The sequence below is a fragment of the Phascolarctos cinereus genome, unplaced genomic scaffold, assembly GCF_003287225.1.
Source record: "Phascolarctos cinereus isolate Bilbo 61053 unplaced genomic scaffold, phaCin_HiC Scaffold_5;HRSCAF=322, whole genome shotgun sequence".
Classification (NCBI taxonomy): domain Eukaryota; kingdom Metazoa; phylum Chordata; class Mammalia; order Diprotodontia; family Phascolarctidae; genus Phascolarctos; species Phascolarctos cinereus.
The window spans coordinates 228,182,571-228,326,749 of record NW_027555958.1 but is presented as its reverse complement, the minus strand read 5'-3'; the positions used below and the strand labels follow the sequence as shown (position 1 = coordinate 228,326,749).

Here is a 144,179-nt window from a genome sequence, read left to right as displayed (position 1 = left end):
TGGTACCTTGCACGTATTTTTAAGGATTTTTCAGTGTATCAATCAGTTTTGCTGATTTTTTTTCTCTCTCTTTTTTTTTTTAAATGTTATTTGTTATATGCCTGGCTCTCTGGAAGGTGGAGGGAGAGGGATACTGGGGAAAATTTTGGGGATGTAAGAAACAAAAGGGAAGCTAGGTGGCACAGTGGAAGGAATGTCAGGCCTGGAGTCAGGAAGACCTGAGTTCAAATGCAACCTGAGACCCTGGGCAAGTTGCTTAACTTTGTTTGCCTCAGTCTCCTCATCTATAAAATGAGCTGGAGAAAGAAATGGCAAACCACTCCAGTATCTCTGCCAAGTAAACCCCAAAAGGGGTCACAGACTTGGCTACAACTGCAAATAACTAAACAACAACAAAAGACCAACAACATTTTCTTTAAGAAAGAGAAAAGCTTTGCAACAAGCCAGCTGACATTTTAAAGAAGCATGCACAGAAGATAAAAGCAAGCACAGGTAACAGGCAATGAACAAGATGTATCATGGAATACTCTTAAGAGTAATGTCTGAGTAAATTAAAAGAACATGAAACATATTACTTACCAAACTTACAAAGGAGAAGAATTTGTGAATAAACAAGAGATAGAGAATATTGTGAGATGTCAAATGGATCATTTTCATTACATTAAATTTTAAAAAGTTTTGTGCAAATAAAACCAATGTTGCCAAGATTAGAAGGAAAGCAGAAAATTGGGGGGGTGTTATAGACAGTTTTTCAGATAAAAGTCTCATATCTCAAATATTTAGAGACCTTTGTTAAATTTATAAGAATATGAGTCATCCCCTAATTGACAACTGGTCAAAAGATATGAACAGATAGTTTTTGCATTAAGAAATCAAAGCTATATATAATTGTGTGAAAATATACTCTAAATGATTATTGATTAGAGAAATGCAAATTAAAACAACTTTGAGATATCATCTCAATCATTACCAATCAGACTGGCTAAAACGATAAAAGGGGGAAATGACAAACACTGGAGGGGATGTAGAAAAATTGGGACACTAATACAGTTGGTGGAACTGTGAACCGATCCAACTATTTTGAAGAACAATCTGGAATTATGCCCAAAGAATTATTAACTGTGTATACCCTTTGACCCAGCAATACCACTATGAGGTTTCTCAAGGTGATCAGGAAAAAAGGAAAAAGAACCTACATGTCTTACAATATTTATAGCAGCTCTCTTTGTGGTGGCAAAGAACTGGAAATTGTGGGGATGCCTGTCAATTGGAGACTGGCTAAACAAATTGTGGTATATGATTGTGATGGAATAGTACTTTGCTGTAAGAAATGATGAACAGGTGAATTTTAGGAAAAAATATGGAAAAACTTGAATGAAATAATGAAGAGTGAAATGAGCAGAACTAAGAGAATGTTGTATATGTTATCTATATTTTTCGAAGAATACCTGTAAACCACTAAGCCATCCTGGGTATTATAAATACTTAAATCAACTACAAAGGGCCTATAAAGGAAGATGCTGTCCACCTCCAGCGAAAGAACTGATAAATAGAAGTAGGCATAATATGCTTTTGTGTGTGTGTGTGTATCTGCTAAATGGTGGCCTTCTCTAGCATGGGTGGGGAGGGAGAGAGACAGTTTGTAACTTAAAATGTAAAAAAAGAAATAAACCTTTGGTGGAAAAAAGTGATGTCAGGCGTGTTAAAACTTAGAATTAACTGAGACTAGTAAGGAAAGCAAAGGATAACAAAAGGGTGGGGGTTTTTGTTTGTTTTGTTTGTTTTTTAGTCCACTTTGGGTAATAGAGGCAGCATGGAAGCATTGTGTTGGATTTGGGCACGTTCCTTAACCCCTCTGTATTTTAGGCAACCCCCTAAGATGCAGAGATGATGATGACCTGCATTGGTAGAGGGAGTTTTCGGATGAGACAATAAAACCTGATGCCAGAGAGAAGGCAAAGTTGCTGACCTGTTCTGCATCTGTTTTCTCTGCTATGGGGAAGAGTGGTTTTTGGACTGAAAAGGACAGAACAAAAATAGCTACTAGGAAGTTGATTTGCTACTCTAGATAAGTAAGGTGACAGTAGGAGAGCACTGAGCTGCCCTGGATAAATCCAAGGCACCTGGCCCAGATAAATTGCATCCCAGGGCACGGAAAAAATGGACTGATGATGTCAATACTGAGCCCCTATCAATGGTATCTGAAAAGTTATGGAGAACAGAAGCACGGCCAACTTGCAATCATTGTCCTGTTTTTGTTTAAAAAGGTAAGACAATGGAGTCTATAAATCAGGGAGCCTGACTTATCCTGGGTAAAGTGGGAAAAGGGCAGTCAGGTGTCACAGTGGATTGAGTGCCAGGCCAGGAGTCAGGAAGATTCATTGTCCTGAGTTTAAATCTGGCCTCAGACACTTAATTAGCAGTGTGACCCTGGGCAAGTCCCTTAACCCTATTTGCCTCAGTTTCCTCATTTGTAAAATGAGCTGGAGAAGGACATGGCAAACCACTCTTTTATCTTTGCCAAGAAAACCCCAAACTAGGTCATGGAGAATCGGAGAGGACTGAAACAATGGAACAACAACAGGCAGTTATTTCCTTGTCAGTGTAGAAGCTTTCATCCTCTATTCCTCTCCACCATGGTAAATCCATCATGTTTTGGCTTGAAGAGACTACCTGATGGTATTCCTGATTTGGTTCCAGATGAGATGCATCATTTGTCCTCTTTAGTGGTTAAAGATTCTAAGGTACCTTTTCCATCTCAGAGTAAAAGTGTGGAATATCATTTAGGTATGGATCATTTGCATTCAAGTTTTCATCACCTTTCTCCTGGATAGTTATAATAACCTCTTAATTGGTCTCCCTGCCTCCTGCATCTCCCCTCATCAATCCAGCTGCTAGGTTGACATTCTTAAAGCAAAGATCTGACCATGTCATGTTCCCCCCTCCCCCCCCCAAAAAAAGCTCCAATGGCTTCCTATTGCCCCTAGGCCAAAATGCAGACTCCTTTATTTGGTATTTAATATATATTTTCAGATATATTTCCTGTTACTGCCTTTGCAAACCTTATGTTCCAGTCACAATGTCTTACTTGCCATTTCCCCACATGTGACATCCCATTTCCTGTGCAGAGGGTCTCCTCTAAGTCTGGAATTCTTTGGCTCTTCAGCTCCTACTCTTGGAATCCCTAGCTCTGGTCAAGGCTTATTTAGCTGCAGGGCCAGCCTCTAAATTAGTGATATTAAGCTCAAATAGAAATGGGAACCCTAAGCCATACAGAACAATCTCTGCGCCAGCATATTGACTTAGAAAACCACATGTTAACATTATCTATGTTCTATTGTATTTTTAGGGCAGCTAGGTGGTGCAGTGGATAGGTTGCTGGGCCTAGAGTCTGGAAGATGGGGGTTCAGATCTGGCCTCAGATGCTTACTGGTTGTGTGACCCTGGGCAAGCCATTTTACTCTGTTTGCCTCAGCTTCCTCATCTGTAAAATGAGCTGGAGAAGGAAATGACAAATCATCCCAGTATCTTTGCCAAGAAAACCCCAAATGGGGTCATGAAGTGAGACTCTACTGAAGGATAACCAACTAACTTTTATTTATTTTGTTACATATTTCCCCGTTACATTTTAATCTGGCTTGGGCTGAGCTCAGGAGTGTAGAAAGAGGTAGCCACTGTTTGACAACTCTGCTCTGCACGATGCCGTTCCTGATTCCCCCACCCCACACAACTGCTAGCACTGATACCCACCCGAAAATTCCCTTGTGCTGGTTGGTTGTTCAGTTGCGTCTGACTCGTTGTGACTTCATTTGAGGTTTTCTTGGCAAAGATCCTAGAGTGGCTTGCTTCTTCCTTCCCCAGCTCGTTTTGCAGATGGAGAAACTGAGGGAAACAGGGTTAAATGACTTGCCCAAGATGACACAGCTAGTGTCTGAGGCCACATCTGAACTCAGGAAGATGAGTTTGTATACTTTGTATATGTTTTGTAGCTATTTCATGTTTACTTCTCTGTAAAGGTACACAATGTCTCCTCTTCCTTGCCCCAAGGATATCAGAGCAATGACTACTTTCTTTTCTTGAGAGCAAAGACTGTTTTCGTTTTTGTCTTTGTATTCACAGCAAAATGACCTAACATATAGTAGGTGCTTAATAAGCGTTGAATTGAATTTATAGTATTGTCCTATAATCCCCTCAGTTGGGGAAGGGTGGTTCTGAGTTGGAGCTTAGGTCAGTTTGCTATGTTCTAACTTGCTGGAGTCAGGGAAGTATTTGTTCTACTCTATGTCCAGATAGTTTCCATATAGGGATGTCCCATGGTCCTTTGCTATAACCTCATTCCCAAATGATACCATTATGCCTTTGGAAAAGGACTTTGTCTTTTTTTAATTCTCCTACTGGCACCACAGCAGGACTTGTGTAGGCCAGGGCTTCATTTTCTGTGGAGACAGATGAACCAAGGACAAAGTCGCCCTTCCTGTGGTAGGGTTAGACAATAGGAGGTATTCCTCAGATTCATTAATATCTAGAACAGGAGTTCTGAAACTGGGCTCCACAAATTTGGCTTTAAAATATACCTATCTTTAATAAATATTTCAATCTAACCAGTTTCCTTTGTAATCCTATATATTTTATGTTGTGTATTTAAAAATATTATTTTAATGTAGAGTGAGATTATTCTTTAGATGTGGTTAATGCTGGAGTTTATTTTGCTTGGCTATGAATATTTGTTAAATATTTTGATTTTCTTTCTTTTTTTCCATTGGGAGAGAGAGGGAGAGAAATGAGATTTTTGTTCATTGAAAAAAAATTTTTAAACCCCATAAAAACATAATTATTTTTATATTTGAACATTTATATTTTATATTTAACGTAACTATTTTTATACTAAGAATTCGTACTCTAGAAGTTCCTCCCTAAAGGTACAGATGTCATATTTTTGTTTGAGTGTTTATAAGGGAGTGGGGCCGGAGGTGGAGGCTCTTTCCCCTGAGCTATTCAGATGAGCTAATTTGGCTCTCAGTGAAATGTATTATTTGGCCTCTTTGATGTCCACCAAAAGTACTAAAGTGTTTTTGTCTTCTCTGACTGAGTATGAGGTTTTTAGACTAGTGGTGTTTCTCTAGTGCCGCACACCCCACCCCCTACCAGAAGTTCCACCCCACCTCGTCCTCTGGTTTTTACCTACTATGAGATGGCATATACAGTGTGGTCCCAAAATCCTCAGCTTTTTTCACCTTACCCAAGTGGAATGCAATTGTTTGGCAGGAAAATTCATCCTTTCTTCTACTCATAGTGTCATTTACCTGGTAGACTTTTTCGAGATCTTTCCATTGCTCCTACCATTGATATATATATATATATATATATATATATATATATATATATATATCTATATATCTGTATATATCTATATATCTATATATCTATATATATATCTATATATATATATCTATATATCTATATATATATATATATCACCCTGAATGTGCCCAATGTTGTCTGATCTCAGAAGCTAAGCAAGGTTGGGCTGGATTAATACTTGGATAGGGGAATTTTAAAATAATGATGCCCTTCTTCTGGTCCCTTGTGCTATGACAAGAAGGTTTTAGTTTTCTGCTGCTTTTCTCTTCTGGTGTTATGTTCTTTTATCTCTTCACTACACCAGTTTTGGCATCTGTCTCCTACCCTACACACACACACACACACACACACACACACGTATGTGTGTGTATCTTAAATTTGAGCCTCCTAATTCTCAGTGACTCAAATTTCATTTAAAAGGTAGTAACTTATCAATTTTCCCCTATGAAATTGATTGTCCTCTTAAAATCACATTTTATTCTCCAACTATTCATATATGTAGTACATATTAACTTATGCTAACTTCCACATGCATTGACAAGTTAGTTGCTGGCTACATTTCCCCTTACAATTCTAAGGTAGCCCTGAGGAATTGGGGGTGCCTTTCTAATGCTATAGCTTGTGAGCCCTGACTTCTCATGATTATCAGTTTGTATCACCAAGTATTTACTGTAGTGGCGTACAAAACATCTCTCCCAGTAGTACACACAGAGTCCAGGGGAAAGTAGGCTTAAGATTAGAGTGTATATGCAGCAAAAGGATAACTCACAGTTGCTGCACTCTTCAAGATGCTACCTTTAAGTATGGTGTAGCTTTTCGGTTGAGCTCTTATAGAGCTTTCCCTGTCTCCTCCAACATGTCCTTGGCTTCTGATACAGACACTACTATTAATTGTCCAAGGATGCTGCTAGGACACCAATGGGGACATGAGAAAGTCCAAATCCTCTGGGTCCTTTGAAATTCAGAAAGTACTTCTGCAACCAAGGTAGGGGGAAAGAGCTCAAAGCTAAGGTGGAGGTTCTCTAACTCCCATTTCCCTCTCTCTCAGGTAGTTCCTTCTCAAAAGTCTGACTGGAGTCCTCTCTCCTTGATCAATGATTGCTTGAATCTGCTGGGTTCTGAGCTAGCTCCTGGTTTTATACACCCTGCCCATTGCCCCCTGCCAGGATATGATCAAGTCCCTTACCCAACTGGAATGGACTTCTGGCAAAGTCACTCCAGCTTATCCAGTGGCTTTCAAAGACTTTTTGCACTTAGTCTAAAGTTTGTGATTACTTAAGCATGTTCTCATCTTGCTAAGATATCAGGGCATAGTATTTTGGCACTTGCTTTAAGTAGAGTGGGGTGATTGTCTAGGCCAGAAATTCTTAACATGGATAGATTTAAGGGGGTCTATGAATATGGATGGGAAGATTAGATCTTTATTTCAATATAATTGGTTTCCTTTGTAATCCTAATATATTTTATTTTGTGAATTTAAAACATTATTCTGAGAAAAGGCCCATAGGCTTCACCAGACTGCCAAAGGGGTCCATGACACAAAAAGGTTAAGTACCTCTGGTCTAGGCTAACCCTTACCCTTAAATATGATTTCTCATTTTTCTTTTAGTTTTGCCCTCTTAAATAATAAAAGTTAAATACAAGTGAGATAAGAGACTATAATGCCCTGCAGATCTCAAGTCCTCAACAATCCAATATTTCATTTTATGTCTTTGAAACTGTTTCTTAGTACTCATATTTTTCCAGTTTTTAATAAAAAATTTTTTTCCTTTCCCTTTAAACCATTGTATTCTTAACACAAGATGAGGAATCATCCTACATCTTTTACAAGGTGAGTTCATCCTTTGTATTATGCTATAGTTCATTTTCTGTTCAAAACTCAAATCCTATCTGAAAGCTGTTTTTTTCATGTATATATTTTAGCAGTTTTTATTAAACTGAAGTTTGTTTTTTTTTAACTATTCCTTTCAGGCACCAAAATATTAATCTATAACAGCAGTAATGTCTTATATCCTTTAACAATTCATTTAAATATTTTTCTTTGCACAAAAAGTACTTTTTCCTCCCTATTCAGCTAAATTGCTCCATATAAAAGGACTTTAAAGGGACAGTACCTTATGATAAAAGCTTGGAAATGATGTGGTGGAGGAACAAGAATTTTTGGTCTGCAGCTGTTTCCCAGCTGGAGTGGTTTTTTCAACTGATGACGGTGCCTTCTCTTCTAGAAGTGCGGTGGGGAGGAAGAAATAAATTTTTAAGGAAAGCTCTTGACCCAAAGAAAGGCATCTGCCAGAGTTCGTTGGCCATGAGAAGAGGAACAGAGTGCTAATTGTCTTCCACCCTTTTGTAACCCTAGTTCCCAACTCCATTGCTATGGGACTCTTTCCTCAATGGTGGAAATTAGTCTCCTGCTCCTGTGTGAGATGCGGCAGAGTTGGCTGAAAGTAGAGGATAGAGGAGAACCAGGCTTCTCAAGTCTTTTCAGGCTTTTTGGGCTCTGCAAGCCTGATCCTTCTTTCCCCATTAATAAACAATGATCAGTGGAAAAGAATTGGAAATTGAAAGGATGCCCATCAATTGGGAAATGGCTGAACAAGTTGTGGTATATGAATGTAATGGAATACTATTGTGCTATAAGAAATGATGAACAGGCTGACTTCAGAAGAACCTAGAAAGACTTATATGGTCTGATGCTGAGTGAAGTGAGCAGAACCAAGAGGACTTTGTACACAATAACAGCCACGTTGTGCAATGACTAATATTAATAAACGTAACCCTTCCCAGCAATACAAGGATCTAAGACATCTCCAAAGGCCTCGTGATGGAAAATGCTATCCACATCCAAAGAAAGAACTATGGAATTTGAATGCAGGTCGAAGCATACTATTTGCTGGTTTTTTTTCTTCTGTTGAGTTTTGTTTCCTCTTTCTGATGGTTCCTCCTATTGGTTCTAATTCTTCCTTACAACATCACTAATGTGAAAATATGTTTAATAGGAATGTATATATATATAGCCTATATCAGATTGCGTGCCGTCTTGGGGAGTGTGGTAGGGAGGGAGGGGGGAGAAAAATTTTAAACTCAAAACCATGTGGAAGTGATTGTTGATAAATCAAAATAAATAAATTTAAAAAAACCCCAATGATTATTAATTTAACCTCATCCTGAAGAACCCCAGCCCTTAGACTAGTAATATCCAAGGGAGAGAAACATCTCTACTCTCTTCTTCCCCTATCTTTCTCCAAGGGATACTTCTAGGATGGCAGACCATACAGAAAGATAGTCCCACCATAAGGAGAGGTAGCTAGGATATCAAACAAGAAGGGGTTCATGTCAGAAGGTTTCATTAGGGGAGCTTACTTACCAGGCCAGTCCTGGGTAGCATCAGGACACTGGTAGATCTCTGCACTGTACCCAGGTCTAGCCAGATGTTATACAGGGACAGAATAAAGAAGGCTTAGTGCCAAAAGATGGTCCATAGTGGCATGCAACTTTTCTCATGGAATGTAGCTGTTTTGCTGTTTATAATAATCATGATACCTGAAACCTGAGGTCACATCCCCACACTCTTTCTCCACCATACAACACTTTATTTCCCGATAGAATAGGAAGTAGGAAGCAAGTTGGGGCCAGAAGGTTGGCCACTCAGCTTTCCTCAGAGAGATGGGGTACTGGGCTAGAATTATTTCTATCTGTTCCCTCCAATATTGTTAGTCTAGCGGATGTGATTTTCATGTTCAAACTAACTTCTGATTGCTGTTTCATTCATTGGGGGGAGATAGGACCCTATGCTTTATATCCAGCATTTAACTACCTTCCCACTAAATATCAGTTCCACAATGAACATGCTTAGGAAATAGAAAGAAACCCATTTATCCAAGTTGATAGCAAAACAGAAATCAGAGAAAGTATACATTGGAAAATATATACCAGACAATACAGAGTGAAGGAGCTCTCCCACTGGGAGCAAGATAACTCAGTTCAGCTGAGAGAAAATCCTAGATCTCACCCAAAGGGAAATTCCCCAAAGTCTTTAGGGTAGCAAGGTAGGGATAGAAACGTGATGGAGACTGCCAGCTCCTCTCATGTTGGCCTCTTCCCAGAGTCTTTTCCTTCAGCAACCTGAAGTGGGGTTGGCCTCATCTAGCTTCTCTCTCAAAGCTTTAAGCCAGAAGCATTTGAGACTCAAAGAAATTAAAGAAACTGAAGAGTCCAAGAGGTATGAACCTTTCCTCTTTCTTGTTCTTGCCAATTCCACCTTGCCTCTCCAATAGGTGAAGGGCATTGATATCCACCAATGAGGAGAAAATCCCATACCAACTGACTTTGGGACTCAGTGGAGGAGAATGGGGAGCAGAAGTTGGCAGAAGTGTTCTGGGAGTATCAGGACCCTACTTGGGCAAGGAAACAGACCATGATTTTAAGCAGAGTTGTGTGCTGCTGGTGGGGGTCTCAGTCTAGTGCATACAGAGGAAAAACTTTTCCCTCTTCTGCTTTCCCGTAGTTCTTTGTAAAAGAAACTAATCTTATTGCCTATTAGAATATGACTAAACCCTGAGTGTTTGGAAATTTCTTTTGTTTGAGTTCACATTGATTTTTTTGTTACTAAAAATGATGGCCAACTGTTAAAATGTCTGTGCTAACCAGTCTCCTTTGCTGTCTCTTAATCCATGTCATGTCCACTATTTATTTATTTTTATTTCATTTTTTTAGGCAATTGGGGTTAAGTGACTTGCCCAGGGTCACTCAGCTAGTAAGTGTCAAGTGTTTCTTCTGAGGCCGGATTTTCAGGGCCGGTGCTCTAATGTCCAATATTTAGAGGTGTCTTCCAGGTTCTGTCCCGGGCCCTCATCTTTTTTCCCTTTATACTTTCTACTTGATCACCTCATCAGTTCCCATAAGTACAATGACATTTTTGTGGATGATTTCCATGTCTATATATCTAGCCTTAGTGCCTCTCACAAGCTACAGCTTTGTATCACCAACTGTCTTTTGGACATCTTGAACTGATGTCCCATGGGCATCTCAAACTCAACATGTCCAGAACAGAACTCATGATCTTTCCTCTCAAACACTTCCTTCTAAGGAATTTCCTTATTCCTATCAAGGGCACCACAATCCTTCCAGTTACCCAATCTTACAATCTTTGTATCCGGTGAAAAGAAAAACAATAAATGTATACCATAGAACAGGTGGCTCCAATCACAGTTATAAAACTGATTGCGAATCCTCCTTCTCTTTCCTGTCCTTGAAGAAAGATTAGCTTCCTACTTAATAACATTTCCAGCCAGTTGCTTGGCAAGTGGTCCCCCAGAAAACCCCTATTTGTCCCCTTTTGCTTCCTTCTTCCTCTACTAAAGAGAGAAGGGGGAGAGAGACAGAGACAGATATTATATACATATATATATATATATGTGTGTGTGTGTGTAAATATATATACATATACATATACACACACACACAGAGACAGAGAAGAGGGAGAAAGAGACAAAAAAGTTAGAGATACACAGAGAGAGATGGACAGAGACAGAGAGGGACAGACAGAAGGGGAGGAGAGGGAGATAGAGGGAGAGACAGAGGAAGAAAGAGACAGAGACAAAAAGACACAGAGAGAGAGAGACAAAAACCGAGGGGGATGGAGAGATAGAGGGAAAGAGGGAGATGGAGGAGAGAAAGAGAGAGAAAGAGACAGAGATAGAGAGGGACAAAGACAGAAGGGGACAGAGAGAGACGGAGAGGGAAATAGAGTTTTGATTTATTCAAACAACTTCTCGAAGCCGGGAGCATATATATTCACTAGGGTTTCTCTGGGCATCACAATGAGACAGAATAGTGTAGGTAGCCAACTGGCTGTGTAAGTCAGGTACCTGGAGTTACCCAGGGACTGGTGTGAAAAGAAACCATTTATCAAAGGGGAGAAGGGCTGCAGGAGAGCCTGAAGAGAAAGTCTTTCCCCAAGGAAGGAGTAGCTGGTCCCACACAAAGGTGGCAGAATAAAAGTGACCGACAGTTCTGCCTCCCTCCTCACCAGCCCAGTAGCATGAAGCACAGTCACATTTTGTATGTGCTCTATCGCCTCAGAAGTCTGTAAATTCATTGAGAGTAGAGACTATTATTTTTCTTCTCTGCATTCCTCGTACCTTGCCCAGAGTAGACTGTTAATGAGTATTTGCTGAATACTTGGATTGAGTACTGATGCAAGGGAGCCCTGTATGTGGTCATAGTTGCCACCTTGTGGCTTCGATATTAAACTGCACCTGCTTTGTTGAGAACAATGTGGGGTGGGGGGAGGCAAGAAACAGGTTCACAGGATTTAGAGTTGGGGGCAGGGAGCAATTTTGGAGCCTTATCTACTTTGAATGTTGGAGCATATTTGTCACAGGGATCCCCACCTTCACTGTAATTTAAGGTCTCCTGGAATTACATTGGTAAAGCCCAGAAGTTGGAGGAGGGGAGAGGAAAGCTGGTGTTGGACTTGAGGTAAGAGGGAGAAGTTTTATAGAATCTCCATCTGGAATGGACTTTAGAGATAACTGGTGGTTGGTGATCCAAGATAGAGGAATCACAGAATTACAGAACTGGAAAGTGGGAAAGGACCTTGGTAGGTGTGTGGGTGGGTCAGTGGATAGAGGGCTGCATACAGACTCTGAAACCCAAGTTTAAATCTGGCCTCTGATACTTACTGGCTGTATTAGCCTAGGCGAGTAATTTTACCTCTGCATGCCTCAGTTTCCTCATCTGAAAGTGGGGCTAATAATAGCACTTACCTCCTGGGGTTGTTGTGAGAATAAGATGTAAAGTACTTTGCAAGTCTTAAAAGTCTAGCTCTTATTATTATCTAGTCCAACTCATGCAGGAAAAGAATTTCAGGATAACATATCTGACAAATGGTCATCTAGGTTTTGAAGACCAAAGACTTGAAGACCAATAAAGTGGAGGCAGCTAGGTGGCTCAGTGAATAGAGCACTGGGCCTGAAGTCAGGAAGACCTGAGTTCAAATTCAGCCTCATACTCTTTCTAACTATGTGACCCCAGGCAAGTCACTTAACTTTTATTTGCCTTAATTCACTGGAGAAGGAAATGATAAACCTCTCCAGTTGTTGTTTGTCCTTCATCTTCCCAGAGAACCAATGAATTCACAAGGAATGTCTTGATTTGCATGTCAACTGGATTTAAATGAGGCCGAGTTACACAAAGTCTTCAGCCTCACTTTCTCTTCCTGAGTCGTTAAAGTCCAGAGGCAGGGCAAAAGTCAGGATGACTGGCAATGGCCTAGGATGCAGTGAATGGCCTTCACATCTCTGATGCCTGATCATGCTCTAAGCCCTCCGCAGAGTCTGCTTCCGCCTTCTTCATAGCTGTTGGGACAAATTGTTCTCATCCACCCATTCTGCCAGAGAAAGTCTTCAGATGCTTGGGGTGGATATCCCCCTAACTCACTGAAAGGTTGTATCTTTGCCAAGAAAACCCTATGAAGAGTTGGACACAATGGAATGGCTAAACAACAACAAGGGGGAGCCTGCTACATTGGTTGAAGGAACAGGGGATCAACTGGGCTTAAAAAAGAAGACAAGGGGAGCATGATAGCTGTCTTCAAGTATCCAAAGACCTGACATGTGAAGGAAAGATTAGATGTGTGCTGTTTGGCCCCAAAGGACAGAACCAGGAGTAGTGGGTAGAAGTTGCAAAGGGAAATGTGTAGGCTTGATGTCGATTCTTAACAATTAGAATTGTCTGAGTGGAAGGGACTGCCTCTGGAGGGAGTGGGTTGGGGGTCTTCAAGTAGAGCTTGGATGACCTTCTGGGGGTTGTAGAAAGGATTTATGGCCAGGTGTGGGTCGGTCTTGATAATTTCTCAGGACCCTTCTGGTTTTTTGATTCTGTGGTATATGCTCACATCTTCCTGCCAAAGACCATCATGCCAAAGTCCAGTGAACAGCATCAAAGAACTGAGGTTACATAAAGCCAAATCCTGGTTTTGACATATGGTCACTTCCCTGGTCTTTTACTTGGTGGCTCTAGAGCAGGGAGGAGAGGAGCATGAAAGAATACAGAGAACACCAAGACCGAAGAGGTACTTTTCGGTTGATTATTATGGGAAAGGATCGGTCCAGTCACTTGACTTAGCTTTTCCTTTAGCTTTCTGTTTTCTTGGCAAAGATAAAACCTTTCAGTGAGTTAGGGGGATATCTACCCCCAAGCATCTGAAGACTTTCCCTGGCAGAATGGGTGGATGAGAACAATTTGTCCCAACAGCCATGAACAAACTGTAATTGGGGTTATCTTTTCATCTACTGTTCCTCCCAATGTCCAGTGGCAGACTCATGGAAAGAAAGGATCCTTCCCCTCTTCTTTCTGCTCACCTCCCACCTGAGTGGGAAAGGTATTGCTCAAATAATCATAGAATTTAGAGCTAACTGAAGCCCAACTAGTAAACTTGAGTCAGCCCACAAAGGAAGCATCAGGGCTAGGGCCCTGAACTCCATTGCTCTAATAGTCTTTCCACTGACCTATCTTGCCTCTTCTAGGCATTAAATATACCATTGTGGGGATCATGGAAGCCTGTCATTGGAGAGAGAAAAAAACCACAAAAAAACAGAGAATTCCATTTCTTTGGTAATTGATACTCTCTCTGTGATCCTCGGGAGTGATTAAAAATAGCTGGAGGTGACTCTGTGAATTAAGCTAGCAGTGGACTTGGAAGTGTGACTTTATTATTTTATCATTTTCATCCTGTTTTTACCACTGACTTGTCAAGAGACACTGCTCAGGATATTTTTCTCTGGGTGTAAGTGACCTGATACATAAAATAGGTTACTGTTTTGCCTTCACTAACAAGGGATATTAAAGAACAGTAAGTAGGAGGGGTTTTATAGTATTTTGCAAATAGAAGAACTAAAATGGAATATTACATATGTACACATATACACATACATACATGTATGTATACATATAATATTATAGCCTGGGTATTACTTCATGGCTTTGGAAAAACAAAAAGCCCTATATAAATACGCTGTGTATGTTTGTTTCCCCAGCACCTTGTACGTTGCCTGGCACATAGCAGGAACTTTATACTTGTTGTTTGATTGACTGATTGATTGTAGGGATTCCTGGGAGACGTGGGCACTGCTGACCTTTGTAAAAGGGACTGGGAAGTTATGTGTGTATAAGTAAGTTCCTTTTACCCAGCTCATATCCTGTGCTGTGGTTATGCTCAAAACTTCCTCTTTGGCTGGAGGGTAGGTGTGTGTGTGTGTGTGTGTGTGTGTGTGTGTGTGTGTGTGTTCTAGTATTAGTTAAGTCTGTGATTATGCTGGCTCAAGACAGTATCTCTGATATGTTTTTGTTTAGTCATTTTCATGCTCTTCATGACCCCATTTGGGGTTTTCTTGGCAAAGATACTGGAGTGGTTTGCCGTTTTCTTCTCCAGCTCATTTTACAGATGAAGAAACTGAGGCAAATAGGGTACCCAGGGTCACACAGCTAGTAAGTGTCTAAGGCCAAATTTGAACTCAGGTCTTCTTGACTCCAGGCCTGGTGCTCTAGTCACTGTGCCACCTAGCTTCCTTTGGCATGGACGGTACCATGGTACAATTGGGAAGTAGTGAGCTGGATTTAGAGTCAAAAGCCTTGGGTTCAATTCTTATCTCTGCTATTTACTATCTGTGTGACTTTGAGCAAGTTAGTTAACCTCTCTGGGCTTCAGTTTCTTTATCTGCAAAATGAGTGGGTTGGATTAAATGATCGATAAAATCCCTTCCAGTTCTATATCTGTGATCCTATGATTGATTGTTGTGGGGGCCTGGAGCAACACAGGATGATATTAGAGGGTCATTTGAGTGACCGCCAGACTCCAGGCATCACCTGGTAATCTGTCAGGAAGTGAAAGCTAGTTCTACAGGGGTTAGAATAGTGAGTCCCTTCTCTCATGCTGAATTTATTTTTAGGCCCTTGATATTGGGAGGAGCTAGGTGTCTCAGCGGATAGAGCAGTGGGCCTGGAGTTAGGAAGATTTGAGTTCAAATCTGCCCTTAAACATTTCCTAGCTGTGTGAACCTGGGCAAGTCACTTAACCTCTGATTGCCTTGGTTTCCTCACCTGTAAAATGAGCTGGAGAAGAAAATGGCAAATCACTCCAGTATTTTTGCCTAAATGGCTTTATGAACAGTCAGACATGACTCAAACAACTAAACAACAGCCCTCCTCCACAAACAGTCTTTGGGGCCAATGCTGTTCCCTTGGCCAAAATCAGGTTGAGGATAGGGACTTTCTTAGGAGCGTTTGCCAATGCGGAGAAGCATAGCTTTCAGGCCTCTAACAGCCAGCATGGCTAGGCTCAGTCCCTTGGGAATTTTAATGTTGTATCTTTTATTTCCAATTCCATTCAGTAAATGTACTCTAATGTAACATGTGAGTGTAATCACAGAATCACAGGCTTGGAACTGGCAGGCACCCCAGAGGCCAGCTAGCCCAACCCATAATTGAACAAGAATCTGCTCTATATTATGCCCTTCAAGGGTCATTCAGCCTCTGCTTGAAAGCCTCTACTAGGAGGGTGACGGGTATGATGTTAAGTGTTTAACTTTCTGAAAAACAAAAAAACAAAAAAAAATGCAGGGCACCCCTTTAAATTTAATCTGCATTATTAACATTTTGGGTAGCTGAGTGGTGAAGTGAGTAAAGTTCCTGGAGTCAGAAGACTCATCTTCCTGAGTTCAGATTGGGCCTCAGACACTTAATAGCTGTGTGACCCTGGGCAAGACACTTCACCCTGTTTGCCTCAGTTTCCTCATCTGTAAAATGAGCTAGAGAAGGAAATGGCAAGCGACTCCAGTGTCTTTGCCAAGAAAACCCCAAATGGGGTCACGAAGAGTCGGACATGACTGAAAAAAAGGACTGAACACACTGAATTAACATTTCTCCCCATCACTTTCTTGAGCCTAGAGACAACCAACAAAACAGTAAATCAAGCCCTAATTTGCGGCGGTTGCCAATTTCTGAGGTGTAAATGGTCACATTGAAAATTTGACAATCTACTCTCTGGAGCTGATTTGAGCTGGCTCTGGCATATCCCTGGAGGAAATCTACCATTCCCTAAGAAAGCCCATTCCACCTTGGCATAGCTCTAATTATTGGGAGGTTTTCCTTTACAGCATGACTAAATTTGCCTGTCAAAAAATTTTAAAATTAAAATTTAAAATGTTAAAAATATTTTAAAAAATATTTTGAATGTTGCTTGGTTCATGGGACTATTGAGAAATCCAAGCATGAAGGATAGCTATAATTCCTCCCCCTGTGGAATTTCTGATCTGAAGGGGAGATATGGACCACTGATGAGATGTAGAGTTCACAGGAACATAGGAGTGTACCTCAAGAGTTGGAGGGGCCCTCAGACATCATCTGGTGAAACTTCATTTTACAGATGGGGAAACTAAGGCCTAGAGAGTTTAAGTGACTTACCCAAGGTCACAAAGGTAGTATGATGTAAATCTAGAAAGGCAGAGTGGCATGAGATTATCGAGGGCCTTGAATGCCGAGCTGAGGAGCTTGAACTATTCTGTAAGCAATAGGGAGCTATTAAAAGTGTTTGAGGTCGTAGATGAGTGAAGCTGGGAAGTCTCTTTAAGGAGCCCCCTCAGAAATCATAGGATCATAGAATTTAGAGTTGGAAGGAACCTTAAAATCATCTATTCATAAGATCGTAGGATGAGACCTTTAATACCATCTAGTCCAATCAGATTACAATACAGATCAGGAAATTGAGGTTCTGAGGAGAAGTGACCCATCCAACATCATATACTGTACTAGTAAACTCTAGAACCAGGATTCAAATCCAGGTCCTCTACTGTTTGGTTTTTTTTTGTTTGTTTTTGTTGTTCTTTTTTCCCACTGCACCAGGACTGCCAACCTTAATAGGTGAGGAAACTCATACCCAGATTCAAGTTTCTACTCAATAAAAACTCACATTTTTATTTCCTTCTTCTCCCTCTCTTCCCAGTCTCTAGGGCCCAGGGTGGTTGGAAATGGTTTTTGTTTTAGTCCGGATCCATTATAAACCTCTCCTTGATCTTTGCTTCCTCTCCCTGCTCTCTTTGCATCCTCTTTCTAGGCTCTGGACTCTAGGGAGTGCTGGGCTCGGCTCTTCCCATCAGTAAATCCTTGTCTGAAGAGTGGAAAGTTAGACGAATCATTTGAGGCTCAGTTGTGCCACCAAAGGGCTGAAAGAAGAAGAGACCAAGTCAACAGGCATTTATTAAATGCTTGCTATGTGCCAGGCACTGTGCTAAGCACCGAGGATACAAAGAAAGGTTAAAAGAAACACACACACACACACACACACACACACAAAACCAAAACCAAGGAGCTCACAGTGTAATGAGAGAGACAGCATGTTACCAAATATGTACAAAGAAGATATATACATGATAAACTAGAGATAATCAGAGAGGGAAGGTACTAGCATTAAGGCGAACTGAGAAAGACTTCTTAAATAGATTCCTCTGTTATTTCAGTGCGCAGGGCATGGAGAACTATTTATTATTTTCATCCATATGCACCTTACCCTATTAATAACAAAAATATCTAATCATTTAGAAAGGAAGGTTTTATTTTATTGGACTACTTTCATGAGATCATTCACCATAGAGCCTCCACTACCATTTGTATTTCCATAGGTGTGGAACAACATATGATTGTTGTGGAGAAAAAGACGCCATCACACAAAATTTCAACCCCAAAATCACAAACCCTTTGGATCAAGTGAAGTTGGGAAGGAGACAAGAATCTTAATGGCATTGGGGCTGTACCATTTTGATTAGGTTATAAAAGAAATTATTATAATTTTTACATTTTAAATTAAAGGAGATGAATTGATTTTTAAATCACTTCAAGGAGGCTAGGAACTATGGAGAACTGAGGTCAGTTTCTGCCTGCATAGATAGAGAGTTTAAGGTGCATGGGCTGGAAATCACAGATGGGGGAGGAGCAGGGAGGTCCTGCTGCACCTGTGTGAAAATCACTAAAGTGGAGGTGGGGTGGGGAAATGTGTCTACCTAGTAACTAAAGCAGCTTGAGCAAGGAGCACCACCTAGTGGCTTACCTAGAGACTGCACTCTGAGTAAATAGTCTTTACCTTTCTACTTGCATCCTACAGGTAAGGGAGGGCCATCTCCAGTCATCCTGATCTATATCTTGCCAATGGACCCAGACGGCTCCAGAGGAGACAGTGAGGTTGGTGATTTTGCACAGCCCTCTCTCACTCAAATCCAATTCATTTGGAAGTCATGACATCACCTCCCTGATGTCATGGTTCTCTTTGAGAACAAAGGACAAATAACAGCCCTGTGAATAGCAGGAGCTGCCCCACTGGGGATCCAACTGGAACGAACTGTTGGGCAATACAGCTCTTTTCTTTTTCTTTTCTTTTCTTTTCTTTTCTTTTCTTTTCTTTTCTTTTCTTTTCTTTTCTTTTCTTTTCTTTTCTTTTCTTTTCTTTTCTTTTCTCCTTCCTTTTCTTCCTTCCTTCCTTTCCTCCTTCCTTATCTTCCTTCCTTCCTTTTCTTCCTTCCTTCCTTCCTTCCTTCCTTCCTTCCTTCCTTCCTTCCTTCCTTCCTTCCTTCCTTCCTTCCTTCCTTCCTTCCTTCCTTCTTTTATGTCTTTTTTCTGGACTAGGTTAAAGAGGCCATTCTTTGCCTCATTTTTTACCTAGCCTTAATCACTGAATAGGCATTACCTCAGTCATTCATACTGAGACCTCTAAAAGCCTTAGCTTTAAAAGGCCAAGGTCTCCCACTGCATCTAGGGCCATCTCCAGTCATGCTGATGTGTATCTGGCCCCTGGACCCAGATGGCTCCAGAGAAGAAAGTGAAGTTGGTGACCTTGCACAGCCCTTCCTCACTAAAATCTAATTCACTTGCATGTTATGGCATCACCTCCCTGATGTCACAGAGTGAAGGACAAACAATAACAACAACAAATAAGGCAAGTCCTTCTGTAGAGAGAATTACTTCACCTCATTTATTTATATGTTCATCTCAGTTGTAGAGATAGAAACATTTTATGTCTATCTAAGAAGTGGAAGAAGTTAAAAGTGGAGATAAAAATAGATGGATTTGATCATATGAAAATTACATTTTCTGTAACAAAAGTAAAGGGTAGAGAAGGGGAAAAAAGTATGGCCTCTGGAGTCCCAGGACATAGGTTCAAATCCTGCTTCTGGTGATTTATCTATGTGACTTTAAGCAAGTCACTTCACCACCTTAGACCTGTTTCCTCATCTGTAAAAAATGAGGAGTTGGGTTAGATGGCCTCTGAGATTCTTTCTAATTCTAGATCTATGAACTGCTTCAATGTATCCAACATAAAAAGGAAAAAAAATCATCTTGGGAAAAAATATCTGAGGTAAATGTATCTGAAGAAAAATCAACAATGCAGCATCTATAATATACAAAGGATTGATGTAAATTTTCAAATGTGGCGACTCCTCAGTCCCCTTCTCCTCTCATTCTGGGCATTCCAGGTAAGTGCAGGGAAGATTGAATTGGGCTTGCCTCTGGGAATGCATGATGGGGGCCCTTCTCCCTACTTCAGAGTTTGCATAATATTCCCCACCTGATTTCAGTACATGTGGAGTGATGGAGAGGCTAGTGCTATGCAGTGATGAAGAGTCTTCTTGTTGGCTGAGAATCTGGAAGAACTAATAGCATAGGGGAAATTGACCTGAAACTGAGTGTGCCTGTGGTTTCAAGAGAGAAAGATTGTTGCGGAGATGCTGGGGGTGGAGGGGAGAGGCAGGCTTCCCTTGAGCACAGGCCATCTCTTTCTGCTGTTTCTTCTTTCCTTACCTTAGGTAAATGTACATTCTGAGAAAAGAGAGCCAAGGTGATCACTTAGTGAGCCTAGAAAATCCCTTAAAGCCAGCCTGGGTCCCACAGACAAATGGGACCCTGGAGCTGGTAGCAGCATCAGCCAAGTACAGTGAAGGCCCAGGAGTGGATTGATTCACATGCCCTGGAAGAAGCCAGTCCAGCTGAGCAAAGGAGCCACTCACTCATCCCTGCCATCACACCCTGAAGCTAACTTGGTAGGCAGTCCTCAAAGGGAGAAAAGGATTCTCCAGGTTGGGAGTCACAAGGTACTTTTTGGTCCCATATGTACCCATAGGACCCATGTATAACTAACTACTATTATGTTTTAAGTTTGAGACCATTCTTCCCAGGGACTCTGTGTGTGTGTGTGTGTGTGTGTGTGTGTAAGAGGAGAGAGTATCTACCTCTCCCCCCAAAGAACTCCCCTTTGGGGAGGTTTGTTTTGTAACAACTAATGTAACTATACTGTCTCAGTAAATACCTCCTGTAAAAGCAAATTGATGTCAACAGGTTGGTTGATAAGGGAGCACATCAGATAGTGGCTCCTGAGTGACTCCTGAAGGGAAAAGTAGTCAGCTGCCCTTTGGGACCTCCCTGCTTGTGTGAGCTGAGAGGAGTTATTATGCAAACTTAAATATTAATTCTCCAGTGATTAAAGGATATGAACAAACAATTGCTGAAGGCAATTGTTACTAATCACTTGAGAAATTGCCCTAACTTTCTAGTAATTAGAGAAATAAATTTAAAACAATTTTGAGGTGCCATCCTTAAGGGGGAAAGGGTACTTTGGGGCAGTGGCTAGTGAGAGAGCTTCCCCTGCATGCCCTCCCCCCACCTTGGGAATGAGTGAATGGCACAGGATGACCAGCATGGATGGTCTGTGATAACTTTATCTTTCACTCTCAAACTCATCCCTTTTCTGAACTTCCCTATTTCAGTTTTGGGTATCATTTTTCCTCTAGTCTCACAGGTTTACAACCTTGGTATTATCTTTGTCTCATCCCATATATCTATCTAGTTGGTCACCAAAACTTGTTTCTGCCTCTTGCAAATATCTCCTCCTTTTTACTCTCATGACCACCACCTCAGTTCAGGCCTCATCACCTCTCCTGAACTATTACGATGACTTCCTAATTGGTTTCCCTGCCTCAAAGTTTCTCCTCTTTTCAAGCCGTCTTCCACAAAGCTACCAAAGTGATTCAGGTCTGACCATGTCACTCTCTTACTCAATAAACTCCTTTATTGAGTTTACCTTATGATATTATTTAATTTTTATCTAATCCTATTTAATTTCTGGTTTTTTGCATAAGTTTTGTAATATCCATAATTATCAGCATTTGTACATATTTTATAAAAAAAAGTAAACCTAAACATTGGGATATGTGCTCATTTTTTTTGTTTGATAGAGATGTGTAATAGGAGCAGTAACCTAACCCTGCCTCCATGCAAGTTAAGATGGTTTTTCCTTTTTTTAAAAAAAAATTATTTATTTTTAGTTTTCACAAGATTCCACAAGATTTTGAGTTCCATATTTTCACCCCATCTCACCTTTCCCCCCACCCCAAGATGGCATGCATTCTGAATATCCCTATCCCTGAATTCCCCTAGTCTGCCCTCTCTTCTATCTTTTCCCCCTTTCTCTTATTCCCTTCCCCTTCTATTTTCCTGTAGGGCAGAATAGATTTCTGTACCCCATCTCCTGCATTCTGGTTTTTCCTCAAAAGGAATTGAAACCGTCCTTTAGACTTGATTGGTTCAGGAGACTAATGGCCCAGGTTGTGGACATCATTTCCTTGATGACTAAGTGAAAAATAGTCACAAGGAGTTCCAGCAGTGATGTTTGGCAAGCAGTGATGGGCAGCTCTGGCGAGGGAAGTTTGCTCAGCTGGATCAGCCAGGGGTGTTCTCAATGTACATCTTTGTTGAATAGCCTACTCTTGATGTGGCTAAGTGAATCTCCTTTTATTAACTGTTAAGTGACCAATGAGTGTCTCATTTTGTTTCAGAATTGAGCTGCCTAGGGGTAGCTAGGGGATACAAGGGCTAGAGAGTCCTGGACTTGGAGTCTGAAAGGCTTGAGTTCAAATCCTGCCTAGACACTTAATATCTGTGTGACTCTGGGCAAGTCACTTAACCTCTCTCAGTATAGGGATAATAATAGTACTTACCTCACAGGGTTGTTGTAAGGATCAAATGAAACAACACATGTAAATCACTTTGTAAAACTTAAAGTACTAGATGATGGTAATAATAATAATAATAAATAATGATGGTGATTATTATTGACTATCTCAGGATGGCTTGAGTTGGGTCCATCACAGAACAGGATGCATGATCAAAAAGGTTTTTAGAACACTGTTCTATAGATCAGATGTTTTATTAAAAAGAAAAGTAGATCTATGTGATAAAAAAAATTTTAAACTATTTGTAATAGTAAAAATGGAGACAACCTAGAGATTAGGGAATGGTTGAATAAACTGTGGTTTATCAGTGAATACAGGATTGCTAAGTAGAATTGAATAAAGTATATCAGGGTCTTATGAACAAAAAAGGACTAGTGATGAGACAAGACCATGGGGAAAACTGGTAGACAATGGTGTTCTCCATTGCATCATCTCCATGTTGGGGAAAATCAAAGAAGGTCTCCCATACACAAAATGGATCTCCCCACTTTGTAGATCGTTGGACAAACTTATGGGAGGATCTAGAGAGGAGTCACACAGAACAGACAATCATGGATGTGATGAGATTTGCATCCTTAGAAGGAAGATCCCCATTAGGGAAATCATGGCTCCATCTGAGTATCTGAGAATATCAATGTAATGGAGTATGATTGCACCATAAAAATGATGAGAGAGAAAAAGGAAAGACTTAAAGCAAGGAAAAAGTGAAGAAAGCTACAGAATTCAGAAGAGCAGCATCTGTATCAGGGGTGGGGAACCCATGGCCTTCTAGATCCTCGGGTTTGGCGTTTTGACTGAGTCCAAGTTTTACAGGACAAATCCTTTTATTAAAGGGTTTTGTTCTGTGAAATTTGGATTCAGTCAAAGGGCCACAGGTTCCCAGCCCCTTATCTGTACTAATTAGGAACAAATTAAAAACAAGAGGAACAAAACTGAATGAAGGGGAAAAGGATAGAACACGCAGTTACTATTATCTTTGGTTTTTTTTAATTTTAGGCAATTGGGGTTAAGTGACTTGCCCAGGGTCACACAGCTAGTAAGTGTGAAGTGTTTGGTCTGAGGCTGGATTTGAACTCAGGTCCTCCTGACTTCAGGGCTGGTGCTCTATCCACTGTGCCACCTAGCTGCCCCACTATTATCTTTATACTTTAAAAAATAATGTAAATAGTTGATTTTAGGATCTTAGTACTTGTTTTGCTAATTTGCATTTGTTGAGATGGCTATTAAATTTATGATGACAATTATTTTGGAAAGGTCAGACGTCAGAAGGATGACTATGTCAATGGCATGCAGGATGGCTTGTAGAATGTAGATACTGGAGACAAGGAAACTAGCGAGGAGGCTCTTCCAGAGTTGTTTTGAGGATGAAATGAAATAATATTTGTAAAGCACTTACCCAGGCACCTGGCATATAGTAGGTGTTTAATACATGCTTGTTCCCTCATCTCCTCTATTCCAAGGATCTGAATTCCTCTAGCTTGGAATTCATGGTGTTTTTCACTTGATCCCACCATGTCTATTCAACTTCATCTCTTCCTACTTTCTTATATCTACATTCAGCTCCAGTCCTTACTCTGAGTGTTTTCCGTGTGTATAATTAAGTGCTTTAATCTGTTGGTGTGATTCCTTTTTTTGTTTTGTTTTGTTTTGTTTTAAACTAAGACTTTCTATTGAGAGTCTGAGTAGAGAAACTTGGGTGTCCTCAGAAAGGCAGATTTCTATGGCATACAAGGAAAAAAATTAATAATAGTAGTAGTAGCTAGGTGGCTCAGTGAATAGATAGAGCACTGGGCCTAGAATCAGGAAGATCTGAGTTCAAATCCAGCTCTGACATGTACTAGCTGTATGACCCTGGACAAGTCATTTAACTTCAGTCTGCCTCAGTTTCCTTAACTGTAAAGCATGGATAATAACAGTACCTATCTCCCAGGGTTGTTATGAGGATTAAATGAGTTAATATTTGTAAAACACTTAGCACAGTGCCGGCTACATAGCAGGTGCTATGTAAATGCTTATTCCCTTCCCCTAATAATCAAAAGGGGTAGCTAGGTGGCACAGTGGATAGAGTGCTGGGCCTGGAGTCAGGAAGACTCATCTTCCTGAGTTCAAATCTAGCCTGAGACACTTACTAGCTGTGTGATCCTGGGCAAGTCACTTCACCCTGTTTGCCTCAGTTTCCTCATCTGTAAAATGAGCTGGAGAAGGAAATGGCAAACCACTTTAGCATCTTTACCAAGAAAACCCCAAATTGGGGTCACAAAGAATCAGACACAACTGAAACTACTGAACAACAACAATTGATACTTTGATGTAAGTATGCAAATGCTTTGTATATTGCAAAATAATCCACAAGTCCAAAGTATTAACAGAGGCCTAACAGAGTCATGAACTATTAGATCTAGAAGGGTCCATGTCTGTAAAGTGGGAATAATAATTGGAGTACCATCTTCACCATGGTGATACATGGGAAGCATTCTGTAAAATTAAGGTAAATGGGCGTCTAGGTGGCACAGGAGATAGATTGCTGGGCCTGGAGTCAGGAAAAACTGAGTTCAAATCTGACCTCAGACACTTCCTAGCTGTGTGACCCTGGGCAAGTCACTTCACCCTGTTTGCCTTGGTTTCCTCATTTGTAAAATGAGTGAAGAAGGAAATGGCAAACCACTCCAGTATCTTTGCCAAGAAAAGTCCAAATGGGACCATGAAAAGTCAGACATGACTGAACAACAATAATCAGAGTTGCCCAAAAGTGATCCTCAAGTAACTGGAGGTCTTTAAGTCTAAGTTCTCGTGGAAGGGTATGGATATAATTCTGAGGTCCCTTCCAACTCTGAAATTGATTCTATGCTTTTAGTCTGATCTCAACAAAGTTATAAAGAGGCAGATTTTGGCTTGATGGGAGAGGAAGTGTCCTTACAAATGGGACTATTCAAAAGTGGATCATGGGAGCAGCTAGGTGGTGCAGTGGATAGAGCTCTGGATTTGGAGTCAGGAGGACCTCAGACACTTGACACTTACGAGCTGTGTGACCCTGGGCAAGTCACTTAACCCTGACTGCCTCACTTCCCCCCCCCAAAAAAAAAGCAGATCATAGATTTGGAGCAGGAAGGAAGCTTAGAGGCCATTGAATCCAACTGCTCATTTCATAGATGAGGAAACTGAGGCCTGAGGGCAGTGAAATACTTGTTCACACACAGGTAACATAGTGAAATGAGGCCTTACTGACTACAATCCAGTGGCCTTTCTACTGAAACATGCTGCCTCTAAAGATAGCGAGCTCCCCATCAGTGGAAGTCTTCAAGCAGAGCCTGGATAACCATTTGTGTAGATGGAGTTCCATATCGAGGTGCTTTTCCTCACTCCATTTCTTCCAATGACTCATAGTAGAGTGAAGCTGACCCTGGAGCTCTCTAATGGAGGGCTGCCTAGTAGGCCTCTGTGAAGTCATAGTGGGATCACTATCATGGACTGCTGTGGGCAGGGGGAGTCATTTCTAAGCTGGCTTAATAGCCAACTTGTACTTTATGGGCACTTCAGAGCAACGAGGAGAGCCTGGAAGTTCTATTGTCCTTTATTATTAATAATACTCAGGTACTTTATAGTCCCTATGTATTCACTCAGGAGAATGTAGTAAGCTCTTTGAGGGCAGAGACTGTGTGTGTGTGTGTGTGTGTGTGTGTGTGTGTGTGTGTGTGTGTGTGTGTGTACCCCAGGTGCCTAATGGTATCTGGCATACAATAAGTGCTTAATAGATTTCTTTTAAAAATTGACTTGATGCTGCAGAATAAACAGGGACTGCTTCATTTTTGTCTGTGCATCCCCAGCATGTAGCTCATAGTACTCTGTACACAGTAGGTGCTCATTAAATGTTTGCTGAATTTAATTGAGCAATAATAAATGGTAACATTATGGGGAAAAAAATCTCCAGTAGAGCGTTAGGGTTACAAAGTGCCGGCTGTCCTCGCAATGACCGACAGATAGTGTGAATCAGGCCGTAGTACAAATAGTTTTCTCATTCTTATTTTGCGGATGAAAAATCCAATTCTTTCTGAGTAGATCCTATCGCCCCAGACTACAAACTTTTTTTTCTTCTTCTTTTTCTTTCTCTTTCTCTTAAGCGGCGTCCTCAAACTGTATCACACTCTAGTGGGAACAGAAATCTGGAAGAATGTGAAGGGGACATTCGGAGGAAGGCTGGGGAAAAAAACAAACAAAAGGGTCAATTCCAACTCGGACAAAGGGAGCTTCTACTACAAGTGGAAAGGAGAAAATACTTTGGGAAGGAGCCTGGTCTCCTTGCCAAGCTCCACGCTCACCCCTCAATATTGACAATGCAGTTAGTACTTCCCGTAACCTAGAGACCAGAGAATGCTGCCTCGCTCCGTGAAGGAGGGGAAACGTGGAAGTCTCTTGCTTTCCCAGGGTCTTCACCTTACTCCAAACCTCAAACTGGGCTGGCTGAATATTTTACCAGCTGCGGCTCCAAGTCCCTTGATTCCACGGACCCCATGAAGTGATGGAGCCCAATGGGTCAGTCATTGTGGAGGGGGCGAAGGAGAATGGTAGGAAAACTATGAAGGGGAATGTGGGGGGTCTTGGTTGGGGATGAGGGGTGTTAGGGAAGAGGTCAGCAATAGGTAAATGTGGACTCCAGCACTTGGTACATTGCCTGGAACCTAGTAGGCGCTTAATAAATATTTATTGATTGATTCGGTCATTGATGGTAGATCCACAACTGCTTATTAAGGGAAATAAGGAATGTATGGGGGTGCATCTCTAACCTCTTGAGAAGGAAGGCATAAGGACAGCTATACCTCTCCTAGTACTCCTATCAGATGGAACTCTGACCTAAGCAGGTGGGGAATGGGCTCCAATGGAGAGACTTCTCTCCTTGCTAATCCATTCTTGACAGGGCTGCCAAATGGATATTTGGCTGCAGGCCTAATCATATCCCTGGGGCAGCTAGAACGCTGGGCCTGGAGTCAAAAAGTCCTGGGTTCAAATCCAGCTTCAAACACTAACTAGTTGTGTGACCTTGGAGGCAGGTAGGTGGCTTAGTGGTTAGAGTGCTGGGCCTACAGTCAGGAAGACCTGAATTCAAATCCAGCCTCAGACACTTACTAGCTGTGTAACCCTGGGCAAATCACTTACCCTCTATTTACCTTAACCCACTGGATAAGGAAATGGCAAACCACTCCAATATCTTTTGCTTAAGAAATCCCCATGGATAGGACTGGCGAATGACACCTGGTCATGAAGAGTCAGATATGACTGAACAACCACATAATCATGTCACTTTCCTGCTCAAGAAGCTTTGGTGGCTCCATACTACCTCTGGCATAAAACAAAAACTCCTTTGTTTGACATTAAAATCCTTCACAATCTGCAGGTAGCCTTTCTTTCCAGGATGATTGCACATTACACTCCCTCTTATACTCTGATCCAGAAAAACTGTGCTATTTGCGATTCTCAGTAGCTCACATTCTATCTCTTTCCTTCCTGTCTTTGCCTAGGCTCTTCCCCATTCCTGTAATGCTCTCCGTTGTCACCTTCTGCTTGGGAAACCACCAGCTCCATTTAAGGCTCAGCTCAAAGACTTCCTTCTTCAGGAGGCCTTTCCTGTTTCCTCCAGTGTTTCCATCTGCCTTCATCACTGTGTATTTACTTACCTTGTATTGATTTATCTGTGAACATTTATCAATGGAATGGAATGCAAGGTGGAATGGAATGAGGACACAGACTCACTTCTGGAATGTCGGTATTCTTAGAAGAACAGTGACTGACATTTAGTAGGTACTTAATAAATGCTAGTTGATTAGTTGATCGATGTGAATCTCCCCAGGGTAGCATTTATGTTCTATTATTGATTAATGGAAAGGGAAAATTGAGTTATTGGCCTCAGCTCTGCAAGATCTAGGGCGAAAAGGTTAGGATCTAGTCACTTTGGTGTATCTTTATTCATTCTGGCAGCAGCCCAAGAGAGATGGGGAGGAGGTAGGTATGATATGTCATTCTTCTTAGTTGGGAAAATTGAAGCAAGAGCATCAATAGTCCTTCTGCACATTAGATGTTAAGTTCCTTGAGAACAGAGCTATATGTTATCTTTGGTACATTCTCTGTACCCAGAAAGTGCTTAATAATTTTTTAAAAAAATTTTAAAATAATTTAAAAATAATTTTTTAAAAAGAAATTGAACTAAATGTGATGGTGAATATGCATGATCCTTTCCACTTGGGGAAGGCTGAAGCTGGTGGATCTCTCGAGCTCAAGAATTCTGAGTTGCAGCAAGGCTAAGACATTTAAGTACCTTGCTAAGTTTGGCACCAGTATGGTAATCCCCCAAGAGGATCAGGCCCGTAAGCCCATGATAACAGTGGGGGATGCACTTCTAGCATGGGTGAGATAGGAAGACCTAGTCTCCAAAAAGAAAAAGTTGAATTGGATACCTAAATATGTCTATAGCCAAGGCTCAGGCTTCAGCCTTCTTTCTTTTTGCTCAAGCCCTCAGAAATTATATTTACTGTCATAGCTTAACCTCTTTATGTGGAGGGGAGTGAATCCCAAATCTATATGTCACGTCCTGATCTGTTTCTTGTTTACATCTCCAGCTACATCCTGCACCTCTCCATCTTTTGACTAAACTGCATTCTCTCTAAAACCAAGCTCCCTGCTTACACACCCCTGTTATTGTTGTTCACTCCTTTCCAACTCTTCAAGACCGATGGACTGCACTGTCTGTGGGGTTTTCTTGACAAAGATACTGGAGCAGTTTGCTATTTTCTTCACACATTCTGCTCCTCCCCAATTAATTGCCACTCTTGACTTTCCTAATTCTTTCAATGATAGCATCCATTTCTAAGTCTCTAAGTATTAAAACCTTGAATTATTCTTGATTCCTTATTTTTCTCACCTCTCCCCCAGCCCCGTCACTTCCAAGGTTTCATCTTTTCTAGCATCTCTTCGGAGGCATTACAGCATAGTGGATAGGGCACTGGACTTGAGTTTCTGCCTCAGAAAATAGCTATGTGACCCTTGACAATTCACTTAGTCTGTGTCTCATTTTCCTTATCTGTCAAATAAATGGGGTGGACTTGATGGTTCCTTTCATTTTTAAATTCTGCGATCTTGATTCTATTCTTTCATTTCCATGCCCATTGTCATTATTCTAAGAAGACCCCATTGCCTGTCAATTGTACTACTGCAGAAGCTTTCTAACTGATCTACCAGCTTTCAGCCCTTCCATCTTTCCTCCCCACCATCAGTCCATTTTACAAAGGCTACCATGTGAATCTTGGATTTAGTATTGAAGTTTGGGAGAGAGGTCTAGAGTTGGTATAGAGTAGTAGTCACTTAGAACTGAAAAGACAGTGGAAGTCAAATTTTGACAGAGGAAGAAACTGAGGCATAGAGATGCTATGTGACTTCACATGGGTAGCAAGTAGTAAGGACCTGATTCAAAGTCATCTTTCTACTACATAGCCACTAGAAACATTTTTGGGGGGTCTAGAACTGTGATTTCATTGGTATATGGGGTACCCAGTAAGGAAACTCCATCTGTGGATGTATATGGTGCCGTGTCTACAATTTACAGCCTTAGAGAGTTGCTCAGGGCACTGAGAGGTGAAGTGAGTTGTTCTGACACAGCTGTGTCAGAGGAAGGGGACTTTTTGATTCTCAGTACACAATGCTGCCTCTCATGAACAGCCTTTTCTTACATACATTTAAACCATCTCTATAGAGTAGGAACCACGAGAATGGATGAGCCCACTAGAGGACAGAACATAGACAGAAGAGGACCTGGAAGGAGCCTAAAGAAAGATCAAAGTTAGTGGGTAAGAGGAAGAAGAGAAGCTAGTAAAAGAGTCAGAAAAGAAGGCAGAGAGATAGGAGAAGGAGCAGTGTCACAGAAGTTAAGAAAGTATTTGTTACAAGAGAGAGCTCTATGGGGGGGAGGGGAAAGGATAGAAGCACACTTTTTTTTTTAAGAAAGAAAAAGTCAAGGAGAAAATTTAAAAGAAGACAGATAAGTATCAAAGTGGAGGGTTCAAGACTGAGAAAAGGCCTTTGGATTTGCCCATGAGGAAGTCTATAATCTTGGAGGGAGCCTCTTCAGTATAGATATGGGTGGGGTGGGGGGTGAGGAATGGAAGAGTCATGAAGAAATAGAAGTGAGGACTGTGGTGATAATAGTAACAATAGCTAACATTTATATAGTGCTCTAAGGTTTGCTGAGTCATATAGATATATAATGATTTTTAATATATTGGTATGATGTATAATATACGAAGATAAAATATATATAAAAATAAATAAGCAAATGTATGCATGGGCAGGTAGGTGGTGCAGTGGATAAAGCAGCTGGCCTGGAGTCAGGAAGACCTGAGTTCAAATCCAACTTCAGACACTTACTGGCTGTGTGACTCTGGGCAAATCACTTCACTCTGCTTGCCTCAGTTTCCTCCTCTATAAAATGAGTTGGAGAAGGAAATGGCAAAATACTCTAGTTAATCTTTGTCAAGAAAACCCCAAATGGGAGTCACAGAGAGTGAAACATGATTGAAACAACTGAACAACAATAAATGTGTATATACATAAACATATATATACATATGTATATATGTATATATTTGAATCTTGCAACTATTTTATGAGGTCAGTGCTATCATTATCCCCATCTTATGGATGAGGAAGCTGAGACAGATGCTAAGTGACTTGCTCAAAGTCACATACCTACTAAGTCAGGATTTGAACTCAGGTCTTCCCGACTCTGAAATCTCAGCACTCCATCTATCATGCTATCCAGAGGTGGTGAAGGCTGCTCTTTTGAGAAGTGGTTCAATGAAAAGAAAAAAAAAGAAAAGGCAAGATAGATTTTGTAATTAGATCTTGGCCCTTCACATGTTAGTCGAGCTTCAAATACCAAACAGAATGCTATTTTTGAAAATGTAATTAAAGGATTAGAACTATGTTGTGGCAGGTGCTAACAGCGATGGCAGTCCGGGGCCTGAGGAACATGGCCCTAGTGCAATAGATGTCAATCCACTTCCTCTTCCTTTGTCTGCTGCTGAATGTGATGCTTGTGCCCACTGTCTTCAGTATCACCTCAAAAGAGATGCTTCTACTGGGTAAGAGTCTGATAGAGATCTATGAACCAGTTAAGCCTAATAGAGCGAATAGCCTACCAACTCATATTCATACAAGGGTGGGCTGGTAAATGTTTAACAACCAGCTCTTAGAAAATAAAATGAACCCACTACACACTTTTAAGTTTAATATGATTATTAACATTTCTCCCATCACTTTCTTAAGTCTGATAAAGATCTATAACCCATTTTAGCTTAATAGAGTGAATAGCCTACACAACTCATATTCATACATGGGTGAGCTGGTAAATGTTTAACAACTGGCTCTTGGGGGGGGAAATGTACTATTGCATACTTTTAAGTTTAATGTGCATTATTAACATTTTCCCCAAGGCTTTTTTGAGTCTAATAAAGATCTAGTAACCATTTTAACCTAACAGAGCTAATAGCTTAAACAGCTCATATTTATACAAGGGTAGGCTGGTAAATGTTTAACAACTGGCTCTTGGAAAAAAATGTACCCACTACACACTTTTAAGTTTAATATGCATTATTAACATTTCCCCTTTGTTTTCTTAAGTCTGATAAAGATTTATTAACCATTTTAACCTGATAGACCTAATAGCTTTAACAGCTCATATTTATACATGGGTGGGCTGGTAAATGTTTAACAACTAGCTCTTGGGAAAAAATGTATCCGCTACACACTTTTCAGTTTAATATGCATTATTAACATTTTCCCCATCACTTTCTTAAGACAATCAATGACAACAAAAAAATCAAACCTTGATTTGCAGTGTTTGCCAATTTCTGTGATATAAATCCTCACACTGAAAATTACAGTTGGTTCAGCTGAAATTGGCTGCAGCACACCCCTACCTTTACATAGTCATAACCTGTTTCTATAGCACTTTGAGATTTACAGAGCACCTTTACAGAGCTCACATCCCTGTGAGCTAGGTAGCATAAGCATTGTTGTTGTTCAGTTGTTTTAGTCATGTCTGACTCTGTGTGACCCCATTTGGGATTATTTTTGGCAAAGAGTGATTTGCCATTTCCTTCTCCAGCTCACTTTACAGATGAGGAAACTGAGGCGAACAGGGTGAAGTGACTTGCCCAGGGTCACATAGCTAGGAAGTGTCTGAGGCCGCATTTGAACTCAGGTCTTCTTTACTCCAGGCCTGGCACTCTATCCACCGCAACACCTAGCACAGACCTGCACAACTTGGCAGTAGGGAGGGGCCAAAATTAAAAGAGGCTAAACTTCTTCAGGCCACAGATAGGTTTTTAGCAGTTCACTTTCTAAGTAAAGGTATGATTAATGATTAAACTATTTTGCAAATAAACCATATTTTAAAAAGGGAAACTTCAACTGATGTCAATTAATTACACCTTTAATTTAAGATTTTTATTTATCATGAAATCATGTTACAAAAAAAATTACTTTGCTGCACTCACTTTGTTCCTGTTCAACGCCAGTTACAACCAAAAACACAGCGAAAAGATATGACTCTCGATCCTTTCAGACTAGAGACAGATTGATGATGATTGGTTGCCATGGGTCATGTACAAACTGGAGAGGGTGCGCAGTGGTAACCCACCCACCAAGTTACATGTTGGGCACCATAGTGACTAGTGGAGGGTGGGTTAAGTGGGGCATGGGCAAAACACTCATTACAGCTTTAGTATCTTTTACATCCTCTACATTTTTCATGGCCTGCCCGAAATCCTTTGGCAGGCTGCAAGTGGCCCACAGGCTGGATGTTGCGCAGGCCTAACCTAGCATAAGCATTATGTTTCCTATTTTAGAGGTGAGGAAATGGAAGGTATTTTAATATTTAATATATTTATCAAATATATTTAAACTATCTACATGTAGTTGAAGCCATGAGAGTAGAGGAGCCCTTGAGAAGACAGAACATAGAGAGAAGAGGACCAGGAAAGGAGCTTGAAGAAAAGCCAAAATTAGTGGGAAAGAGGAAGAAGAGAAGCTAGTAAGAGAGTCAGAAAAGAAGGCAGAGGTAGGAGGAGAAGGAGCAGTGTCACAGGTTGGACCAACTTTCCATACTCACTCCAGCTCTCAAAAGCTAGAATCGGGGTATGCCTACTGATGCTACTCTTCTATCCGTGGAGCTGGAGTGGTAGCAATAGGTGGAGTAATAAGGGTAAGGGTGATCTGGGTGCAGGGTGAGTGAACTGAGAGGCAATTGGTGAATTTTCATCATGAGCATTTTACACCTCAGAAATTAACAAATTTACAAATCAATGCCTGATTGATTTTTTGTTGATTGTCTAGAGTCTAGACTATTTCTGTAGCACTTTGAGATTTTTAATTTGAATCTAAACTTCTCAGAACAAATCCCCTCAATAAAAGGATTTGTTCTGTAAAACTTGGAGTCAGTTAAAAGGCGGCACCCAAGGACCTAGCAGTCCACATGTGGCCTCAAGGCCACAGGTTCCCAGCCCCTGGTAGACCTAAGACAGTGATGGAGACATTGTTAATAATGCAGAATAAATTTTATCAGTGTGTTGTGGTATGGTTTTGGAGAGCCGGTTGTTAAACGTTTACTAGCACATCCCTGACTAGGATCAAGATGTGGGAATGGGAGGAAAGTGAAACGAGGGAGGAAATAATGGCTTTGGAGAATACTGAAGGTGGAATGTATTACTGATGGCCAGGGGTCTGACAAACATTACTCTCAAGTACTCCCCAAGCTCTGGATCACCTGGGTTTTCCCTGAGCATTCTGTTTCCTCCGGAAACTACATGGCTCAGAATGCATCCTCTCAGATATCAAATCTGTCCAAGGCTGAGGTCTGGGGCAGCTAGGTGGTGCAGTGGATAGAGCACCGGCCCTGAAGTCAGGAGGACCTGAGTTCAAATCCAGCCTCAGATATTTGACACTTAACTAGCTGTGTGACCCTGATCAAGTCACTTGACCCCATTGCCTAGCCAAAAAAAGGAAAAAAAGAAAAAAGAAAATGCTGAGGTCCCTCCCATGGGGATTGGCTCTGAGACCCAAAGCACAAACTCTCTTTGGTCACTCTCTTTGGTCTTGAAGGCTCACGGGAACATACTGACCTCTGCCAGCTCTAGCACTGTCTCTGACCATCCAAGAACCATTGAGGAATTTGAACCTGAAGTACTGAAAAACAGGGATTCACTCTCCTATTCCATCTCCGCACTAATTCATGCTCTCCTTTGAACTTAACCTTTCTCACTTTCTCTCTTTGCCTCAAGACTAATTGGTTAGTACTTTTTGAGAAAGACCCTGACACTATCCTAGAATGCCAGCCACATGCACAAGGACAAAGCTTCAAGAGTCTATACTTGGTGGGTGTTCTTTGCCCTTCTTAATCCCCAGCTTCCATAAGGACACTCTACAGGACTTGAAATTTCTTCACAAATACTCAGGGCTTAGATCATCTTCCCACATTCTAACTCTCAAAAACTACAATAAGATTAAGTATCCTGATGCTACTCATGTCCATGGAGATGGGGGCGGGGTGGGGTCATCCTGAGGCTAATCTTATATCTGTGGAGATGGGATGGGTCCAGAGGTAGGGTAGAATCATCCATGCCAGCACAGCCCTGAACTCTCTTCCAGTGCGCCCATAGCTTGCCTGCCTTTCAGCTCTCGTGGGATCTACATCATCTGTCATTTAGTGATGCCTAATGCTGAGCATAATGCCTCACACGTTGAATGTGGAGTCAGCTAGGTGATACAGTGGATAGAATACTGGACTTGTAGTCAAGAAAACCTGAATCTAAAGCCTAGCAAAGGCAACTAACTCTGGGTGGAGAGAATGTGAATTTTGAAACCTGATGTGAAGCCTGATGTCTCATTCCTCAGTGTCTTTTAAGTGCTTTTCAAAATAAAACCTTATTTTGGCAGAAAAAAAAAGAAAAAAGAAAACCTGAGTTCACATCCTGCTGCAGAATCTTACTGGCTGTATGATCCTGGGCAAGCCATTTAACCTCAGTTTTCTCATCTATAAAATAATACCCACCTACCTTGCTAGGTTGTTTTGAGGATCAAATCAGTTACCATAGTAAAGTACTTTGCAAACCTTAAAGTGCTATATAAATGCTAGCTCTTATTAATAAATTATTATTCAAATTGAATTGAAATGATTAAATTATTATTGAAGAGAATGGAGTTGACATGTTAGCTCTTCCAATGGCCATGTGACCTTGGGCAAGTCAAGTCATCTTACTGATCTTTCTCAAGTATAAAATGAGGCAGTTGGACCAAGTGATTTCTAAGGTTTCCTCTAGCTTGAACATTCATTTATTCAAACATTAGCTAATTCAACAGATTTTTATTAATGGTTAGTAATACTCCCTAAATTGTGCTAAAGCATCCTAAATTGGGTAGGGATGGAGGCACAACACAAAGCTAAGTAGAATTTAATCTAGTGGAAGGCAATGATAAGCCATGTAGACAGATAATTATTATACATAGAATATGATAATTTCATGAGGAGAGAGCAAAATATTAGGAAATGAGATGAAGATGAGACCATTTCCAGCTGGAAGAATCAGAGAAAGCCAAACCAATAGTTACTGTGACAGTTTCCGCCTGGATGGTTTTGATATTGCCAAATAAAGTGCTTCCTATTAAAGGGAAATATTTATTTGAAAAGTTCTTTCCAGAGAGTTATTTGGGGAAGAGTTAGAGCTAACTGTCTTTAACTACTAAACCAAGCTAGCTCACATATGGAAACTGAGTTAAATAGCTAAAATAGTGACATCTGCAAATAAGTACTCTTTTTCATTAGAGAAATACTCACGGACACTTCCATAGGGAGATTCTTTTGGGAGAGCCAATAGGAAACCCAACCTGAAATTAATTTTGTGATTGATAATGTAAAAAACAATAAACAGTGATTCAAATAAAATCATTTGATGAGGGAAAAGGAAATTACAATGGTGCTTCTAGATATAATATATTTTTGTGCTTTTTAAATTGGGCAGCTAGATGTTGCAAGCAGATAGAACACTGGGCCTGGAGTCATGAAGACTGGAGATCAAGCCTGCCTTCAGACATTAGCTGTGTGACCCTGGGCTTAATTTTAACACTTAATATCTGTTTGCCTTAGTTTCCTCAACTGTGAAATAGAGATGATAATAGCACCTACCTCCCAGGGTCATTGGGAGGATCAAATGAGATGGTATTTATAAAGGACTGGACATAGTTCTTAGCACATAGTTATTATTCTTATTCTTATTATTAGTGTCCTGGGCACAGCCGTGACTGCCTCACCCAAGTTATGGCTCTCCTCTTTTGGAAAGGCTAGAATTGAATAAAGGAGGCTTGTTCTTTGGTAAAAGAATCACGATGTTTAAAAGTTAGGCAAGTTAGAAGTTTATGCATTCCTTCTAATTTTCTTAAAATGGGAAGATAATATTGACCAAGGTTTTAGCCAAACAGTGTAATAATCTGTGTTAGTTCTGGATTTAGTCACACCTGCTCAGCTGCCTTATTTCCTGTCTGCCAAAGTACATGCTGTGATAATAAAAGGATGATGGGATTTATAGGTAGGAGGACATTTAGCGATCAATTAGTTCAACACATTCATTTCACACATGAGGAAACTGAGAGAGAGAGAGAGAGAGAGAGAGAGAGAGAGAGAGAGAGAGAGAGAGAGAGAGAGAGAGAGAGGGAGAGAGAGAGAGAGAGAGGCAGACAGAGACAGAGAAAGAGACAGATAAAGAGAGGAGGGAGGTAGGGGGAGACAGAGACAGAGAGAGAGAGACAGAGACAGATAGGGAGGAAGAGAGAGGGAGGATGGAGGGAAGGGGATAGAGAGAGACAGAGAGACAGACAGAGAGACAGAGAAACAGAGAGAGACAGAGAGAGAGACAGATAGGGAGGAAGAGAGAGAGGATGGAGGGAGGAGGAGAGAGAGAGACAGAGAGAGAGTCAGAGAGAGACAGAACAGACAATCAGACAGAGAGACAGAGAAAGAGAGAGTCTCTAGAGAAAAATCAATTTGATAACCAAGTAGAGGATGGACTGGAGTGGGGAGAGATGAGACAGGTAGACCAAGTAATCTCATATTGCAGTAGTCCAGGTGAGAGGTGATAAGAGACTGCCCCAGGGCAGTGGTAGCATCCTAGGAGAGAGAAGGAGGCTAGAGAAGGTTGAAATAACTGACAGTACATATAGACACTCATTAGATACTTGATGAAATGAATGAAAATAGCCCATTTTTTAAAAGCTAATTTTGCTAATTTTGTATGCATTGCCTAATGTAATCCTCAGAATAGACCCTGTGAGTTAGATGGTGCTAGCATTTTTCAAAAACTCCATTTTGGGGAAACTGAAGATGAGAGAGGTTAAACAACTGATCCAAAGATAACCTAGCAAGGGTTCTGGACAATATTGCATATTATGTAATTGTATAATATTCATGCATAATTGTATTTAATTATATAACATTTATACACAAACAGAACTTGATTGAATGATACAGGTTTATGTAATATGTAAATTTATATTGTTGTATAAAAGCATATAATATTTATATTATATTATAATGTATGTGGTACAAATTTAAATATTTATATTCATTATATTGTAATTTCATATAATTTATATGACATATTTATTACATTATATAAATTTGCATAGTATTTATATTTATTATATTATATAAATTGATATAATGTATATTTATTACTTTCATGTAAATTTATATGTGATTTGTATTTATTATATTATTAGAATAATATTATATTATATACATTTATATAGTTATATTTACAAAGTGCTTTCCCAAGAGTTGTTGTGTTGGGGAAAGAGAAGCACCTTATAAACCTTGAAGTGCTATAGAAATGTGAGTAATTATTATTGTATAACTGTGAGTTACTAAGTGGTAGAGTTTGGCCTTACTCCAGTCATAGGGATGGGCACTTAAGTATGGAATGAATTAATTAGCTCCAGTTTATTTCCCATTAGAGCTCACTGCCTCCGGATCAGTCCCAGCACAAAATCAGATCAGAACCCTTTCTGCTCCTGTTGTAATCATCCTCCTGGGGATGACGAGCTGCAGCCCTGCCCATCACCTTCCAAGCAAGCCATTGATGATGCTCTGGTAACAAAAGTGAGAGAGAATGAATATCCAGAGGAAATCATTCTGCTTGGTGAGTGAAGTCAAAGACTGGGCCTGTGCCCTGAAGGTGCCTGGCAGGAGTAGGCTCTGGGAGAGGCTGTGGTCAGGAGAGTTGTTGTGTGGGATATGTGGCCTGACTGACATTCTCCCCTTCCACCCCCTCTCCAAAAAAACAAAATAAAACCCCAACCCCAAATAAAAACCCCAAACAAGACAAAACAAAAATGTCGATGAGTAGCTATTGGAGCAGCAGTTGGCTGTTAACCTTTTTTGTGTGTGTCATGGACCCCTGTGCTAAAGCCAGAAGAATGCTTTTAAAATTATAAAATAAAATACATAGGATTACAAAGAAAACTAATTATGATGAAATAAATAATTTATACATTATATAAGCATGATATTTAAATATGAATGTATATATTATATGCAATATAATATACAAAACATTGATTTGTATAATATCCATGCACAAATAAAATTCTACATCAGCATATAATATACAAATTTATATCAATATATTATGCAAATCTATATACTTATATAAACATTCATGTATTTATATGTCAATATGCCAAATATACTTACATATAAATATGGAAATCTAATATAACAATACATTTATGTATTTATATATAAAACATAGAACAAACATTTTAATAATATTATACGAATATAAATGTTATAAATGTTGTTATTCATCCTTTTTTCTCAAGGACCAATGATGTCACAAGAACGATGTCTTGACTTCTGAATGAATTGGATTTAAGTGAGGTAGAATTGTTAGCCTCATTCTTTCCTCCAGAGTCTGTAGATGGCTCTGGATGCTGTACATGACCTTGGCCTTTCTAAATTAAGGTCTTTTCCAGGCCTCAGTTTGTCTGACTTAATACCCTTTCAATGACTAAGGGCTAGGCAGGAATTAAGACTGAAGATGCCCTAATAGCAATTATTTTCAATTCTGGCCAGAAACTTTGAGGGTCTTCCCCTCCCGGATTGATATTATAAATATAACATATAAATACTTACAATATAACTACAGTAAAAATGTTATATTTCCATATCCTAGTTCATGGACCTCCTGAAACCTATCCACGGACTGCTTGGGGGAGGGGGTGTGTCTGTGGCCCCAGGTAAAGAACTCTTGGTATAGGATGAATTCCCAGCTTCCTTTTCCACTCCAGAGCAACCCTTCATGACATGTAGCTGGTTTGAAGTAAGAAGGAAAAATAAAAAGGCTTTTTTTTTGGCTTTCCATTTTTCTTCTCTCTCTTTCTCCCTCCCTCTCTCTCTCTCTCTCCCTTCCTTCCTTTCTCTTGACCTCTTTCTTTCTCTCTTTCTTTTAAAAGATGTTTTGTCTTTACATCACAGTTATTTACAGTAGCAAAAACAAAAACAAATCCCACCCCCTTCCCGTGCCTCAAAGCTTATAAGGATTTGGCTGAAGGACAAAAAAAGTAATCACCTTTCTTGCTAGAGCTGTATAAGCTACTGAGAACATTTAAGAATGCCCATTGAAGTAAAGTTCTTAAATTTTTTCTTTTATTATTGAATGATATCATAAGCACTACTTATAGCTGGATTTTCTTATGTCTTTCCAAAGATCAAAAGGATGCAGAATGGAGTTTTTATCCAAGACATGGGCATCTTCATACCTATCATAAGGGGAAAAAGTGTTATTTCAATGGAGTCTTTCGTGCTTACCAGAGATGTTCAACAGAGATAACATTGGACAAATGCTTTGGGAGAAAAAAATATGGTAATACCTCCCCCCACACCCATTCTTCTCAGTTCTTCAGCACCTTCCTCCAATGAAGACTTCCTTGTAAGTTTGAAGGAAGATCCTGGAAGACAACATTAAGCTTTGGCAAGTTCAACCAAATTGGAAAGGCTTTCAGTATAGGCGTGTTGATAATAATAACAGCTTTCAGGTTTTCAAGGCATTTTTACATATTCTATCTCATTTGATCCTCACAACATTCCTGTGAGATAGGTGCTCTTTATCTTTATCTTCATTTGACAGACAAGGAAGCCACAGCTGAAAGAGGTTTATGGAATTGTCTAGGGCCATATAATTAGTAAGTGTCTGAGGCAGGATTAGAACTAGGGTCTTCCTGAATGCTAGTCCAAGGCTAGGGCTCTTTCCACTATGCTTCACTTGCTTTCTCAGGTGGACTGAGTGATGTTGGGCTGTGTGTCTGTCATACCATGGCAAGCATAGCTAAGTCTGGGTAGGTCCATCACCAGGTTGACCAGGGGGTGAGGGGGTGAGGGGTGCATTCTGGGGCATAATAACTCTTGAAGACTGTCTACTGAGTAATAGGAGGGTTGCAATCTGTGTCAGTGGGATGAGTATCAATGTGGATGAAATCTTAAATCCTTGATGTACTGAACTTTCTATGTGCTAAAAGTTAACTATGTTACTTCCCAGCCCTATGCTGTTTCATATACGAAGGCATTGCAGATCAATGCAATTCAATTATTTCTCAATGGAATTTTAGTTTTTAATGAAGAAAAAATATATTTTTCCTCCTTCCCACCTCCCCTCATTAAAAAAGTATAAATATCAAACCACTTTAATTTAATAAAACTTCTAGTATGTACAAAGGACTATGCTAGATGCCAAGAGAGACATAAACATAAGACGGAACTCCTGACCTCAAGGAATTTATAGTCTAGTAGAGAAGGTAAGCTATGTATACAAATCAGTATAATATAAAATATAATATAAATATATATATTTATAATATATATTTATATAATATATGTAAATTTATATAATATAAAATAGAATGTCATAAATGCTTAAAAGAAGTACAAATAAAATGTGATGAAGGCCTGGGCCTTGAAAGATGGGGAGAATTTTAAAGGGCAGAGATGGTATGGTATGAGCAAAGGCATGACAAATGGTGATTAGCCCAGGTCAGGTTTTCTGGAACTGCATGAAGGTTAGTAATCCATTACTCAAAAAGCATTTATTAAGCACCTCCTTTTTGCCAGATGCTATGCTAAGTGCTTGAGATACAAACAAAGGCAAAGGATGGTTCCTACTCTCAAGGAGCTCATAGTCTAATGGGGGGAAGATAATACGAAAACAACTATGTACACAGAAGATAATGCTGGAAAAGTAGGGTGGGGCCAATTTGTGGAGGGCCTTGACTGCCAACATGGAGTTTGGTAGGCAATAGGGAGCTTGTAGGGAGGAACATGGTGAGAGCTGTTGTGCGTAGAGATTAATCTAGCAGCCAAGTTTGAAATGGATAGGACCAGGAAGGGAAACTAGTGGCAGGATGACCAGTTAGGAGGTTACTTCAGTTGTCTAGGGAAAGGACAATGACCTGAATTACAGTGGGGACACTAGGAATTGGACAGGGAAGGAGAGGCAACATGGACTAGTGGAGCTGACCTCAGAGTTCTGACCGACTCTTACAGCTCTGTTACTTTGGTTAACCTCTTAGTGAACCAGGAAATTTTCTGATACCATAAATTACACTGAAGATAACAATCTGCTTTACAGGAAATTCCTTACCTGTACTGATAAAAGTAGAGGAGGGTAGGAGGGGCCATGGATACAACAGTAGACTTGGGTTAAAAAAAAAAAAGACCTGAGTTCAAATCTAACCTCATATATTTCCTAGCTATGTGACCCTGGTAAGTCACTTAATCTATGTTTGCCTCAGTTTCCTCAACTGTAAAATATAGCTGATAATAGCACTTACCTCCCAAGATTATTATGAGGATAAAATGAGATAAAATTTGTTAAATACTTTGCAGACCATAAAAGCACTAAGATGTTAGCTACAAGATTACATCTATTAAAAAAAGAAGCAGGGGCAGCTAGGTGGCATAGTGGATAGAGCACCAGCCCTGGAATCAGGAGAACCTGAGTTCAAATGTGGCCTCAGACACTTAGCACTTACTAGCTGTGTGACCTTGGGCAAGTCACTTAACCCCATTGCCTAGCTAAAAAAGAGTAGAACAAACAAAAAAAGGCAATAAAAGAGAGGATATATGCAAGAGATTTACAGAGGTAGAACTGGTAAGACTTGGTGAATTGATCGCATTAGGGTGGGGATGACCCTGAGATTTTGAGACTGGGTGAACTCGATAATAGCTGTATTATAACAGGAGTATGGAAGATGGGAGCAAGAGTAGATCGTTGGGGAGAAGATAAATTCTGTTATAGACATGTTGGCGGTCTACTGGAACATTACCCTTTTACATGAAGGAAGGAGAAAATCAGGCTCAATATGGATGACTTTCAGCTTAGAAATCACAGCACATATGTAGAGACATATTTTTACTTACCTCTGAGTTTTATAATATGGTAATATGGCATTGAAATCATCACATATGTGTGCTTTTTTGTTGGGTATTAATAGAAAACCTTACTGAAGTCCAAAGAAAAGTATTTCTACTTCGCTTATGTTCTACTAGCTACAAGGCATTAAAATTGCTTTTTCCTTTCCACAGTCCTAAGCCTGAATTAACTGTTGTTCAGTTGAGTCCAACTCTTTATGGCCCTATTTGGGGTTATGTTGGTAAAGATAATGGAGTGGTTTGTCATTTCTTTCTATAGCTTACTTTTGCATATGAGGAAACTGAGGCAATCAGGCTTAAATGACTTGCCCATGGTCATACAGATAATAAGTGTATTGAGGTTGGATTTGAACTTAGGAAGAAGAATCTTCCTAGTGGTCTATCCGCTAGGTCACAGGTACTGCCCATATTATTACACTTTTCAATTCTTTTGTGAATGAACTGTTGAACTTTTTTGACCATTTATCTTGGGGAGTATAATGCTTTTTCTGCCTGGTAGCAACAAAGGGTTAAGTATGGAGTGGAGCTGTCCTTAGTATTCTTTATTCCTCTTAAAAGAGATTTTAGTTGTTTTTTAGAATTTACTTTACATGTATAAGAGTCTATCCCTGTGGTAAACAGAAGCTCACAATTGATCAATAGACAGAAGCCACAGAATATGCAGGGGAGGTTAGCTTTTTCTAGAGGCACTCTCTAATACAATCAAAGGCTAGCTTAAAAGGGAACTTGAAATATTGGAAGAAAAAGTTGTAAAGAAATTTAGTTGGTGGATTTGGGGCACTAATTAAGGAAAGATAGCTCATCGGGGAGGCTGTAGGTGGGCTTAACCAACTTGGAGCCCTGTAGGCATAGCTTTGCATTGATTCCATCTGTGCTTTGGTTTCCTGGTATCAAACTGGACCGCCCTGTCATCATGACATTAGCATTTTCATTATATTAGATTGTTTTATTTTTTTACTGCTTATCTTAGAAGTGATAACACCATCTTAGGGAAAAGGTTCTTAACTTTTTTTTTTATGGATGCTTTTAACCTAGGGTAGAACACACAGACCTTTTCTCAGAATAATGTTTTTAAATACAAAAAATAAAATAACATAGAATAACAAAGGAAACCAATTGCATTGAAATTCAGTTATCAAAATATTGGAAAGACAAATTCATTGACTCCACGTTAAAAGCCTATGCCTAAAGGAGACAGGGTTCGAAACGAATTATTAATTGCTATATAATATATAATAATTTTATATTATGTGTATAATGTATAATCAATTGTTAACATACGTAGGGGGTGTGTGTGTGTGTGTGTGTGTGTGTGTTGCCCATGTTGATTATGTGTGTTCATATAGGTCTGTCTAGGTATGGCTCCTAGGGAGGCATGAATAGAGCATCCTACCCCTACCCTCCTCCAAGGGAGATTTTGATTCCAGGTGAGAGAAACAAGAAATTGTGCCAGAGGCTGGCCATTGGGCTTTCCTCACTGAAAGGGGACCAGGCTAGAATTATAACTCTCTGCCCTCCCTAAGTATTGTTAGGCTAGGGGAAATAACTTTTAGGTTCAAGCTGCGCTCCTGATGGCTATCCCTTAACATGGAAGGAGTGTCTCAAGCAATATAGCCAAGGTTTGACTCCTCTTGTCACCAAATGACTCACACAAAGACCACAAGTAGTGAATAGCAAATAAACTCACAATATATAAGCTGATAGCAAACAGATATCAGAGAAGGTACAGATGAGAATGTAACAGATAACACAAAGAGCGAATGAGCTTTCTACTCAGAGAGAGGTATCTCAGCTCAACTGAGAGAATCCTAGATCTTACTCAAGGAGAAATTCCCCAGGGTCTCTAGTGTAGTAAGCTAGGGACGTGATAGAGGTGCCAGGTCTTCTAAATGTTGACTTGTTCCGAGTCTTTTTCTTCCCTTAGGGGCCTCTCCTCGAAGAGAACCACATATCTCCTCTGTTGAAGCTAGGAGGGTGGGGAAACATAATGGGAAGTAAAGATAATGTAAAAACAAAATGGTGATAAATTTTTTTTGAAAGACAAATTTAATAACCACACTTAGTCTTATAGAAGACATGAGAAAACACCTCCCCTCCTCCTCAGCAGAGGTGCAGAGCATATGCTGCATATCATGCTAGACTCAGTTGATGTATTGGTTAGCTTTGCCAAACTTTTTCTTTTTTTTTTTCTGCTTTTGTATCAATTGGTATAAGGGATAAGTTTCTGGGAAGAGGAGGGAAGGATATGTAGGTGATGTAGAATACGAAAAAATATTTTTTTAAAGAAACACCTCAGTCTTTGGGTCACATAGTTGAGCTCTTGGGGCTTGCTTCTTCATCTGCAAAATGAAGGGGTTGAAGTAGATAATCTCAAAGGTTCCTTCCAGTTCCACCATTAGGGAAGCAATGTGTACAGTGGAGAAGGCACTTGATGTCGGAGTCAGAGGACATTAGTTTAAATCCTAATTGTGCCACTTATTCCCTGTATGACTTTGGCCAAGACATTTAGCCCCTCTGGGCCCCAGTCTCTTCATCTGTAAAATAAAGGGGGGTTGGATTAATTGGTGTCTGAGGTTCCTTCCAGCTCCATGCAGGGTGTGCCGGTAAATGTTTAACAATTAGCTTTTCAGGGTGGGGGGAGTACCTATGACATACTTTATGTTTAGTTGCATTATTAGTGTTTTCTCCTATCACTTTCTTAAGCCTAGGCAATTCACAAAATAATACAGCAAGCCTTGATTTCTATCATTAGTTGATTTCTGAAGTTGATTTCACACTGAAAATTTAACAATCAGCTTCCTCAGGCAGGTTTGAGCTAGCTCCAACATGTCTGATCTTATGATACAGTCTGTAACTTTTCTGACCATTCATCTAGCAGTATTCACACTCATTCATTCATTTGACAAATATTTATTATTTAATAATTTGACATTTGGCAAATATTTATTAGTTAATATTTATTCTGAGTATAATATCTCTTGGAAGTTTGTGACATGTTACTTTGTGTCATATATCATTCTAAACATATGTTCCATTTCTCATTACAGTGCATTGCTTAATAAGTGTTACTTGAATACATGAATAAATTAATTTCTCCACTAAGATTGTAAGCCCTTTGAGGGAAAAACCTATGACATGTCTTTTTGTCTTCCCCCTATCCTTGGAAGCACGCACACCTAAGCATATTTTGCACTATTTTTTGTTGATGAATCCTCATTAAAAAATTTACCTGCTTAAAAAGACATTTGAAGAGAAGAAAGGGAGAAGCAATGACCTTCATATATTTTTATTGTTTCTGGCAGAAAAATATCAGTTTTTGCATTTTCAGTTTGCATTCAATTTCTCTGAGCTGACCAGTGGCCTATCTCTAACCTTTATGTAATTTTATTTGGGGCACATTACTAATAGACCTTGATCTCAGGAATGGACTCCCAGAACTGATGCCAGGGGACAAGACATATTTCCGTCCTGAGCAATGTCCAGACTTTTATAAACATGGAGCCACTGTACCACCCGTGAATTTTTCAAGGTGAGTCTTAGTACTTTAGCGCTTGGTTTATTTGGTTACTTTTTTTTATTCTTGTCAACAAGCCTTTTTTGTGTCAGCTATGTGCTAGATACGTGTGGGGGTGATGGTGATAGTAGCTGGCTTTATATAGACAAAAAAATGAATAGCTCCGCCCTCTAGAAGTTTAGTCTGTTAGTGCAAAACAACATGTAAATAGAAAATTAAATACAAAATATGTACAAAGTGTAAATTCCAGGGGAGGACACTAGCAACTGGGGGTGGTGGTGGCTATCAACGTAGGCTTCATGTAGGAAAGGGCACCGGAGCTGGGCTTTGAAGGAAGCTAAAAGGAGGAGGGAGTGCATTCCAGGCTTGGAGGAAAAGACTATGCAAAATCACTGAGGTAGGAGACTGGATTTTGTGTGTTGGTAATGATCAATAGGCATCTTTGGTGGCAACACTGAGTGTGTGAAATAGAGCCAGAATAGAGGCCTTTTTAAAAGCCAATCATTGGAGTTTGTATTTGATCCTAGAAGCAAGAGGAATCTAGGGGCCCTTTATGAATAGGGGAATGATTTGTATTGGTATCAATACAAAACTGCTAAGAGAGGGAGTAATCTCATCAAAACTTCAGTCAGTAAGCATTTATTAAGACCTTACTATGTGCCAGACTTAGTGCTGGGAATACAAAGATAGGTAAAGGACAGTCCCTACTCTCAAAGATCTCTCATGGTCTAATGAGGGGAGATAACATGCAAACAGCTATGTACAAACAAGGTATAGACAGGATACATGGGAGCTGATCAAAAAAGGCGGGGCACTAGCTTTAAGAGAAACCGGGAAACACTTATAGAAGGTGAGACTTTAGCTGGGACTTGAAGGAAGCCAGGGGAGCAAGGTGATGCAGTGCACAGTGCATTGAGCCTGGAGTCAAGAGGACTTGAGTTCAAATGTGCCCTCAGGTATTTACTGTGTGACCCTGGGCAAGTCACTTAACCCTGTTTGCCTCAGTTTCCTCATTTATAAAATGAGCTGGGGAAGGAAATGACAAACCAATCCAGTATCATTGCCAAGGAAACCCCAAGCAAGGACACATATGCTGGAGCCCCACGCCTGGTGGGGAACTCAAATCCATTGTAGTAAAGAGATCCAGCTAATCGCAGGTGAAAAAATTATAAAGTAATTATAAATTAATTATGCATAGTGTGAGGAGATCTCAATACTTATATTAATGGTTGCACAGTGAGTTGTAGCCCTGACAACGTGGAGTAACAGCAACAGTGTGACAAGTTTGATTCATAGCAGGGCTTCATGACCAGAAACAATTCTGGGATTTTGCTGTGGCAGAGATAATCCAGAGGGCTAGCGAAAAGGATTGCTGTTATGCCAGACCCAGGGCTCAGCTTGCTTGCTGGCTCTTAGCTCTGGAAAACAGGGTGTCTCTTAATATCTTGATGGGAGTTTGAATGTCTTGTCCAAGGAATAGCAAGCAGGCCAGTGTTACTGGATCCGAGACTACCTGGAGGCAGGGTGTAAGAAGACTAGAAAGATAGGTAGGGCCCAGGGCAGGAAGGTCTTTGAATGACAAACAGATTTTATATTTCACCCTGAGGGGTACAGGGAGCCACTGGAGTTTATTATTAGTTCATTGAAGTCAGACCTTCATTTTATTATGCTCAATTTGACAGCTGAGTGGAGAATGGGCTGGAGGGGCCAGAGATTTGAGGCAAGGAGACCAAAAGAGATTAAAAAAAAATTCCATCAAAAAGATTTTGACTTTGACTTTATTTTGTTCCCATGGTCAACCTCTGTCTCTTCTCTCCTCCCCGTCCCCCCAAGTCCCTTAAATTTGTAGACAGACTCAGACTATTGGACTTTGATTTCTGTTACAAATAACATGAGCTCTAGCTTGAGCCCAAATCCATTGGAGTAAAGAGATCCAACTAATCACAGGTGACAAAAAATTGAGAATTAATTATAAAAATTTGAAGAACATGGAAAAGTGTGGCACTGTGTGTCTTTAAAATTTTTTTTTCATTGATAGCTTTCGGCTTTATATTACCTATGTTTCTGAATATACTCCTCCCTGCCACCCCCACCCCCATTCCCAGTCATTTCTTATAACAAAGAATTCCAAAGGGGAAATAAACTAGTTTGGCAAAACTAACCAACACATATAAAACCAGATATTTAGTATAATGTTCCATATGTGGTCATTGTTCTTTCCATTAGGCTTTGTTTAAATTTTGTTTTTATTTATATATGATTTCAAGATGTTTATGTAAGGGGTGTGTGTGTGTGTGTGTGTGTGTGTGTGTGTGTGTGTGTGTGTGTGTGTGTTTGCCCAGGTAGGTTATGTGTATATCTGTACGGGTTTGACTAAATGCAGTTTGCAGGGAAGTGTAAAGAGATATCTCTGGAATTTCTGTCACCCTTCTCCAAGGGAAATTTTGATTCCTGCCTGAAGGGGAGCAGGAGAATGGAGCATTGAGGCTGACCAGTTCTGCTCTCCTCAAAGTCGGGATATCAGACTAGAATTATACCTTTTTGCTCCCTTAAATATTGTTAGTCTAGGGGGAATTGATTTAGATTTAAGTTAATTTTCTGGTTGCTATTCCTTAATAGGGAGAGGACTGTACAAAGGCTTGACTGTCTTTATACCAAATGGTAGTTACAGGAAGACCATCACAAATAGTGAATAGTGAACAAACCTATTTATTGAAGTAAACTGCAAACAGAAATAAGAGAAGTTATAGAGATTACAATATACCAATGTAGAGTGAATGAGGAGTAAGATATGTGTGGGGGGGGAGGGAGGGAGACAGAGAATACTTTACTTCATCCAAGGGGAAATTCCCAGCAATTTCCAGTCTAGTAAGCTAGAAATCAGGGACATAATGAGATCCAGGCTCCTCTACATATCTCCTTCTTCCCAAAGTCTCCCTCCTTGAAGACAGCCTAGAACCACCCTGTGCGCTAGAGGCAAGAAGAAATCTCTTTTCTCTTAAGCCCCTCAAGAAACACTGAGCACCAAATAATCAGTCTCTCCATCAAGATTGTCTTATGTAAATGTACCAGGCTGGAACCCTGGGTTATATTTATAAAAATGCAACAAAGTAACACCTATAACAGAATAAAAGGAATTTCTATTTCAGTGAAAACAAATGTTGATCTGGGTGCAGTGCCAATCTTTGCTAATTTTATGGTTGCCTTTCATTGTTTTCAGAGTTCCATATGTAAAGAAAGTAGATACATTTATTCCTCTGGAACCTCTGCCAAAAGAATATCAGTGAGTATTGTTACATTATTTTATATTATTTATGTAGGTAGATGAGGATGCATGCCCAGAATCTGCCCAATGAATTTTTATTTTTTCAGTCTTTGTTGAGAAGGCAGAGGGGTATAATGAGAGGAGAGTTAAATTTTAAGTTAGATGATGTTTTTAAAAAAATTCTAGTTCTTCCATTCTGTGCGACCTTAAGTAAGTCATTTCACTTCTCAAAGATTCAATTTTCTCATTTGTAAAATAAGGGGGATGGACCAAATGATCTGTAAGGTCTCTTTCAGATCATAATTTATTATTATTATTATTTTTTTTTTACTTTTTTTTTTGGTGAGGCATCAGGGTTAAGTGACTTGCCCAAAGTCACACAGCTAGTGAGTGTTATGTGTCTGAGGTCAGATTTGAACTCAGGTCCTCCTGACTCCAGGGCCAGTGCTCTTTACACTGTGCCACCTGGCTGCCCCCAGCTCATAATTAATGCTCCTGTGATTCATCAACCTTTGGTTGGGTAAGACATAATATTATTAATGAGGCTATATCATTATTTCCACATTCACCTGCTAAATCTTCAGTTAAACTTTGGGAATGATCCTTTTCCAAATGACTGAATCTTAGTGATGAGAAGTAGTTTGGTAGATTAAAAATTAATTTTAAAGATGATAAGACTACATTATAACACTTTATCAATTAGGATCATAGATTTAAAGCTGGGAAGGATTGTAAAGGTCATCTAGTCCAAGCATAATTGAGGAAACCAAGGCCCAGAAAGGTTGCAGTTTTCTCGAGGTCCCACAAGGTGACAGCTGTGACAGCAGGTAGGTGGCCCAGTGGACAGAATGCTAGCCTTGGAGTCAGGACTGAGTACAAATCTGGCCACAGAAACTTACTAGCTGTGTGACCCTGGACAACTCACTTCACCCCATTTGCCTCAGTTTCCTCAACTGTAAAATGAGATGGAGAAGGAATAATAAACCACATCAGTAGTTTTGCCAAGAAAAGAGTCAGACATGACTGAAAAACAATGACAAGGTGGCAGGAATCCAACTCCAAACATAATATTCTTTCCACTGCACTACACTGCCTTGAGAGAAAGCACAGTCAAAGATGCTTCAGAGGTTTTGATTCTAGGTCACTAGAGTGTCTTCAATTAAAATATAAAATTCAGGAGAAGTAGTATTTTTAAAGACAGGTGACACAATGGATAAATTGCTGAACCTAGAGTCAGGAAGACCTGAGTTCAACTCCTGCCTTCTTAGACAATTATTAGCTGTGTGACTTTAGACGAGTCTCTTAACCACTGCCTGCCTCAGTTTCTTCGTCTGTAAAGTGGGGATCATAATAGCACTTATCTCCCAGGGTAGTTGTGAGCATCAAATGAGATACTATTTGTAAAGTGCTTTGCAAGCTTTAATAAAGTGCTATATAAATAATAGCTGTTACTATTATTATTGCATGGATTACATTATTACACAGCATCATAGTTCTAGAGATGGAAAGGACCTTAAGGGTTATTTAATCTAACCACTCCCCCATTAGACAGATGAGGAAACTAAGGCCCAGAGACATTTAATGACTTGCTGAAGGTCACACAGATGGCAGAGTTGGGATGTGATCCTCTGACTCTAAGGTCAGTGTTCTTTAGAACTGAGATTAGAACTCAGATCCTATGAGAGGATAGGGGATGGTGGGCAAGATGCTGCTAAGTTCAGTTTTGGACATGTGGAGTAGGAATTCTTGTGTAATGTACGTGTGGGGATTTACAGAAGTTGGAAATTCTGGCTTGGTGCTTTCAGAGAGAGGTTGGATACTGAGGATGAAGACTCAATTCAATTTATCAAACATTTATCAATTGTATGTTATATGTGAGGCATATGCTGAAGGTACAGAGGTAAAAAAAGGAAATAGTCCCTGCCCTCAAAGAGCTGACTTTTTTTTTTCCCCTCAGTAGTTGGGGTTAAGTGACTTGCCCAGGGTCACACAGCTAGTAAGTGCCTGAGGTCACATTTGAACTCAAGTCCTTCTGACTCCAGGGGTGGTGCTCTATCCACCACACCACCTAGCTGCTTTTTTTTTTTTTACATTCTTTTATGGTGATTCTATGAAAAATACAATTTAGATGATTGTACAGTTAAGTGAATTCAGAACTGCTTCAATCAAAGGAGTGTTGACTTAATGAGATATTCCTAAATGTAGATTTCTGGCATAAAAAATTGGAAAAAACAAGAAGAGGAGATTTTTTTTTGGGGGGGAAAGGAGGTAGAAATGGAGGGAGGGAAAAATGGGTCAATTTTTAAGACACAGGTCTCTTTTTTTAAGGTTGAGGTGCTAGCATGACACCCAAGAAGAAGTGACTGGCAGGAAGTCTGGAAATATGGTGATGTGGGGGCTTACAGATTTGAGATTCATCTATTCAATATTCATTAAGCAAGCATGGTATGCAAGGCCATGTACTAGTCACTGGGCACGTAAAGCTGTGGGGGAAAAAACCCCCAGTCCTTGCCCTCTGAGTACTTACATTTTACTGGGGGTGGTGGTGGTGGTGGTGCAGAATGTGAAGTGTACACAGAAGTATAATAAATGGCTGGGTCTGATAAGGAGCAGAGTTGAGATCTAGAAGCTGACTCCATGAAACTGTTTGTATGGGATGGTGAGGGTAGCTATTCAAACAGGATCCAAGCAGTAGCAGCCAGCCCTGCTCCAATAGTGTGAATTCAAATACATGTGACCACTTTAGGGGGTTGATCATTTGTACTAATCAGCAACCGGCCTGTAGTCCGAAGTATTATTAGCCCTATTTCATAGGTGTGGAAACTGAGGTTCTAAGAGGTGAAAATGACTTGCTCAGAGTCACAATCACCAGTAAGTAGCAAAGCTGGGACTCAGACGCAAGTCTTCTGATTTCCGGGGTTCTTTCCCTGTCATCATGATGCCTCCCTGTAGTTGTACAGGTAAATTGTGCTGTCATACATGTGACCTGTTCTTCCCGCAGCTTGCCTTTTTCTGAGAGGGAGAAGAAAAAGCAACAAATGAATGAAATAATGGAAGTCAAAGAACTGGATGATTGGAAGCCAGCAGTTCCCCTGCTGGTTTGGCTGTTCCCTCCTGTGGCACCGGCCAAACCTTTAAAAGTGGTAACAATTTGAGAAGCATTGGACCCCGTAAGGATAAAGCGTGTTGGGAGGTTATGTAAATAAAATGGCAGACTATGCTCTTGTTCCTTGTTTGTTATAGCCAGGTTGTCTTTTTTTTTTTTAATAAGATGAATTTTATTTTTAAAAAATTATTATTTTTGATAATCTTTGGTTTCTACTCCACAGTCATTTATCATTCATTCTCTCCTTTTCCTCCCTCTCCCCATCCCTTTCCACTCCACCACAACTGATCATCTGCCCCATTCCAAAGTCCCCTACCTCTTTGCCAAGAGGAGGGAAGTATTTTTAATAACCAGTTTTGGAGACTGGTTATTACAAGGAATCAGAGCTCAGCCACATTTTGGTGTTGTTTTTATTTATATTATTGTAGACATTATTATATATTTTTCTTTGTTCTGTCAATTTCATTTTCTCTTGCCTGGTTTGCCAAGAGGAGAATCGATGGTGGACAAAGGGAGGGCGCTAGAGGTATCAGGGATGTGTGGTATCTTCTAGAGGAGCACAGTATTTGAGACAGAGCCAGTCCACATCTACCTCTCTCTCTCTCTCTCTCTCTCTCTCTCTCTCTCTCTCTCTCTCTCTCTCTCTGTCTCTGTCTCTCTGTCTCTCTCTCTCTCTCTCTCTCTCTCTGTCTGTCTCTCTGTCTCTGTCTCTCTCTCTCTCTCTCTCTCTCTCTCTCATCCATTTTTCTGTGCTAGGATTTTAATAGTCAGGCAGCACTACTTTTTTGGACTTGAGTGAGAAACCAGAAGTAGGTGGTGAACTAGGCAGTGAGCCGAGTTGATGAGTTAGCCAATTTGGAAGTCAAAAGCTGAAGTACAATAAAAATTATCTAAGGGTCAATTGATCAGGGGTACTGCTATCAGTCAAATCAACCAAATCAATTACACAGAGATAGTTCAGTTCTATAGTTGTAGTCTGCTCAGAGTTCAGAGTAGTCTATGCTGCTTCAGAGTAGGGACTGTTTCATTTTTCATATTTGTATCCTTCAGGCCTAGCACAGTACTTGGCACATATTAGATGCTTAATTAATGCTTGTTGATTGATTGATTGGTTGCTGAATTTGTTCTAACTGGACACATAGATTCTCCTGTTGCAGTGATGTTAAAGGTTAAAACATACAAGCCTCAGACTGAAAAATTCTTATAACAAAGTAAAGTGACCTCCACACCATGTAGAGGCAATATTTCTTGTAAAGATGGGGCAACTACATCTCCCCTAGCTCTGGTTGTAGTCACACCCTGCTATCTCTGTTGTAAATTGCATTGGTCACTCCCTTTTGTGTTGGCAGATAAAAGTTTGTAGTTGGTTCAGTAGGTAAATGAAAGTGAATGTCTTTTGCCTTTCTTTGTATCTCCAGGGCTTAGCACAGTGCCCCAAACATAATAGGCATTTAACAAATGTTTACTGACTAAATGACTTGAATTTTGTTTTACTTGCTTTTATAAATCAGATTAAATGTTCCTTCTAACTCTGTATGGGAGGCTTGAGTAATTAGGAAAAGGACATTGTCCAGAAAAGTAGAGGGCTGGTCAGTTGTTGAGGGCAGAGGCAAGACAGTGATTGACTTACATATCTTTCAATGTCATAAGGATCTAGGAAACATAATGTAGGTAGCAGAGCCAGTGGGTGAATGGAAATCCACAGGGCAATCCTGCTGATATCTTTAAAGGACCAGGTCAGTCTATATGTTCCTAGTGTGCCACCTAGTGGTCCCAGAAAGCGTTTTTCTCTTAAAGTTGTAGTTCTTATGAATCTATTTAGTTTAAAGTTTCCTTTTCACTGAACATTTTCATCTTCACCATCCTCATTCCCATCACCACCTCCTCCTCCTCCTCTTCCTCCTTCCTCTCTTCTTCAACATTTTTCATGCAGGGGCTGACCTAGACCCTGAAGATCCACACCAACAAATATCCTCTCCGTCTCTATTTTCTCATTATTCACCATCATCTTAATTTAGACCCTTATCACCTCTTATCTGGACTACTGCCATGGCCTCTTAATTAGTTTCACTGTCTCTACTCTCTCTCCACCTCAATCCATCCACCACATAGCTGATGTGATTTTCCTTAAGTAAAGATCTGGCCATGTCACTCCCCTTGTCAAGATATTCAAGTGGCTCCCCAGGTCACATGTAAACTGGCTACTTTGGCTTTTCAAGCACTTCACAGCCTGGTCCTACCTATCTTTCCAGTCTCATTTTACATTACTTTCCAGATTCTACAATCCAGCCAAAATGGTCTTCCCTTTGTTACTTTGTTACTCCCGTTTTTAAGACTTTGTACTGGCTGCCTTCTATACCTGGCCTTCTTTACTTTCAGCTCATAGGATTTTTCATTTCCTTCAAAACTCAGCTTAGGTACCACCCTCTACACGAAGCCTTACCTGATCTCCCCTAGAAGGAACCATAGTGCCCTTCCATTTTGTACTTACTGACTCTACTTAGATATGTACACATTCTCTCACCTACTAGAATGCAAACTCCTTCTGAACAAAGGCTTTAATTTTTTTGTTTTTATGTCCCTGGCACGTAGCATAATGCCTGGCACATATTAGGTATTTAATAAATACTTGTTGATTGTTTGGCTCCTGAATTTGTTCTACCTGGACACATAGGTCCTCGTATAGAAGTGATTATACAGGTTAAAGATATAGACTGTCTTGCTATGCTGAACAATTTGCCATGAAAAGAAAAAGAGGGACAAAGCTATGGTAAGGGGATAATGCTCCCCTACCTTGATGACAGTTCCAGGCAAAAGTCATATAGGCAGCCAATTGTATTGACAGAATGTCACAGCCAGGCTTAGAATTTTAGTCAGGTGGGAAAATTTTTCATTCAAGAGGAAATGTCACACTGAGGAAATCAAGTCAGGAGAGTCCTACCTCTGGAGCAGCTAAGTGGTGCAGTAGATAGAGCACTGGGCCTGAAATCAGAAATATTCATCTTCCTGAGTTCAAATTTGGCCTCAGATACTTCTTAGCTGTGTGACCCTGGACAAGTCACTTAACCCGGTTTGCCTCAGTTTCCTCATCTGAAAAATGAGCTGGAGAAGGAAATGGCAAACCCCTCCAGTATCTTTGCCAAGAAAACCCCAAATGGGATCTGAAGTGTCAGACACAACTGAACAACAAACCTCTGCCTATGCCAAAGGTCATTCACTTTTCCCTGAGACAAAGCTCCACCTTAGCTCAGATATGTCAACCCTATAGGGCTGCTGGCATTATGGATCTTTGGCTTAATGGCATTCCCCAACAATTATACCTAGAATAATACTGGAATAATATTAATTATAGTCCCATAAGACTTGATTTTAAACATCAAGTGTAGGGCTGGATGCAGTTATTATTACTCATATTGCTGAGAATAAGTATTGTAGACTGACCTTTTTGTTTTGGAGGCAATTGGGGTTAAGTGACTTGCCCAGGGTCACACAGTTAAGGAAGTTGTCTGAAGCCTGATTTGAACTTGGGTGCTACTTACACCAAGACCTGTGCTCTATCCTCTGCGCCACCTAGCTGCCCGTAGATTGACCTCTTCATTAAGTCCCTAAGACTGGAGCCTTCTAAGATTGGTTGGCTCAAGATGTAACTTCAAAATATAGCATTTCAGGTATAACTATAAATTTCATAATCATAAATCACCCATAAACTACTACTATAATATAAACTTAGTAAAGAAGTATTAGGCATCCCATTCTCTCAGTAATCACATTCTGGAGTTTTCCAAGATAAGGGGCCTGGTAACAGCAGTCATCCTAGGCAAGAGCAGTAAATTATGGGATGGGTTAAAATGCTGGGTTAAAATCCCTGAGGTCACCCTTCCCCTCTGTTCTTATAATGAAAAGCTTGTTAATGCCAGTATAGCTGAAAGGCACTTTTAAAATTCACTTAGTGGACATATCCATAATTCTAGAAGATGAAAGAATTTGCTACCAAATTAAGATGTAGCTTTAATGCAGGTAAACACATTTAGGTGGAACTTAAGTCCTTTATGTAAGCTGATTTGTAAACTTTCCCATTCTAGGTAGGTGTGAAACTAGCCCTTCCACCGAATCTGAAGCTTTCAGGTTTAAGCATTATAGAACTTATACCATATCACCAGCAGAGCTGAAACAAATTTATAACAGTGTCAAACAAATCATCAGATAAAACAAGGAAGAAAAGTTTTGAAACCATTATTATAATCCTACTGAAATAAAACACTTAACAAAAATGGTAGTTTTTAGGCAACTCTAACAACTGAGTTTATAACCTAACAACCTAACAGTATGCAAATTACAAGAGAAGTAATTTTTCTATGTTGGTATTACCAAATTTCACAACATAAGCATGCACTTAATTTTATGTTAGTAGTACTAGGAAATGCATATACAGCTCTACCAGTTTCGATTCACAACTGTTATTATTAAGTTAGCTCAAAGTATGCTGGGCCAAATATTATAAGTCTTTGCTGTTAATATTTTTCACTCTAAGATTCTGAGTGGAGGGCTGATTTTTGGTCCAGGCAAAAAGCCCTAAGGAGTTTGATCTCATTCTGGCAGGCATGGCCCACTGAAGTCCTAGATGGTTCTCACAGAACACAAAGAGGGTTAATACAATGATTTTACAATAATACAATAATAATGAAAAAAGTCTGGAAGATTGCAAGAATTACAACATGACAAAGTGAGCACATATTATTGGAAAAATGGCACAGATAGACTTGCTTGACACAGGGTTGCCACAAACCTCCAGTTTGTAAAAAATGCAGTATCTTTGAAACACAATAAAATGAGGGATGCCTATATAAGGCAGAGGATGGAGCTAGGGGGTGACAGACACCAATATATACCTGTGTCCTCCTTACTGCTTCTAAGGATCACGTAATTAGTTGTATATTACCATAGAGCTATCTACTTGACTACTTTATACTTATACTCTTTGTATCAGTTCATACAACTTTTCTCATACTTTTCTGAATTCTTCATATTTATATCTTCTTACAGTTCAATAGCATTCCATTGCATTCATGTTCCATGACCAGTTCAGTTTTTCTTTAGTCAATGGGCATCCATTTTCTAGTTACTGATTTTTTTTGCTACCACAAAAAGAGCTGCCATGAATATTTTGGTATATATGGGACCTTTCTTTCTGTCTTTGACCTCCTTGGGGGTAAATACCTAACCACAGTGGGACTGTTGGGACAAAAGTAGAAACAGTTTCATGACTTTGTTGTTATTGTTGTTATATTAGTGTGACAGTGTTCCTACATTATCTCCAGCATTGACTATTTCCATCTTATGTACTTTTTGTCACTTTGAGGGGGTGTAAAGGAAGATTCAGAGTTATTTAACTTGTATTTCTCATTATTACTCACTTGGATCATTTTTTCATGATTGAGAGTTTGCATTTCTTCCTTTGTTTTTATCCTTTGTCCACTCATCTCTTGGGTAATAGCTCTTGGTAGTATATTTTGGTCCATTCCCTACATATCTTGGGTTTAACAATTTTTTTTTTTGCCTTTTCAATGAGCATTCAGGGTTAAGTAACTTCCCAAGGTCACACAGCTAGTATGTGTCAAAGGCTGGAGCTCTGTCCACTGTGCCACCTAGCTGCCCCTTAACAATTTTATTGTAAATATTTGATGCAGATTTTTTTCCTCTTGATAATTTTTCATCTTATTCCAGCTGTATTAATTTTGTTTCTGCAAAAGATTTTTAATTTTAGATAAATTTAAATGACCTGGTTTATGGTCACTTCTATCCCTTGTTTGGTTAAGACAAAGGTATTTCCTTCCATTCTCCTCTAATGTTTAATAATGGCACTTGGGATGTATCATATCTGGGCCAGGTACTATTCCCAGCTTTTTATTTTGAAGTGCCACTTAGCTTCTTCATGTGGCATTTGGAGGACTGAAGACATAGGGTTGGAATTCAGCAGTGCCTTTGTCAATGATGATGAAAATAGATTTGTAGAGAAATGCTGACAAATTTGTCCTCTTTTTTGGCTGTTTTCCTCCAGCCAGTTGTATTTATGGATACCCTTGATATGATGTAGCTCAGTTCCATTTCATGCTAAGCTTTCTGTATGGTTTTCTTAGCAGATGTCTTCCATGTCACCTTGAAAGGTCCTCATGCTATGCCAAGGTTAAGAGAACTGTGTTCTTGCAAGCCAGCCCCAATCCAATGCAGAGTTTTATCTTTTACAGAAAGCCATTTCCTAACTCCTCTTCGTTTTTTGTCTTTTTTCTTTTAATCATTTTCTACTTTCCCTGTATATAGTTTGCTTGTACCTATTTGCTTCCTTGTTGTCTTCATTAGATTTTGAGCTCCTTGAGGGGCAGAAACTGCCTTTTGCCTCTTTTTTTTTTGTATTTTATAAATACTAATTATTCTATAATAACATTTATTAAAATAAATAACATACAATAATAAATAATTGTCCTATACAGTCACAAGAATACATATTTGTATTCTATAAACAAGAAATGTTTATTGATTGACTGAGATTCCACTCATGGACCAGGCAAAACATCAAAAATAAAATAACAAAGCAGTTAACTGAAACATATGAACGAAATGTAACAGGAAGAAAACTTGCAACAAAATTCTTAATCTCTCGTAAAGCAACAGAAAATAGTTCTGCCCCACCTCACACTCCCTATGATCAATGCCAACTTGGACAAGACAATGAATCCTTTGGGGGGGGTGTGGGGGATAGGGGGAGGGAGAGGGATGTGGGGGAATCAGGAGTTGGACTAGATGGCCTTTCAGACTACGGTCCTATGAGCCATACCTGGCTGTCTACACTTGCTTTATTATATTTACTTATTAGCTGCGTTCCCCCAAGAGAATATATAAGGTCCTTGAGGGCAGGGATAGTGTCTTCATTTTTCTTTTCGTTTCTTTTCTTTTTGTCTTTGAATTTCTAGCCTTGCCAAGCCATTCACACAACCAGTAGCCTAATAAATATTTATTGACTTGAATGGAATCGAAGTGTCGAAGTTCTGGACCAAAGCTTTAACCTAGGAATACTCGTCCACGCGTCGGGCAAGAAAACAGCCTGCCGTAGAACTAATGTTCCCTTGTGTGACGCACCTCCTGCAGTCAGGTGGCGCTATGGGCCCCACTCCTTTCTATCCCCGCCCCCGCCCCCCACCATCGACGCAACCGCAGATGGACCAGGAACGAAGATGCTTCTCTCAGCTTTTCATGCGCCTGCGTGCCAACAAGCGCCGGCGGGCGCTTAGACCGGGAATCTGTCTACCTTGTTTGGGTTACTCCCCGCGACCCGGTAATCTCGCGTGACTAACCTCCTCTCTGCGCCTGCGCAGAGCATTCTGAAGCCGAAGGTCGTGCTGGGAAGAAGGGTCGGCTTTGGGTTCGGGGGCCGGTACGCCATTTCACTGTTTGCCCGGTCGCTTCGGCTAATTGCCGAATCGCTCACCTTTCCGCCAAGATGCCTCGGATTATGATCAAGGGGGGAGTATGGAGGAATACGGAGGTGAGTGTCTTCCTGTCACTCTCCCTGGCCCCCCCGCGGTGGTGTGTGCGCATGCGCCGCCCTGATGTTAGAGCGGCGATGGGGGCGGGGAGTAGGTGGTTAGAATCCTGGAGTATGTAAAGTTGGAAAGGACCTCAGGGGGTCACACAGTCCAGCCCCTTCTGAAAGGGCCCCCATGTGCTTTTCCTCTGCCTCCACCTGCCTTTTATAATTTGGCGCCACCCCAGCTTTCCAGGATTGTCTCTTTACTTCCACGCACTCTGTGGTCCAGGCGAGACTGGACAACTGGACTGCGCTCCATCCAGAACATCTTGCATCCATCCTCCCACCCCAGTGCCTTTGCTCCTACTGCCCCTTGCGCCTGGAATGCTCTTCCTACACACCCTATAATGTTGAATTTCTCTTTATCCTCCAAAGCCCAATTTAGACGACACCTTCTGTTTACAGAATTACAGCATCTCAAGAGTTGGAAGGAGATCTCAGTGCCACTTTGGCTCGACGCATGACCTGAAAAAAAGAATTCCCACAGCAACCTGGCCATAGATTTTAGAGCTGGAAGGGATTCCGGAGGTCTTGGAATCCAGCTCTTTGTCATCTTACAGATGAGGAAACCGTGGCTTAGACTTGAAAAGTGCTCATCCAGCCTTTGTTGAGATAGAACCCGATGCCTCCCCGGCGCTAATTTCTAGGGAGTTTTTCCTTGTATCAAATCGAAATTTGTCTTCTGCCAACTCAATAATAATAACAATAATGATGATGATAGCTAGCATTTATGTACCTTTATAGGGTTTGCGAAGTGCTTTACCTATCTCACTTGATCTTCACTACCATCCTGGGAGGAAGATACTGTTATTATACCCGTTTAACAGATGAGGAAACTTAAGGCAGAAAGAGTGATTTGCCCAGGGTCTCACTGGTATTAAATGCCTGAGGCAGGTTTTAAATTTAGGTCTTCCTGACTCTTTTAAGGGCAGCATTCTATATGTTGTACTACCTAGCTGTTTCTTGCCATTCCACTGATTGTACTTGATTCTGTTTTCTGAACAAATCTAATCCTCCTTCCAAATGATGGCCTTTCTTTTGGTGCTTTAGTAATTTTTATTTTTTATTATACTGAACTTTACAAACACCAGTAAATATGAACATTTCAGTACTCAACAAATAGAAAAAAAGATTATGTATAAAAATGCAAATATTGCTTATAGCTTGTTTTTAAAAGAATACAAATTCAGTTTGTTAGTTTCAAAGCTGCCCTGCTCTTTTATGTCTAGTCTCTAAGCCTTCTGGAGAAGGTTCTCTGTACATTTTTAGTTCTTTGATGACTTCCCTCCTTCCTTCCTTCATTCCTTTCTTCCTTTTTTTCTTTCCTTTGTCCCACTTTTCCTTCCTTTTTTCCTTCCTTTATTGCTGCCACCCTCCCTTGTAGTAGATAAACATAGTCAAGCAAGACAGATCTACATGTTGGCCATGACAGAAAATGTCTCACTTTGTGCACCACTTGTTCGTTACTTCTCTGAAAATGGCAGCCTTTCAGTTTCAAATAGATTAAGAACCAGGGTTCAAATTTGAAGCTTACTATCTTTATGACATTGGGCCCAGTCACTTAATATTTCAGGGTTTCAGTTTTCTCATCTCTAAAACAGTCAGATTGTATTATACTGCCGTTGATGTCTCCTCATGCTACAGTAATGTTCTTGTGGAGTATTTGTAGACATCTTTCATGCCCTGATGAACTTTCTCTTCTTCAGGCTGACTATTCCCACTCCTTCAGTCTCTCTTTTCTGTGCCCCACTTGGTAATAGGAGTGAAATTTCAAACACATTTTCAGCTGGGGCAGATTAGGGAATACTATGGAGGAAAGTGTGCCTGAGCTGAGCCCTGAAGGAAAGTAAGGATTCTGAAAGGTTGGGTGTAGGAGGGAGTGCATTCCAGGTATGGAGGATGGCCTGAGCAAATACACATGGAGGTGAGTATTATTCTGAGTAGTCCAGATTTCTGGACAATAGAGTGTATGAAGGGAGAGTAATGTGACATAATATTGGAAAAGTATTGTTCATTCATACCCCAGTATTGAAGCCAGGTTGTGGGAGATTGTTCAAGATTAAGGAATTTGGATTTATAAGCAGTTGGCTAGGTTTTTTGAGCAGGGAGTGATATGGTTAGATCTTTGCCTTGGGAAGATCACGTTGGTAGTTTTTTGCAGAATTGTACAGAGGAGAAATTATAGAAGGGAGTCTAGGTTGAAGGCTGTTATCATAGTTCACACAAGACATGCTGTGTACTTGGCGTGTTAGGGTAGAAATGGTTACATCTTTATTGAGAGCTGAGGTTCAGAACATCCGGTTCATTTAGGAGAGTTGGGATTCTGGAGTGAGAGCCAGGGGATAGGGTGGGTGGGATAGCATAGGAAAGCTGCCTATTCAACAATTCTTGTGTGTAACTCTGTGTAAAACTTTGCTAGATGTTGGGGAGGACAGAAGAGGTTGAAATAAAAAAGCATCCCTGTCAGGGAGGTTATAGTCACTAGGGGATGAAATGGTGGAGGAGAGTTTAATACACTTTTGAGCAATTTCTGGGATGTGTTGAATTCTTTTAAATCAAACTTTTTTGTTTGTCATTAGCGCAGAATGATACTGCAGAAGAAAAGCAGGGTGGTGTAATGGATAAGAGAGCTGGCCTCAGAGTCAGGAAAACTTGTGTGCAAGTTGCCTCTGACACGTATTTATGTGATCCTGTGCAAGCCATTTAACTTTTCAGTGCTCTAGGTAACTTCTGAGACAGTAAGTTGTATAAACTGCAAAGCAAGTGCTGATTTACATTAGCCATCTCCTAAGTGTGTGAGAGAGATCCTGCACTAAGTCCTTTGTCTCTCTGTTAGGAGTTGGGCAGCACCTGTCATCATCAGTCTTCTGGAATCATAATTGGTTATTATGCTGATCAGAGTTCCTAATTCTTTCAGAGATGTTTGTCTTTACTATATTGTTGTCGTTGTATAAATTGTTTTGGTTCTGTTCATTTCACTCTGCATTAGTTCATCTCAGTCTTCCCAGATTTCTATGAAATGATTCCCTTTCATCATTTCTTACAGCACTATAGTATTCCATTGCATTCATATGCCAAAGCTTGTTCATCCATACCCCAATTTATGGGCACACCCTCAGATTCCTATTCTTTGCCACCTAAAAAGAGCTAGAAATATTTTGTACATCCTTAAAGTTTGTTTGCTTAGGACTAATTCTCCCCCCCATCTACCTTTCCTCTAATTTCCTCTCTCCTTTTCTCCCCTTTCTCTCCTGTTTCCCTGTCAAATAAAATATATTTTTGTACCCAAGGGGTGTGTGTGTGTGTGTGTGTATGTGTGTTTTCTCTCTTTTGACAAAATCAAGTGAGAGCAAGGTTCAAGTATCAGCTGCTCCCCCAAGAAGGAGGAGGCTTCTCCTTGTTAATATAAATGTCTGCTTGTCCATCCTTATTAAGTGAGAGAACTGGCTCCCCCACCCCAAATTCTTCTTTCCTTTTTTCCCTATTTTTTTTTTAGGCGATTGGGGTTAAGTGACTTGCCCAAGGCCACACAGCTAGTAAGTGTCAAGTGTTTGGTCTGAGGTCGGATTTGAACTCAGGTCCTCCTGACTTCAGGGCCGGTATTCTACAGACTGCGCCACCTAGCTGCCCCTTTCCTATTCTTTTCTTAAGATCATCAAGACATAACAGAACCACTCCCATATCTTGTCTAATTGGGCTCCCTCTATGACTCCTGACAATGATTGGGCTCAGAGGGGACACATATTATCTCCAAATATTAGTTTGTAAGCAGTGTATCCTTATTTAATCCCTTATGGTTATTCATTTGTGTTTATCCTTTTATGTTTCTCTTGACTCCTGTGTTTGAACTGAAAAATTTCTATACAACTCTGGTCTTTTCATCAAAGAAGATAAGTTATAAGAGGACAGGAAGGGTAGGAAGGATCCAAGTTACCAAAAGCTTTAAATACCAAACAAATGAGTTAATCTTTGATCTTGGAGGTAATAGAGAGCCACTGGAACTTATTGAGCAGGGGTGTGACAAGATCATAATTTACTTTAGAAAAATTACCTCAGCTGCTTAGTAGGTTATGAATTGGAGTGAGGAGAGAGTAGCAGCTGGAAGACCAATTAGAAGGCTATGCAATAGTCCAGGTGAGATGCAATGAGGGCCTGACTTAAGTTTGTATTTGTGTGAATGGAAAGAATGGGTTTTCTACAAGAGATGTGAAGGTAGAAGCAAGGAGACTTGGTGATGGATTCGCTCTGTGGGCTGAGAGTGAGGAGTCCAGGCTGATACTGAAATTGCCAGCTGGGGTGACTGGTGGATCCCTTGATAGTAGTAGGGTGGCTGGGAAGAGGGGAGGGACTTGGGGAGTAAAGATAGTGAGTTCTTTTTAGGATGTGTTGAGTTTGAGATAGTTAGGGGACTTCCACTTTATCCAAAAGTGTAGATCTGGGGGCCGCAGTGGATAGAGCACTGGCCCTGAAGTCAGGAGGACCTGAGTTCAAATGCGGCCTCAGAAGAAACACTTGACACTTACTAGCTATGTGACCCTGGGCAAGTCACTTAACCCCAATTGCCTAAAAAAAATAAAAAGAAAATTCACAAAAGTGTAGGTCTGACATGTCATTTCCCTGCTTTGGTACACATAAGTGGCTATTTTCTCTAGAATCAGATATGATTAAATCTTTACCTTCCTTCTGAAATGTCTATTTTTGTGTAAATTTTATAAGGCATGTGAGTGTTAGCATAGTAGTATACATACATAACTTAAAAATAAATTTACATATTAGGGGTGCTTATTTAAACATTTTTGACAATTAATGTACTGTCAACACTGTTTGGAGATATACCAGTACCCTGGATCTACCCATGGAGTTCCACGTTCAGGACTGCTATAGAGATATTAAGCCAGTGTAATAATAGTAATAGGTAAACTTTATGTAATGCTTTAAAGTTTGCAAAGTGGTTTACATATATATTTGCTCATCTGTGAGGTGGGTACTATATTAGTTATCCCTGTTTTGCTGATGAAGAAAATGAAGTGTAGAGAGGTCAAGTTTCTTGTCGACATTAACATAGTGAGTGAATGTCAGTGGTAGAATTCAAACCTAAGCCTTCTGGACTGCATGTCCAGCTTTCTGTCCACAGTGGTATAGTGGAAAAGGACTAGATGGAAGAGTCAGATGAGTTAGTACCAGATCTGCCAGATGTCAGCCAGGTGACTTTGGGAATTACCTTACTTCTGTTGTCTTCATTTTCCTCATTGGTGGAATGAAACCATTGAATCACATGATTGTTTTTTTTTTAATTTATTTTTTATTTTTAGGCAGTTGGGGTTAAGTGACTTGCCCAGGGTCACACAGCTACACATGATTGTTTTAAGGTCTCTTCCAACTCCACAATTCCCCATCCTCCTTTTTTGGGGGAGGGGGAATGGCTGTTCCCTAACCTTGCTTGGAAGACTACAGAAACTTTATCAGAACTAAGTTAAATTGATTCTTGCTAGTGAAAAATAATTATTGTTGTTAAATCCTTTTCTTGTTCATTTCCTTAGGATGAAATTCTCAAAGCAGCGGTAATGAAATATGGCAAGAACCAGTGGTCTCGTATTGCTTCACTGTTGCATAGGAAATCAGCAAAGCAGTGCAAGGCCAGATGGTATGTGGAAGTCATTGAGGGGATCTTGGAAAAACTTAATGTGTACTTAATGGTAATGGAGGAAACATAGCTGTTCTTTGAATTTAATTAAGGAAAGAGTAGGAATTAAGAGTGTAGTGTAAGGATCTGAGAGTCAGAAAAACTAGGTCCTAGTCCTGTTTCTCTCGCGAACTTGTTTGACTTTGGTCAAGTTGCTTTACACATTTGGCCCTCAGTTTCCCAGCAAATTGGAATAATCATACTTGCCCTATGGCACAGAACCATGAGGGTGGAAGGAATGCATCAGGACTTTGGAAACTCTAAAGCATAAATAGAAGTTTAACAAGTTGCTTAGGAATATATTTTGAACTAAAAGTTTATGTTTGACATTGGGAAAATACCCTCTTCATTCCCACTATTTCAGTGAAAAATAGTGTGTTTAGTGGAAAGAACAGTGGATTTCGAGTCAAGTAAGACCTGAATTTGAAATACAAGCTCTGTGACCATGGTCAAATCCCTTAACCTTTGTGAAGTTCATTTTTCTCATCCATAAAATAGGGATGATAATATTTGTTGTGCCTATAGTTGATGAATATTGAATTACATGTATGTATAGAGAGCGTTTTGCATGCCTTGAAATAAATGATCAGAAGTAAATACAATTATTATCATTGTCATCATTACTAAAGTTAGAGAGGTAGTATGGTGTAGTGGATAAAGTGTTGGACTTGGTTCTTGAAAATAGGTGTGGTTTCATTCATTGTATTTTTATCCCCAGCACCTAGTACAGTGCCTGATGTGTAGTAGATGCTTAATAATAATTATTATAAATTAGTAATGTGTAATGCTTTAAGGTTTCAGAGTGTTTCACATGTATTATCTCGTGATCCTCACAACAACCCTGTGGACTAGGTTATATTATCCTCGTTTTACAGATGAGGAAACTAAGGATAAGAGAGATTAAATGGTTTGCCATGAGTCATATAACTAGTAAGAAATTGAGATAGGATTCTGTCTGAGGTCTTAATAAACATTTGATTGATTGACACAAATCTTGTTTCTGATACTTGTAAGCTATTTGATTATGGGTAATTCACCCATTCTTTCTAGGCTTCAGGCAGCTTTCTGAGAGTATATTGATAGAGTTATTGATAGAGTATTTTGAGGGAAGTTGCCTTCCAGGCCCTTAATGTATTTGCTGTATTATCATGGTTATACTTCCAGACCACAAAAATTGATTTAACCTAGTTTTTAACAGAAGTACCTCTTATTTGCATTAGGAAATAGTAAAAGATAAAAAAAACACAAACTGTGGAGTTACCTTTATTTAATGTCATATAATATGTTTAAGTACATAAAAATGAATTTTAAACTGGAATAGACCATAATATTATCCTAAACACATCTGGGAGTGTTTATGAATGGGGAAACCAGACCCTAAATAGAGATGGATTTTATGGGCAGAGTGGCTTCAACAGTGATAGTGGGAAGGAGAGAGGAAAACTTAATAGGGGTACGAGGCAGATAGGGAGTGATCAGAGGCACTAACATGACATTTAAAAAGAGGAGGAAAAAAAATTGAAAGGAAGGAACAAGATAATCTGCAGCGTGCTTTTAGGACAAGAAATTTATAAAGGGTTCATGAAGGATACAAAAGAATCAATTCATGTTACCACTTATGGGATAAAACGCTGTTTCTTTCTTACAGGTATGAATGGCTGGATCCAAGCATTAAAAAAACAGAATGGTCTAGGGAGGAGGAAGAAAAGCTTTTGCACCTGGCCAAATTGATGCCAACCCAGTGGAGAACCATTGCCCCAATTATCGGGCGGACAGCTGCACAGTGCTTGGAGCACTATGAATTTCTCCTGTGAGTGAGTCTTTGGGAAAAAAAAAACACAAAAAACAGTCACATTGTACACAATTAATGTAGAAGAAAACTTTGGATTACTTCTTTTGATTTTAAACGATTGTAGATCTGAATAAAAGTAAAAGCTAATTTAAAAGAAAATTCTTTAATGGTTAAAATCAATATCAGTAGTCTTATGTTGTTTAGGTTTAAGCCTGCCATCTGCTAACATGAATTGATCAGGAGTGTGAATTTTCTCAAATTTCAATTAAATTGAAGAAAGATTAAACAGGAAAAAATAGCATATAAAATAAAGTGTGTTTTCCATTAGTCCTTAGACTAATAGACACAGTTCTTTGAAATTCTTTATTATTTGCTTTATTAGTTGAACTCCAGCTTGATTTCTGTAGTAGTATACACAATCTGTTCAAATCTCTTCTCTTAACATGGAAGTATTTTTTAAGCACATCAACAAAAATCAATTTCTCCTCAAAATTTCTTGGGGATAGTAGGATTCTATACATTAAATAAATTTTTTTTTGATGTCTACATTCTACTCTAATTCTTATTTTAAGAATCTTTTAACTTTGAATGAACACATCTATCTGTGGAATGGGGCTAAGTGGCCTTTTAAATGATTTGAAGCGTCTGATATTGTGTGTCCTTGATCCTCTTGAAAGAGGGTTACCATGGCTACAAAAGGATTTTGCTTTAGAAGCTAATGGCACAGAGAAAGAAAACTATAGACTAGTCTCACCAATGAGTATTGATGCAAAAATTTTAAATAAAATCCTTATAAGGAAGCTAAAGAAATATGTCCAGAAAGTAATTCATTGTGAACAGTTTGGATTCATACTGAGGATGCAGGAATGATTCAGTATTAGGAAAACAATGAGCATAATTCATTATCTAAACAACAAAGGTAACAGAAGCTATGTGGTTATTTTAGTAGATGCAGAAAAAGCCTTTGATGAAATATGGCATTCATCTTAAAAACCCTAAAAGACATGGGTGTGAAAAAGCGTTTTTTAAATATGAAAAAAAATGTATATTTTTAGGATTTCTAAGGTAGTAGATGAGGGGAGTGCTATGGATATGGGTTATCTAGACTTTAGCAAAGATTTGATAAAACATCTCATGCTATTCTTATAGGGAAGGTGGAGAGATATGGATTAGATTTCATATAATTAGGTCTAGGATTCAGAACTAGTTGAATGGCTGGACTTAAAGAATAATTGTTAATGATTCATTATCAGCATGGCAGGAGGAGTGAAGTATTCTTGGGATGTGTTTTTGACTCTGTCCTGTTCAGTCATTATCACTGATTTGGAAAAAAGGATAGATATATAGTCGTCAAATTTGTAGATGACAGAAAGTCATCTCACACACAGGATGATGAAATCAGATTTCAATGAATCTAGTAAAATAAAATGTATTAGGAACAAATGTAAAGTCTTCCATTTGGGTACACAAAAGTTAGCTTTGCAAGTTCAAGGTGGTAAAGGCATGGCTAAACAGCAATTCTGAAAAAGATCTGGACATCTTAAGGGACTGAAAGCTCAATGTGAGTCAGCAGAGTAATGTGGCAGCCAGAAAAGATTGTGTGATCTTGGCTTCATTGAGAAAGACAAAACTTCCAAGAAAGAGAAGTGATAATTCCACTGTACTGTGCTTTGTTAGACCTCATCTGGAGTATTGTAACCAGTGGTGGATGCCTAGAGAAGATGAGACTCAGGGGGATGTGATTGTTAAAGGTCCATTACGTGGAAGAGGGTTAGATTTGTTCTGTTTGGCCACAGAGGGCAGAACTTGGAGCAGAAGGTGGAAGTTGCAAAGAAGACATTTTTAAGCTTGATGTGAAGTAAAACTTCCTAACAATTAGAGCTGTCCATAAATAGAATGGTCTGCCTTAAGAGGTGGTGGTTTCCCTACTTTGGAAGTCTTCAGGATAGGTGAGATGACCAGTCGTCATTTATATTATAGGTTGGACCAGGTGGCTGTTGATATCCTTCCCAACTTTCACATTCTCTGATTCTGTGATTTCACTTTTCTCAAAACTAGAAGGTTTCCAGATACCAACAGGAGTAAAGCAAGTATGCTCAACTTTCTCCACTATTATTCAGCGTAATTCTAAAAGTGCTAGTTATACAATAAGATAAGAGAATTAAGTCAAAGACATAAAGGCGTTGGCAAAGAAGAGTCAAGCTATCTCTTTGTAGATGACATCATGGTTATGTAGAAAATCTCAGAGAATCAGTGAAGAAACTATCAGGATAAAAAAGTTCACAAACTCAATAGCATTTCTATACAGTATTAAGAAAAACCAAGAAATAAAAATTATATCTAAAAGCTAATAATAGCTAGTAGCTAACCTAGTGCTTTAAGGTTTACAGAATGCTTTACATAGAAATTTGTTCAAAATTACTACAAACAGCAATATGGAGTAGTGGATAGTGAGCTGTCTTTGGAGTGCAGGAAAACCTGGGTTCAGGTCCTGTCTCATACAGTCCATCCATGCTTGCCCATTCTTGTCCGTGTCCTTCCAAAAGTTCACCATGAGGGATCTACCTAACATGCTAGAGACCTTCCTCATTTTGTCCTGACATTGCACAAGGTGCCAGTGGGGCCCTCTGGCTGTCCACCTCTAATCCCTTGTTCTTGCTGTGTGACCAACTCATCTTCATTTCCTGTTATACTGTGTCTTTTTTCTCCAGAGTTCGTTATTGGTTATAGGCAGTAGCCTGTTGACATACACCCTGTGCCTTTCCATTGCCCTCTGTGATTTTTTTAGTTCTCATTTTTAATACTTCAAGTGCAGTTGTAATCTGTCCTGCTATTATATAGCAACACCAGTTGAATATTAATGTTGAAAAGATTGGCCTTTGCTTTCATAAAACTCCTTGGTCAGTAAAAGAGCTTTGCAACTTCTTGAAAGCAATTCAGCCTGCTCTCCTTTTCCTGTTTAACTCTGGGCCTAACTAGTTCATGTGTATTGTCTGTCCAAGATATACATACCATTGGACCACTTCTCTGGCGTGCCCGTCCTGATGTTTGTTGAAATCTTGTTGAAATCCTAGCAATTGGATTTCTTTCCTGTGTGGATGGACAGGCCAGATTTCATTAAGGGATTAACAGTTCTCTTCTGGGGGGCTCTGTAGGATCTGGGGCTTAATCTAATCTGCTCCATGTCATCTGCAAATAGGAGCATGTGCAGGACCTCACCATCCACAAGTAATCCCTTTTGGACAAGGACTTTGTGCTGAATCTCCATCTTCACTGTGATGAACGCCTTTGGAGAACATGTCTCCCTTTTTTTAATGCCTTACCTGATGTTTATGATTGAGGGTTATCGTACAGGGTGATTTCCCTTATATCTTCTAATGAATTGTGAATGTTTTTGACATATAGATGGGAGACACGTAAAAGAGTCTGTAAGGTGGCATTTTGTCTTACTGAATCAAAAAGCATTTTCATAATTGACAAACAACAAACAGTGAAATCATATTCCCTACATCTTTCAGTTAGTTTTGAAATGGTAAATGTGTGGTCCACTGTTTTAAGATTGCTCACAAAAGCCTGCTTATTCCCTCATCAAGGATGTCCTTGATTCATATATAGATGATTTTCCTAAAGATTTTACATAGATGAAGGGAGTTGGTATATAGGTCTGTAATTATTGTATTTTCTCAGTTGCTCTTTTTTTGGTATAAGGTCTGAGATTTTTTCTATGCATTTTACATATTCGTCTTACTCAGATCCCTTGTATATCAGTCCCTCAATGCATTCTCAACTGTATTGCCTGTAGCACAGATGGACATTTCTCTTACTCTCTCTCTCTGTTACAGCTACTATCCTTGATGGAGAGAGAATACTTTGTTAAAATGGCTTTTGTAATTTTCCATTTTTCTAATATTTCTTGTTCTCCTTCCACTTTAATCCTTGAATGACTTTGGGATGACTTGGCTTCTTTAGATGTCTTGCCAAGCTTTCTTTGAACTGGTTTTACTCTTTACTACTTCATGAGATTATTCTGTTTATAATTGTCCCATCATTCATTTTTGTAAGCTTTTCCCTATTTATTTTCTTACCTACTGTTGTTTTTGGCAGCTATCTTTCTGTTTGGCAAATAAGTCAGAGATTTCCTGTCTAAGGTAATTTCTAGGCTTTTTTTTTGGTCTTTTTGTTGTGACAATTAATTTACATTGGGTTGAACTTGTTTCAGATAATTAGATTTGGTTTCTATATAATTTCTGTCACCCTTTTTCTGTTTTTCATGTTAAATAACTTGTTTAAAGAAGTTCCGGAGTTAAGTTATTTTCAGTCATGATATTTTTTCTTATACTAATTTTGATCTTAACTGGCAGCAGATTCATATCTACAGCACATTTTTTCTGTTAAAAATTTAATTTATTTTGTTCTTTGTGGTATTATTTGATACTCACCAAATCCAGTGCCTACTGATTCGTTTTTTGAAGAGTGTATTCACAGGATAGAGGTGTGAGACTTTTCTCTAAATTTTGTCTTCGGCTTCTCTTATTTCTCTTCTTGAACCATGCTTTCCTATATATTTATCCCATCCTTTCCTTTTCCCACACTTATATTTAGATTACCAAGTGTCAGAGTATATGTTGATTTGATTCAGAGGGTCTTTAAAGTTCTTTGTAGAGTTTGTCTACCAGTAAATCTCAGCAACCAGCATTAGTGCATAAGCTGCAGTTATTTTTGTGGTGGTCTTTCTGCAAATGCTTATAAGCTTTGCAGTAATTGATGACCAAATACGCCAGGAAACAATGTTTCTTGTTACTTGTAGGTATTATAAAAAGTTACTCTGCCAGCTTCTTTCTTTGCCATCTATTTAGCTGCAAATTCCTTTTTTATAGCAGGAATCCCAAGATTGATATGATTCAGCTCCTCTAGGAATATGTCATTTGGTTTGATCACTGAACAAAGATCTCACATTTGCATATAGTCAGAGTTTAATGATGGTCTGAAAATTGTGTTACTCTTAGCATCTTCTCTGCTTGGTTTCCTGACCCTCTGCCACCGTCCCAGCAAGAGTGGAAGGGGCATGCCCAGGATCGAGGGCCATTTGTATAAATACACCTGCAAGACACTTTTGACAGAAACAAAAGGAAACTGCCACTAGTTCAAAATGAACATAGGACCACAATATAAAAGGACACAGCATGAAAATGTTAAAGAGGAGACTGAGATCAGGGATCATTCACAACTATGGGTAAGGGGAGATGTTCATAAACCAGAAAATTTTGACCTCATGAAATTTTAAAAGCCTTTACATACATAAAATCAATGAAGGCAGCATTAGAAGAGAAACAGCAGAGTACAGAAAATACTTGTATCCTTAGACGAAAATCTGATAACCAAAATAATACAGGGACTTGACATTTCTGGAGTAAATGTGGCAGAGTGGTGGTAAAGGGGACAGAAGATGCTAAGTGTCACAGTTTTTAAACTAAACATTAACTGTGAAGTAAAATGTTTTGTATAACAATTTTTTTTCTGTCAGCTTTTATTTAGTAAAAGCAGTAAGAAACTAGTGAAGGGAGATGATTTTTTTTTTCTCTTGGGACTTTTAATTTTGGCTGTTTCATAGGTAGAAACTTTTAAAGCTGGAGGAAATGTACATTTCTTAGAATTAATAGTATAAGTAACCTGATGCCCTCTTTCCAGGGATAAAGCTGCCCAAAGAGACAATGAAGAAGAGACAGCAGATGATCCACGAAAACTTAAACCTGGAGAAATTGATCCAAATCCAGAAACGAAACCAGCCAGACCTGATCCAATTGATATGGATGAGGGCGAGTGTTTTCCCATGAGGAAACCATTTTAACTTTAAATTGTTCAGACACTTCTTTATCTTACCTCTTTGGGATTTCTTCTTAACTTCTGGAAACCTTTTGGCAATTGCTCTTTCTCTTTCTTCCTTAATACTTTCTCTCTCTTCAGTGGTTTCCATTTTTTTTTGTTTCCTTTCACAAATTAACTGCTCTTTTAACCAATGCTCCTTTATCTAGTTTTCTTCCAAGTGAACAGTGCAAAGTACCTATATAGTTATTGTGGGGAAGAGGTTAAGGTGGGGAGCCAGGACGTTGGTATCTTGCTCCTAATTCTACTATGAGTGACTTAAGTTACCTTGGGGAAGTTGAATGTCTCTGAGCCCCAGTTTGCAAATGCATTTGACAAGAATAGCTCACTAACCCCTGGGTTATTGTGAAGATCAGATGAGATAATATTTGTAAAGCCTTTAACACAGTGTTTGGCACATAGTAGGTCCTCTATAAATTCTAGCTATTATTATTACCCTTACCTCACCAGGGTTATTGTGAGGCTCAATGATATGATAGATGTGAGAATACTTTGAAAAAGTTTAAAATGCTATATAGCAGTCAATTCTACACAAACATATAAATGCTCAAATTGGTATAATAGTGACTCATGTTAGTAGTGCTATTTTACTGTGAGGGCAAACCTATAAAGGGGAATAATGTTAAAGGGAAATATACTTGAGGGAAAAAAAATAATTGGAATATGAACAATTTCCCCCTATAGAAGGTGCTTGATTTCCTTAGTGATACTGAATTGATGATGAAACTTAAAAGATTAGTTTTTTTGGATCTTTGCATGAGTAATGGGTGTTTAATTTCAGTCTTTAAAAAAAAGTTTATTTAAAAAAGGGCTAATCACATAGGAAAGTTCACTAAATTTCACGTCAAGAGGAAAGAATCATTTATACTACATAGATTTATATTATCTTCCTTTTTTTGAGGAAGAAGCTTTAGGTTTTTTTTCTCCCCACAGATGAACTTGAAATGCTCTCAGAAGCTAGAGCCCGTCTGGCAAACACACAGGGAAAGAAGGCCAAGAGGAAAGCAAGAGAGAAACAACTCGAAGAAGCAAGGTCAGGCTTTCTTCACTTTCATGAGAGTCATTTGTTAACCAAAGCAGCACAAACCCAATGAGAGTATTGTACTTCTTTTCACTATTTTGTGAATATTAAAGAATTATTCATCTTTTCTGATTGTTAGTTGCTAGTCTCATTGTCTTAATACTTTGAAGGCATCCTAGTTTTTTTCCTATTAAATAAACAACATAGTTACAGAAATGATGGATTTTTGAAGTCATGGCAGAAACAATGCTGTTCTGTTGCTTGGAATTTACTTTTTACTAGCTATTAATATGATATCCTAACATTGTTTCATAAACAAAGGGATAATTTATAACTCATAGTTTTATACTGGAAGATCACTGATACCCTATGTTTTGACATGACTGCTAATTAATTGATTAGTATGAGGCACTATTGACATACCGGGAACTTTTCTGACTAAACAGAGAATCCTCTATAATGAAATTTAAAATTTTCCCTTGAACTTTATGGAAATGATTCTGGAAAGAAAATTTGCTCTTAATTTTTTTTGTTAGAGACCAGGTAAGTATTTGAGATTATATCCCAGTAAGTCTTCTCTTTTTCTCCTATTTTCATTGCTTTTCTCTCCTTAGTGGGTTTCTTTTGCTTAGTTGTCTAGTCACTTAAGACAGAGTATTTAGTTGTTGTACCGGTTTTGCCTTTTCTGGGCTGAGGTGGTTGAATAATCTTCCTGACTTATATAACTGTCCTTAATGGTCCCAAGTTTAAGAGTGCCTAAAGCTTCCTGTTTATTTATTAGAGCTGTTATGGTTGGTTTTCTAGTTTTAATTGCTACTTTCCATATAGTTTCAGTACATACTGTATCAGGGCCTAGAGTGCAGTCTCTTTCAAGTCTCATAATTCAGTTTTACCAGGGCACTTTATCTGTCTAGACCTGAAAAGGCTGCCTGATTTTTTTTTTTTGTCATACTGTTGGGATAGTGGCAGGATCAGGAAGGCATATTATCTGCTCCATCCCACCTACATCTCTTTCCTCACTTCTATATGTGGGGATAGGTGATATGAATAAAGTATGATCAAAGAATTAGTCTCTCATCTGTTTCTGTTTCTCTGTTTCTGTTTCTGACTCCAACTTCACAGATACTTATAGCTGTGCATTTAGAATCTGGCAGGTGAACCTCAGAATCCCTTATCATGACTAATATTAGTGTTTCAAAATTGATGTTTTAAAAATTCTTATATTTTTTTTAAGAAAAGGCAAAATAGCTCCACTAAAATAGTATTTGTCCATTTGTTTTTTCTATAATTTAGATTGCCTGATGTAAATGTAAACAGTAAGCTGGCTACTTTACCTTATGAAGTTACAGATCACTTTTCTTTTTCTAATTTTAATCATTTTCTCATTCTTCAGGCGCCTGGCTGCCCTCCAAAAGAGAAGAGAACTTCGAGCAGCTGGCATAGAAATTCAGAAGAAAAGGAAAAAGAAGAGAGGAGTAGATTATAATGCAGAAATTCCATTTGAAAAAAAGCCTGCTCCAGGTTTTTATGACACATCTGAAGAAAATTATCAGGCACTTGATGCTGACTTTAAGAAGTTAAGACAGCAAGATCTTGATGGGGAGTTAAGATCGTGAGTAGCCTTTCTAATTTTTTTTTGGAATTTTCATTTTATGAAGTGCACCATCACAAAAGACAGTCAGATATAAGGAGTAAAACCTTATACAAAACCCTTAACCGTTTAATGAGTAGAACCAAATGAAATGAGCAGCAAGCAAGAGAGCGTTCTTTCTGTGTCCTTCCCAAGTTTAATTGTTCGTGTTTGAAAGCATGTGTAACATTCTGTATCCATAATTACACACTCATCTTCCTGAGTTCAAATCTGGCAGGTCACTTCACCCTGTTTGCCTCCGTTTGTCATCTGTAAAATGAGCCAGAGAAGGCAATGGCAAACCACTCCAGTATCTTTGCCAAGAAAAGGCCAAATGGGGCCATGAAGAGTCAGACATGACTGAGATGACTTAGCAATAACGACACAGCCCTAGCTTCCTGATCTTTTTTATTTTTTAAAGTATCTCTTAGTTCTAGCTTGATTTCTTCTGTCCTTTTTTTTTCAAGCATTATTTTTATTTGGCCTTGTGAGTTTCTTGACAGCATTAATTCTCGCTAAAATGACAGATTTAGAGAAATTATCAAGAGAGTCAGTATTGCATAATGACTAGAAAGCAGGTCTTGGAGTCAAGAAGATGTAGGTTCAAGTCCCACTTCTGACATTTGTTGTCCCTGTGACTCTGGGAAAGTCACTTATCTTTTTGGTGTCCTGGGCAAGCCTCTAAGTCCTTGTGTTGCAGAATTATTGTTGAAATGCATTGGTAAATGGAGTTTCCTCCTCAGGAATTACCTTCACCAATTAAATCATAACTCTAATCCCTCCTCCCACCTAAAAAAAATCCATTTGAGAGTATATTATGGGAGTATTCTTGCCTTGTGGCATTTTAGCTTTTTTCAGTTCCTTTGTGCTATTAAAAATTTTTTGGTGGCAAATTTTTTTGTTTTGCTCATCTTCTGTTTTGGTTGATTTTTGTTTTGTAGACTAAGAATAGAAGACTATTCTTTTCTGGATTAGACTATGAGCTCCTTGAAAGCGGGGACAATTTTTTTGCCTTTGTAGCTCCAGCTCTTAGCACAGTGACTGGCAAGTAGTAGGTGCTTAAGAAATGCTTGTTGACTTGATTTGACTAGGTGTTTGAGAACAGTGCATTTTGGGATGGAAAAGTTATTCCTGACTTTTTTGACTTTTGGCAGGCAACCTTTTGGTATCACCATTCACTTAGGAAATTATGTAACTCCTTTTGTTTTTTTTTTTTCCCTCCCCTATACTTCATGACAGTGAAAAGGAAAGTAGAGATAGGAAGAAAGACAAACAACATTTGAAAAGAAAAAAGGAGTCTGATTTGCCATCGGCTATTCTTCAGACCAGTGGAGTATCAGAATTTACTAAAAAGAGAAGCAAATTAGTACTTCCTGCACCTCAGGTAAATTGCAAAATGATTTTTTTCTTTATGTTATCCATTGCCCATATGCAGCCTTTATGATAGATATCCAAAGTGGAAGCTTCCTGAATTTTACCTATTTTTCTTTACTTATTGGTTGTCTTATTAAATTTGGAGGCTCCTGGAAGAGAATTCCTGTGATATACTACACCACAATCTTGTGGTGTCTGATGAGCCCTAAAAACATACTTACTTGTTTCTAGCTAAGATCGCTAGATAGACTAGTGTCTGTTCTGGCTTCAGGTACTTCTACACACTGGACCTGGGGGATACATGGAGCCTGGCTAATGCTGTGACTGCCTTAGAGCATGCTTGAATCCTTGGAAATGTGTTTTGCCTTTCTCTTGCTTTCTTCTGAGAAGGAAACTGAATACATGCTGTTATTTTGTTGGGGTATGGACTTGCGGGCTCTATTGACTTCTCCCATATTCTTCCTGCCTCTAGTTGAGGTATTTCATCTGAGGGATGGTTGGTTAGAAATTCAGCCTAACACCAAGGAAAATCCTGTTTTGTTCAAAATAACAACCCCCATACAGCTGTCTTCCAGCCTCATAAAATTTTCCTTTGCATAGTCAGTTTAGAATGAGGCAGAGAGGCCAGGAGCTTTTTAGCTTAGCTATGGTTGGTGAAGCTAGAGTAAATGGATCGACAGAAGCCTGAACACTTCAAGGTAATCTGGAGTGGTGGGAAGAGAACTAAAGTACTATTAATTTGCCAATGCAGAATTTTTAAAAAAATCCTGAGAATCAAGTGGAAAAAAATGTACATAGAATACCAGGGCACACTGGGTTTTTTGGGCTGGCTGTAGGAACATGAATTAGCTTTGTCATATTTTAGTGTGATGGATTGGAAAGATGGATTGTCTTTGGCTTCGGAGGAAATGGGTTTGAATACGGATGCTACTTCTTAATATCTAGACAATATGGGGCAAATCACTTCACCTTTCAGTACTTCTTATACCAAATGGTTTCTAAGGTTCCATCCACTCTAAAGCTATGATCCTGTGTTTCTTCTTAAAGCAGTAGACAGAGTGAGTTACTATTAGTAGTGTTATTCATTAGAGTGAAGCTTTACCTGTAATTCTTTTCTTAGAATTCATTAGAATTTTAGTTTTGATGAAATGACTTTGTAATTGCTGTTAATGAAAAATAGACCTCTATTTCTGAAGATTCTTTAACCCAGTTTGCCCTGGTCTTATGTAAATTCTTTTTCTTGATTCTCAAGATTTAAAAAAAATCCTGTATTGGCAAATTAATAATACTTTAATTCTAGTTCCATCATTTCAGACTATTATAAAGACCCCTAGGTTTTCGTACTGTCTTTACCATGAACTAGTTGGGTGATTGGCCAAGTCATCTTATTTTTGTCAGTCTTAGTTTCCCCATCTATGAAATGAAAGAGTTGGTGGATTAGATAACTTTAAAACTTTTTATGTATGAGTCTAAATATATTAGTGTAGTAAGCATTTTTAGGGGGTTATCATTTAAAAACTTTTAGAGCCAAACTTAAAAAAAAACTTATTGTAAGTTTAGGAACCATCAATAAAATTTGTATTCAAATAAAATAAAAATCTGCATAAACCCATAAATTCCAAATTATTTACAATTTTTTTAGAAAGGTGTAATGATAAAATAATAACAAAATAAGGTGTTTGCTTCCATGTTCCCTTCTAGAACTAATCCTTGTAAATTTCAAGCTGTGTCAGTTTGGGGATTAGAATATTACTTAGATTGTTGATTACTTCCTTTCAGATTTCGGATGCAGAACTTCAGGAAGTTGTAAAAGTTGGCCAAGCAAGTGAAATTGCTCGTCAAACAGCAGAGGAATCTGGCATAATGAATTCTGCTTCCAGTACTCTGTTGTCTGAATATAATGTCACCAACAATAGTATTGCTCTGAGGACACCCAAAACTCCAGCTGCCCAAGATCGAATTCTGCAGGTGAGTACATTTACCTTATACTGTGCAGTGTAATAATACAAGATACATAGTTTTATAATATGAAATAAAGCATGATATTTTACTGTTGTTTTTTTTTTAAATAAATATCTTTTAGGGCAGGTAGCTTGAGGTCAGGTTTTTGAGACCACAGTTTAATAGACATTTGCCTCTTGTCTAATTCAGGCTAAGAATTAGAAGATTATTTATTTGGAGATTAATTATTTTTAATTAAAATGTTAATTTTAGTTAATTTAAAAAGATTAATTATTTTAATTTCAACTTTACCTTCTAGAAGAGAAACATCTTTTTGATTGCCATTATTTTAATCCATTTTACTTAACGTATATGAACCAAAGCCTTCATTCACTTAGTCTTTTTTTTACTTATTTTAATACTTTAAAAATATCCATACTAGTAGTTTTTATCCAGTAATTTTGGCCGACCATTTGAAGAGTTTGTGGCTTTGCTGAGGAGGGACAGTAGAGTATTGGGAGTATGGGCCAGAAGTCAGGAGCCCTAGATTCAAATCTCTGGCCACTTTTTTTTTTTAGCAGGATGACCTCTACAAAGTTAATTAGCCATTTTGAATTTTAGAAGAATTTGTAAAGTTGGGGATAAAATTTCTTTTAGTTATTGTGATGAAATGGTATGTATACATTTTGAGGATATCTCTGATGAAAACATGAGAAGAAAAAAGTCATTGTTTCATAGATGATACTTTATAGCAGATGGTAGCTAGTCATATAGTTGAATGAGAGGTATAGAAAATAAAAGATTCTCTTGTTTTTAAAAAATAATTATTATTACAAGTAAGCATTTAACTGAGAGCAAGACTTAGTAGAACAGATTCCATTCTTAGAGGTCCTCCTGCAGCCAGTTGGCTCACATGTACGTGCTATGATCATGTTCCTCTTTGCAGATGATTTTGTGTTGATTTCATTGAACTCTGAATACTACGTTGAATTGTTTTTGTTTTTTGTTTTTTATTTTGTGAGGCAGTTGGGGTTAAGTGACTTGCCCAGGGTCACACAGCTAGTAAGTATTAAGTGTCTGGTCTGAGACTGGATTTGAACTCAGGTCCTCCTGACTCCAGGGCTGGTGCTCTATCCACTGCACCACCTAGCTACTCCCTACATTGAATTTTTAATGAGATCTGTGGCCACTCAAAAAGAGATTGTTTTAATGATCGACATAGGAAAAGCTCAAGTGGAGCAAGAATGTATATTGTCTACATCATGGTAACTGTCAATGGGCAACCTGTTAAGTTTTGGTTATTTTTACAAAATGAAAAGTACAATGATCAGTCTAGGGATTCTAGTTTGCAAACCTCATAGACTCTTGAGCTTCCCTTAAAGCTCAGCCCAAGTACAGCCCAAGGAAGACTGTCTCAATCCCCCTGTTTGCTTGTGCTCAGACATTACTTTGTACATTTTTTTTGTATTTAATTTTCTGTGTGTATGTTGTTTCCTCTAACAGAAAGCAAACTTCTTAAGTTCAGGCACAGTTTCGTTTTTGTTTCTGTATCTGTAGACAGCAAATGCTTTTTGATTTGAATTGAATTGATTAAGCAATTTACTCAGATTGCAATTGAAATCCAGCATGGTTATCTGTAAAGTGAGGATGATAGAAAAATATCAGGCTCGTCAAAACTCTTAAAAATTTATTAATCCATCGGTATTTGTTAAATGTCTGCTATATGCCTGTCACTGATAAGTGCAGAAATACAAATACAGAAATGATACTATCCTTGTTCTCAAGGAGCTGACATCCTGTCGGGGAGACATGTCCATAAATATATGAAGAATCTATACAAAGTACGCAGAAGCTAATTTTGTAAGACAGGTATCTAATTGCTGGAAGATTCAGGAATGGCTTCATGTTTAGGGTGGTCTTGAAGGAAACAAGGGATTCTGAGAGGTAGAGAAGATCAGGAAGTGCCCTCCAGGAAGGAGGAACAGCCAGTGCAAAGGCTTCTGTTTTGAAGATGGGGTGTTGAACAGCAAGGAGCCCACTTTGACTGGGCTATAGTAAGTATAGCACCTGTTTGATAGTGGTCAAAGAAGAGTGGTAAAATAAGCAAAGCCAGAATGCGGAATAAAATGTGGGTCTTCTAATTTTTCAAATTCAGGAGGACACTTGAATTCTTAATATGTTTACATCTTTACAAAGTGGTCTGGTAGCTAGTAAAGGTTTTGGCTTGTGGTTATTATAGGTTAGGATACAAAGGCATGACTTGGAAGAGAAAACATTTTTGCAAAATTTCTGATGTGGTATGTGGCAGATTGAAAGAAAATACGAAATACTAAGTACTCTCACATTCCAGCATTCTTAATTTCTTTTTGTTTTAGGTAAGAAGATTTTGATAGAATTGTTCATTTCAATAACAATATTAATATGATGGTATGCATCACATAAATATGTCTCTTCTAAAGGGTTTTCATATTGCCTAAAATGTCTGTTTCAAACGTGCTTATTTAAGCTTTTTGTTAAATAGGAAGCACAGAACTTAATGGCTCTTACCAACGTGGACACCCCACTGAAAGGTGGTCTTAATACCCCATTGCATGAGAGTGACTTCTCTGGTGTGACTCCTCAACGACAGATCATCCAAACACCAAACACAGTCTTGTCTACCCCATTCAGGTACAGTAAGCACACCACAGGGTGAGTTTGTAATAAAAAAACCTCCAAAACCCTGAATCCTGAGGATTAGGCAATTTGTTTGTTTCATTGAGATGGACACAGAATAAAGACAACCCCACTTAGCTTTCATCTTCCCTATTTCTTTTTTTTAATTTTATTAATTTATTTTGATTTATCAACAATCACTTCCGTGTGTTTTTGAGTTTAAAATTTTTCTTCCCCTTCCTCCCCACCATCCTCCCCAAGACGGTGCACAATCTGATATAGGCTGTACATTTACATTCCTATTAAACATATTTTCACATTAGTAAAGTTGCAAGTAAAAATTAAAACCAATAGGAGGAACCATCAGAAAGAGGAAACGAAACTCAACAGAAGGTAAAAAAATGATAGCATTCACTTCCATAGTTCTTTCTTTGGATGTGGACAGCATTTTCCATCCGAGGCCTCTGGAGATGTCTTAGATCCTTGTAATGCTGAGAAGGGTTCAGTTTAACATATTAGTCATCGACAACATGGCTGTTATTGTGTACAAAGTCCTCTTGGTTCTGCTCACTTCACTCAGCATCAGACCATACAAGTCTTTCCAGGTTTTTCTGAAGTCAGCCTGTTCATCATTTCTTATAGCACAATAGTATTCCATTACATTCATATACCACAACTTGCTCAGCCATTCCCCAATTGATGGGCATCCCCTCAATTTCCAATTCTTTGCCACCACAAAAAGAGCTGCTATGAATATTTTTGTACATGTGGGTCCTTTTCCCATTTGTTTGATCTCTTTGGGATATAGCCCTAGAAGTGCTATTGCTGGATCAAAGGGTATGCACATTTTTGTAGCCCTTTGGGCATAGTTCCAAATTGTTCTCCAAAATGGTTGGATCATTTCACAACTCCACCAACAATGTATTAGTGTTCCAATTTTCCCACATCTTCTCCAACATTTATCATTTTCCTGTTTTGTCATGTTGGCCAATCTGATAGGTGTGATGTGGTACCTCAGAGTTGTTTTGATTTGCATTTCTCTAATCAATAATGATTTAGAGCATTTTTTCATATGACTATAGATGGCTTTAATTTCTTCATCTGAGAACTGTCTGTTCATATCCTTTGACCATTTATCAGTTGGGGAATGGCTTGTATTCTTATAAATTTGTCTTAATTCTCTATATATTTTAGAGGTGAGGCTTTTATCAGAGAGACTAGTTGTAAAAATTCTTTCCCAATTTTCTACCTTCCTTCTAATCTTAGTTGCATTGGCTTTGTTTGTGCAAAAACTTTTCAATTTAATGTAATCAAAATTATCCATTTTGCTTTTCATAATGTTCTCTATCTCCTGTTTGGTCATGAATTCTTCTGTTCTCCATAGATCTGATAGGTAAACTATTCCTTGTTCTCCCAGTTTACTTATGGTATCAGCCTTTATATCTAAGTCATGAACCCATTTTGACTTTATTTTGGTATATGGTGTGAGATTTGGGTCTATGCCTAGTTTCTGCCATACTCTTTTCCAGTTTTCCCAGCAGTTTCTTATCCCAGAAGCTGGGGTCTTTGGGTTTATCAAATAATAGATTACTATAGTCATTGACTACTGTGTCTTGCATATTTAACCTATTCCACTGATCCACCTCCCTATTTCTTAGCCAGTACCAAGCAGTTTTGATGATTGCTGCTTTATAATACAATTTAAGATCTGGAATTGCTAGGCCACCTTCCCCTGCATTTCTTTTCATTAGTTCCTTTGATATTCTGGACCTTTTGTTTTTCCAAATGAATCTTGTTTTATTTTTTAACTCTATAAAATAATTTTTGGTAGTTTGATTGGTATGGCACTGAATAAGTAAATTAGCTTAGGTAGGATTGTCATTTTTATTATATTAGCTCGGCCTACCCATGAGCAACTGATGTTTTTCCAATTATTTAGATCTGATTTTATTTGTGTGAAAAGTGTTTTGTAATTGTGTTCATAGAGTTCCTGGGTTTGTTTCGGAGGTAGACTCCTAAATATTTTATAATGTCTACAGTAAGTTTAAATGGATTTTCTCTTTCTATCTCTTGCTGTTGGGCTTTGTTGGTAATATATAGAAATGCTGATGATTTATGTGGGTTTATTTTATAGCCTGCAACTTTGCTAAAGTTGTTTATTATTTCAAGTAGTTTTTTACTTGATTCTCTAGGATTCTCTAAGTATATCATCATGTCATCTGCAAAGAGTGATAGCTTTGTTTCTTCTTTGCCTATTCTAATGCCTTCAATTTCTTTTTCTTCTCTTATTGCTAAAGCTAAGGTTTCCAGTACAATATTGAATAACAGTGGTGATAATGGACATCCTTGTTTCACCCCCGATCTTATTGGAAATGCTTCTAGCCTGTCCCCATTACATATAATGCTTGCTGAAGGTTTTAGATATATGCTATTTATTATTTTAAGGAAGACTCCATTTATACCTATGCTTTCTAGTGTTTTTAATAGGAATGGGTGTTGTATTTTATCAAAAGCTTTTTCTGCATCTATTGAGATGATCATGTGGTTTCTGTTGGTTTTGGTGTTGATATGCTCAATGATGCTGATAGTTTTCCTAATATTGAACCAACCCTGCATTCCTGGTATAAATCCTACCTGGTCATAGTGTATTATTCTTGTGATAAGTTGCTGCAATCTATTTGCTAGTATTTTGTTTAAAATTTTTGCATCTATATTCATTAGAGAAATTGGTCTATAATTTTCTTTCTCTATTTTGACTCTTCCTGGTTTAGGTATCAACACCATATTTGTATCATAAAAAGAATTTGGTAAGACTCCTTCTTCACCTATTTTCCCAAATAGTCTATATAGTATTGGAATTAATTGTTCTTTAAATGTTTGATAGAATTCGCATGTAAATCCATCTGGCCCTGGAGATTTTTTCCTAGGGAGTTCATCAATGGCTTGTTCAATTTCTTTTTCTGAGATGGGGTTATTTAAGTATTTTACTTCCTCTTGGTTAATCTGGGCAATTTATATTTTTGTAAATATGTATCCATTTCACTAAGATTGTCAAATTTGTTGGCATATAGTTGGGCAAAATAATTCCTAATTATTGTTTTAATTTCCTCTTCCTTGGTGGTAGCTTCACCCTTTTCATTCTTGATACTAGTAATTTGGTTTTCTTCTTTTTTTTTTAATTAAATTAACCAAAGGTTTATCTATTTTATTGTTTTTTCATAAAACCAGCTCTTAGTTTTTTTATTAGTTCAATAGTTTTCTTAATTTCAATTTTATTAATTTTTCCTTTGGTTTTCAATATTTCTAATTTAGTGTTTAGTTGAGGATTTTTAAGTTGTTTTTTTTCTATTTTTTTAGTTGTATGCCCAATTCATTAATCTCCTCTTTTTCTATTTTATTTATGTAAGCATTTAGAGATATAAAACTTCCCCTAAGAACTGCTTTCGCTGCATCCCATAAGTTTTGGTATGTTGTCTCATTATTGTCATTCTCTTGAATGAAATTATTGATTGTTTCTATGATTTGTTGTTTGACCCAATCATTTTTTAGGATTAGATTATTTAGTTTCCAATTATTTTTTAGTCTATCTTTCCATGGCCCTTTATTACATATAATTTTTATTGCATCATGATCTGAAAAGGATGCATTTAATATTTCTGCCTTTCTGCATTGGATTGTGAGGTTTTTATGCCCTAGTACATGGTCAATTTTTGTGTATGTGCCATGTACTGCTGAGAAAAAAGTATATTCCTTTCTATCCCCATTCAGTTTTCTCCAGAGGTCTATCATACCTAACTTTTCTAATGTTCTATTCACCTCCTTAACTTCTTTCTTGTTTATTTTGTGGTTAGATTTATCTAGTGCAGAGAGGGGAGGTTCAGGTCCCCCACTAGTATAGTTTTGCTGTCTATTTCTTCCTGTAACTCCCTGAACTTCTCCTGTAAGAATTTGGATGCTATACCATTTGGTGCATATATGTTTAGTAATGATATTACTTCATTGTCTATGGTGCCTTTTAGCAGGATGTAGTTTCCTTCCTTATCTCTTTTGATTAGATCTATTTTTGCTTTTGCTTTGTCTGAGATCAGGATTGCTACCCCTGCTTTTTTTACTTCAGCTGAAGCATAATATATTCTGCTCCAGCCTTTTACCTTTACCCTGTATGTGTCACTCTTTTTCAAATGTGTTTCCTGTAAACAACATATTGTAGGATTATGGTTTTTAATCCATTCTGCAATCTGTTTCCATTTTATGGGAGAGTTCATCCCATTCACATTCACAGTTATGATTACTATCTGTGTCTTTTTCTCCATCCTTTTCCCCCATTTATGCTTTTCTTTTTCCTTTCCCCCCTTCACTAGTGTTTTGCTTTTGACCACCACCTCCTTCAGTCCCTCCTCCCTTTTATTATCCCTTTCCCTTTTCTTCCCCTTTACTCTTACTGCTTCTTCCTCCCTTCTTCCCCCCCCCTTTTCTTTCCCCTTTTCCCTCCTACTGCCTATAGGGCAAGTTAGATTTCTATACCTAACTGATTATGTTATGCCCTTCTTGAGCCAAATCTGATGAGAGTAAGGTTCAAACAATGCTCACCCCCCTTCCTTTCCCTCTGCTGTAATAGGATTTTGTGTCTTTTCCTGTAATGTAATTTACCCTTGTCTGCCTCCTCCTTTCTCAGTACATTTTCTAAGATCAGATTGATCCACTTATTTGGATCCATTTAACCCACTTGATTAGATTTTTTTTATCATTACATCAAAGTCAACTAATATCCACCCTCTTTATGTATACTCCTTTAACATGGTGTAATAACAATACAGTTCTCAAGGTTGCAAGTGTCATATTCCCTTGTATGGGTTTACACAGCCCCCTCCTCCTTATTAACAACATATTGTATCTTTCTGTCCCATTTACCTTTTTATGTCCTTCTTGAGTCCTGTACTTGAAGATCAAATTTTTTGTTGAGCTCTGGTCTTTTTATCAGGAAAGTTTGGAAGTCTCCTATTTCATTGAATATCCATCTCCTCCCTTGAAAAATGATGCTCATTTTTGCTGGGTAATTGATCCTTGGCTGCATTCCAAGCTCCTTTGCCTTAGGAATATCATGTTCCATGGTCTTTTAATGTAGAAGCTGCAAGGTCCTGTGTAATCCTGACTGTGGTTCCATGATATTTAAATTGTTTCTTTCTGGCTGCTTGCAGCACCTTCTCTTTCATCTGGTAATTTTGGAATTTTGCTATTATATTCCTTGGCATTGTCAATTTGGGATCTCTTTCAGGTGGTGAGTGTATTCTTTCTATGGTTATTTTCCCTTCTGGTTCTAGGACTTCTGGGCAGTTTTCCTTTATGATTTCCTGAAAGATACTGTCCAGGCTCTTTTTTTCATCATGATTTTCAGGTAGTCCAATAATTTTTAAATTGTCTCTCCTGAATCGATTTTCCAGGTGAGTTGTTTTACTGATGAGGTATTTTATTTTCATCTATTTTTTCTTTTTTTTGTTTCTGTTGACTGATTCTTGCTCTCTCATAGAGACATTAGTTTCCATTTGTCCAATTCTAGTTTTTAACAGATTGTTTTCTTCTGTTAGTTTTTGTACTTCCTTCTTCAATTGGCCAATTGTGTTTTTTAGGGACTTGTTTTCTTCAGTGTTTTTTTCCAATTGGCCAATTGTATTTTTGAAGGACTCTTCTACCTCTCTCATTTGACTATTAAAATCCTTCTTGAGCTCTTCTAAGAAGGCTTTTTGGGCTTCAGACCAGTTCATATTCCCTTTTGTTGTTGCAGATGTGGGTTTGTTGACAATGTTGTCCTCTTCAGAATTTCTGTCTTGATCTTCACTCTTCTCATAATATGAATCTATGGTACGTTTCTTTTTACTCATGGTGTTTCTTTATTCCCTGGCCTTTAAAGAGATTGAGCTCTCCTGCTGGGGAACAGAGGGCACTGACCCAAGCTTCTTGTGTTGGGAGCCTAGGTCTTGGTCACTGGCTTTGTGTGCTGGGGCCTCTTATGTTGGCAATTGGAGGCTGTAGGTTTCTGGCAGCTTACCTCGTGTTGGGCTGGAATCAGCAAGGCTGGAACTTTCAGGCAATTCTAGGTTGCCTGCTTTTCCTTTCCTTTAGCTTTCTTCAGCTCCTTTTAGATGGGTGCTGCAGGGTGTTTATCTGCCTGGGGCCCCTGCAGTGTTGTCTCCCTCCTTTCTGCTAATGCACTGGGAGATTCCTTTGTGGTAGAGTGCCGAGGCACCTGGTGGTTTTCTGAGCTGGTTTCCACTGGTTCCCCCCACCCTCACTGAGGCACTCGGAGGTCCAGGTGTTGGTGTTTGCCTGTTCTCTACCTGGGCTTCAGGATTTCTTCACAATTGGAGGCTGCAGGGCTCCGACAGCTCACCTGGTGTTGGGCTGGAACCAGCAAGGCCAGGGCTTTAGGGAGACTTTAGGTTGCTTTCTTCACCTCATTTCAGATGAATGCTGCAGGGTACTTATCCACCTGGGGCCCCTCGTAGTTCTGCCTCCCTTATTTTTGCTGAGGCATTGGGAGACCCATTTGCTGGGCTGGTGCACTGCTGCTCCCCATCTGTCTTCTAGTTCAACTGTTCCGGGGTTTTTTTCTGGGGTGATATTTTCTGGGTTTTCAAAGGTTGATAGGGGAGAGTGACAGCGACTACCTTTTCACTCCGCCATCTTGGCTCCCAGAAGCAGAATTCTCCCATCTTCCCTATTTCTGTACCCACCTGAATGCATAAATAACCCACCAGAATTTAATTATAGAGTGTTTTATCCTATTCTTGTAGCTGCTTTCTTTTTCTAAAATGGAAGAGTTTGGTGAATTACCAGAAAAAACTTATATGTCTCTGGTGTATTACAGTGGATAAAATGCTTTCCTTACAACAGCTGGGAGGTGGGTAGTACAAGCATCACTGCTCCCATTCTACAGATTGAGAATTCTGAAGGTCAGAGGGGTAAGTGACCTGTCCAGGATCATCCAGGTATTGTTATTAGAGGAGGCAGCACTTTTCTGAGAACATGGGTTGTTACTGTCTTTTAAGGGAGGAAAAATTCATTGAAAGATTGTAGAGCTAAGTGCGTGTTGTTTTAAAAGGAATTTGAACTTGTCGTTCACTAGAATTGTTTTTGAGATTTACTTTGACCAATTTAGGTATTTGCTGTACTATTGACTACTTGACAAGGAGTGTGTTTCTGTTTTTTGCAACTGAGTAAGATGGTAATTTTGCAAACACACAGGCAGTTGCATCCTTACAGGGTTAAGGATCAGACCTATGATCTCATTAATCAGGGAGCTCCTAGGTGAAGAATCTCCTTCCACCAGTTCTTAGATTATTGCTTAGAGCACTGAGAGTTTAAGTGACTTGGCCTGGTCATGCAGTCCGTAGGTGGCAGACGTGATACTTGAACTCAGTTCTTTTGTAATGGCTGCAAGGCCAGCTCTCTATCACCTATTCTTTGTTGCTCCTTAGATAACTGGCATCAACCTTTTGTGAAAGGTTTTGTAAGAGTTGTTACTCTTCCTTTTCATATATGGATCTTTTGTCTTCCTAGTTAAAGATTGTACAGCAGTGAATAATATTCTTCAGTGAATAATTTCCTCATTTTCAGAGAATGTAAGGTTTGCTGCCAGAGACTTACAACATGTTAAATTTTTTGGGTACCAGTATAAATCTTCCTTTCTTTTTGTTTTAAGAAGTTTCCTTAAATTGTTAATTAAAATTTAAAAATGCAAACAGCAATTTTAATTATATAACCTAGGCTTTATTCCTTTTATTTTCCTGTAGGTCTGGTTTCACACTGAGAAGGGAAACTTGAATTTTGTACATACTGATTTTTCTTTCTTCTCTCCTTTTTACTATGGAATAATATATGGGAAAGAACTTTGAAAGCACTACCAATGTGAGGTTGTGGTATAACTTGTGTTTTTTAATTTTTCCAGGACTCCTTCTCATGGAGCTGAAGGGTTGACTCCTCGAGGTGGGATGACTCCTAAACCAGTTGTTGGCACTACCCCAGGCAGAACCCCTTTAAGGGACAAACTAAACATAAATCCTGAAGAGGGATTGGCAGATTACAATGACCCTTCATATGTGAAGCAGATGGTAAGAAACAAACATAGATTCCATTTTCATCTTTTTTATTTTCATCTTCTTTTGTCTTTCATCTTCTTTCATCATTTAGTGCTTGTGAGTAGTAAGTTTTGGATAAACTTGTAAAATGGGACTTTTTTCTTTTTCTCAAATCTTGTTAAATATGTTTCAAAATCTACACTTAGAAAGCAGAAGAGGAAAAATGTTTTGAAGGAATTGGAATAGGAGCATCCTCATCTTTTTTTTTTTTAACTTCAGTAGTACAACAAATGCTTATGGATAATGGTATGTCCTCTTCTTGGATTGGACCTCACTTTATCTTTTGTCCATTATATTCTTCCCTGCTCTATTTTCTTTAAACTTATATGAAAGTCTTCTTGTTTGTCATATTGCATAGTTGTCCTTTTTCTGTTTCTGCATTTAGTAATTTTAAGAAGAGGCCCAATCTGACATAATTTTAGTTCAAATGATGGGTTTTATTGTCTAATATTTATCATGAGATCTGTGATATCTTTTTGTGACATGATGTGCAGAAATTTTAAAAGCTAAAGGCTCTGTTTCTGGGATGCAAAGTAACACACATACAAAGTCTTCTCTTGTACCCCTTGTTCCATTATTGCCACCTTGCCCTGCCATACCTTATCCTTGGATCACTCTCACCATCTTCTGCCTTCACTCCTCCACATGTGTTGTTGAATAAAGCTGGAGAAAATCATGAAACCATGCTGACTGTGTCTGCTACAGTTTATGTTACATGACTTCAACTGGGCATTCCCTATGGCTAGGTAATGTTTTTATAACTCCGTAATTAACTTACTATCCATTCATTACAGAAGCGCTTTCAAACCTTTTCATCCCTTGTCAGATCCCTCCACAGGTCCCCTCCTCAGCTGAGAACCTTGTCTTATGTTTTATTTGAGGCCATCTGCCAAGAGCTCCCTCTTCTCCCCTTGTCTAATTTCACATCACTTAGGTGTCTTCTGTCGCTAACTTCTCATTCACCCCTATGTCACATGAAGAAATGGCCCTTCTCCTTGCCAAGACAAACTCCTTTACATGCACCAGTGATTTCATTCCATTCCATCTTCTCCAGCAGATCGCCTCCTCCATCATCCCCTCTCTCTCACTTATCTTCAATCTCTCCCTGTTTATTGGCCACTCCCCTACTGCCTACCAACATGCTCATGTCTCTGTCATGTTCAAAAATCCCTCACTTGATCCATCTATCCCCACTATTATCCATATTTCTCCTACCTTTTGTGGTTAAATTTCTTGGTAAAGCCTTCTTCACTTCTCTTCTTCTCACTCTCTTCTTGACGATCTATAGTTTGGATTCTGATCTCATCATTTAACTGAAACTCTTTCACAGTTGACCCAGACAGGGCTGAGCATGGCAGAGCAGTGACTCGGGGGGCTGGGCTATTATCCCATATCTGTTCTGCTATCTGTAGGTTTATGGATAACCTATTTGAGAAGACCATCTGCAATAAGTGCTTCCACTTCCTCACCTCTCACTGTCTTCTTAACTCTACAATCTGGCTTCTGTTGTCATCATTCAACTGACACTGCTTTCTATGTCCATAGTTACTAATGATCTTTTAATTGTCAAATATAATTGTCTCTGTAGCCTTTGACATTATTGGTCACTCATTTCTTGATACTCTCTTTTCTCTAGATTTTTGGGACACCACTCTCTCCAGCTTCTCTTCCTACTATCTGATCATTCCTTCTTGGTCTTCTTTGCTGGATCTTCAGCCAGGTCAGATATGCTAACTGTGGGCATTCCGCAGGCTGCTGCCCTGGACCGTTTTTGCCCTCTTTTTATTTCACTTGGCGCTTTTATCAACTCCTGTGGATCCAGTGATCATTTCTGTGTTGTCAATTCTCGACTCCACTTATCCAGTCCTAATTTCTCTGTTGACCTCCAGTCTCACATCTCTTTACTGCATTTTGGACACCTTGAACTGGATATCCTGTAGACACGTTAAACTCATAATGTCCAAAACTGAACTCACCTTTCCCTCCAAAGCCTCTCCTCTTCCCAGATTGCTGATTACTGTTGGAGGTAGCACTGTGCTCCCCGCTGCCCAGGCTCACAGCCTAGGTATCATCCTTGATTCCTTATTCTCTTTCACCTCTCATATTCAATCTGTGGCTAAGGCCTGCCAACTTTTACCTTTGTAACATCTCTCAAATACGCCCCCTTCTCTTCTCTCACACTGCCACTACCATGGTACAGGCCCTCATTACCTCACGCTGAGACTATTGCAGTAGCCTGCTAGTGGATCTGCCTGCCTCATCTCTCCCCTCCCTTGTCCATCCCACTCAGATGTCACAGTGATGTTCCTAATGTGCAGATTTGACTATGTCATGTAATAAATTCCCAGAGTCAAATATAAAATCCTCTTTTTTGGCATTCAAAGCCCTTTGTAATCTTGTGTGCCTCTCAACCCCCCACCTTCCTTATACTTTACTTCCTTTCCACCCGTCCTCTAATCCCCTGCAGTAATCCCGTGACAGCAAAATCTTACCTTCTACTGGAAGGCTTTCCTGATCCCCCTTAATTCATTCAGTTATTTCCAACTTATCCTGTATATAGCATTTTTTTGTATGTAGTTGTTTGCATGTTGTCTCCCCTGTTAGACTGTAAATTACTTGAGGGCAGGGACTGTCTTTTGCCTTTCTTTGTATCCTCAGTGCTTGGCGTGTAATAGGTGATTAATAAATGTTTATTGAGTCTCACACATACACAGTTTCCATCTTCCATCAAGTTCACTTGATTATTTCTTTAGTTGGGTCCCCTTTGCAGTCTGTTATAGCTTACTTGTACTTGCATATCAGGTGATTACTTCTGATTCAACAGAATGAATTTAGAAATGTAGTAATATTTACCCATAATCTTGATTGCATTAATTTATCAAAGTAGTTTTCCTTTTGTGTCTCTGCTTTGTGCTAACTATGAGGCTTTTAAAAATTATAATCTCGCCATGCCTTAGCTCTACTCTTGTTGAATTCTTTTCATCTAAGAAACATGAAGCAGTTTCCTTTTTTAATATAATTCATTAGTGTTATCCTATGAATAACCCAGTAATACCAGATTTTCAATGGAAATTCAGATGTATTTCACATTTGCCAGTAGCCGTCCATAACATGGTAGTATTATAGAAGGGTATTGTTCCATGATATTCTTTGCACTCTATGCCAGTGCTTCTTAAACTTTTTTCACTCACTTCTTAAACTGTGGGTCACAAACCAATATGGTGCTGTTGTGCTGCCTCTGAACTGATATTGTACTCCAAGGCTATCCTGGACTCTAGTCTTTCCTATCTCTTTCTCTCTGTCGTCTCTACGGTTTTCACTTGGTGACCTCATCAGCTCCAATGGCTTCCATTATCATCTCTTTATAGATGACATCCAGGATGTTCTAACTAAGGATATCCTTAAGAGGTTGGAAATCCCTGTTCATCAAATAAACATTGAGTTAGTAATTCTGTTTCGAGAAACTCACACTGAATCTGATTATTTACCAATCCATATATGACTTCAAAAGCCTTATGTATTTTCAACAGGAGAGAGAATCTCGTGAGCATCTCCGTTTAGGATTGATGGGCCTTCCTGCTCCTAAGAATGACTTTGAGATTGTTCTACCAGAAAATGCTGAGAAGGAGCTAGAAGACCGTGAGATTGATGAAACTTATGTAGAAGATGCTGCTGATGTAGATGCTCGAAAGCAGGTAACATTTTTGTAAGAAAATAAAGTTTGTGGCCTACATTCCCCAGGTTAGGAAGTCCCTTGGCTCTCATGTTGGGTAACTGGGATTTAGCCTTTTCCTCAGGGAGTTTGAATGGGAGTGAAAATAATAGAAAATCATAACTTTAAATCTTTTCTTATCTCTATTTTATGAAATTTTGGATAGTTTAGTTTTATGATGAATGTCCCTGTCTACTTTGATGTATATTCTCTCATTTTAGAAACTGGAATGAATCTTCACGAGTGGTATTTTATCTGTTAAGGAATTGCTTGATTCATATGGCTTTATTGTCTCAAGAATTTTTTTGAGGTGAAAGAGAAGAGGACAGTGGAAATTATTAAGTCTCTTTCCTGAAAGATTAGAATTTTATTGTTGTTGAGGAAAGGAAAGAATGTTTAATGGCTGGGAGACTCAGTATAGTTTGGGAAATGTTCTAAGCAATGGAAGCGCATTCTTGGTCTCAGAAATGTGGAAAATATGTGGAAATGTAGTTTGATATCTATGGCTTTATTGTCTCAAGAGAAAATAGTAGAAATTTCCTTACTTCAAACCTAGAATGCTTTCTTTGGCTTTAGAGATTGGAAGCTAAGTAAGTATATCTCTTAACAGGTGATTCTTTTCAATTTACATTTATTAAGAAATGTCAGATTATTATGTATTTGAATTAATGGGTATTTTTAAATGTTCTAGGCTATCCGAGATGCAGAACGTGTAAAGGAATTGAAACGAATGCACAAAGCTGTTCAGAAGGATCTGCCAAGACCTTCAGAGGTAAGAATTTGAAAATATCTGAATCTTTCTCTTTTCCTAACTTACATTGTTTCTTTTCAGAATACCACCATCTTTTGAGTCATTCAGGTTCTCAAGCTTGGAGTTGTCTTTGATTCTTTTTCTCTCCCTCACATTTCCTGTCTAGTGAGTCTCCAGATTGTAATTCTATTTGTCCACCATATCTTACGTCTGTCCCCTTCCCTCCTCTCAAACTGGAACCACCTTAGATCAAGCCTTCATCACCTGTCCCGAACTGTTGTGGGAGCCTCCTAATTAGTCTCCCTAACTCCATTCTCTCTCCTTTTTTGTCCTTCCTCTGCACAACCACCAAATATAGATTCTTTAAACCCAGGCTTCTCCAGTGGTTCCCTCTTGTCTCTGGAATCAAATACAGACTCTCCTTCACAATCTGATTCCAGCCTGCCTATCTAGGCTTGTTGCACAGTGTTGTACTTCATGTGTTTTTATGGTCTAGCTTGTTGTACAGTGCTCTCCTTGATGGGCTCTATGTGTTAGCCAAACTGGCCCAGGTGCTGTTCCTTGTGCTCGGCCTTCCAACTCTCATCCCTTTGCCTTTGCACAGATTGACCCCCTCACCTGTGTTTTGTAGCATCCCTGCTTCTTTCAAAGCTCACTTCCGGTGTTGCCGTACACAGGATCGCTGCAATTGCTATTCTCTGTCTTCCCCTGGAAATTATTTGATATTTAATTTGAATATATTTTATTATAAGTGTTCTTTATGAATATTACTTTCCCCCAAGGGAATATAAGCTCTGGAAATTACTTGGTATTTATTTTATATCTATTTTGTATTAAATGTTCCATATACATGTTGTTTTCTCCTAAGAGAGTGTAAGCTCCTTGAGGGAAGGAAAATATTTCACTTTATGTCTTTGTAATCCCAGTGCTTACACAGTGTTTGGTAGATAGGAAGTTCTTAATGCTTGTTGAATGAATTAATAAGTCTTTTAATGTGAATATCCACCCTTTTCATATGATTGGTGCTTTTACTTGGTCCATATAATTTTATCTGCTTTCATATACGTTATTGCATTTTTGTATTATAGGTTTTGTATTAATATATTTCAGTGGCATTCAGAAGTTATACAAGTAAAGAAATGCTTTAAAATTTGGAAGAATTTGTTGTTTGATTAACACTGGAACAGTAGCAGCATTAATATTCCTTTATAAACTTGCATTATACTTGGTATTTGACTTTGTTTAGTCAATTCCTTTATTTTTAAAATTTTAGGTAAATGAAACTATCCTAAGACCCTTAAATGTAGAACCACCACTAACAGACCTACAGAAAAGTGAAGAACTAATTAAAAAAGAGATGATCACAATGCTTCATTATGATCTTCTGCATCATCCTTATGGAGAACAAGCTGGAAATAAAAAGGGGAAAACTCTAGGATTTGGAAGTAATAGTACTGAGCATATAACTTACCTGGAACACAATCCCTATGAAAAATTCTCCAAAGATGAACTGAAGAAGGTATGGTTTAACTGGAATATTTTTATATCAGGGATATAAATTACATCCTGTGTCTCATGGATGAATTTTGATCATTTTCACACACTGACCAATAATTGAAAAATTCAGAACCTATGTGTTCTTATAAGCATAAAGAGAAAGTTTTTTTATGATGTAGACTGCTTGTTGTTATCGCATTTAGGAGCCTTTTTTGGTCCAATTGTTATTGTTTTATCCCTTGTTAGAATAAAGGAAGACTACAAAATTGGGCCTGTGAGTTTCTTAAAACTTTTTTTAAACTAGGTGCTCTTGGTCAAGGAGATGAGAAAACTTATGTTCTCACAAAATATAAGAAAATTTACTGCCTTTGAGAGTAGCAGTTTTACCAGATGAAATAATGACTTTGTTGGCATGAATTTCAAATTCTGGGCCTTGTAGTGTGGTGGGTGATAAAAGATCACCATGATGATTGTGTTCTTAATCACGGGTGCCATTGGTTACTAGGCTTTAATGGTGCTGCTACTTGGCTTTCAATAAAATGTTAACTAATTCAGAGTGTTGGAGAAGGTAAGCACTTAGATATATTCTTTTGCACATTCATCACTAATTCAGAAGTTTTGTAATTTTGCTTACTTAAATTTCTTCTCTCTAGTTTGAGGAGAAAATTCAAAAAATTAACCACAGTCTTCCTTGTATAAAGCTTTTCTATTTCTTCCTTTCCCTTTCTCCTCCCCCTCCATCACCCAATCATATTTTTTTCCTTAGTTGTTTTTCCTGATTTGACATAATAGCCATTGTTAGGAGTGGCAACTTCTCATAGTACCCAAGAAAATCCAGTCAGTTTCATGTTGGAGAAGGAGATACTAGCTGGAAAGCATTTTCCCTAATGTTTGTTGTTTACTGGTAGTTTACTGATTAGTAGTGGCAGTTGCCTTTGGGAATGCTCCCCAACTCTGTGGTGTAGCAGTGGACCATTTAATTGATACTGCATTTACACCTGAACCTTTTTTTCTATAGTCCCAAAGTATTTAAGCTTTAGGTGCTATTTGCAACTTTGAAAGAAATTCTAAATTTTAAGCACTTCGTTTCGCTCACCCTGCAGATAATCTTTCTTTTCTTCTCTCTTCAGTTGCAAACATCCTGTCCCAGAGTCTTTATAATTACTTAAAGTGAAAAGATTTAAGTTGCATTCTAAGCATAGATTTGAACCAAAGAAGGGAGAAATTTTATGAGAAATAGATTCCAGTTAATTTTGCTCTGAATACTATTTTACTTTAAATCATTGTTTTGTAATAAATGGGGATGAGACTTGGATCAGGAATCCAATGCTTATTTAATTACCCCTTTTTAGAATAAAGATCATAAAGGGGGAAGAAGAAGTGAGGAGAAGAAATGTATTATGTAGACTAATACAATTTTGGTTAATGGTGTTGACTAGTAGAGGTTCTTGGGGGGAACTTGGGGGGTTATATTTTACATACATTTTCAATGGTATGATTTATTTGTAATACAGTGAACATAGAATATTAAAATTGGAAGGGATCTTTGGGACTGTCTAGTCCAGCCTACCAATTTTCGAGGTAAGGAAACTAAAGTTTAGAGAGGTTGTGACTTTCTTAAGGTCACAAAACTTATTGGTGGTACAGTAAGAATAAGAACCTGCTACTATTCTGAACTGGCTCATTCTAATTACTTGGAATCCTTTGTGTTTTTTGTTGTTGTTGTTGTTGTTGCCGCCATACCACTTCACTAGAGTGTCTGAAACCATTTGTTTTCAAAGTAGATGAAATAATTTCTCTTTGCTTACATTTCTTTAGTAAACTTATTCTTTATTGATTATGTAGTGGTCAATTTGAGCCTCTGCCATAGTTATCAGAAAAGCTTAATTATGAGTTTTTACACATATGATATTAAATACAATTGTAACATGAAGTCATGGAATCTTAGAATTAAGAGGCACCTCATAGGACACCTGGTGCATTCTGAACCAGGAATCCTCTTGACAACATCAGTCATTAAGCTCGTTCATTCTTGTTCAGTTTCCAGTCTGCTAAAGTGTATTTTCCTGCCACCCACACCTCTCCATTTTGTCCACAGGGATTTCATGAGACTTCCCATTGTCTGTAGCAATTCTATAATCCACTAGTATAGTAACGCTGAAAAACAAAGGAAAAAACACTGCTCTTGGCCACTTTGATCTCTGCCATTTATGAACTTCTTTTTTACTTACATCACACAACTTAGTGCTGGAATATAAACTGCATTGTTTCTTTATCTAATTTAGTTAAATTAAGCAAATATTTATTTAGCAGCTGCTACCTGTAAGCCACTATACTAGGTGCAGTGGGGAATAGTGATGGATTAGATAGTTCGTGCCCTTGTAAAGCTGTAAGATGTAATTAGGTGAAAAAGACATAGTATCATAGAGTAAGAGGTCAAAGGGGCCTTGGAGGTCATTTAGTCTAACCTTCCCCCAACAGATCTCCATACCCTTGTTTTACAGATGAGGAAACTGCACCTCAGGGGAAGCTGGGATTTGTCCAAAGTCATATAATAGGTGTGATCAGGGGTGTGATTGGAATCCAGCTCCTCTGACTCCAGAGCTGGTGCTCTTTCCACTGTACCATGAGCACAGATAACTACAGCACAAAATGTGAGAAAGTTTTATTCATAAGAAGGTCGTATAAAGTGCAAAGTAATTCAAAGAAGAGAATAATGACTTTAATCTGGAGGATCAGAGGATCCTTTTGGCAGAGATTGTGGTTGAGCAGGGCTTTAAAAGAATGTGCAAGGATTCAGTGGTGAGAGCTGGGGAAGGAAACAGTGTGAGTAGGATCAAGTCTGGGTAAATAGCGAGTAGTAGTGAAGTGGGGGTTGGGGGGAGGGAAAGAAGACACTGGACCTGGAGTCGAAAACCTGAATTTGAGTCCTGGCTCTGCTCTTCATTATTTGTGTGATCTTGGGCAAGTCACTCTTGACTTTGGCTTCCTCTTAAAGAAAATGAGAATTTGGGATTAGATGCTCTCTAGAGGTCTTTCTAGCTTAACATCTTAAGACTCCTTATCACATCATTATAAAAGAGTTAAACCTGAAAGAACCTTTTAAAAATGAAATATTTTTTTCTTTTTATGTGTCTTTTTTTTGACAGTTAAATTTTATTTTTTTCCATGGGAAAAAAATGGTTCCTCTGTCTAATTGAAGAAAGAAAAAACAGAACCAAACCCTTGTAACATAAATGCATAGTCAAACAAAACAATTTCCCTTACCCTATGTCCATTACCTCTCTGTCAGGAGGATGGGTGGCATGTTTCAGCATCAGTTCTCTGAAGTCATGACTAGTCATTGTGTTGATCAGAGTTCCTAAGTCTTTCAAAGTTGTTCATTGTTAGAGTACTGATGTGATTGCATAAATTGTTATCTTTGTCCTTCTCACTTCACAAAGTCTTCCCAGATTTCACCAAAACCATCCCTTTCATCATTTCTTAGGGCACAGTAATATTCCATTTCATTCATATATCATACTTTGTTCAGTCAGTCCTCCCCCAACTCGTGAATACTGCCCCCTAGTTTCTAGTTCTCTGTTACTACAAAAATGGCTGCTGTGAATATTTTTGAATATATTGGTTCTTCTTTCATTAATTTTTTTTGGTATTGGCCTAGTTATGATATTTCTGGATTAAAGGGAATGCACTATTGACTAACATTTTGGGCATAATTCCAAATTGTTTCCAGAAGGGACTGGATTAATTCTCAGTCTTACCAACTGTGCATTAATGTGCCTGATTTCCCACAGCACTCCCATCATTTGTCATTTTGCATTTTTGTTAACTTGACCAGTTTGATGGGTATGAAGTGGAACCTCAGAGTTGCTAATTTGCATTTTTCTAATTATTAGTCATTTGGAGCATTTTTTATATGGCGTTGATAGCTTAGATTCTTCTTTTGAAAACTGTCTTTTTATCCTTGAACCATTTATCAGTTGGGGAATGATTCTTATTCTTAAATTTCAATCAGTTCCTTATATATCTGGGGAATGGCCTTTCTTGGAGGTTCTTGCTGCAAAGATTTCCCCTCACTTAGCTGTTTAATCTTATTTTTAGCTCCATGGATTTTTAAACCTGGAAGCCTTTAAGATCATTGAATCCAGGTCTCTTCCCTTGCTTTCCAGATGAGGAAAACTGACCGAACCCAGAGAGTCTTGCCATATAAAATATGGTGGCAAAATTTTCAGCTAGTGTAATCAGGAGAATGAGAAAAAGTAGGCTTTTGGAAAAATTAAATAGGCCATGTTTTATAATGATGACATACCCTGAATATGTTCTGTTATTTTGCTTTAAATGTGAGTTTTATATGAAGGTCACTGCCTTAATCCAAAATCTTTTTGGCTTATATTTATTTTCCTACATTACCAGTAAGATTTAAAGCCTATTACAATATTCAAAGGATAGTTGCCAGTTTATTATCAGCAATATGTCATGCTGGCAAAAGGCCACGAGACAAAGGTAGACTTTAACATATCAGTCTGGACTGCCTTTTTGGCAGATTTCCCCTGTCTTCCTGAACAGTTGATAAGAGAGCCTGAGCTTATTTAAATTTGTCCTATGTCCTTGACTCCATGCTCTGATAGCCCAGAGGGTATTCCTAAAGAAGGGAATCTGCTTCAGTAACAAAAACCCCACCATTTGGCTCGATTCGCAGTATTTGTTAGAGTCTGTGACGCATAAATGAAGGGAAAGGATTTGGGAGATAGGGGAAGAAAAGGGAACATGGATAGTATTTGCCATTTGACTAAGCTTTTTTTTTTTTATCCCTAATCTGTATGACCTCATAGACCTCTTAGTTCATTTTGTCTAGCTACATAGTTCCTTCTACCAAGTTTTGCCTTGCCTTAGAAACCTAATCCTTAATAAAGTTTTCATTATAAACTTGGTGATGGCAGGTATTCATGGAGTTCTTATTTAAATTATTACCACAAACAGGCTCAAGACCTTCTGACACAGGAGATGGAAGTAGTAAAGCAAGGAATGAGCCATGGCGAGCTGTCAAATGAAGCTTATAACCAGGTGTGGGAAGAATGTTACAGTCAAGTTTTATATCTACCTGGGCAGAGCCGATACACAAGAGCCAACTTGGCTAGCAAAAAGGACAGGATTGAATCACTTGAAAAGAGACTTGAGGTTGGTATTCTTTTTCTCTTCTTACTTAAATGTGACTTCTTTATGACACTGATTCTCTTGTAAGCCAAATCTTACAGTTACTGAAAGATTCAGAATAAGAGAACATTAGTTATGCCATAAATTTAGAACAGGTTATCATGCCCATACACTAAGAGTTGCCAAAGAGAAATAAGCAGAATAGTTTCCTAATCCTCCTTGGCCTTATTTAGTAATTATACAGAGAAATTGATGGGACCTCAGGGTATTACCCAGGTCCATTGTAAGTCTGTAGAATTTAGGTTTGAGAAGAATTAACTCTGGACACTCTCTGGGCCAACATAAAGCCCTCCTCTAGGATCAAGGATCATGCATTTCCTCTTACAGGAAATGTCTGTGCTTAGGGGTCTTGCTTCCCGGTGCCAATAGAGCAAAATTGAAAAACTGCTCCCTTTGCTTGCTAGTAGTATACACAAACTCTAGGGTATAGTGGTAGGGCAGAGACGCTTTACCTGGGTTATGGCTTAATGATTTTACATGTCTGTGAAATAGTTGGAATGTATCAACTGGAATTTCATAGCATGTGGTTTCTTTATATAAGCTGAATGTTTTGAATTCCGGAAGCTGTGTAGGCTTATTGCCAGTGGTGTGCCAACTGTGGGACAGCAGACTGGCTGCTTGTGAGGTTCGTGGTGGTGGGCTTTCCTGAGACCTCAGAGTCAGAGACTGCTCACAGGAAGGGATAAGTGTTCCATAATTAGAATGCCAAGATTTACTTCTTTGGGCTAAGATGATTATTATTTTTTCCACTGGGCAAGTTTAACAGTTTTATTTCTTGGGAGTAAAATCATAGCAATATATTTTTAATTTGAAAACTGTTCTGAGTCTTAAATGATCTGTTTTCCATAAAAGCATGTATATTGACTCCTGTTTGGTGTTGCCTGTTCAACCACCAAACTTAAAAATTAGAGAGCTCTGCTCCAACAGGGTGGGTATGGGGGTGGGGGAGGCATGAGTTTGGTTTCCTCATGAAGGAATCCTCTTCAGAGCAAACTTCTGAGGTCTTCATTGCTTATGTTTAACTGAATACTTAAGCTGTACTTAATATCTTCCAGTAGGGTGTACTGTTGCTCTGTGTTTGTTTTCATTTTATAATGAGAGGGATAGGAAAATGTTGGTTGATCCTGTGAACTGTATTTTCTGTTGTGTGAACTTCGTTTTTTAAAAAATAAGATTTTATTGATAGCTTTTGTTTTTTACATCATCGTAGTTACCCCCAGTATTCCTCCCTGGTCTTCTTTCCCTCCCAGAAAGCCATCCCATATAACAAATAGCATTTGTTTAAAAAAGAAAAAAATCAGCACAACTGATCAATACATTGAAAAAGTCTGAAAGTATGTGTGATGTTTAATACCTGTGGACCTCCCACCTCCACAGAGGGGTGGATTGGGGGTGACCCCTCATATCTCTTCATTTATATCCTGCTTGATCTTTATAATTTTGCTACATTTACTTTTGATTTTTAGTGTGTAGTAGTCCTTTCCATTTACATTGCTGTAGTCACTGTGTATATTGTTTGCTTGGCTCTGCTTACTTCACTCTGCATCAGTTCATATAGATCTTTCCATGCTTTTCTGTATTCATTACATACATAATTTCTTATAGCACAGTAATATTTCATAATATTCGTATGCCACAATTTGTTTATCCATTCCCCAGTTGATGAGCATCAACATAATTTCCAATTCTTTGCTACTACAAAAAGTGCCGCAATAAGAATTTTGGTGTATGTGGGGACTTTCTTCTTATCAGTGGCGTCCTTGAGGTGTAAGCACAGTAATGGACTCTCTGGAAATTTTAGTCACTTTATATGTATAATTCTCAATTGACTTCCAAAATGATTGTACCATTCCACAGCTCTACCAGTAATGTATTAGAGTGCCTGTCATTCCACAATCTCTTCAACATTAACTATTGCTATTTTTTGTCATTTTTGCCAGTTTTCGTGGTGTGAGATAAAACCTCAGGGTTAATTTGCATTTCTCTTATTATAGTGATTTAGAACATTCTTGTATGTGCTTGTGAGTGTTTCACAATTCTTTTGAGTACTGTTTATCCATATCCTTTGACTACTTGTTGAAGAAGCTATTAGTCTTACATATACTTATTGATTATTTACATATACCAGACCAAACCCTTATCAGAGAACTTTGATCCAAAGTTTTCCCCTTCTTATCTAGGATGCATTGATGTCTGTGCAGAAGTTTTCAGTTTCATATAACCAGAGTTATCTATTTTATTTTTTGTAATTGCTGCTATCTCTTGGTTGTTTAAGATACATCTCCACCCCATAGCTAGAGAGATTATTATCTTTTTCACTTTTAATTTTTAGTAGTAGGATCTCTAATATTAAGTTCACTTATCCATTTAGAATGTATTATGAAATATCGTGTAAATGTGGAGCTAAGCCTAATTTCACCTAGTCTATTTTCCAGTTTTCCCAGCAGTTTTTTATCAAAATAAGGAGATTCCTAGGTAATTTTTGTTTTCTACTTTATCAAATACTGAGTTATTGAGTTCTACTGTTTCTGATTCTCCCTTATCTATCTCCCTAGTCTGTTCCATTATCCTTCTCTCTATTCTTTAACCAATAACACATGGTTTTGATGACTGCTGCTTTATAATATGTTTTGAGGTCTGGAAATACTATTCCCCGTTCATCCCTATTTCTTTTCAATCATTTCTCTGCATAGTCTAGATCTTTTGTTTTTCCAAATGAATTTTGTTATTTTTTCAAGTTCTATGAAACATCCCATTGGTAATTAGACTGGTATAGCATAATTTAATTTTGATACTATTGTCTTTTTATGTATCAGTACAGCCTAGCCATGAGCACTAAATATTCCTCCAACTATTTAAGTTGCTCTTTATTTCTTTAAAGAGCACTCTGTAATTCAGTCTATACAAGTGCCTTTGGTAGTTATTTGGAATTAGATTTCATTTTCTATTTTTGTTTTTTGTTATCATTATATAAAGATGCTGTTGACTTTTGAGGGTTTATTTTGTTGCCTGCTACTTTGCTGAAGCTGTTGTCTTAATGAGTATCTTTGCTGATTACCTAGATTTCCACATATATCATCATTATAATCAGCAAATTGGGATAGTTTTATCTCCTCTTTACCTGTTTTTATGCCTTTTATTTCTTCTTGCCTAGCTGTTGCTAGCATTTCTAGAATTTTGTTAAATAATAGCAGGGAGAATGCATATTTTTGCTTCATTCACATAGCTATTGGAAAAGTTTCTAGTGTATTCTTGTGGACTTCATTTTACTGTTAATTTGGGTGGATTAAGGTAGTTTATGTTGAGTTTTAGGGGTGCTGGGACCCCAGAGTCACAACATGCAAGTCCTACCCAAATAAATTTGACTCAAGCATTTTTTCAGCCAAAGACATGGTTTATTAGAACATTGGGGGCAGCTAGGTGGCACAGTGAATAGGGCACCGGCCCTGGATTCAGGAGGACCTGAGTTCAAATCTGGCCTCATACACATAACACTCACTAGCTGTGTGACCTTGGGCAAGTCACTTAACCCCATTGCCTAGCCAAAAAAACCCCCAAAAAACATCGATCGGGGCTGGGTGAGATTTAAAGAATCGGCCATGTTGGCCAGACTCTTAAGGAATCTGAACATTTCTGAGCTATTGGCTAGATTATAGGAATCTGAGCATTGGCTAGACTTGAAGAATCTCAGCACCTTAATGGAGACAAGATGGACCTTATATACAGAAAGACTGTGGGAGGGATTGAGGTGACTAGAGGAGGAGTTTGGGAGAAGGAGTAACTTGATGGGGAGTGACTGGCATGTAGAATGGAATCCAAGGTGGGAGGTGGGGGGAGGGGCCATCCGGAGATAATAGACAATGGAGGGCTAGGCTAGGGTAACCGGGAATTGGGTGTAGGCAATAGTGAAAGGCCAGTTGATAGGATTATAGCCTCAGGCAAACACTAGAGACTTCCTTGATCAAGTAAGGGAGTTCAAGGACAGTCCAAGGGTTTTCTGGGCTAGGAGACAAATGGGATCCAAATGGGATCCAAATTCTTGTTGAGGTGAGAAGCAGAGGTCTCAGCTTGGGCCCCCACCCCATCAGTTTACATGTGAGCTTGGTAGTGGGTACAATCATTTAGCTACTATGTAACTTTTTTAAAGGTGTCTCTCTGTCTTAATTGCTATGATTTTATGAATTGTAAAATATGAATTGTAGAAGTAATTTTGTGATGCAAGAGCAGATAGCTGAGTATTTTTTGTCTTATTTGTTAAGACACTAACTTCATAGCAGCAAAAAAAGTATTTCAAATGATGAGTCATGAAATTTTAAATATAAGCAATTTTACTTCCATATGGCTGCGATCTTGAAGGGAAGATACAGAGAATTGCCAAGGTTTATTTGGATGTTGATATGGATGGCTGTTTGTGGGTAATCCTAAAAGGCAGATATTTCCAGGAGCTAAAATTTTCCATTGCTTTACTATTGATACTAATTTTGGAAGAATATTCTGTATACAACATTCCCAGGAAAAGACCTTTTCTTGACTTTTGAATAATTTCTATTTTCTCTATCAGATATCTTTAAAATTAAATTCTTTGATCTAATAAAACAATTTACTTTTAAATCTTATTTTGATATTCATTATTGAGACATCGATTTCTAAATTTGTATACTTGCTCCATACTTCCTGATGACCCAACCAATTATTGCTTCTAGCCATGGTTAAAAAAAAATTTTAAGGGAAAAAATGCACTTCTACAAAAACAACTGAGCACAGCAGTATATGCAATCATTGTGTTATTTGACTGCTTTTTAGGGTTGTTTTTATTCATTTACTTTATTGTAGGCATTGTTCATATTATTTTAGCTGTTTTATTTATGCTTCATTTCTTCATTTAGGTTTTCACTTGTTTCTCTGAAATATTCACATTCATTGTCTTTTACAGTATAGTAGTACCATTTTGTTATGCTGCTATGAGTATTGCTGTTTAGCAGTCTTCATTGCTTTCATTATGGGGTCTCTATGGTAAGCTCTTTTGGGTCCAAGGGTATGAATTACCTAGCAGCTTTTGTTAAGTAATTCCAAATCGTCTTACAGAACAGCTGAATCAATTCTTAGATCCAACAGTGTTGCCTTTTTTTCTGTAGTCCTTCCTACACAAATTTTTTCTAGCTTTGATAATTTGATAGGTGTCAGGTGATAACTTAAGACTGGTCACATTGCATTTCTCTAATTATTAGTGAGTTTGTAGAGTTTTACAGATGGTAGTGCATAGTTTGGATTTTGTTTTTTTGAAAACTGCTTGTTTGTCACTTTCCACTTTTATATTTTATCCATTGTTATAAAAATAAATGGCTCTTTTGCCATTTTCTGTTGGGGAATCTTATAGGTTGTTAATTCCCTGTAGACTTTGGATGTCGTGTTTTTATCTGAGATGTTTAATGCCTATATAAATACATTTTTAAAGGTTTTCTGCCAAATGGCATTTACCTTAGTAAATGCTTCAGTTATCTGGAAAATATTTTCACATTGAACCTTCTCGGTTATAATGGATAAAATGTTACCTTAGTTGAAAGGAAATTGGAATTGGAATTGGATCAGTTTCAGACAGAAGCAAGTTCACTTTAAGTGAAAGTATGACTCTAAATGTCATTGAACATAATTATTTTCAGTGAAATAATTTCCAATATGTGATAAAATGAGATTAATAGTCAGAATTTAGGTCTAGCCTTTAAATTTAATAGGACTTGAAAGAGTATCTAAATTGCTGTTTGAGGAAGTTTGGCTGAAAAGTAAATTTTGTCATGTTAATTATAAAAATGGAAAGTCATTCCTTAGAGGTGGGAAATAGGTCCAGAAGTGATTCCTCTCCCAGAATTTTACTGGCAAGATCGATTTATAGAAGACATGTTATGTAGCATTGAGTTCTTAGAAAAAGAGTTTGACCTTAAGACCTCAGATAATGCAGTCAGCAATCCATTGTGGTGTCTTTGAGTTAAACGGGTACTTCTTGCTTTATGCAATTTTTTTCTAGCAAAATTAGGTGCATAAAGAATACAAAGACTCCTGTTTCCCTTCTGGCTTCCATTATAAAGTCAGAAATGTTCTCTGAGAAAAAAGTTCCACTAAACAGTTGAAAATTAGAGAAAATGTTTTAGATGGTTGTTGGCATCATGGGGTGCTGGGTGGGGCCGTTCTTGCAAGGACCACTTGCCACTTGTGTAATCTCTTAAGACTTGGCACACTGATATACTAAGTGTAGCGGCACTGATAATAGGATACATGTCTTAATGTAGTTTGTGTCATGTAACATATTTAGCGAAGATGAGATTCTTGAATTTTTTTCCCTATATTGCTTTTCATTATGACATGGTCTTCCACATAGTAGATTAGGTATTACATAGAAAATACAAATACCCCGTAGTTCCCTAGAATTTTTTGTTTTAATAAAATTGGACAAATAGGAGGATAATGAAAAAACTTTTGAAATTGCCTCTTAAAGGCAATTTGCTCTTCCTTCCTTGTATTTGACCATTTTAGTTGTCTACTCTTTATTTTTTCCTTCCTTTTAAAATTTATCTTCTAGAAATTATTTTTGTAGCTTCTTGGAACCCATAGCCCAGTGTTTTGAGCCAGAGATTTTTTACAAAGTTCAAGCTAAATTAATTTTTGGCATTAAATGGATGCTAGTAGTTTAGAAATTATTAAAATCATTGGTGATTTGGGGATTGTTAAATGACTCAACAGTATGAGGTGAGTTAACTCTTATAGGTAGAAGTTACTAGAATATAAAAAACTACCCTAAGTACTCATGAATAGTTATTGAGCATGAGGGTTATCCTTAGCATTATTTAGTAAGCCCCAATTTTCCTCTTGTATGAATGGGTCAGTGTGATATTTCCTTTGCTCAGTGCTCATGGAAACTGCTGTGCCAAGAGGCCTAGCAATCCCCTTCCTATAGATCCCATTCCTGAATAGGTTGGAAAAGTAAGTAGGAGGACGTATATAAAGGACCAGTAATGTGGGCATGCGTACACACTCTCCTTCCTTTCTTCCTCCCACTTCCTTTCCTTCCACCTCTCCCTCTCCCTCTCAATGCAAGAAATAATGATAAACTTGCAAGCATATAATCATTGAATTTGGCATTTAATGAATCTGCATGTTAAGTGTGTGAGGTGATGATGGCTCTAAATAGGATGGAATTGTACAGTTCATGAGAACTGATTTACTATGAAACATCGTAATACAGTCAATCCAGAAGTTACATATTTGATTTTAGAATGTTTATTTGTATTATGAATATAAGTAAAGTAACATACAAATATTTCAGAAGTAATATGTAAGCATTTCAAATATGGTTATGATTCACAATGCAGGTTTACTTGAAGATTAAGGAAACCTCCATGGGGACCCAATTTGAGGTGTAGATCATTGGTGTCAAATTCAAATGGAAACAGATCCCTGCACAGCTGCATGTTGACTTGGAAAAATACAAATTAGTATCATGTTGTGTCCTATTTTTATTTATCTTGTTAAACATTTCCCAGTGGTGTTTTAATCTGATTCTTGCACTGAAGAGTTTTGCAGCCAGATGGTGAGTTTGACATGTCTGGTGTAGCCTCATAACTGGACATAAAGAATGAGTACTTCATCAGAAATCATGCTTCTGAGTTAGAGGAACTGTTAATGAAATGAGACTCTGTTGTGACTTTAAAATCTCTTTAGACAGGTGAGGAAAAGAAGACCATGTGCTCAGACTCTTTACTTCCTCTAGCCCCCTCTGTTTAAAAAAGAAATTATGTGTGCGCATTAACATTATGATTATGATTATTATTATTATTGGTAGGTGAGTTAAAGGTTTTGTTTTTGGAGGTTGAGACTTTGACTTGGGAAGAATGAGGGTTGGACATTCAAAGGTGATTGCCTCATAGTGTCAGAATAAAAACCGTGATGACTTCTTTTTGAAGTGCCAACAGCAGGCTTCTGCTGTTTCTGCTGACCGACAAGGCATGCTGATAGCAGCTGGGAGTTGGGGAGACTTCCAAAAGCAGGCACAAGGTGCCCTGAAGCACAGCAGCTTGGGCCTGTCGGATGGGGGTGCAGATAGTCCTAGGTGGTACAGCACAGTCTAACAGTTGGTCTTCATAGTGATTACCCCTTAGTCATTGAGGAAAAATGAAATTCTCTTTTTACAAAGGCATACCTTCACCAATATTTGTTGGATGTGGGAAAACAGGTTGGGGCACATCAGCATAGATGATAAGATACATTTAGAGCCCAGATGTACCGTAGAGACCATCTAGTGCAACCTCCTTGTTTTACAAAATAAGATATATAGGAAGCAGCTAATTATCATAGGAAAGATTGCATTTAGGGCACTTTGCTGAACACCACAGGGAGGCTTTTCTGATTTCTCCATGCTGGTGGTGGGTAGTATTTTCTCTGGTTCTGAGGACCCAGTCAGTCTATCAATTATCATTATTTTTAAAAATCCCCTCTGGAATGTTTCTTGCTCGTCAGAACTTATTCTTGCTTAGAGCTGGGGTTTGTTTCCTGGTATTTTTTGTTTTATTTTTATTTTTGCCAAGTATAGAGCGTTAGGAATTTATTCTATACAACTTCCCCAGAGCTGGACGACACTCAGGGTCTAGCCAGCAGACCCCTTGTGGTGAGGTTTGGTGATAATATAGTGAATATTTTTGCAAAATGACATTGGTTAAGGATATAGGGGAGTGCTATTTGGATTATATAGGTGGCTCAGTGGATAAAGTGCTGGGCCTGGAGTCAGGAAGACCTGAGTTCAAATCAAGCCTCAAACACTTTTACTAGTTGTGTGACCCTGGGCAAGTCACTTCACCCTATTTGCCTCAGTTTCCTCATCTGTAAAATGAGCTGGAGAAGGAGGTGGCAAACCACTCCAGTATCTTTGCCAAGAAAACCTCAGATGGGGTCTTAAAGAATCAGACATGACTGAAATGACTGAGCAACAAAAAATAACATTTTCAGACTCAGACCTGAAACAGTTGAAATAAAATAAAAATGTTTTGGTTTGTAAAAGGGCAACCTCCTCAGCTCTTTGGAAAACTTAGCTATCTAAGATGACAAGATTTTTTTTTTATGGATAACTTTTTAAAAAATTTTTATTTTATTTTATTTTTAATTTTTTTTTCCATATGCTTTTGAGTTGAAAATTTTTTCTCCCTTTTTCTCCCCCCCCACCCTCCCCAAGATGGTGCACAATCTGACATAGGCTTTACATTTACATACCCATTAAACATATTTTCACATTAGTGAAGTTGTAAGTAAAAATTAAAACCAATAGGAGGAACCATCAGAAAGATGAAACAAAATTCAACTTAAGGTAAAAATAAGTGAGAGCGATTCGACTTCCATAGTTTTTTCTTTGGATGTGGACAGCATTTTCTATCCCGAGGCCTCTGGAGATGTCTTAGATCCTTGTAATGCTGAGAAGGGTTCAGTTTAACATTCTTAGTCATTGCATAACGTGGCTGCTATTGTATACAAAGTCCTCTTGGTTCTGCTCACTTCACTCAGCATCAGACCATATAAGTCTTTACAGGTTTTTCTGAAGTCAGCCTGTTCATCATTTCTTATAGAACAATAGTATTCCATTACATTCATATACCACAACTTGCTCAGCCATTCCCCAGTTGATGGGCATCCTCTCAATTTCCAATTCTTTGCCACCACCAAAAGAGCTGCTATGAATATTTTTGTACATGTGGGTCCTTTTCCCATTTGTTTGATCTCTTTGGGATATAGCCCTAGAAGTGCTATTACTGGATCAAAGGGTATGCACATTTTTATAGCCCTTTGGGCATAGTTCCAAATTGTTCTCCAAAATGGTTGGATCATTTCACAACTCCACCAACAATGTATTAGCGTTCCAATTTTCCCACATCCTCTCCAACATATATCATTTTCCTGTTTTGTCATGTTGGCCAATCTGATAGGTGTGATGTGGTACCTCAGAGTTGTTTTGATAGATGACCAGATTTTTAAAGTTTCTGGTTATTTAAAGTCTACCTGTATGTTCATTATCTGAAATAAGTTCTCTTTTAACTTGAGGAATTTTATATTTGCCTTATAACTTCAGAAGCAATTCAGTATTTTGAAGCAATTTTTTATAGCATGCTACAGAAGTAATGTATAAATATGCAATATGTAAAACATTTTAAATTTCGGTTTCCCCTTGAAACCAAATGATAATGATCCATATGTTTTTAAATGGATACATCTTTCTTTCAGTGTAATACACAGTTCACAAAACTGCTAAAGTGAGAGAGTTGATGACAGGGACTGTAGAAAGCATTTGGATGGTATTTGTTGTAGAGAATTTGTTGTAACTTATTGTGGGCCATCCTGAATAGTTTCAGAATACAGACCCCTTTTGTCACGGAATTCACTTTAAAAAAAAGCTTACCTGTTTTGCAGGTGGAATAATTGAGGCACATTATGAATATCTGATGCAGGTCTTGATAAGCAACCCATCCCCACTCCCTTTTCCAGTCATCAGTTTTCATATACATACATCATTCTTCAAACTACCTGTAATAACCTCTCCCTAATCTGCCTGTAAGTTACATAACATTTTCCATTCTGGGATGGAAAATGGGTAGAGGGTGAAAGAAATAGAAAAAAAATCAATTGAATGTGAGTTCTTAGAATTTCTGAAAGAAAACAGCTTGTACAAAATAATAGTTCTCTCATTGAATTACATTTCGACCTTTTAAGTGGCATCAAAAATAGAATAGCTAATGTGTTCTCCAATTTTTTAGTCTAGCTGCCAAATTGATATTCTTAAAGGCAAGGTCTGACTGTGCCGCTCTCTTGCTCAAGAAGTTTCAACAGATCACCATTGCCTCCAAAATGAAACACAAACTCCTGTGTGTGTGTGTGTGTGTGTGTGTGTGTGTGTGTGTGTGTGTGTCTTGCCCTTGCTTATAGAACACACACGTACATATGTACGTTTATTTGTATACATATGTTATTGAATGTTAGCGAATGATGAATTCTGTATATGTAGCATGGATGAAAGTCAGAACATGTTTTGCTTTAACAATTTAGGCATCCATAGCTATGCCTCAAAGGCCAAGACTTTCACTTGCTACTGCTGTTTCTAGGAGTGGCTTTTGTTTAGGTGGGATAGGCTCACAAAATTACCCATTAAATAACTTCAGAATCCTTAAAGTTTTAAAGATATAGGCAGTCCTAAGTGTCTAAGTATTTTTTCATCTGTTTACTATCCTTTATTTATAGAATTCATCATTTACTAATATATTTAGTAATTTTTTTGGCACTTTTATTTTTTGAAGCTTAAAATATTTTACCTAAATAGATTAAGTGATAATGTAGAGGAAAATCTAGCCCACTTTACAAATTTAGCTCTTAGGTAGTAACACAGCACTCCCTTGTCCTTAGCAAACCAGGCACTGGTTTTAGTAGATGTTTGTACTTTTGCTTGATTAAGCACTTGATTACTCAAAAGAAAACACACCCTACTGGTGTCTAACTGTTCTAAAATGGAGGTGGCAGTGGTTGTAATTGAGCACTCCTGAGTTGTCTTGGCAGCTATACTGAAGCATTTATTCCTGGCTCTCCAACTTCTAATATACCTTTAGTATTGAAAAGCTGGATTCTGGGGAGGTGAACTTTTACCCTTTATTTAATTTGGCATCTGTTGTGCTATGCTCTCTGAGAAAACACTCCTTGACATTTTCCATGAAAATAGCCTAAAACAGCAAGCAAATCCATATGTCCACTAAAACAGATACATCAACATGTTAAATGCTACACCTATCTAAGCCATAGGATATCTGAGAGTAAGGAATTTTTTTTTAAAGCATAATTCAGTTTTGTTGTCATCATATTGCAGTGGTTTGGGGATCAGGGTGGCCTGAATTGGACTTACTGATCATAATTTTCCAGTTTTGACTTCTAGTATAAGAAAATAAGCAGATTCCCTTTGCTGCCTTATTTCATGCTGTGCTAAAGGAAAAGAGTAAGAAGAAAGCCTCTTCTGTGGGCTCAAGTATTGAAAAGAATTTTTCCAGGGGCATTTCACGGTGTTGAACATAGGTTAGTCAAGTTGTAGAGTCAACACCTACAGTCTCTTGATGTTAGTCAAAACCCTGAAAGGAAACATTTTGGTTCTACCCCTTTAGTGACTCTAGCCAAATTAATATTTCTTGAGTAGCTTCCTAATTGGTCTTCCTGCATCTAACTATGCTGTCTTTCCATTCCATCTTCCACAGCTGCCAAATTGAGGTCTGACTATGCTGTTCTCCTGCTCAAGACGCTTCAGTGTCTCACTGTTGCTGCTAGAATAAAATACAAACTCCACTGACAGTTTGGTTCTAGAAATGAAATCCACCCTCATATATGCCATTAATGATGATGTTCAAAATCATATACTGTAGGCTCTGAAAGTAATTCTGAAAAAAAAAGTTTCAAAATGTTTTGGATTGTGATAGTTTTATTGGAATAAGTAAATGGAACTTTGAAGTGGACAGCATTTATCTGGGTGTGTAAAAATTTTGGTGTGCACAATTGTTTTCATTATTTTTATAGTCACATCTTGATTATTTGATCATCACAGTTAGCCTATGATGTAAGAAAGGCAGATTTTTTTGGTGAAAAAAATTCACTTTAAAATAATTTCAGTGAGCAGTGTGTCTCTATCTTCTACCATTTTCTCCCAAGTCAAGGAATAACAAGTTAAGTAATGTTAACAATTGACAGGTGGTTTTCAGCTTAGTTGTTGTTTGTGAGGTTATTGATGATGTCTTTAATATCCATACCTGTTGGTTACTCTTATCAGTAGCAAAGACCATTATCCTGGAACCCTTGAAAACTGGTAATGAAGTAAGAACATCTTGAATAAATTCGTAGTTCAGAGTACTCATTAGAGATGGGTGTCTTGAGTAGATAACTATCAGCCCCATAGGTTTTAGAAGATCAGCAGAAAGGTCTTTTTAGAATGGGATTGTTACCCATCTGTCCAAGGGAATTTTCGCATATGTTGGATCTCCTAAAACTCTTTACATTATCCATGTCATGGTAAATGGTAAGGTCATAACGAGGTTGTTTAAAACTTATGTGTAAACTTCCATGGATGATATGAAATCTAGGATGGACCTAAGACTGATCTCGAGGATCTTCCTACTCTGTCATTCTCAGATGTTGATATGATGGTCTCTTTTCAGATAAATAGGGGTCACATGACCACAGAAGCTAAGAGAGCTGCAAAAATGGAAAAGAAGATGAAAATTTTGCTTGGTGGCTACCAGTCTCGAGCTATGGGACTAATGAAACAGTTGAATGATTTATGGGACCAAATTGAGCAAGCTCACCTGGAACTTCGTACTTTTGAAGAGCTAAAGAAACATGAGGATTCAGCAATTCCAAGGAGGCTGGAGGTAATAATGTTCTGCCCATTGGTCATTTCATTATTATTGCCGTAATATTAAAGAATGATGGAACAAATTAAACTTGTGTTACAGCTATCTACATTTGAGGAAATGAATTTCAGCCAATAAAATTTCCTTAATAGCCAGGCATTCTGAGGCTTTGTCAGTGTTCCTTGCCTGTTTATTTCTGGTCACTTTTCCTTTTATATGGTTGTGGTTAATGTGTACTCTGTTGCTCTGATTCTGCTTATTTGGCTTTGTACTATTTCTTAGATGTCTTCTCAAATTTCTCTATATCATTCACATCTCTTAAGATATTCTGTTATATTAACATACCACAATTTATCTGGTCATTCCCTTTTTGGACACTGGGTTATTTCCAGTTTTGGCAGTCATGAATAATACTGCTTTAAAAATCTTTGAGAAATTAATATTTTCTCCTCCTCCATCTTTCTTGTCTTCCTCTTTTTCCCTTTCTCTTTCTTCCTTCTTACATTTTGTGGGTGTGAGTTGGTGCTTCAGAGACATTTGAAGAAACAAGGACTTAAAATTAAGACTGAAGTTAAAGTTCAGAGAAGGATGAATTTCTTTGATTATTAGTGAGGCTGAGCATTTTAACAAGTGATTATTAATTTGGGTTTCTTCCTTTGTAAATTGTTCAACTGTATTAACTATTATTTGATATTGAGTGGTACTTTTGAGTATTTCACAAGATAGTTTAAATCTTAAACAATGATTTCATATTTTTGTTTTCCCAAGTGTCTAAAAGAAGATGTTCAGCGACAGCAAGAAAGAGAAAAGGAGCTTCAGCAAAGATATGCAGATTTGCTCCTGGAGAAAGAGACTTTAAAATCAAAATACTGAAACATGATTAGCATTTTGTTATAGAAACAGTTAGATGCTGCTTTCCATCCTCTAGAAGAATGAAGCTGATGTTTTATGTTCATCAAACCATTTGCTTGTTATCTATGACTTTTCATTTGTTGTTTATTTTTAATGGATTCCATCATCTAGATTCTCTATGTATAAACTCTGGCTCCACAAGAATTTTTGGAAGTTAATTTATTAAGAGAATCATCATTCTTTTAGTCATCTTTGCTAAATTTTTTTTAGTTTTGACCTTTAAAAATCATATTTTTTATTTTTTAAAGTGTTCTTAAATGTGTTGCCTGTGAGTAAATTCTTGAATAAAAATTAACTGTAAAATTTTTGAGAATTCCTATGGCTTCAGTATTGGAAGATATTCATTAATTTTTAAAAATCATGTTTATTAAACACTCTGTGCCATTCTGGTTGTTTAGGGTTGATGTGAGGAGAGGCTGCAGAGAAAAGGGTAATGGATGGGAGAGAGGAGTTGTGGAAGTAGATCAATAAGACTTGAATATTGGGTGGTTCTGAGAGAGAGGGAAGTTGAGGGGGATTCCAGAGTTACAAACCTGGGACCAACAGATATGGGGAGAGGGAAGTGTGAAGGGGAATGATGATGAGTATTTGGTTTTTTTGTTTTGTTTTGTTTTGTTTTGTTTTTGGCTAGGCAGTGGGGTTAAGTGACTTGCCCACGGTTACACAACTAGTAAGTGTCAAGTGTCTGAGGCTGGATTTGAATTCAGGTCCTCCTGACTCCAGTGCCAGTGCTCTATCTACTATACCACTTAGCTGCCCCCGAGTTCTGTTTTTGACATACTAAACTTGAGATGCCAATGTGGCATCCAAGTGAGAGGCCCAGAAGGCAGTTGGTAATGTGGAACTGGAGTTTAGGGTAGAGATTAGACCTGGATTCATAGAAGTGGCTGTCATCTGTGCAGAAATGATAATTACATGGGGATTGATGAGATTACCAAGGGAGAATGGAGAATGAGAAAAAGATTGAGAACAAGACTCATTCCCCACTAGATTAAAGCAATTAAAGTAGTTCTGTGGTTTTACCTCACACCTATCAGATTGGCAGAGATGACAGAAAAAATGAGAATAGCAAATGTCAGAGAGCTTATGGTGAGGCAGGAACACCAGTACACTGTGGGGGTGTTTGAATTGGTCCAGTTGTTCTGGGAAACAATTTGGATTTTAAAGCCCTCCAACCTTATACTTCACTCTCTTCCACATATTCTGTGATCCAGTGTCTCTGGCCTCCTTGCTGTTCCTCATGTATCACACTATCTCCTGATTCCATTCATTTTCAGCTGTCTGTTCACTATGCCTGGAATTTGTTTCTTTTATCTCTACCCTTTGACTTCTCTGGCTTCTTTCAAATCTCAGGTAAAGTCACCTTCTGCAAGAAGCCTTTCCCAGTGCCCCTTAATGCTAATGTTAGATTAGATGACATAAATTAGACTGAGCTCATTAAGAACAGGGACTGTCTGCAGCACTTAGTACAGTGCTTATAGTATAGCACTTAACAGTAATAGGTACTTAACAAGTGCTAGTTGACTAGTGTTTTTCCTCTGTGATTCCTCCCAATTTATCCTGTGTGTCTTGTTTGTATGTAGTTGCTTTTATTTTGTCTCCCCCAATTAGATTGTGAGCTCCTTGGGGGCAGGGACAATTTTTTCCTGTCTTTGTATCGTCAGCACTTAGCACAATGCCTGGCACATTGTGGTGCTTAATAAATATTTGTTGACTTGAAAACAATTTGGAAATATACTAGAAAAGTCACTGAGCTGTAGATAATAATTTATTCCACTATTGAGCATGTACCTCAAGGTCAGGGAATGAGGGAAATATCAAAGATATACAAAAATATTTATGTAGGCACTTTTTGTATTAACAAAAAATTGGAAGCAAGCATGTGCCCATTGACAAATTCTGGTATATGAATGCAGTGGAACATTGTGTTGTTTAAGAAATGAAGAATAGGAAGAACTCAAAGAAAGTTGGAATGACTTTGTGAACTGACGCACAGCAAAAGAAGCAGATCTAATAATACGCAATGACCATAGTGTAGTGGAAGACAGTATTGAAGTATGTCCAAAATCTGATCAATACAGTGATCACAGGACCATAGCATCAGTGGTCCCCTTTTTCCTCTCATCAGATGGGTACAGACTGAGCCATACATTGTCAAGCCTGGCCATTGTGTTGGTTTGTTTTGCCTAAATATGCTTTATGTGTAGGGTGGTGTTTCAGTTGTCTTAGTGTATATGGAAGAGGGAAGTGATAGGAAGGTAATACATAGTTTTAAATATTGAAGACAGAGTCTGGAAGTATACTTCACATAAGGGCAAAAGATAGACGAGAATTTAACAAACTGAGGAGTGATCAAATGAAAACCAGTACGAAGAGTGCTTTCAAGGAGGTATGTCTGACAGTTAAAAAGTAGCCTGGAGGAAACTGAGAAAAAGGGCTTTTAGATTCAGCGATCGAGAAATTGGTGGCAGCCTGTGAGTGCAATTTCAAGTTAAAAGGTGGGGTCCAAGGCCAGTTACATGTCTGAGGAAACTGAAAGCAGCAACTTTAGGGCATTACCATAGAGCTGGCATAAGGTGAAAATCTAAATAGGTCGAAGGAATTTACTTCCCAAATTGATTGGTTTTTTAAAAGGAAAATGTGAAAAATGATGCACTTTTGTCAGCTGGAGATGTATCTGATACCTGCTAGGCTTCAAGAGAAGGCTGAAAACCTGGGTAACAGCATCTGAAGAAGGTACCTAGGAGAGGGATTACTATCAGCCTTTTCTGTAGGAATGATAAGGATAACATCAAGGTTGAGAAGCAGGGCATTGCGGGGATGATGGGAATAGGGAAGTGCTAATGATGAAGCTAAGAAACTGGGGAACAGCAAGTAAAGACCTGACAGAGATCTGATGCGTTCAAAATGCAGAATGAGACATTTTGGGACATGGACAACTTGAGAATTTGATTTACCAAGTAGTGTTTTGTTTATAGCTATGGGTGGGGGTAGAGGGAAGGGCAGGGAGAGATAAAATGAATGCTTATTGAGAAAAATAAAGAGTAATAGGGATGTCCAAAAGAGCAGTGGTTTTGGTAAAAAGACAGGGAATTTAGTTTTATGTTCAGTCTCTCAAGACCAGGGCAGACTATGTATGTAGAGCTGGGAGTCATCTCAGGAAAGATTGAGAAGAAGGAAAATTGAACCCACGGAAGCAGACGAGATCACAAAGTGAGAATATACACAGAAAAGACGGTCTGGTACTGACCTTTGGGATAGACTTATAATTAATGAGCGTGATACAGATCATTAATTAGCAAAGGAGACTGAGAAAGCGTGGTTACGTTGAAGAGCCCAGAGAAGAAAGAGTTTGCAGGAAGAGTGAGTGGTGAACAGTATTAAATGCTGAAAGAAGTCAAGCATGTGGAGATCGAAAAGAAGCCTGCGATTTGACAATTTGATGACCACTGTTAACTTTGAAGGGGGCGATTTCAGTTGAATGGTGATGTCTGAAGCTGAATTTCACAGGTTTTAGATGCTACCATTATTCACAAGGGGGGCGCCCAAAAGAAGTCTTTCAATACAACCTAACCTTGAGTAGGCTGAGGTTGGTCCTGGGAGCTGGGAAGTGGGCTGGCTGTTGCCAGACGTGGTTTTCCTCAGCTTGAGTTCACAACAGACTTCAGTGGCACCGAGAGCCTTCTACAAGAGGTGAGTGCTTTAGAATCAAGTGGAGCTTGTTTTCCATCCTGGTCGCTCCGTTGCTCTGGGAAAGGCTTGGGGATTAATATTCTGCTCACTGCAGCACTCTTCCTGCCCCTAACATTGCCACTGAGCTCTTTGCTTTAGACCCCTCATTATATTCACAATTTGTCCGTTATTTGGAACCAGTGAAACGCGTCTTTTCATAGACCTTCCCAGGAGCTCGGGGGGCACATGTGATAACTTATTCAAATCAACATGATACTTATTTCATTTCCCTGCATAGTTGACTGCAAAGAGTCTTTTAAAAGCAATTTTCTGAAACCTCTCCGTAGGCCATTTGTTATACCGGAAGCTTTTTTCTCCCCAGAGGCCCTTGTGATTATAACCTGGAATGAGAAAGCACCACTATTAGAAATATTTGGTCCTGGAAAACTTGGGAGAAATTTGGGGCTGAGGCGTGGGGCAGACAGAGGGATTGCCAACCAGCTTGCACAGTTATTCCCTGTTACTGGTCTGACAGACAGAGTGCAATTCATCTGGCATTTTGATGGAGAGGCAGGGAAAAATATTAGCTCTATGCCTCCAAAGACACAGGGTTTTGTAGTGTGCCAGTTAAGATTCTCAGTACTGCCAGATTCTTCCAAATATAGAAATGCATAGGTATGTGTGTACACTCACATGTATAATGCAGATGCACGTGTATATTTATCTGTTGTATATACAAGTATATACATATACACACATACGTATTCTTTTTGAAAAGTTTATTTGTAATTTATGGAATAAAGCCATTTCCATAACGTAGCATAATAAAAAAGATGATTGCGCATGAAATTGTAAAACTACTATGCACAAACGTGCTATTCCTTTAAAATATGCAGTAAAATTATCATGTAAATTGCTTTTTTCCCCTTTTTTTCTCCTCCTCCCAAATAGTCACCACATCTTTTCTTATAGCACAGTAGTGTTCCATCATAATCATATACCAACACTTGTTCAGTTATTCCCCAATTGCTGGGCATCCCTACAATTTCCAGTTCTTTGCTACCACAAAGAGAGCTGCTATAAACATTTTTCCCTAATCATCTTTGGAAATAGACCAAATAGAGGTATTGCTAGGTCAAAGGGTATAGGTCAGGGGTGGGAAACCTTGGGCCTCAAGGCCACATGTGGCCTTCTAGGTCTTTGGGTGCAGCCTTTTGACTGAGTCCAAGTTTTACAGAACAATTTTTTTTTTATCAAGGGGATTTGCTCTGTGAAGTTTGGATTCAGTCAAAGGGCCGCACTTGAGAACCTACAGGACCACATGTGGCCTCAAAACTGCAGGTTCCCCACCCTGGTATAGATAGTTTATTAACGATTTGGGCATAATTCCAGACTGCTTTCCAAAATGGTTGGCTCAGTTCGCAATTCCACCAACAATGAATGAGTGTCTCGATTTTTCCACATCCTCTCCAACATTTGTCACTTTCCCCTTCTATCATTTTAGCCAGTCTGGTAGGTATAAAATGATAGCTCAAGGTTGTTTTAATATGCATTTCTAATCAATACTGATTTAGAGAATTTTTTTCATGTATCTGTAAATTGTTTTGGTTTCTTCATTGGAAAACTGCCTAGTCATATTCTTTGACCATTTATCAATTGAGGAATGACTTGTATTCTCATAGACTTGACAAAATTCTTTATTTTAGATATGATACCTTTATCTGATAAATTGTCTACAATTTTCTCCCCAATTTTCTGCTTTTCTTCTGATCTTGGCTACATTTGTTTCATTTGTATGAAACCTTTTTAGTAATTGACATTAACCATTTTTATGTCTAATTTTGCTCTATCTCTTATTTATTGTTTGCCTCTCCATAAGTCTGGTAAGTAATATGTTCCATGTTCTTCTCATTTTCTTGTAAAATCTGTCTTTATGTCTAGGTCGTATATCCATTTTGACCTTATCTTGGTAAATGGTGTGAGATATTGGTCCATGCCCAGTTTCTGCCAAACTGCTTTCCAGTTTTCCCAAAAATTTTTACCAAATAATGAATTCTTATCCCAAAATCTTAAGTATTTACACTTGTCAAATACAAGGTCATTATGTTTATTTGCAGCTGTAAATTGTATGTCTACTCTATTCCATTGGTCTACCTTTCTATTTCTTAGCCAGTAACAGATAGTTTTGATAATTTCTGCCTTATAATATAATTTAAGATCTGGTACTACTAACCCCTCCTTCCTTTACATTTTTTTCATTATTTCCTTGATATTCTTGACTATTTGTTTTTCCAAATGAATTTTGTTATTATTTGTTCTAATTCAGTAAAATAATTTTTTGGTAATTTAATTGGGATGGCATTGAATATATAATTTAGTTTGGGTAAGATTGTCATTTTTATTATATTGGCCCTGCCTACCCATGAACAATTAAGTTTTCTAATTACTTAAATTTTATTTTATTTGTATAAAAAGTTTTCAAAAAGAATTTTGTTTATATAGTTTCTGGGTTTCTTTTGGCAGGTATATTCCGAGGTATTTTATAGTGTCAAAGTTATTTTAAGTGGGATTTTTTTTTTACTCTCTCTACTTGCAGAATTTTGTTTGTGATATATAGCAATGCTGATGATTTGTGTGGATTTATTTTCTGTCTTGCTACTTTGCTAAAATTACTAATTGTTTCAACTAGCTTTTTAGTTGGGTCTTTAGGATGTTCCAAGAATGTCATCATGTTATCTGCAAAAAGAGATAGTTTTATCATCTCATTCCCTATTCTTATTCTTTTTTTTTTTCCTCTTATTACTGTTGCTAGGAAGGGCAGTAAGGTGGTGCAGTGAATAGAGCACCGGCCCTGAAGTCAGGAGTACCTGAGTTCAAATCCAACCTCAGACCAAACACTTGATACTGCTGTGTGACCCTGGGCAAGTCACTTAACCCCAACTGCCTAAAAAAGGGAAAATAAAAAAGTTACATTACTATTGCTAGGATTTCCAATACGATATTGGATAATAATGGTGGCCATCCTTTCATACCTGATCTTACTGGGAAGGCTTCTAGTTTATCCCTGTTGTGTGTGTATTCTAATCCAGTGGTTTTTATTGGTGTGAGGAATTCCCTCCATGGAAAGTTTCTCAAGCCAGTGTATATAATAAGCAACTTGTCTGTAACTTAGAGTTGCAGGGGATACAAAGAGATTAATGACTTACCCAGCTTATAAGAAACAGAACTTGAACCTAGGTCTTCTGAACTCTAAAACTGGCATTATTGCTTTCCATTATTTTCTCTCCCCAATTCCTTCTTTACCGTCTCTACCTTTCCACTCCCATTTGAAATCAATCCACTCCTTTTCAAATTTGTCTAGAGCACTCTGTCTGAACCCCTCTTTTGCCTTTGTTACCTTATGTCATTCATACTCGTGTAAGTTCTTTGGGGATAGGAACTGTGTGATATTTTGTCTCTTTATCTCCAGCACCCAGCATAGTGTCTGGAATACAATGGTTACTTAACAAATGTTGAGTTCAATTGCATTATTTACCTAGGCTGTAATAAAACCTAGAGAATTATAAAATAGGTCTAAGCCTCAGTTTCCTCATCTGTGAAATGGAAATGCTATTTTTCACCCTTCAGAATATTGGATATATTGTCAGACTCCATCACTATATCAGGTGTCCTTGCTTCACTTTGTTACTTAGGAACATTCATTTAGGGGATAGGGAGGAAGAGGTGAAAGAGAAAATTTTCAGAAATGACCGATATAAAACCAAAAAGCAGTAATTAACATTTTTATTTTTAAATGAATTCTTTAAAAAAACAACAACAAAAAAAACTTTGTCTTACCAAGTCCATTGTGAGAACACATGAGATAATTTATACAAATTCATTCATTCAAGAAGGATTTATTAAGCACCTGTCAGATACATGTTACTGTAGCTACATAAAGCACTTGGTTACTCTAAAACATGATGCAGATATGAACATAGTTGTTATGTAGAGTGGGAATGACCCTTTAGGACACTGGACTGTGTTCTGTGTGCATCTCTACTCCCATCTATAGCATGTTTTAGAAACAGTGCCATGTGTAAAATACATGCTTAATAACTTCTTTGCCAATAGATTAGCTGGGAGAGATGAGGAAGAAGAAAAGAAGCAAAGATGACTGTTGCTTAGAGGAGCAAATGTAAAGTCCTTTGGTTGACTTTGTTAACTCTTCACAACCTGTTTTTTTCTAGCTTTCCAGGTTGCATACATGTTCCTCTCCCATCTGCTCCCTGCAATTTAGCTATGCTGGCTTACTCACTGTTCTGAGCACAGGACACTCCATCATTGGTTTCCATGGCTTGGTAGGGGCTGTCTCCCATTCCTGCAATGCATTCCCTCCTCACTGGAATTTCTTGAACCCCTAGCTTCCTTCAGGACTCAGCTCAAGTGCCACTTTTTACATGCAGATTTCCCTGTTCCCACCAGCTGCTAGTACCCTCCTTCTCCTAACCACTTAATATTAATTTTTTCTCAATTTTTATTTTTTATTCTGAACTTGAATGCCAAAAAAGAGCATTTCTTTTTTTTTTTTTATTACTAATACTCTTTTTTTTTTAATTCTGCTTGGAGCACAATGAATTCTACACCAATTCATTTTAATTCTGGATCATTCATTATTATTATTATTATTTTTATTTTGGTTAGGCAATGGCATTAAGTGACTTGCCCAGGGTCACACAGCTAGGAAGTATTATGTGTCTGAGGCCGCATTTGAACACAGGTCCTCCTGAATCCAGGGCTGGTGCTCTATGCACTGTGCCACCTAGCTGCCCCCCAAAAAGAACATTTCTACATACACGCAGAACACACTCAGAAAGATTCTCTAAAAAACATCTGATCTTCATTTCTTATTGCTTGCCTTATAGAGGCATGTAGACATGAGCGGTACAGTGGTTAGAGAGCTGGGCCTGGAGGCAGGAAGACCTGCATTCAAAAATGGCCTCAGATGCTTATTAGCTGTCTGATCCTGGGTCACTTAACCTCTGTGAGCTTTGGTTTCCTCAACTGAAATAATAGCTCCTACCTCCAAAGGTGGTTGTGAGGAAAAGTGAGATAATATCTGAAAAGTGCTTAGCACAGTGTTTGGCACAGAGAAGGCACTTAATAATGCTTATTTCCTTTCCTCCTTAAAAAAAAAGGTATATAATAAATTCTGTATATTACAATCAAAACTCTCACTTGTCTGTGTTACCTTCAGAATTTATTTCTGTTCTCTGTTCATTTTTTAAAAAGTTTCAATGGCTTTTTTTTTGGGGGGGGTTGGCATCGTTATTGCTAGCCCTCCCCATCCTATTAAAAATCATGAGAAGGAAAGAACAAAAAATCTCGTAACAAATAAACACAAATCAAGTGAAACTAATCCATCCCCACAGTAGCCCTCTGCAGAGATGTGTGCCTCTTTTCATTCCTGGTGTCATCAGCTCTCTGTCAAGAGGTGGTTAACATGTTTCATCATAGATGCTCTTGAGATATGGTCGGTCATTGCATTGATCAGAGTTCTGAAGTCTTTCAGAACTATTTTTCTTTATAGTGTTGCTGTTCCTATAGAAATTGTTCTCCTGGTTCTGTTCACTTCACTCTTCATCAATTCATAGTACTGTGAATTCTCTGAAGTCATCTCTTTCATCATTTCCTATGATACAGTAATATTCCATTACATTCTTTTAACACAATTCATACAGTTGTCTAAGTTGTCTTCAGTTGTCTAAGAGACAAACTAAGTACCTCCTTAGATTCTAATTCTTTTCTTTTTTTCCTCCACTTTAATTACCCTTCAGGATCAGGAAATTTGTTTTGCTTTTGACTATTCTCTCTTCAGTATTATTTTCCCTTTCAGTCCCATCCCCACCCCACCATTCCTGCTTGTTTCTCTGTTGAGTCTGATCCATTTTTCACCAAAATATGTGTGTACAGGCATGCCAAGGAGATATTGAGGGTTCAGTTCCACACCAGCACAATAAAATGAATATTGCATCCAAATTTTTTTGTTTCCCAATTCATATAAAAGTTATATTTACACTATGTTGTAGTCTATTAAGTATGTGATACTATATTTTAAAAATGTGCATACCTTAATTAAAAAAATACTTCATTGCTAAAAAATTCTAACCATCAGCAAGGAGTAATCTTCTGGCTGGTGGAAGGAAGGTCTTGCCTTGATGTTGATGGCTGCTAACTGATTAGGGTGGTGATTGCTGAAGGTTGGGGTGGGTGTGGCAATTTCTTAAAATAAGATGACAATGAAGTTTGCAGCATTGATTGACTCTTCCTTTCACTTGAAGACTTAGAGGCCATTGTAGGGTTATTAATTGGCCTAATTTCAATATTGTTGTTGGTGGAGCAGTCAGAACACACACATTTATTGATTATTTGCCATCTTATATGGATGTGATTTGTGGCACCCCAAAACAATTACAATAGTAACATCAAAGATCACTGATCATATATCACCATAACAAATATAATAATTTCTCTTCTAAGCTGTTTATTCTCCTTCCAATTCTTTCCTCCAGAGCTTTTATTTCATTTTTTTATCTTGCTTCAGTCAAATAACAAATTTTCTAAAAACTAGAATGGACCAGATAGAAATCAGTAACTCCATGAGACAGCAAGAAATATAAGAACAAAATAAAAAATGGAAAAAATATTTTAAAAGGTAGGATATTTGATATTAAGAACAAGTGATTTGGAAAACAGGTCAAGAAGAGGTCATTTAAGAATCATTAGATTTCCTAAAAGCCTTGATTTTTTAAAAAAAAATCTGGACATTATATTTCAATAAATTACAAGTGAAAACTTTCCAGATGTAATATAATCAGAAGGCAAAGTGAAGAAAGAAAGAATCCATCGACCACTTCCTGAAAGAAACCCCAAAAGGAAAAGTACCAACAATGGTATAACCAGTATACAGAGCTCTCATGTTAAAGAAAAAATACTGCAAGCATCCAGAAAGAGCACTTCAAACACAAACTGACCAAAGTAAAGATCACACAAGACTTGGCAACTTCTACTATTAACTAAGGAACAGTTTGGGATATTCTATTCCAAAAGCAAAAGATATAGCTTACAATCAAGAATAACTTACCCTGAAATACTGACTAATCTTAGAGGGAAAAAAAATGGACATTTAACAAAACAAAAATTTAACAGGACAAATATATTTCAAACATTTTTGATGAAAAGACCAGAGCTGAGTAAGCAATTTGAAATTTCCTGTTCATTTTGGCTCTTGTAAACAAAAGGGCCAAAGGAACCTATAAAGGTAAATTTGAGAAATTGAAAGGAGTTGTGTGATGATGAAATGCTTATATTCTAATAGGGGGAGAAGAAACAAGTGTATCTTCAGAATCTTCATGTCTCTATTTTTGGTGCTCCAGGCTCTTTCAACTCCATCTTGGTTTAGTCAACCATGGACAATTTGTAGGCAGGGAAGTCTCCTTATACTTCTTTAAATATCAATGAGGAGACAACAGAAATAATAAAATCTTAGATTTTGGAGGAACCCAACATCCCATCTAATGTAGGAGTGTTTTCTATGACATCCGTTGATTAGGAATTCACTACATCACTGGGCAATCCATTCCATCATTGGATTGTTCTCACTGTTTAAAAGCTCTTTCTTACGTAAAGGATCAGCTATAGATAGTTTTCCTCTGTGTTCTTGGCTGGGCCTCACTCAGGCCATCCCTCTGGTAGTTTATGTTTGATATTAGAATGAAATGAGAAACTTGTAGGTGGTTCAACAGTTAACAAAAGGAGATTTATGTATCCACAGCAGAACAATATTCAACAAGAATATACATTGAGGATACTCCGAGTTGATTAAGCTGAGTAAAGCTCCCTGCATGAGTTGTGCCTTGTGATCTGCCAGCCAAGCATCAGAACCTTGCCTGCAGCAACTTGTGGTGATTTTATTTCCTCATTTGACCAGGAAATGATACCAACAGTATAAGCCTTTAGTGCCCTGAACCAATCATACTCAAAGATGGCTGTAATGCCTTTCGAGGAAAAACTATTTCAACTTGCTTGGTGGTAGAGGTTAGGTAGATTATTGCGCCCACATGCTGCATAGAGTTCATCTGCTAAGGGCACTGATGGTGGAAAGACAGGCATAGCTCAAATTGTCTTACCATGCACCTTCTTATGGGCCTCTTATAGAACTCTTACTATCCACACTGGGGGGAAATTCTCTAATTCCTTCACACTACCACAAGAGGCTTGATCTCTGTCCATGCTGTCTCTCTCAACACATATACTCTGGGCTAGTCACCATAAAGATGTGGATTGCTTCTGCAGCATGGCAATTAGATCATGTGTTTGATAACTTTTATGTTGGTTTCTCTGAGGCTATATAAACTTGCAACTAGGAGAATCAAGAACATTCCCCTCTGATACCTCATTATGGTCTAGAGGAGACCTAAGCTAAAGCTAGTGGAACTCAAGATCTGGAAGGTTCTAGATGAAGAAACTTCAAATATGAATCTGGTGATGGATTGCATGGCTGTTATCTAAGGAGCAACCTGGATAGGTTCAGAGGGGCTCATCACCAAGTTGCATCCAGGATTGATATTTCAGCCATAGCAATTTATAAGATGGGGAAATTATGTCTATACACACATTCATGTGAAAAAGGCCTGGGTGTTTTGGTGATTCACTGAAGTAAAGAGTAAAGAGTAAGACATGGCAGTCATATGTCTAGATTTGAACGCTGGATTTTAACACTTATAATCTGTATGATCTTGAGCAAATTGCTTTATTTCTTTGGACTTTGGTTTCCTCATCTGTAAATGAAGGGGTTGGACTAGATGACCTCTAAAGTCCCTTCCAGCTCTAAATCTCTCTCTCTCTCTGTCTCTGTCTGTCTGTCTCTCTCTGTCTCTGTCTCTCTCTCTGTTATCTGTGTGTATAGCTGTGGTTTGGACTAAATGGTCTCCACTGTTGCAGGTCCCTTCCAACACTGAGTTCCAGGAATACTGGCAACGTTTGCCCTGATAAGGTACAGAGAAGTTGTAGTCTGATTAATGGAGGGAGTATCTACATTGATTAAATCATGGATTCTGGAAAAATGAAAAGAGGGAAAGAAGACAAGGAATTGAAATACTGCCATTTAGTTTGTTCCTTTCCAGTGTCCTTACCCCATTCACAGTGATAAATGCAGAATCCCAGAGTGTGTTTATAGTGCTTGGTACCATTCCTTTTTCCAAAACTTGAAATAGTCCCTTTGTTTCTGAAGCTGACCTATGGCTTACCTAGGACTTTTTGCTGTTGAGTCATTTCAGTTGTCTGATACTTTGTGACCCTATTTGGGGTTTTCTTGGTAGAGATGCTGGAGTAGTTTGCCATTTCCTTCTCCAGCTCATTTTACACATGAGGAAACTGAGGCAAATGGGGTTAAGTGACTTGCCCAGGGTCACACACCTAGGAAGTATCTGAGGCCAAATTTGAACTCATGAAGATGAGTCTTCCTGATTCCAAGCCGAGTGCTGCACCCACAGAGCCACCTAGCAGCCCTTTAGAGGGCTACCCAGAGACATTGCTTATACTTGTTTGGTGAATTACCAAAAGAAGCCCAGTTACACCCCCCTCCCTTTTCTGAGACAATGGGTTCTGCCACCCTTTAGGAGAAAATAGATTGAGGGAAACACTGTAGAGGCAGGTGTGTTTAATTTTAAATGGAATTCAAACATCACACATTGTTAGAATTGCTTTGGCATTTAGCCTGCTTCAGAATTTGCCATGTTGCCAGTTTTCTGATATAAGAAACCCATCTCCAGCTGTGGCAGCCCAGAAAGATGATAGCTGACTTTGGAAACATATGGGCAGTTGCCCTTGTATAGAAATGGACACTTTCCACAACTGAAGCAGCCATGGTATATGTAGTGTTAAGAAAGCTGGATTTGGACTCAGAGGACACTTGCCATTTGCATCCTAATTCTGCTACTTAATTTTAAGTGACCCTGGGCAAACCATTCACCTTTGTCCAGAAGTTTTCTCACCTGTGAAGTGTGGGCTAATAATGCTTGCATTGCCTAGGGTTATTGAGAGCACAGTGCTTTGCAAGTCCTGAAATGCTAAAGAAATGTGGGCTATTATCATATAGGATGGAAGAAATCCTTTATCCCTTTTTTAAAAAAAATATTTGGATGTTGCATCTTCCCAACTGTACTGGAAATTCGCTATAAGGTAGAAGCCATCTGGTAGACTAGAGAGAATAATGGCCTTGAATTCAGAAGCCCTATTTCTGGCTGCTTATACTTATTCATTTATGCGTGTGTGTGTGTGTGTGTGTGTGTGTGTGTGTGTGTGTGTGTGTGTATTGGGGGAGGGATGATTTGTACTAATTATTCTTCTTTTTAGGGACTTGTTTTCTACAGTCAATTTTTGTCCTTTCTTTTCCAGGCTATTGACTCTCTCTTGCATACCTCTCATTTCCTTTTCCAATTTTTCTTTTACCTCTCTCATTTGACTTTTCAAATCCTTTTTGAGCTCTTCTAAGAAAGCCTTTTGGGCTTGAGACAAGTTCATATTCCCCTTTGAGGTTTCAGATGTAGGTATATTGACAATGCTGTCCTCTTCTGAATTTGTGTTTTGATCTTTCCTAACCTCATAGTAAGAATCTGTGGTCTTTGTTTTTCTACGTTGTTTTTTGCTTATGGTGTTTTCCTTTTTCCTGACTTTTTGAGTTGATCTCTGCTTCTGGGCCATAGGGAGCACTGTCCCACACTTCTTGTGCTGTGGTCTAGGAATCTGGTCACTGGCTTTGTGTGCTGGGGCCTCAGGTTCTGGCTGCTGGAGGCTGTGGAGTGGCTTACCTGGAGCTGAGCTGGAGCTGATGGCGGTGGCTGGGGTGTGCTGAGGCCAGGTGGGGTTTTTCTGCATTTCTGCAGGGTTACACTGAAGTTCATGGGGTGGGGTGTGGGTGGTTTGGCCACTGGAGGTCACATCCTTGCCCAAGGCTGTGCTACAGCACTGGTAGGCTCAGCCGCTGGTGGACACCTTTCCACCACACGATTGGTGGCTCTCTACACTGGTGTCTGCTGGTTCCCCTGGCTGTGCCAAGGCACTTGAGACTGGGGTGGGGGGAAGCTGATTTTGGCACTTGCCAGCTCCACCTCCCTGGGACTCAGGGTCTCCCGCTGGTTTGCTAAGGTAGGGTTTGCCGCTGGCTTGCCAGGATGCCTCCTGTTCTGTATTGGTCCTCATCAGCCACAGCAAGAGAGACCTTGTGTGTTAATTCCCCTAGTCTCATGAGCTAAAAAAACTGTTGTACCCCACCTTTCTACTAGCTCCACTGCTCTAGGATTTTTCCTGGGGTGGTATTTTCTGGGTTTTTCAAGGTCAATAAGGGAGAATGAGAGCGACTTACTGCTTACTGTGTCATCTTGGCTCCTAGAACCTGTACTAATTATTCATAATGTACCACCTTAGTATATCCTTCTTTCTAAAAGCTGCTTAAGGTTGGCTGACCAAAATTGATTTTCAACTGGTAGTCTATGGAGGAAGCACCCCAGTGGGTCCTCATGGCCCTAATGGTATTAGACCCCTGACCCCTCAGACATATGCCTAGGACCATATTTTCCTTTACTTATTTATTTTTAGGCAATTGAGGTTAAGTGACTTGCCCAGGGTCACATAGCTAGTAAGGGTCAAGTGTTTGATCTGAGGGTGGATTTAAACTCAGGTCCTCCTGACTTCAGGGCCAGTGCTCTATCCACTGTACCACCTAGCTGCCCTGCCTAGGACCATATGAAGAGGTGTAGCTGGTCAGACTCTGGGGACTTGACTTATCAATGGGGATGGGAATTGGGATAAGGATAACTCAGAATTTAATACGGGTTACCCCAGATTTTTAGATTCTCAGCCCGGTTTTCTTTTCCTAACACTACTTCCAATTTTAGATTCTGTACACAGGGGCAATTAGTAGTAAGGAACCTCTGAAGTTATTCCTATTCCAAGGATTTGAGGATTCAGTGATTGGTGGCAGCTGTCTTGGGCACAGTTTGAGGGACAAGAGGATCATACGATTGGGAGCCATAAGAAACTTCAGAGTTCATCTAGCTCCACCTGCCCGCCATTTTACAGAGGGGAAAACTGAGGCCTTAGAGAAGGGAAGTGACCTGCCCAGATGTACAAGGTGCAAAGTAACGGATTCAGAATTCAAATCCAATTTCTCCAGCTCCAAAGCAGTATCCTTGCCTCCTGTATTAGAGGTGTTCAAGGAAGACTAAGGTCAGGCAACAGCTGCCTTCCCACACTGATTAGACGTATGCCTGTCTATAGGCAGCTAATATCACCATTCTGATTCACTTAACTCAGCATCCTCTTACTCTCATTCTCTACCCCCACCAACTCTTCTCCCTAGCCTGAGTCATGGTCCCCTTCACCATCAAAAGTTCTTAGTACCTGACCATCTGTCTTTCCTCAGGCTCTCCAAAGGAAATGCAAGACATAGCCTGAGTCATCACAGAAATTATGTCCCTTGACCACCAGTCCTTCCTCCTTCTTTCTCTTCTCCCTTGGCTCCCTCTGTGGTCACAGGAACAAGGATGAAGGACTGGCTGGCCACATCTGTGGAGGTGGGGGAGTGCTCACTGCAGCTAACAGCTGGAAAGAGTTTTGCTCTTGGCTTCTGAGCTCAGTTGGGCCACTGGTGTGACTAATTGTCTGAGAAGGATGTCAGGGTGAGCCAGGCTGACTTGCAGACTAAGCAATCTGGGGGAGGGGGGAAATGGAAGGGCTTGGGGGGCGATAGAGGGAGGATGGTGGGAAGCCCTATAGAAATAATCCAAAGACCTTGGGTTCAAATTCCACCTCTGATGCTTTCTACCTATGTGACTGCAGTCAAGTCATATCTTCACTTTCCTGGACCTCAGTTTCTTCATTTGTACATTTCAGGGGTGTGTGTGTATGTGTGTGTGTGTGTGTGTGTGTGTGTGTGTGTGTACTAGATTTACCTCTGAGGTTCCTTCCAGTTGTGGACCTATGATCCTATGAACCTTCTCTTACTAGGTCCTGCTTTCATCTTACTGGATGGTGACAAGAGGGAATGAAGGGTGTCTTCAACTAGTCCCTGCTAGGAGGCATTCAAAGCTTCCTATTTATACAGCATGTCACACTTTTCCAGATTTGTTGTTGTTATCTGTCCTATGTTCCCAAAGAGGACCAATGACATCAGAAGGGTGATGTCTTGACTTGCAAGTGAATTGAATTTAAGTGAGGCAGAGCTGTGCAGAGTCATCAGCCTTGCTCTCTCCTCCAGAGTCATTGGAGTCCAGTGGCAAGACATAAGTCAAGATGACTGGTAATGGTTCCCACACTTTTTCAGAACAGATTTTTATGCTATCTTATTTGATCTTCATGAATAGCCTTGGAAAGTGGGTAAGGCTGATATCAATGTTCCCATTTTTATAGATGAGGGAACTAGGGCTTGAGAAAATGAGGTGGATAGACCAAGATCAAACAGTGATGAGGCAAGATGAGAATAGAACTCACATCTTCTGACTTCAAGTCTGAAGCTTTTCTAATGCCGCCATGCCCTCTGCTAATGCTCACAATGTAGCATGATCCTGTAATGGGGGGTGTGGGGTGTGGGTGGATTGGCAGATTCCAGGACCTTATCTGTTGCATCATTGGGAATCTTTTCATGACTGCTCCAGCCTTCACTGATCCCTTCCTTTTCTGAAATCCTAAAGAATACAGAGGGTTCCTGATGGATTATCAACAACCATTTATGGTCTTCTCATTTTACAGTTCTTTCATGCATACATACATCTTGTTTCCTCACTTAAATTATAAGCTCACTGAGGGCAGACCATATCATACCTTTTTGTGTATTGCTTTGTTGTTATTGTTTGTTGTTTGTCCTTCATTCTCAAAGAGGACCAATGACATCATGAGGGTGATGTCTTGACTTGAACATGAATTGGAGTGGAGTGAGGCAGCCTCATTCTCTTTTCCACATTCATCAAAGTCTGGTGGCAAGAAAAGTCTAGATAACTTGTGATAGCCTGGGATGCAGTGGGTGACCTTGGCCTTTTCAAATTAAGGTCTTTAGAACAATGATCGTAGATATTCATTAGCTGTGTTGATTGACTAATACAGGGATGAATGAATGAATAAAGCATTTATTAAGTGCTTACTATGGGCAAGGCACTGTGCTAAGTGCTGAGGATACAAAAAGAAAATAAACGAGATAACCCCTGTCCTCAAGGAGCTCACATTCTAATGTGGGAGACAACAGATAATGGGAGATTTCAACTCCAAGTCAGATGGAAAAGTCCCACGGTCCCTAGAGTTCTGTGGCAAAGCAGATGGGAATACCTCCCCATTAACATAATTTTCACTGATAAAATCATATCCATTTCTGATGACAGTGCCAAGGACTTTGGTGGCAAGAACTTTCTTTTCTTGGTCTTTGATAATTGTGGCTGCATTTAGCACCGACAGGAGTGATTGCCAAGCTGCATCTCATGCCACTGACCTACCAGCAATAGGAGTTGTGTTCTCTGACGGTTTTCTTTGTAGTTTGTTATAACTGTTAGGGAGAGAGGGTGATTGAGCTGTGGGGTCGGGAAGATAGTATCTGCTAATGCTGATGGGGCACCAGGCGCTCTCCTACTCTGAATATGTCTACAAGCACCATATAAAAACTTAAGAGAGCCAGAATGGTAATTGTTACAGGCTGGCTTATCAGTCTATGCATCTATGTATCTATCTATGTATCTATTTACATATGTATGTTTGTAAGTATGTATCTCTCTCTGTATCTGCTATTTGTTACAGGCTTTCTCTCTGTGTCCTTGTGTGCATTTCTAAAGAAGTCTAGCGCGCTGGGCTAGATTATAAATTGCCGGATGTCTTAGATGAATCTGTGCTTCCACGTCGGTTGTCAGCACCTTCTAAGCCTATCTCTATTTTCCTATGTATGCCTCTGCTGGCAATTGGAACACCCTGCCAATCAGAGGTTGTGAGACTCTGACAGTAAATTGTGTAGAGGAGTCTTTGAGATCATGGTTTTGGGCAGGGATTTTCCTGTCAAATACAGCGAAAAAACAGTTATGGGGGCAAGAAATAGTAGGAGAGAGTAAATAGAGAGAACAGTTAGTATTAATGGATACTCTTCTCCTTATGAGTCTGTACTAGAGAATCCCAAACTTTCCAGGTTCAGAGTGCCTTTAGTGTGTTTTCAAGGCACTTCTACAACAGAAGAGATACCTAATAGTTCCCTTTATTAAGTAGCGAGGTTGAAAATTTAAAATGTGCTGCAGAGCCCCTGTAAGTTGGCTGCAGAAACCTCTGTGAGGTGCAGAGTTTGGGAATCTTGGGCCTATGCCCTATACCCCTATGGGGATAAAAAAAAATGAGAAAACATAGGGGAAACTGGACCAATTCAGGGCTTGGTATGAGTGAAGCTGTTCCAGGGCTTATAGGACAGGAGGAAGCCTTAGAATGAGTATGTGAATCTGTTGGGAACATTTGGATACATTAGTGTAGGTGAAGTGTAGTGGGCATGCTTAGGATATGATTGGATAATTGAGCAGGGTCCCCTTCCCCATGAGTGTTCATGAATAATTGAGCGGATCATCTTTCCCTTGAGTGTTTTTTCTTCCAGGGAAGGGATTTAAGAACAGAACCTATGGCAGCAGCATTACATTGTAGACTGGTCCCCATGTGGAGAGTGTGACTGTAGAGACAATGATTGCAAAATGTGTAAAAACAGTAAAAATGAAATATGCAAAGAAACCCTTAGGAAAATAACAGTAGGGTGTGGGGTTTTGCCTTGTAGAATTACCTTTTGAGATACATTAGCTCTTGTAACAAATGTTGGCCCAACCTGAGTTGGTCAAGATTATTTTAGCAGTGGTCTGTACTGTGTATGGTGACAGAAATAAGAACTCACATTTCTTCTTCTTCTTTTTTTGGTTGGTTGGTTTCAAGTTTTCCAGATGGTACTTGATATTTTTTCTTTTTTGGTCCTATTTTTTATTTCTATTTTTATATGGCCTTTACTTCAAAGGTATCCCTCATTCCTCCCTCTATTCAGCAAGCCATTCCTTATGACAAAGAATTTTTAAAAAGAAAGAAAAAATGGAATTTAATAAAACATCAAATATTTTGAGGAGATACAAATCTAAGCTTTGAGGGAAGATATTGAAGATGCAGGAAGAGGCTTGTCAGAAACCAGTGCCAGCCCGAATTGGTAGAGAAGACACATTTGCTTGTATCCCCCAGATTTAGGGTCTGTGCTCTTAGAGGCAGCTAGGTGAGGCAGAGGTTAGAGTGCTGGACCTGGAGTCAGGAAGACCTGAGTTCAAATCCTCCCTCAGATACTACCTAGCTATGTGACCCTGGGCAAGTCACTTACCCCTGTTTGCCTCAGTTTCCTTCTCTGTAAAATGGGGATAATAGTAATAACTACCTCCCAGGGTGGTTGTGAGAGTTAAATGGGATATAATTTGTAAAGAGTCAGGCACGTAGTAGAAGTATGTAAGTGCTACTATTATTATTGCTACTACTCTTAATAGTACCACTACTACTACTACTACTACTGCTACTACTACTACTAACTACTACTATTATTATTATTATTAGGCTTACAGGGTGAAATAGGTTGCATATGGCCAAAGCCTTCTGTCAGGTTCTCCTTACTCCCTAGGTAGCTTCTTAAGGAAAGAATAGACACCTTTGTTGGTCAAGTTAAGAAAGATGAGAGAGGAGGTGGTGTAGGTATGTATCAGTCCATCTGTCAGTCAGTCAAGTAACACACTAGATGGTAAAATGGACAGAATGCTGGGCCTGAAGTCAGGAAGACTCATCTTCTTGAGTTCAAATCCAGCCTCAGACACTTACTAGCTGTGTGACCCTGGGCAAGTCACTTAACCCTGTTTGCCTCAGTTTCCTCACCTGTAAAATGAGCTGCAGAAGAAAATGGTAAATCGCTCCAGTATCTTTGCCAAGAAAACCTCAAATGGGGTCACAGAGGTTCAAACACGACTGAAATGGCAGAACAGCAATGCACCCTTATCCACCCAGTGGCAGCTATTGGAATTACAGTCAAGGTGCCTGCAGGAAAGATTTCAGCCTGGTTCTCTAGGTCCAACCTGGCCTAGCAAACATCGCTATCTCTCCAGCCATACAGGATCTATTCCACTCCAGAAAATGATTGCCTGATGAACCATGCCATGCTGCCAGGCAGGCTTTCAAACCATGTGTCTTCATGGTTGGAAAACTCAAACCAAAATACCAAAATTCATCTCCCCACACATTGCTCTTCCTGTTGGGTTCTCCCTCTTAAACACCACAGTTCCCGCCTTCCTGATCATTACTATTCTTAAGCACAGGGCAACATACTTTGGTCCCAATTCTGGTTCACCAAAGAAAATTAATGACCACATCCACTTGTTGCATTATAAATAGAGGCCAACTGCATGTGAGTCACTGAACCACGGAATAATGTGGCCCTGGCTTGCTCCCTGTTCCTTTTCCGCCTCCCTCTCTACTCTCTTCTCTCTCCCCTACATTTACCACATTTTAGCCCAGCTCTGGAATATGTAGCTCTAGATGTGGCCAGCTACTATCTTTAGTGCCTTTTTCTTTGCTTTTGTGGCAAATGTAGTCATAAGAGAATTGGATTTTGAATCAGGATCTGAGTTCAAGTCTATCAACTCTGCCATCTGTTGACCTAGGGCTAGTCACTTAATCTCTCTAGGCCCCATCTTCCTTATGTGTAAAGTAAGGGGACTAGATGATCTCTAAGGTAATTTCTAGATTTAACATTCTTTGGTCTCATAAAAAAACATATGTAGAAATATCTAAAGAAGTCTGGGTCAGCTTTTGGATTTCAAGAGTCTTTGAAAGGTGATAAAAGTGAAAGGGTTCAAAGGAGCAGAAACTGCTGATAGTGGCAGCTCAGAAATGAAATTAAGGTAAAATTGGTATTTAACAAATTATTTTTCTCCTTTTTCCTCCTCAGAGTGCTTTTTTTTAAGAGCAGGAGGACTATCTATATCTGCTTGGCACTGCAGAATGAGGGGGAGGGGAAGGGAACATACATTTATTAAGCTCCTAATATCTGGTAGGCACTGTGCTAAGCACTTTACAATAATAACAATTAGTAATGGTGGAATTAGTTTATTAATGGTAGAATCTTGGGTATCAGTGGGAGACATTTTTCAACTGCTGATCTTCTTAGCATTCTTTTAATCTGGACCTACTCCCCTTAAGTGTAAAGCTAGCTCCCAAAGTGCAAGTAGCAGTTTACCGTATGATGGCTTTGTAGGATCACAGAGTGTTAGAGCTAGGTGATACCTTAGCTATCTCTTTATTTTGTAAAGGAGGAAATCAAGGCCCAGATTGGCCATATGTTTTGCTCAAGGTCACCCAAGAGAGTAAATGAGAGAACCGGGATTTGAACCCATGCTTTGGGGTGACAAATCTAATTATTTTTTTATTATACCATCACCTCTTCCTTCTGTTTTTGCTACAAAGGCTCCCTCTGTAGCCATATTGACTTGGAGATAGAGGCATTAGCAATGTCACTGTCTGAGCCCATAGCCCACTCATAGCGACCCAGGCAAGATGATGTGATCATGTCCACCATCTCCCATCTCCCATCTCCCACCTCCCATCTCACCATCTCCCATCTCTACCTACTAGGGGAGGTGGGTGTGGGGCATAGCAGTGGCATATCTGATTCCTTTCTGTCCATCTATGGCTAGAAAGAAAAAGTCACAAGTCCCCAAAAGTCCTTTGGTAGTAGTATTGTCTACACCCCTGCCAACAAGGCAAAAAAAATGCCAAAGGAAAAAGTATTTGAGGTATTTCCATGGGAAATAGTAGCCAACAAAAGTCATGTTGGGTGGTATTCTAGTTAATTGTAGGAAGGCAGGCAGCCCAAACAGGATATTACCTTTCTTAGAGTGAAAACTGTTGTTTTGAAATAGGTTTTCAACTTTGAGGAAACCCTTCCTCCTCCTCTCCCAATTTTCATAGGTTAGCATTTTCCTCACTGGAGAGAGATACACTGTCAGTGCAGAGGGTGTAAAGGTGTGAAATAAGGAGGGATCAGGGCCTGGAGAAGACCTGGCCCTGCCTGCAGCAATCTTTTTGTAAAGGATAGCTGGTCTGTATTTCTTCCACCTAAGCAGCCCATGTAGACTCCTGAAGTGAGCTGACCAAGGCCAACTCACCCTGCCCCTTCCCTTCCCATCTCTCTCAACCCTTCACTCCCCCCTTCCAAATCTAAGCCCAGCCTGTGACTTGGTTTTTTTTTTGTGGGCATTTGGGGTTAAGTGATTTGCCTAGGGTCACACAGCTAGTACGTGTCAAGTGTTTGGTCTAAGGCTGGATTTGAACTCAGGTCCCCTTGACTTCAGGGCCGGTGCTCTATGCACTGTGCCACCTAGCTGCCCCACAGCCTGTGACTTGGAATTGCCACTGGGCAAGGGGATGGAGCAGGAAATGAGGACAAATGAGTGTTGTTCTTAAAAACATATTAGCTCACTATAACATTTTTTTTAAACCTAGAAAAGCATGTGTGTGTGTGTGTGTGTGTGTGTGTGTGTGTGTATGTGTTTTCATTTGTGTACAACTCTTCATGACCCCATTTGGGATTTTCTTGGCAAAGATACTGGAGTGGTTTGCCATTTCCTTCTCCAGCTCATTTTCATAGATGAGGAAACCAAGGCAAACAGGGTTAAGTGACTTGCCCAGGGTCATGCAGCTAGTAAGTGTCTGAGGTGTGTGTGTGTGTGTGTATGTGTTTTCATTTGTGTACAACTCTTCATGACCCCATTTGGGATTTTCTTGACAAAGATACTAGAGTGGTTTGCCATTTCCTTCTCCAGCTCATTTTCATAGATGAGGAAACCAAGGCAAACAGGGGTAAGTGACTTGCCCAGGGTCATGCAGCTCGTAAGTGTCTGAGGTGGGTGTGTGTGTGTGAGTGTGTGTGTGTGTGTGTGTGTGCACTCCCAAAGCAGCCTTAAATTGACAGCATGCTTTCACATCACTTTTCTCATACAACTTCCTGGATGTTACCTGGGGGTAACAACCCTCAGAGGTAAGGACAATAGTGATTAGTCTCCTCATTCTTCAGGAGAGGAAACTGAGGTTAAATGACTTGCTTAAAACCCAACATAGCTCATTAGTCATACAGGTGGGATAATGAATCATAGAATAGAGAGCTCCAAGGGATTTTAGAGATCATCTCTTGAATTATTAGAGATTTAGATGGCTATTGATAGTTTGGATGCCTTCTTTTGAGAACTTCCTGTTCGTTCATATGTATCTCTATATCTATCTATAGATATATATCTTTACCTATCAACTAGTTTTTGTTAAGCCTGTACTATATACCACACAAATAATGGTGAAATAAATGCAGAGAAAAAAAATATAGTGTATGTGTTATGAGAAATTTTAGGAAAAGATCACTTTCCTCCTGGTTGGTAAGAGTTGACAAACAAAGCTACAAATAGGAAGTCACATCTGAGCTGGTCCTTTTTTCCCCCCTTCTTTATTTTTTAAAAATTTATTTATTTATTTTTAGTTTTCAACATTCACTTCTATAAAATTTTGAGTTCCAAATTTTCTCCCCACTTCTCCCCTCCTCCCACCCAAAGACAGCATACATTCTGATTATCCCTTCCCCCAATCTGCCCTGTCTTCTATCACCAACCCCTCACCCCCCATCTCTTATCCCCTTCCCCTTCTATTTTCCTGTAGGGTAAGATAGATTTCTATACCCCTTTGCCTGTGTATCTTATTTCTTAGTTGTATGTAAAAACAATTTTTAACATTCATTTTTCAAAACTTTTGAGTTCCAAATTCTCTCCCTTCCTCCCTCCCCACCTAGCCCTTATTGAGAAGGCAAGCAATTCAATATAGGTTATACATGTGTAGCCATGCAAAACACTTCCATAATAGTCATGTTATAAAAGACTAACCATATTTCCCTCCAGCCTATCCTGTCCCCATTTATTCTATTCTCTCCTTTGACCCTGTCCCTCCTCAAATGTATTTGCTTCTGGTTACCCCCACCTGCAATCTGCCCTCCCTTCTATCACCACCCCCCTTGTCCCCTTCCTCCCTACTTTCCTGTAGGGTAAGATAGATTTCCATACCCTATTGAGTGTGTATGTTATTCCCTCTTTAAGCCAAATCCTATGAGAATAAGATTCCCTCATTTCCTCTCACCTTCCCCCTTTCCCCTCCACTGTAAGAACCTTTTCTTGTCTGTTTTGTGCAAGCCAAATCTGATGAGAGTAATGTTCACTCGTTCCCTCTCACCTCCCCCCCTCTTCCCCTCCACTGTAAAAGCTTTTTCTTGCCTCTTTTATGTGAGATAATTTACCCCATTCTACTTTTCCTTTTCTCCTTCTCCCAGTACATTCCTCTCTCACCCCTTAATTTTATTTTTTAGATATCATCCCTTCATATTCACCTCACACTGTGCCCTCTGTCTATATATATTCCCTCCAACTACCCTAATAATGAGAAAGGTCTCATGAGGTACAAATATCATCTTTCCATTTAGGAAGTCTTTTGTGATTTCTCTTTGCTGTTTACCTTTTCATGCTTCTCTTGAGTCTTATATTTGAAAGTCAATTTTTCTATTTAGCTCTGGTTTTTCTCAAACATGCATTAAATTCCTTTATGTCATTGAATGCCAATTTCCCCCCCTCATTGATTATACTCAATTTTGCTGGGTAGGTGGTCCTTGGTTTTAATCTTAGCTCCTTTGCCCTCTAGAATATCATATTCAAAGCTCTCTGATCCCTTAATGTAGAAGCTGCTAAATCTTGTGTTATCCTGATTGTGTTTCCACAATACTTGAATTGTTTCTTATAGCTGCTTGCACTATTTTCTCCTTGACCTGGGAACTCTGGAATTTGGCTATAATATTCCTGGGAGTTTTCCTTTCGGAATCTCTTTGAGGAGGTGATTAGTGGGTTCTTTCAATTTCTATTTTACCTTCTGGTTCTAGAATACCAGGGCATTTTTCATTGATAGTTTCTTGAAAGATGATGTCTAGACTCTTTTTTTGATCATGGCTTTCGGGTAGTCCAATAATTTTAAAATTATCTCTCCTGGATCTATTTTCCAGGTCAGGTGTTTTTCCAAGGAGATATTTCGCATTGTCTCCTATTTTTTCATCCTCTTTGTTTTTGTTTCCATTTCAAATTTTCATTTGTTTGTTTTATAATTTCTTGATTTCTCATAGAGTCATTAGCTTCCATTTGCTCCATTCTAATTTTTAAGGAGTTATTTTCTTCAGTGAGCTTTTGGACCTCCTTTTTTATTTGGCTGATTCTGCTTTTTAAGGCATTCTTCTCCTCATTGGCTTTTTGGACCTTTTTTGCCATTTTGTTTAGTCTATTTTTTAAGGTGTTATTTTCTTCAGCATTTTCTTGCATTTCTCTTCCCAATTTCCCCTCTACTTCTCTTACTTGATTTTCAAAATTCTTTTTGAGCTCTTCCATGGCCTGAGACCAATTCATATTTTTCTTGGAGCCTTTGGATGTAGGAACTTTGACTTTGTTGTCTTCTGACTGTGTGTTTTGATCTTCCTTGTCGCCAAAGTAAGTTTCTATGGTCTGAGTTTTTTTTCCTCTGCTTGCTCATTTTTCCAGCCAATTACTTGATTTTTTAACTCTTTGTTAAGGTAGGGCTCTGCTTCCAGTGTGGAGGGTGTACTGTCCCAAGCTTCAGGGGTTTTGTGCAGCTGTTTTCAGAGATACTTCTAGTGACCTGTACGTCTTCAGTTCTTCCAAAGTGGTATGATCTAAGGAAAGGTATTTACTCTTCTCCTGTCTTGTACTCTGGTCTGTGAGTGACCACAAGCACTCTTTTCTGCTCTGGTACTGTGAGGAGGGTTCCTTCTGCAGTGCTGCCACAAGCTTTGATAGCAGAGTGCTAGCAGATATCAGCACGGATAGCCAGTGTTCCTCCTTGCCCCAGGAATGCAACCCAGACTGTGACCCAGATCCAAGTATGGGCAAAGCTAGAGAATCCTGCCTCAGTGCCAGCAAAGAGATCTTTGCAATCTCCTTCTGATCAGCTGCTGCCGCCACTGCTGCCCCACAATTGTGCAGGGTTGGACTGCACTCCTCTCTTGCCCAGGTCCAACAAACCTTTCCTACTGACTTTCTAAGTTGTCTTTGCCATTTATGGGTTGAGAAATCTGGAAATCGCCACAGCTGCCAGTCCTCTGAGGGCTGCTCCAGGTTTTCTGGGGCCTGGTCTGTTCTAGTGAGCTAGATTGCACTTTTCTCTCAGCCTGGTGCCACAGACCTTTCCTTTTGACCTTTGTCTTGGGCTGCAAATTTGTTTCATTCTGTCTTTTTGTGGGTTCTGCTGCTCTAGGATTTGTTTAGAGTCATTTTTACAGGTAGTTGGAGGGGTTTTGGGGAAAGCTTAAGTGAGTCTCTGCTTTTATTCCACCATCATGGCTCCACCCCCGTTCATATATTTGGACCATTTATCAGTTGGAGAATGGCTAAGATAATCTTATTGGCTCATATATAGAGAGCTGGAAGAGACTTAGAGGTTGCCAAATACAAGCCTTTTCATTTTACAAATGAAGAAAGTAAATCTCAGAGAGCTTGTATCTTGGTTAAAGTCATAGGGGCAGTAAATGACAAACTGGGATTTGAATACAGGTCTCCTGACTCTCAGGGCAGCTAGGTGGTGCAGTGGATAGAGTTGGGAAGATCTGAGTTCAAATCTGGACTCAGACACTTAACTAGCTGTGTGACCCTGGGCAAGTCACTTACCCCTGTTTACCTCAGTTTCCTCACCTGTAAAATGAGCTGGAGAAGGAAATGGCAAACCACTCCAGTATCTTTGCCAGGAAAACTCCAAATGGGGTCATGAAGAGTCTGAACTGAACAACAACTGCTCCCCCCAAACGCATGCTTTTCCCACTGTACCACAATACCTCTAACACCCCTTATGTTATAGATGAAGAAATGGTGGTCCAGAGAGGTAGAACAACTTGCCTGTGGTCACTGAGGTTATAACCCAGATCCCCCAACTTCAAATTTTTTGGTTAAGAGTGGGAGTAGCATGTGGGGAGCATGGGTGTGGGGGAGGGTAGTTCTTAACCTTTTTTTTTTTTTGGGTCATGGACCTCTTTGGCAGTCTGAAGAAGCCTAAGGCTCCCTTCTGAGAACCAGGCTTTTTTTTTTTTTAGATGCATAAAACAAAATACATAGGATTTATCAAGGAAACCAATTATACTTACCTAACTCTATAATACCAATTATTTAAGTGTACTTATAGACATTATCAAAATGTTAAAAAACAAAACAAAACAGAAAACCAAGGTCGAAGGCCCCAGGTTAAGAATCCCTGGTTTAGAGATTAGTGGTTGTGTCCCTGCTCTCTTGACTCGGCCTAAGAGAACCAGGAATGTCATGGACACAGCCAATGGGAGTTGGGTGGATGCTACCTATCTAT

The 144,179-nt window shown here is 38.9% G+C and overlaps 2 protein-coding genes across 3 annotated transcripts; both read left to right on the top strand.

The window, feature by feature from the left end:
• Positions 1 to 25,894: 25,894 nt before the first annotated feature.
• SPATS1 (spermatogenesis associated serine rich 1) lies at positions 25,895 to 52,947 on the top strand. Of its 2 annotated transcripts, none has more exons than XM_020993905.2 (8): positions 25,895 to 26,006; positions 26,534 to 26,945; positions 31,393 to 31,540; positions 38,463 to 38,647; positions 40,217 to 40,372; positions 46,342 to 46,462; positions 49,668 to 49,730; positions 52,714 to 52,947. In XM_020993905.2, exons 2-8 carry the CDS (start codon positions 26,942 to 26,944, stop codon positions 52,865 to 52,867), a joined length of 831 nt encoding a protein of 276 aa, XP_020849564.1. In that variant the 5' UTR covers positions 25,895 to 26,006; positions 26,534 to 26,941; the 3' UTR covers positions 52,868 to 52,947. The 2 variants fall into 2 exon arrangements, with proteins under 2 accessions (XP_020849564.1, XP_020849562.1); XM_020993903.2 differs by having other exon boundaries at positions 26,534 to 26,977.
• A 7,215-nt stretch (positions 52,948 to 60,162) lies between these two features.
• Positions 60,163 to 116,322, top strand: CDC5L (cell division cycle 5 like). The gene is made up of 16 exons (XM_020993902.2): positions 60,163 to 60,358; positions 65,941 to 66,044; positions 67,732 to 67,893; positions 73,564 to 73,691; positions 74,692 to 74,791; positions 76,173 to 76,391; positions 77,649 to 77,793; positions 79,563 to 79,751; positions 82,246 to 82,394; positions 90,325 to 90,487; positions 94,045 to 94,209; positions 94,918 to 94,998; positions 96,251 to 96,496; positions 101,455 to 101,652; positions 114,903 to 115,115; positions 115,866 to 116,322. Exons 1-16 carry the CDS (start codon positions 60,314 to 60,316, stop codon positions 115,968 to 115,970), a joined length of 2,412 nt encoding a protein of 803 aa, XP_020849561.1. The 5' UTR covers positions 60,163 to 60,313; the 3' UTR covers positions 115,971 to 116,322.
• The last annotated feature ends 27,857 nt before the right edge of the window (positions 116,323 to 144,179 follow it).

Bases quoted from the DNA above. Each gene is read 5' to 3' on its own strand.
- SPATS1 (XM_020993903.2), top strand. From the start codon at position 26,932: ATGGAGCCCAATGGGTCAGTCATTGTGGAGGGGGCGAAGGAGAATG. The intron at 40,373-46,341 runs GTAATACCTCCC...CATTACTAATAG, and splicing joins CTTTGGGAGAAAAAAATATG to ACCTTGATCTCAGGAATGGA. The intron at 46,463-49,667 runs GTGAGTCTTAGT...CATTGTTTTCAG, and splicing joins CCACCCGTGAATTTTTCAAG to AGTTCCATATGTAAAGAAAG.
- CDC5L (XM_020993902.2), top strand. From the start codon at position 60,314: ATGCCTCGGATTATGATCAAGGGGGGAGTATGGAGGAATACGGAG. The intron at 66,045-67,731 runs GTATGTGGAAGT...TCTTTCTTACAG, and splicing joins AAGCAGTGCAAGGCCAGATG to GTATGAATGGCTGGATCCAA. The intron at 77,794-79,562 runs GTAAATTGCAAA...ACTTCCTTTCAG, and splicing joins TAGTACTTCCTGCACCTCAG to ATTTCGGATGCAGAACTTCA.